The following is a 144,179-nucleotide window of genomic DNA, read 5'->3' as shown; positions in this document are numbered from 1 at the left end:
GTTATCTTTATCATACTAGTTAAGTAATGAGTTGTCAAAAGTGGTTCTAGATATTTATAAAAGTTATATACGTTTTAATAATAAAGTTCTTTTTAAACTGAAAACGTTTTTGTACGTTTGCAACTAAATAGATCAATCGAGTCGTTATGAGATTTAATCTTCCACTATCCTTTGTCTAGTTCTCAATGAATGACAATTTGTTCTTATTTATAAATCACTTTATCATTTTCCGAATATTGTTAAAATGGAAAGATTTCTCAAATCAACGTGGGCCTTTCAACAGAGACTTGTAATCATAATTCAATATATCTGATAATTCAATCATTTGATCTTATCTTCTAATTCCATTGATAAACATTTTGAAACATATACAATCATATAAAGTATTTAATCTAATATTTTATTTACGTTTCAAGTTATAATATATATATACACGTATACATATAAAATCATATTTGTTTAATGGTTCGTGAATTGTTGGAACTTGGTCGAGGTTGAATGAATGTATGAACATAGTTTAAAATTCTTGAAATTTAACTTAACAAATTTTTCTTATCGTGTCAGAAACATATAAAGATTAAAGTTTAAATTTGGTTGGAAATTTCCGGGTTGTCACAGTACCTACCCGTTAAAGAAATTTCATCCCAAAATTTGAGTGGAAAGGTCGTGAATGATAATAAGTATGTTTTCATGATGCATACGGGCTGAAAATTAGAGTTTTATCATCAGCGAATAATTTGGATAAACAATCCATTTATATGAAGAGTACGAATGAAGCTAACATAGAAGAGTGAAATGAGTAAGTGTAGATTCATCTTATCATTTGACGTAGATATGATTGATTCCCAGATTTCAAGGGATTTGAAGAAAATCTTCTTAATAAGATTTGACTCTCCGGTAATCAAGGGAATTAGGATCCTCTTTAAATGCGATCGTCCATTTTAATTGTTCTGTTAAATTTCAAGAATTTTAAACTATGTTCATACATTCATTCAACCTCGACCAAGTTCCAACAATTCACGAACCATTAAACAAATATGATTTTATATGTATACGTGTATATATATATTATAACTTGAAACGTAAATAAAATATTAGATTAAATACTTTATATGATTGTATATGTTTCAAAATGTTTATCAATGGAATTAGAGGATAAGATCAAATGATTGAATTATCAGATATATTGAATTATGATTACAAGTCTCTGTTGAAAGGCCCACGTTGATTTGAGAAATCTTTCCATTTTAACAATATTCGGAAAATGATAAAGTGATTTATAAATAAGAACAAATTGTCATTCATTGAGAACTAGACAAAGGATAGTGAAAGATTAAATCTCATAACGACTCGATTGATCTATTTAGTTGCAAACGTACAAAAACGTTTTCAGTTTAAAAAGAACTTTATTATTAAAACGTATATAACTTTTATAAATATCTAGAACCACTTTTGACAACTCATTACTTAACTAGTATGATAAAGATAACGATATTTATATTTTATTTTATTAAATATATATAACGATTTAAATTAATATTATATATATTTATACGCGTATTATACGTACATAGTTTTATACTTTTACTATACTTAAACTTTACCTTTACTTTATTTTTACTTTACTTTAACTTTAATAATTCATACTTTAATAATTCACTTTAATAATTCATACTTTAATAATTCACTTTAATAATTCATACTTTAATAATTCACTTTAATAATTCAAAAATCTATTATAAATAGAATTCAATAGGTTTCATTATTTCATAGAAACTTGAAAATAGTTTTCTCTAAACTCTCTCAATCGATTTACATATATATATTTACTCCGTATTATCTCAAGATATTATTAGTATACATAAAATATTACGACGGAGTGCTGTCCGAGTGATTTCGAAGTTGTTTTTTCGAGTCGGATAGGATTAAGGAAATTATGGGTTATAGCTATGGAGGTGATTGAGTATGGTTCATGGGTATGCTCGTGAGGTCAATATAGTGTTTATCATCTCCGTTGCGTTTACGTACCTTTCCTGCAATATTGAATCTCAATATTGATATGTGAGTACTCATAATTTAATTTTTACATACTAATAGTGTATCCCTGACTAGTGCTCGAGTGTATAGGATTATGCATGCTTGTACTTTTGATATTAGTTACATATACGATTGAGATAAGGTATAAGATATGCATGTCGTTGGAAAGCTAGCGAAAAATAGTTGAATTTTGGTTTAAGAATCACTTGAATCCAAGTAACGGTTAGAAAGTTATGAAATAAACAAATTGCATAATTAATTTCGTAATTAAAATTGATGATGATAATTAGTGAACTAATTTTTTGGGTTATAAAAAGTGGTTATTTGGATTCTACTCGTCGAGTAGATGAATTTTCATATAAAGCACGTCTCGTTTCGTTGAACGGTTGTCGTATGAACATAGTTTAAAATTCTTGAAATTTAACTTAACAAATATTGCTTATCGTGTCGGAATCATATAAAGATTAAAGTTTAAATTTGGTTGGAAATTTCTGGGTTGTCACAGTACCTACCCGTTAAAGAAATTTCGTCCCGAAATTTGAGTGGAAAGGTCGTGAATGATAATAAGTATGTTTTCATGATGATACGGGTTGAAAATTAGAGTTTTATCATCAGTGAATAATTTGGGCTGAGAATACATGCAAATGCTTTATTAATTGTTTTGCAATATTTATATGCCTGAGTTTCATTTGCCTTTTTCCCTTTATATTTTTGGGACTGAGAATACATGCGCTTTTATAAATGTTTGATGAAATAGACACAAGTAATTGAAACTACATTCTATGGTTGAATTATCGAAATCGAATATGCCCCTTTTTATTAAAGTCTGGTAATCTAAGAATTAGGGAACAGACACCCTAATTGACGTGAATCCTAAAGATAGATCTATTGGGCCTAACAAACCCCATCCAAAGTACCGGATGCTTTAGTACTTCGAAATTTATATCATGTCCGAAGGAGGATCCCGGAATGATAGGGGATATTCTTATATGTATCTAGTTAATGTCGGTTACCAGGTGTTCACCATATGAATGATTATTTTTGTCTCTATGCATGGGACGTATATTTATGAGAACTGGAAATGAAATTCTTGTGGTCTATTAAAATGATGGAAATAAATGATTATGATAAACTAATGAATTCACCAACCTTTTGGTTGACACTTTAAAGCATGTTTATTCTCAGGTGTTAAAGAAATCTTCCGCTGTGCATTTGCTCATTTTAAAGATATTACTTGTAGTCTTTCATAGCATATTTCGAAGAAATAATATCTATACTGATAGTAAGTAAAAGTTGCATTATTTTGTAATAATAATTATTATTATAAAAATATCAAATAAATATGTGATACAAACATATTTTACTACGTGTAATAACTTACTTTAATAATACCTATCATATTATCTTTATGATATTAAATGAACCCTATAAATTTTATTACTTAATATATATAAAAGTATATTTTATTATATAAATTTAATATAAAATTTTATTTATTAATAAATAAATTATATTATTTACTCTAATAAATCTTTTAAAAATATTTAAAAATATAAAACGACGATATTTAAACAATATATTAATCATGTATAGATTTTTGGAAATCATTTTGAGTCAAATTTACTTTTGTTGACTTTTGCATATTAGTCTCGACCATTAGGATTGTGGTACACTATGACTTGACCTAATTTTTAGACAAATATTGACCAACACATAAATATATATAATTAATTTAGTTTTGTTAATCTTTGATGAACTCAATGACTCGAATGCAACGTTCTTCGAAATATGGTATGAAAGACTTCAAGTAATATCTTTAAAATGAGCAAATGCACAGCGGAAGATTTCTTTAACACCTGAGAATAAACATGCTTTAAAGTGTCAACCAAAAGGTTGGTGAGTTCATTAGTTTATCATAATCATTTATTTCCATCATTTTAATAGACCACAAGAATTTCATTTCCAGTTCTCATAAATATACGTCCCATGCATAGAGACAAAAATAATCATTCATATAGTGAACACCTGGTAACCGACATTAACAATATGCATATAAGAATATCCCCTATCATTCCGGGATCCTCCTTCGGACATGATATAAATTTCGAAGTACTAAAGCATCCGGTACTTTGGATGGGGTTTGTTAGGCCCAATAGATCTATCTTTAGGATTCGCGTCAATTAGGGTGTCTGTTCCCTAATTCTTAGATTACCAGACTTTAATAAAAAGGGGCATATTCGATTTCGATAATTCAACCATAGAATGTAGTTTCAATTACTTGTGTTTATTTCGTCAAACATTTATAAAAGCGCGTGTATTCTCAGTCCCAAAAATGTAAAGGGTAAAAAGGTAAATGAAACTCACCATACTGTATTTCGTAGTAAAAATACATATAACGTCATTGAACAAGTGCAAGGTTGGCCTCGGATTCACAAACCTAAATTAATTATATATATTTATGTGTTGGTCAATATTTGTCTAACAAATTAGGTCAAGTCATAGTGTACCACAATCCTAATGCTCGAGACTAATATGCAAAAGTCAACAAAAGTAAATTTGACTCAAAATGATTTCCAAAAATCTATACATGATTAATATATAGTTTAAATATCGTCGTTTTATATTTTTAAATATTTTTAAAAGATTTATTAGAGTAAATAATATAATTTATTTATTAATAAATAAAATTTTATATTAAATTTATATAATAAAATATACTTTTATATATATTAAGTAATAAAATTTATAGGGTTCATTTAATATCATAAAGATAATATGATAGGTATTATTAAAGTAAGTTATTACACGTAGTAAAATATGTTTGTATCACATATTTATTTGATAAAATAATATCTATACTGATAGTAAGTAAAAGTTGTATTATTTTGTAATAATAATTATTATTATAAAAATATCAATATTTATAATTACTAAGATGACATTATGATAAAACGATAATTCTAATTATGATAACTTTAATATTTACGATAATTTTTAATATTATCTTTAAAATAATAATTCTATTTAAATTTAAAATAATAATAATAATGATATTTTATAGTAACAATGACATTTCTATTAAAATGATATTTTTTGTTAAAATGATAGTTTTAATACTAACGATACTTTTAATAATAATAGTAATGATAAAAATAATAAGAACGATAATTTTATCTAAATCAATATCTTATAATATTTTAATTTCATCATGATACTCTTACTCATTATTTCCTACTCGTTTCGTTTAATAGCTTTTAAATCATCTTTTATATCGTGTCCATAATAATGATAATAATAGTAATCAAAATTATTAGGTGTTACAAATATTTATTTTAATTACACTAATATTAATAATGATAGTTACTATAATATTATTAATGATAATACTAATAATTATCTTAATGATAATATAGTAATAATAATAATAACAATAACAATAACCATTTTTAAATAATGATATATATATTAATAATGATAATAATAATAATAATAATACTAATAATAACTTTAACGATAATAACGATAGTAATAAATAAAAAAAATAACAATTTTTAATGATAAATCTCTTTTATTGATAAAGATAATAATAATGATAATAATAAGATAAAACTAGAACGACGATAAAAACGATGATAATAATAATCATTTTTAATAAAAATATCGAAAATTCAATTGATTATAACTTCTAATCCGTTCATCGAAACCATTCGATATCTAAAGGAAAAGTTCTTAATTTTTCGCTAGCTTTCCAAGGACATGCATATCTTATACCTTATGTCAACTGCAAGTGTAACTAATTCAAGATTCAACCTAACATGTCTAAGGGCAATATCAAAAGTACAAGCATGCATAATCCTAAATACTCGAGCACTGGTCAGGTATACACTATTAGTATGTAAAAGTTAAATTATGAGTACTCACGTATCAATATCGAGATTCAATATTGCAGGAAAGGTACGTAAACGCAACAGAGATGATAAACACTATATTGACCTCACGAGCATACCCATGAACCATACTCAATCACCTCCATAGCTATAACCCATAATTTTCTTAATCCTATCCGACTCGAAAAAACAACTTCGAAATCAGTCGGACAGCACTCCGTCGTAATATTTTATGTATACTAATAATATCTTGAGATAATACGGAGTAAATATATATATGTAAATCGATTGAGAGAGTTTAGAGAAAAATATTTTCAAGTTTCTATGAAATAATGAAACCTATTGAATTCTATTTATAATAGATTTTTGAATTATTAAAGTGAATTATTAAAGTATGAATTATTAAAGTGAATTATTAAAGTATGAATTATTAAAGTGAATTATTAAAGTATGAATTATTAAAGTTAAAGTAAAGTAAAAATAAAGTAAGGGTAAAGTTTAAGTATAGTAAAAGTATAAAACTATGTACGTATAATACGCGTATAAATATATATAATATTAATTTAAATCGTTATATATATTTAATAAAATAAAATATAAATATCGTTATCTTTATCATACTAGTTAAGTAATGAGTTGTCAAAAGTGGTTCTAGATATTTATAAAAGTTATATACGTTTTAATAATAAAGTTCTTTTTAAACTGAAAACGTTTTTGTACGTTTGCAACTAAATAGATCAATCGAGTCGTTATGAGATTTAATCTTCCACTATCCTTTGTCTAGTTCTCAATGAATGACAATTTGTTCTTATTTATAAATCACTTTATAATTTTATCACAAATATTAAATGAACCCTATAAATTTTATTACTTAATATATATAAAAGTATATTTTATTATATAAATTTAATATAAAATTTTATTTATTAATAAATAAATTATATTATTTACTCTAATAAATCTTTTAAAAATATTTAAAAATATAAGACGACGATATTTAAACTATATATTAATCATGTATAGTTTTTTGGAAATCATTTTGAGTCAAATTTACTTTTGTTGACTTTTGCATATTAGTCTCGAGCATTAGGATTGTGGTACACTATGACTTGACCTAATTTGTTAGACAAATATTGACCAACACATAAATATATATAATTAATTTAGGTTTGTGAATCCGAGGCCAACCTTGCACTTGTTCAATGACGTTATATGTATTTTTACTACGAAATACAGTATGGTGAGTTTCATTTGCCTTTTTCCCCTTTATATTTTTGGGGACTGAGAATACATGCGCTTTTATAAATGTTTGATGAAATAGACACAAGTAATTGAAACTACATTCTATGATTGAATTATCGAAATCGAATATGCCCCTTTTTATTAAAGTCTGGTAATCTAAGAATTAGGGAACAGACACCCTAATTGACGCGAATCCTAAAGATAGATCTATTGGGCCTAAAAAACCCCATCCAAAGTACCGGATGCTTTAGTACTTCGGAATTTATATCATGTCCGAAGGAGGATCCCGGAATGATAGTATAAATATATATAATATTAATTTAAATCGTTATATATATTTAATAAAATAAAATATAAATATCGTTATCTTTATCATACTAGTTAAGTAATGAGTTGTCAAAAGTGGTTCTAGATATTTATAAAAGTTATATACGTTTTAATAATAAAGTTCTTTTTAAACTGAAAACGTTTTTGTACGTTTGCAACTAAATAGATCAATCGAGTCGTTATGAGATTTAATCTTCCACTATCCTTTGTCTAGTTCTCAATGAATGACAATTTGTTCTTATTTATAAATCACTTTATCATTTTCCGAATATTGTTAAAATGGAAAGATTTCTCAAATCAACGTGGGCCATTCAACAGAGACTTGTAATCATAATTCAATATATCTGATAATTCAATCATTTGATCTTATCTTCTAATTCCATTGATAAATATTTTGAAACATAATCATATAAAGTATTTAATCTAATATTTTATTTACGTTTCAAGTTATAATATATATATACACGTATACATATAAAATCATATTTGTTTAATGGTTTGTGAATTGTTGGAACTTGGTCGAGGTTGAATGAATGTATGAACATAGTTTAAAATTCTTGAAATTTAACTTAACAAATTTTTCTTATCGTGTCGGAAACATATTAAAAATATTAAATACTTTTATTAATTTATTTTAAGTTCTTAAATTTAAATAGAATTATTATTTTAAAGATAATATTAAAAATTATCGTAAATATTAAAGTTATCATAATTAGAATTATCGTTTTATCATAATGTCATCTTAGTAATTATAAATATTGATATTTTTATAATAATAATTATTATTACAAAATAATACAACTTTTACTTACTATCAGTATAGATATTATTTTATCAAATAAATATGTGATACAAACATATTTTACTACGTGTAATAACTTACTTTAATAATACCTATCATATTATCTTTATGATATTAAATGAACCCTATAAATTTTATTACTTAATATATATAAAAGTATATTTTATTATATAAATTTAATATAAAATTTTATTTATTAATAAATAAATTATATTATTTACTCTAATAAATCTTTTAAAAATATTTAAAAATATAAAACGACGATATTTAAACTATATATTAATCATGTATAGATTTTTGGAAATCATTTTGAGTCAAATTTACTTTTGTTGACTTTTGCATATTAGTCTCGACCATTAGGATTGTAATTGTGACTTAGCTCAGCATCAACCGTGCATATGATCCTGTCAGCCGTACTAGTGAGGCTTCACTCGTACGTCTCACTAAGTCTAACATAGTCAGACATCTAAATCTCGTTCCTGCAGTTCCTATAACCACATACAAACACGAATAGGATAATAACGAGCAATCATGGTGGCCTGTAAACTGTTGTACCTGCAATGGACGTGGGTAGATGTCTAGGGACTTTTATAAAATGCATCAACAGAAGGTGTGAGTTGTAAGAAAATGAAGAAAATCTCTAACAGAACAATTAAAATGGACGATCGCATTTAAAGCGGATCCTAATTCCCTTGATTACCGGAGAGTCAAATCTTATTAAGAAGATTTTCTTCAAATCCCTTGAAATCTGGGAATCAATCATATCTACGTCAAATGATAAGATGAATCTACACTTACTCATTTCACTCTTCTATGTTAGCTTCATTCGTACTCTTCATATAAATGGATTGTTTATCCAAATTATTCGCTGATGATAAAACTCTAATTTTCAGCCCGTATGCATCATGAAAACATACTTATTATCATTCACGACCTTTCCACTCAAATTTCGGGACGAAATTTCTTTAACGGGTAGGTACTGTGACAACCCGGAAATTTCTAACCAAATTTAAACTTTAATCTTTATACGTTTCCGACACGATAAGAAAATTTTGCTAAGTTAAATTTCAAGAATTTTAAACTATGTTCATACATTCATTCAACCTCGACCAAGTTCCAACAATTCACGAACCATTAAACAAATATGATTTTATATGTATACGTGTATATATATATTATAACTTGAAACGTAAATAAAATATTAGATTAAATACTTTATATGATTGTATATGTTTCAAAATGTTTATCAATGGAATTAGAAGATAAGATCAAATGATTGAATTATCAGATATATTGAATTATGATTACAAGTCTCGGTTGAAAGGCCCACGTTGATTTGAGAAATCTTTCCATTTTAACAATATTCGGAAAATGATAAAGTGATTTATAAATAAGAACAAATTGTCATTCATTGAGAACTAGACAAAGGATAGTGGAAGATTAAATCTCATAACGACTCGATTGATCTATTTAGTTGCAAACGTATAAAAACGTTTTCAGTTTAAAAAGAACTTTATTATTAAAACGTATATAACTTTTATAAATATCTAGAACCAATTTTGACAACTCATTACTTAACTAGTATGATAAAGATAACGATATTTATATTTTATTTTATTAAATATATATAACGATTTAAATTAATATTATATATATTTATACGCGTATTATAAGTACATAGTTTTATACTTTTACTATACTTAAACTTTACCCTTACTTTATTTTTATTTTACTTTAACTTTAATAATTCACTTTAATAATTCATACTTTAATAATTTACTTTAATAATTCGTACTTTAATAATTTACTTTAATAATTCATACTTTAATAATTCACTTTAATAGTTCATACTTTAATAATTCATACTTTAATAATTCACTTTAATAATTCAAAAATCTATTATAAATAGAATTCAATAGGTTTCATTATTTCATAGAAACTTGAAAATATTTTTCTCTAAACTCTCTCAATCGATTTACATATATATATTTACTCCGTATTATTTCAAGATATTATTAGTATACATAAAATATTACGACGGAGTGCTGTCCGAGTGATTTCGAAATTGTTTTTCGAGTTGGATAGGATTAAGGAAATTATGGGTTATAGCTATGGAGGTGATTGAATATGGTTCATGGGTATGCTCGTGAGGTCAATATAGTGTTTATCATTTCCGTTGCGTCTACGTACCTTTCCTGCAATATTGAATCTCGATATTGATACGTGAGTACTCATAATTTAACTTTTACATACTAATAGTGTATACCTGACCAATGCTCGAGTATTTAGGATTATGCATGCTTGTACTTTTGATATTGCCCTTAGACATGTTAGGTTGAATCTTGAATTAGTTACACTTGTAGTTGAGATAAGGTATAAGATATGCATGTCCTTGGAAAGCTAGCGAAAAATTAAGAACTTTTCCTTTAGATATCGAATGGTTTCGATGAACGGATTAGAAGTTATAATCAATTGAATTTTCGATATTTTTATTAAAAATGATTATTATTATCATCGTTTTTATCGTCGTTCTAGTTTTATCTTATTATTATCATTATTATTATCTTTATCAATAAAAGAGATTTATCATTAAAAATTGTTATTTTTTTTATTTATTACTATCGTTATTATCGTTAAAGTTATTATTAGTATTATTATTATTATCATTATTAATATATATATCATTATTTAAAAATGGTTATTGTTATTGTTATTATTATTATTACTATATTATCATTAAGATAATTATTAGTATTATCATTAATAATATTATAGTAACTATCATTATTAATATTAGTGTAATTAAAACAAATATTTGTAACACCTAATTATTTTGATTACTATTATTATCATTATTATGGACACGATATAAAAGATGATTTAAAAGCTATTAAACGAAACGAGTAGGAAATAATGAGTAAGAGTATCATGATGAAATTAAAATATTATAAGATATTGATTTAGATAAAATTATCGTTCTTATTATTTTTATCATTACTATTATTATTAAAAGTATCGTTAGTATTAAAACTATCATTTTAACAAAAAATATCATTTTAATAGAAATGTCATTGTTACTATAAAATATCATTATTATTATTATTTTAAATTTAAGTAGAATTATTATTTTAAAGATAATATTAAAAATGATCGTAAATATTAAAGTTATCATAATTAGAATTATCGTTTTATCATAATGTCATCTTAGTAATTATAAATATTGATATTTTTATAATAATAATTATTATTAAAAAATAATATAACTTTTACTTACTATCAGTATAGATATTATTTTATCAAATAAATATGTGATACAAACATATTTTACTACGTGTAATAACTTACTTTAATAATACCTATCATATTATCTTTATGATATTAAATGAACCCTATAAATTTTATTACTTAATATATATAAAAGTATATTTTATTATATAAATTTAATATAAAATTTTATTTATTAATAAATAAATTATATTATTTACTCTAATAAATCTTTTAAAAATATTTAAAAATATAAAACGACGATATTTAAACTATATATTAATCATGTGTAGATTTTTGGAAATCATTTTGAGTCAAATTTACTTTTGTTGACTTTTGCATATTAGTCTCGAGCATTAGGATTGTGGTACACTATGACTTGACCTAATTTGTTAGACAAATATTGACCAACACATAAATATATATAATTAATTTAGGTTTGTGAATCCGAGGCCAACCTTGCACTTGTTCAATGACGTTATATGTATTTTTACTACGAAATACAGTATGGTGAGTTTCATTTGCCTTTTTCCCCTTTATATTTTTGGGGACTGAGAATACATGCGCTTTTATAAATGTTTGACGAAATAGACACAAGTAATTGAAACTACATTCTATGGTTGAATTATCGAAATCGAATATGCCCCTTTTTATTAAAGTCGGGTAATCTAAGAATTAGGGAACAGACACCCTAATTGACGCGAATCCTAAAGATAGATCTATTGGGCCTAACAAACCCCATCCAAAGTACCGGATGCTTTAGTACTTCAAAATTTATATCATGTCCGAAGGAGGATCCCGGAATGATAGGGGATATTCTTATATGTATCTAGTTAATGTCGGTTACCAGGTGTTCACCATATGAATGATTATTTTTATCTCTATGCATGGGACGTATATTTATGAGAACTGGAAATGAAATTCTTGTGGTCTATTAAAATGATGGAAATAAATGATTATGATAAACTAATGAATTCACCAACCTTTTGGTTGACACTTTAAAGCATGTTTATTCTCAGGTGTTAAAGAAATCTTCCGCTGTGCATTTGCTCATTTTAAAGATATTACTTGGAGTCTTTCATAGCATATTTCAAAGAACGTTGCATTCGAGTCATTGAGTTCATCAAAGATTATTATTAAATCAATTTATAGTTGGATAGTAGATATTATGAAATGGTATGCATGCCTGTCAATTTTCGATGTAAAGAAAGTTGGCTTTTAAAAACGAATGCAATGTTTGTAAATTGTATCATATAGAGGTCAAATACCTCGCAATGTAATCAACTATTGTGAATCGTTTATAATGTATATGAACGGGTCCTTTCAGTTAGTTTAAGAATCACTTGAATCCAAGTAACGGTTAGAAAGTTATGAAATAAACAAATTGCATAATTAATTTCGTAATTAAAATTGATGATGATAATTAGTGAACTAATTTTTTGATTTATAAAAAGTGGTTATTTGGATTCTACTCGTCGAGTAGATGAATTTTCATATAAAGCACGTCTCGTTTCGTTGAACGGTTGTCAAGTTATGGACAAAAGAAGTTTTGCAAATTTTGAAGAAATGTCGAAACGGGAACTGAAATTCTCGCTGATCTGCGTTGTTTCATATATAAAAAAAAATACCACTGAATTCTTTGCTGTAAGGTCTAACAAAAGACTCTGGCCGTTTGTCAATTCGAGTCTCGACGATTTTTCTAAAAATCATCAAAATTGATGGTTTGGTCACATTTTAAAATTCTAAAAAGAGCTGAAACTTTTTTATTTAAAAATGTCAGTTTTGTATCAGTTGTCATGGTCGGCATGATATGTGTTTACTCTTGTCAAAAATCATGTTATATCTTTGTGGTAACGAGAATTTGCAGGCTTTGACCGTTTGTCAATACGAGTTTTGAGGAATTTTCTAAAAATCTCCAAAGTAGGCTACTCGGTCACTTTTGTAAATTTATTAAAGCTGAAAAATTAACTTTGAAACGCCGAAAACGCGTTGGCAACTACGAGTTGTCTAGGTTTAGTTTACTTCTGTAATATTTATGCTTAATCTTTTTGGTAATGTGTAACTTTTATCTTTGGCCGTTTATCAATCGGAGTTCTGATAATTTTTCTAAAAATAGCTGAAGTGGCCCGTTTAGTCATGTTTGACCGAAAATCATTTTTGTATAAGTTATTATATATTTGCATGCGACCTCATTTTTACTTTGACCTTTGACTTTTGACTTTAACCTTTGACTTTTGACTTTGAACTTTGACTTTTCCTGTTAACTTTTCAGTTAACTTTTTGTGTTGATTTTCTCTAAAAAAAAAAAAAAAACCTAAAATAATATTTTATGATTATGAAACCATTTGTGTTACGTTGTTTCACACGTCACCTTTTACTAGAATCTTAATTGAGCATGGTTAAAATATAACATGTTACTATACTGTAGAGTCAGACTCGAGCTATAGGATAGGATTACACTATGACCTGACCTAAATTGCTATACAAATATTGAACAACATATAAATATATATAACTAATATAGGTTCGTGAATCCGAGGTCAACCTTGCACTTGTTCAATGACGTTATATGTATTTTTACTACGAAATACAGTATGGTGAGTTTCATTTGCCCTTTTTAATCTTTACATTTTTGGGCTGAGAATACATGCAAATGCTTTATTAATTGTTTTGCAATATTTATATGCGTGAGTTTCATTTGCCCTTTTTACTCTTTACATTTTTGGGCTGAGAATACATGCAAATGCTTTATTAATTGTTTTGCAATATTTATATGTGTGAGTTTCATTTGCCCTTTTTACTCTTTACATTTTTGGGCTGAGAATACATGCAAATGCTTTATTAATTGTTTTGCAATATTTATATGCGTGAGTTTCATTTGCCTTTTTACCCTTTATATTTTTGGGACTGAGAATACATGCGCTTTTATAAATGTTTGACGAAATAGACACAAGTAATTGAAACTACATTCTATGGTTGAATTATCGAAATCGAATATGCCCCTTTTTATTAAAGTCTGGTAATCTAAGAATTAGGGAACAGACACCCTAATTGACGCGAATCCTAAAGATAGATCTATTGGGCCTAACAAACCCCATCCAAAGTACCGGATGCTTTAGTACTTCGAAATTTATATCATGTCCGAAGGAGGATCCCGGAATGATAGGGGATATTCTTATATGTATCTAGTTAATGTCGGTTACCAGGTGTTCACCATATGAATGATTATTTTTGTCTATCCTATAGCTCGAGTCTGACTCTACAGTATAGTAACATGTTATATTACTCATGCTCAATTAAGATTCTAGTAAAAGGTGACGTGTGAAACAACGTAACACAAATGGTTTCATAATCATAAAATAGTATTTTAGGTTTTTTTTATTTTTTTTTTAGAGAAAATCAACACAAAAAGTTAACTGAAAAGTTAACAGGAAAAGTCAAAGTTCAAAGTCAAAAGTCAAAGGTTAAAGTCAAAAGTCAAAGGTCAAAGTAAAAATGAGGTCGCATGCAAATATATAATAACTTATACAAAAATGATTTTCGGTCAAACATGACTAAACGGGCCACTTCAGCTATTTTTAGAAAAATTATCGGAACTCCGATTGATAAACGGCCAAAGATAAAAGTTACACATTACCAAAAAGAGTAAGCATAAATATTACAGAAGTAAACTAAACATAGACAACTCGTAGTTGCCAACGCGTTTTCGGCGTTTCAAAGTTAATTTTTCAGCTTTAATAAATTTACAAAAGTGACCGAGTAGCCTACTTTGGAGATTTTTAGAAAATTCCTCAAAACTCGTATTGACAAACGGTCAAAGCTTGCAAATTCTCGTTACCACAAAGATATAACATGATTTTTAACAAGAGTAAACACATATCAGGCCGACCATGACAACTGATACAAAACTGACATTTTTAAATAAAAAAGTTTCAGCTCTTTTTAGAATTTTAAAATGTGACCAAATCATCAATTTTGATGATTTTTAGAAAAATCGTCGAGACTCGAATTGACAAACGGCCAGAGTCTTTTGTTAGACCTTACAGCAAAAAATTCAGTAGTATTTTTTTTTATATATGAAACAACGCAGATCAGCGAGAATTTCAGTTCCCGTTTCGACATTTCATCAAAATTTGCAAAACTTCTTTTGTCCATAACTTGACAACCGTTCAACGAAACGAGACGTGCTTTATATGAAAATTCATCTACTCGACGAGTAGAATCCAAATAACCACTTTTTATAACCCAAAAAATTAGGTCACTAATTATCATCATCAATTTTAATTACGAAATTAATTATGCAATTTGTTTATTTCATAACTTTCTAACCGTTACTTGGATTCAAGTGATTCTTAAACCAAAATTCAACTATTTTTCGCTAGCTTTCCAACGACATGCATATCTTATACCTTATCTCAATCGTATATGTAACTAATATCAAAAGTACAAGCATGCATAATCCTATATACTCGAGCACTAGTCAGGGATACACTATTAGTATGTAAAAATTAAATTATGAGTACTCACATATCAATATTGAGATTCAATATTGCAGGAAAGGTACGTAAACGCAACGGAGATGATAAACACTATATTGACCTCACGAGCATACCCATGAACCATACTCAATCACCTCCATAGCTATAACCCATAATTTCCTTAATCCTATCCGACTCGAAAAAATAACTTCGAAATCACTCGGACAGCACTCCGTTGTAATATTTTATGTATACTAATAATATCTTGAGATAATACGGAGTATATATATATATATATATAAATCGATTGAGAGAGTTTAGAGAAAACTATTTTCAAGTTTCTATGAAATAATGAAACCTATTGAATTCTATTTATAATAGATTTTTGAATTATTAAAGTGAATTATTAAAGTATGAATTATTAAAGTGAATTATTAAAGTATAAATTATTAAAGTGAATTATTAAAGTATGAATTATTAAAGTTAAAGTAAAGTAAAAATAAAGTAAAGGTAAAGTTTAAGTATAGTAAAAGTATAAAACTATGTACGTATAATACGCGTATAAATATATATAATATTAATTTAAATCGTTATATATATTTAATAAAATAAAATATAAATATCGTTATCTTTATCATACTAGTTAAGTAATGAGTTGTCAAAAGTGGTTCTAGATATTTATAAAAGTTATATACGTTTTAATAATAAAGTTCTTTTTAAACTCAAAACGTTTTTGTACGTTTGAAACTAAATAGATCAATCGAGTCTTTATGAGATTCAATCTTCCACTATCCTTTGTCTAGTTCTCAATGATTGACAATTTGTTCATATTTATAAATCACTTTACCATTTTCCGAATATTGTTAAAATGAAAAGATTTCTCAAATCAACGTGGGCCTTTCAACAGAGACTTGTAATCATAATTTAATATATCTGATAATTCAATCATTTGATCTTATCTTCTAATTCCATTGATAAACATTTTGAAACAGATACAATCATATAAAGTATTTAATCTAATATTTTGTTTACGTTTCAAGTTATAATATATATACACATATACATATATAATCATATTCGTTTAATGGTTCGTGAATCGTTGGAACTTGGTCGAGGTTGAATGAATGTATGAACATAGTTTAAAATTCTTGAAATTTAACTTAACAAATATTGCTTATCGTGTCGGAATCATATAAAGATTAAAGTTTACATTTGGTTGGAAATTTCTGGGTTGTCACAGTACCTACCCGTTAAAGAAATTTCGTCCCGAAATTTGAGTGGAAAGGTCGTGAATGATAATAAGTATGTTTTCATGATGCATACGGGTTGAAAATTAGAGTTTTATCATCAGCGAATAATTTGGATAAACAATCCATTTATATGAAGAGTACGAATGAAGCTAACATAGAAGAGTGAAATGAGTAAGTGTAGATTCATCTTATCATTTGACGTAGATATGATTGATTCCCAGATTTTAAGGGATTTGAAGAAAATCTTCTTAATAAGATTTGACTCTCCGGTAATCAAGGGAATTAGGATCCGCTTTAAATGCGATCATCCATTTTAATTGTTCTGTCGGAGATTTTCTTATAAATTCACCTCCTTCGTTTCCTTACAACTCACACCATCTGTTGATGCATTTTATGCAAGTCCCTAGACATCTACCCACGTCAATTGCAGGTACAACAGTTTACAGGCCACCATGATTGCTCGTTATATGAAGAACATAAGACTTTATATACCCCTGCTGTTGACACACCCATACGATTCATTCATCACACGTACGAGTTGGCTTCATCAACCGTACGGGTGATCACTCACTCGTGTCTTATCATTTAGGTTGTAATTGTGACTTAGCTCAGCATCAACCATGCGTATGAGCCTGTCAGTCGTACTAGTGAGGCTTCACTCGTACGTCTGACTAAGTCTAACATAGTCAAACATCTAAATCTCGTTCCTGCAGTTCCTGTAACCACATACAAACACGGATAGGATAATAAGGAGCAATCATGGCGGCCTGTAAACTGTTGTACCTGCAATGAACGTGTGTAGATGTCTAGAGACTTGCATAAAATGCATCAACAGATGGTGTGAGTTGTAAGGAAACGAAGGAGGTGAATTTATAAGAAAATCTACGACAGAATAATTAAAATGGATGATCGCATTTAAAGCGGATCCTAATTCCCTTGATTACCGGAGAGTCAAATCTTATTAAGAAGATTTTCTTCAAATCCCTTAAAATCTGGGAATCAATCATATCTATGTCAAATGATAAGATGAATCTACACTTACTCATTTCACTCTTCTATGTTAGCTTCATTCGTACTCTTCATATAAATGGATTGTTTATCCAAATTATTCGCTGATGATAAAACTCTAATTTTCAACCCGTATGCATCATGAAAACATACTTATTATCATTCACGACCTTTCCACTCAAATTTCGGGACGAAATTTCTTTAACGGGTAGGTACTGTGACAACCCAGAAATTTCCAACCAAATTTAAACTTTAATCTTTATATGATTCCGACACGATAAGCAATATTTGTTAAGTTAAATTTCAAGAATTTTAAAGTATGTTCATACATTCATTCAACCTCGACCAAGTTCCAACGATTCACGAACCATTAAACGAATATGATTATATATGTATATGTGTATATATATTATAACTTGAAACGTAAACAAAATATTAGATTAAATACTTTATATGATTGTATCTGTTTCAAAATGTTTATCAATGGAATTAGAAGATAAGATCAAATGATTGAATTATCAGATATATTAAATTATGATTACAAGTCTCTGTTGAAAGGCCCACGTTGATTTGAGAAATCTTTTCATTTTAACAATATTCGAAAAATGGTAAAGTGATTTATAAATATGAACAAATTGTCAATCATTGAGAACTAGACAAAGGATAGTGGAAGATTGAATCTCATAAAGACTCGATTGATCTATTTAGTTTCAAACGTACAAAAACGTTTTGAGTTTAAAAAGAACTTTATTATTAAAACGTATATAACTTTTATAAATATCTAGAACCACTTTTGACAACTCATTACTTAACTAGTATGATAAAGATAACGATATTTATATTTTATTTTATTAAATATATATAAGGATTTAAATTAATATTATATATATTTATACGCGTATTATACGTACATAGTTTTATACTTTTACTATACTTAAACTTTACCTTTACTTTATTTTTACTTTACTTTAACTTTAATAATTCATACTTTAATAATTCACTTTAATAATTCATACTTTAATAATTCACTTTAATAATTCATACTTTAATAATTCACTTTAATAATTCAAAAATCTATTATAAATAGAATTCAATAGGTTTCATTATTTCATAGAAACTTGAAAATAGTTTTCTCTAAACTCTCTCAATCGATTTACATATATATATTTACTCCGTATTATCTCAAGATATTATTAGTATACATAAAATATTACGACGGAGTGCTGTCCGAGTGATTTCGAAGTTGTTTTTTCGAGTCGGATAGGATTAAGGAAATTATGGGTTATAGCTATGGAGGTGATTGAGTATGGTTCATGGGTATGCTCGTGAGGTCAATATAGTGTTTATCATCTCCGTTGCGTTTACGTACCTTTCCTGCAATATTTAATCTCAATATTGATATGTGAGTACTCATAATTTAATTTTTACATACTAATAGTGTATCCCTGACTAGTGCTCGAGTATATAGGATTATGCATGCTTGTACTTTTGATATTAGTTACATATACGATTGAGATAAGGTATAAGATATGCATGTCGTTGGAAAGCTAGCGAAAAATAGTTGAATTTTGGTTTAAGAATCACTTGAATCCAAGTAACGGTTAGAAAGTTATGAAATAAATAAATTGCATAATTAATTTCGTAATTAAAATTGATGATGATAATTAGTGAACTAATTTTTTGGGTTATAAAAAGTGGTTATTTGGATTCTACTCGTCGAGTAGATGAATTTTCATATAAAGCATGTCTCGTTTCGTTGAACGGTTGTCAAGTTATGGACAAAAGAAGTTTCGCAAATTTTTATGAAATGTCGAAACGGGAACTGAAATTCTCGCTGATCTGCGTTGTTTCATATATAAAAAAAAATACCACTGAATTCTTTGATGTAAGGTCTAACAAAAGACTCTGGCCGTTTGTGAATTAGAGTCTCGACGATTTTTCTAAAAATCATCAAAATTGATGGTTTGGTCACATTTTAAAATTCTAAAAAGAGCTGAAACTTTTTTATTTAAAAATGTCAGTTTTGTATCAGTTGTCATGGTCGGCCTGATATGTGTTTACTCTTGTCAAAAATCATGTTATATCTTTGTGGTAACGAGAATTTGCAGGCTTTGACCGTTTGTCAATACGAGTTTTGAGGAATTTTCTAAAAATCTCCAAAGTAGGCTACTCGGTCAATTTTGTAAATTTATTAAAGCTGAAAAATTAACTTTGAAACGCCGAAAACGCGTTGGCAACTACGAGTTGTCTAGGTTTAGTTTACTTCTGTAACATTTATGCTTAATCTTTTTGGTAATGTGTAACTTTTATCTTTGGCCGTTTATCAATCGGAGTTCCGATAATTTTTCTAAAAATAGCTGAAGTGGCCCGTTTAGTCATGTTTGACCGAAAATCATTTTTGTATAAGTTATTATATATTTGCATGCGACCTCATTTTTACTTTGACCTTTGACTTTTGACTTTAACCTTTGACTTTTGACTTTGAACTTTGACTTTTCCTGTTAACTTTTCAGTTAACTTTTTGTGTTGATTTTCTCAAAAAAAAAAAAAAAAAACCTAAAATACTATTTTATGATTATGAAACCATTTGTGTTACGTTGTTTCACACGTCACCTTTTACTAGAATCTTAATTGAGCATGAGTAATATAACATGTTACTATACTGTAGAGTCAGACTCGAGCTATAGGATAGGATTACACTATGACCTGACCTAAATTGCTATACAAATATTGACCAACATATAAATATATATAATTAATATAGGTTCGTGAATCCGAGGTCAACCTTGCACTTGTTCAATGACGTTATATGTATTTTTACTACGAAATACAGTATGGTGAGTTTCATTTGCCTTTTTACCCTTTATATTTTTGGGACTGAGAATACATGCGCTTTTATAAATGTTTGACGAAATAGACACAAGTAATTGAAACTACATTCTATGGTTGAATTATCGAAATCGAATATGCCCCTTTTTATTAAAGTCTGGTAATCTAAGAATTAGGGAACAGACACCCTAATTGACGCGAATCCTAAAGATAGATCTATTGGGCCTAACAAACCCCATCCAAAGTACCGGATGCTTTAGTACTTCAAAATTTATATCATGTCCGAAGGAAGATCCCGGAATGATAGGGGATATTCTTATATGCATATTGTTAATGTCGGTTACCAGGTGTTCACCATATGAATGATTATTTTTGTCTCTATGCATGGGACGTATATTTATGAGAACTGGAAATGAAATTCTTGTGGTCTATTAAAATGATGGAAATAAATGATTATGATAAACTAATGAACTCACCAACCTTTTGGTTGACACTTTAAAGCATGTTTATTCTCAGGTGTTAAAGAAATCTTCCGCTGTGCATTTGCTTATTTTAAAGATATTACTTGGAGTCTTTCATAGCATATTTCGAAGAACGTTGCATTCGAGTCATTGAGTTCATCAAAGATTATTATTAAATCAATTTATAGTTGGTTAGTGGATATTATGAAATGGTATGCATGCCTGTCAATTTTCGATGTAAAGAAAGATTGTCTTTTAAAAACGAATGCAATGTTTGTAAAATGTATCATATAGAGGTCAAATACCTCGCAATGTAATCAACTATTGTGAATCGTTTATAATGTATATGAACGGGTCCTTTCAGTTGGTATCAATTTACAAACATTGCATTCGTTTTTAAAAGACAAACTTTCTTTACATCGAAAATTGACAGGCATGCATACCATTTCATAATATCTACTATCCAACTATAAATTGATTTAATAATAATCTTTGATGAACTCAATGACTCGAATGCAACGTTCTTCGAAATATGCTATGAAAGACTCCAAGTAATATCTTTAAAATGAGCAAATGCACAGCGGAAGATTTCTTTAACACCTGAGAATAAACATGCTTTAAAGTGTCAACCAAAAGGTTGGTGAATTCATTAGTTTATCATAATCATTTATTTCCATCATTTTAATAGACCACAAGAATTTCATTTCCAGTTCTCATAAATATACGTCCCATGCATAGAGACAAAAATAATCATTCATATGGTGAACACCTGGTAACCGACATTAACTAGATACATATAAGAATATCCCCTATCATTCCGGGATCCTCCTTCGGACATGATATAAATTTCGAAGTACTAAAGCATCCGGTACTTTGGATGGGGTTTGTTAGGCCCAATAGATCTATCTTTTGGATTCGCGTCAATTAGGCTGTCTGTTCCCTAATTCTTAGATTACCAGACTTAATAAAAAGGGGCATATTCGATTTCGATAATTCAACCATAGAATGTAGTTTCAATTACTTGTGTCTATTTCGTCAAACATTTATAAAAGCGCATGTATTCTCAGTCCCCAAAAATATAAAGGGGAAAAAGGCAAATGAAACTCACCATACTGTATTTCGTAGTAAAAATACATATAACGTCATTGAACAAGTGCAAGGTTGGCCTCGGATTCACAAACCTAAATTAATTATATATATTTATGTGTTGGTCAATATTTGTCTAACAAATTAGGTCAAGTCATAGTGTACCACAATCCTAATGCTCGAGACTAATATGCAAAAGTCAACAAAAGTAAATTTGACTCAAAATGATTTCCAAAAATCTATACATGATTAATATATAGTTTAAATATCGTCGTTTTATATTTTTAAATATTTTTAAAAGATTTATTAGAGTAAATAATATAATTTATTTATTAATAAATAAAATTTTATATTAAATTTATATAATAAAATATACTTTTATATATATTAAGTAATAAAATTTATAGGGTTCATTTAATATCATAAAGATAATATGATAGGTATTATTAAAGTAAGTTATTACACGTAGTAAAATATGTTTGTATCACATATTTATTTGATAAAATAATATCTATACTGATAGTAAGTAAAAGTTGTATTATTTTATAATAATAATTATTATTATAAAAATATCAATATTTATAATTACTAAGATGACATTATGATAAAACGATAATTCTAATTATGATAACTTTAATATTTACGATAATTTTTAATATTATCTTTAAAATAATAATTCTATTTAAATTTAAAATAATAATAATAATGATATTTTATAGTAACAATGACATTTCTATTAAAATGATATTTTTTGTTAAAATGATAGTTTTAATACTAACGATACTTTTAATAATAATAGTAATGATAAAAATAATAAGAACGATAATTTTATCTAAATCAATATCTTATAATATTTTAATTTCATCATGATACTCTTACTCATTATTTCCTACTCGTTTCGTTTAATAGCTTTTAAATCATCTTTTATATCGTGTCCATAATAATGATAATAATAGTAATCAAAATAATTAGGTGTTACAAATATTTGTTTTAATTACACTAATATTAATAATGATAGTTACTATAATATTATTAATGATAATACTAATAATTATCTTAATGATAAAATAGTAATAATAATAATAACAATAACAATAACCATTTCTAAATAATGATATATATATATTAATAATGATAATAATAATAATAATACTAATAATAACTTTAACGATAATAACGATAGTAATAAATAAAAAAAATAACAATTTTTAATGATAAATCTCTTTTATTGATAAAGATAATAATAATGATAATAATAAGATAAAACTAGAACGACGATAAAAACGATGATAATAATAATCATTTTTAATAATATCTAGAACCACTTTTGACAACTCATTACTTAACTAGTATGATAAAGATAACGATATTTATATTTTATTTTATTAAATATATATAATGATTTAAATTAATATTATATATATTTATACGCGTATTATACGTACATAGTTTTATACTTTTACTATACTTAAACTTTACCCTTACTTTATTTTTACTTTACTTTAACTTTAATAATTCACTTTAATAATTCATACTTTAATAATTTACTTTAATAATTCGTACTTTAATAATTTACTTTAATAATTCATACTTTAATAATTCACTTTAATAGTTCATACTTTAATAATTTACTTTAATAATTCATACTTTAATAATTCACTTTAATAATTCAAAAATCTATTATAAATAGAATTCAATAGGTTTCATTATTTCATAGAAACTTGAAAATATTTTTCTCTAAACTCTCTCAATCGATTTACATATATATATTTACTCCGTATTATTTCAAGATATTATTAGTATACATAAAATATTACGACGGAGTGCTGTCCGAGTGATTTCGAAATTGTTTTTCGAGTTGGATAGGATTAAGGAAATTATGGGTTATAGCTATGGAGGTGATTGAATATGGTTCATGGGTATGCTCGTGAGGTCAATATAGTGTTTATCATTTCCGTTGCGTCTACGTACCTTTCCTGCAATATTGAATCTCGATATTGATACGTGAGTACTCATAATTTAACTTTTACATACTAATAGTGTATACCTGACCAGTGCTCGAGTATTTAGGATTATGCATGCTTGTACTTTTGATATTGCCCTTAGACATGTTAGGTTGAATCTTGAATTAGTTACACTTGCAGTTGAGATAAGGTATAAGATATGCATGTCCTTGGAAAGCTAGCGAAAAATTAAGAACTTTTCCTTTAGATATCGAATGGTTTCGATGAACGGATTAGAAGTTATAATCAATTGAATTTTCGATATTTTTATTAAAAATGATTATTATTATCATCGTTTTTATCGTCGTTCTAGTTTTATCTTATTATTATCATTATTATTATCTTTATTAATAAAAGAGATTTATCATTAAAAATTGTTATTTTTTTTATTTATTACTATCATTATTATCGTTAAAGTTATTATTAGTATTATTATTATTATTATCATTATTAATATATATATATCATTATTTAAAAATGGTTATTGTTATTGTTATTATTATTATTACTATATTATCATTAAGATAATTATTAGTATTATCATTAATAATATTATAGTAACTATCATTATTAATATTAGTGTAATTAAAACAAATATTTGTAACACCTAATTATTTTGATTACTATTATTATCATTATTATGGACACGATATAAAAGATGATTTAAAAGCTATTAAACGAAACGAGTAGGAAATAATGAGTAAGAGTATCATGATGAAATTAAAATATTATAAGATATTGATTTAGATAAAATTATCGTTCTTATTATTTTTATCATTACTATTATTATTAAAAGTATCATAGTATTAAAACTATCATTTTAACAAAAAATATCATTTTAATAGAAATGTCATTGTTACTATAAAATATCATTATTATTATTTTAAATTTAAATAGAATTATTATTTTAAAGATAATATTAAAAATTATCGTAAATATTAAAGTTATCATAATTAGAATTATCGTTTTATCATAATGTCATCTTAGTAATTATAAATATTGATATTTTTATAATAATAATTATTATTACAAAATAATACAACTTTTACTTACTATCAGTATAGATATTATTTTATCAAATAAATATGTGATACAAACATATTTTACTACGTGTAATAACTTGCGGAAGATCTCTTTCAAACCTGAGAATAAACATGCTTTCAAGTGTCAACCAAAAAGGTTGGTGAGTTCATTAGTTTATCATAATCATTTATTTCCATCATTTTAATAGACCACAAGAATTTCATTTTCAGTTCTCATAAATATACGTCCCATGCATAGAGACAAAAATAATCATTCATATGGTGAACACCTGGTAACCGACATTAACTAGATACATATAAGAATATCCCCTATCATTCCGGGATCCTCCTTCGGACATGATATAAATTTCGAAGTACTAAAGCATCCGGTACTTTGGATGGGGTTTGTTAGGCCCAATAGATCTATCTTTAGGATTCGCGTCAATTAGGGTGTCTGTTCCCTAATTATTAGATTACCAGACTTAATAAAAAGGGGCATATTCGATTTCGATAATTCAACCATAGAATGTAGTTTCACGTACTTGTGTCTATTTCGTAAAACATTTATAAAAGTTGCGCATGTATTCTCAGCCCAAAAATATAAAGGGTAAAAAGGCAAATGAAACTCACGCATATAAATATTGCAAAACAATTAATAAAGCATTTGCATGTATTCTCAGCCCAAAAATGTAAAGAGTAAAAAGGGCAAATGAAACTCACGCATATAAATATTTCAAAACAATTAATAAAGCATTTGCATGTATTCTCAGCCCAAAAATGTAAAGAGTAAAAAGGACAAATGAAACTCACGCATATAAATCTTTTAAAAATATTTAAAAATATAAAACGACGATATTTAAACTATATATTAATCATGTATAGATTTTTGGAAATCATTTTGAATCAAATTTACTTTTGTTGACTTTTGCATATTAGTCTCGAGCATTAGGATTGTGGTACACTATGACTTGACCTAATTTGTTAGACAAATATTGACCAACACATAAATATATATAATTAATTTAGGTTTGTGAATCCGAGGCCAACCTTGCACTTGTTCAATGACGTTATATGTATTTTTACTAAGAAATACAGTATGGTGAGTTTTATTTGCCTTTTTCCCCTTTATATTTTTGGGGACTGAGAATACATGCGCTTTTATAAATGTTTGACGAAATAGACACAAGTAATTTAAACTACATTCTATGGTTGAATTATCGAAATCGAATATGCCCCTTTTTATTAAAGTCTGGTAATCTAAGAATTAGGGAACAGACACCCTAAATGACGCGAATCCTAAAGATAGATCTATTGGGCCTAACAAACCCCATCCAAAGTACCGGATGCTTTAGTACTTCGAAATTTATATCATGTCCGAAGGAGGATCCCGGAATGATAGGGGATATTCTTATATGTATCTAGTTAATGTCGGTTACCAGGTGTTCACCATATGAATGATTATTTTTGTCTCTATGCATGGGACGTATATTTATGAGAACTGGAAATGAAATTCTTGTGGTCTATTAAAATGATGGAAATAAATGATTATGATAAACTAATGAATTCACCAACCTTTTGGTTGACACTTTAAAGCATGTATTCCGGGATCCTCCTTCGGACATGATATAAATTTCGAAGTACTAAAGCATCCGGTACTTTGGATGGGGTTTGTTAGGCCCAATAGATCTATCTTTAGGATTCGCATCAATTAGGGTGTCTGTTCCCTAATTCTTAGATTACCAGACTTAATAAAAAGGGGCATATTCGATTTCGATAATTCAACCATAGAATGTAGTTTCACGTACTTGTGTCTATTTTGTAAATCATTTATAAAAATTGCGCATGTATTCTCAGCCCAAAAATATAAAGGGTAAAAAGGCAAATGAAACTCACTATACTGTATTTCGTAGTAAAAATACATATAACGTCATTGAACAAGTGCAAGGTTGGCCTCGGATTCACGAACCTAAATTAATTATGTATATATATGTGCTGGTCAATATTTGTCTAACAAATTAGGTCAAGTCATAGTGTACCACAATCCTAATGCTCGAGACTAATATGCAAAGATCAACAAAAGTTAATTTGACTCAAAATGATTTTCAAAATTTATACATGATTATTATATAGTTTAAATATCGTCGTTTTATATTTTTAAATATTTTTAAAAGATTTAATAGAGTAAATAATATAATTCATTTATTAATAAATAAAATTTTATATAAAAATATACTTTTATATATCTTATGTAATAAAATTTATAAAGTTAATTTAAAAAAAATATTATGATAGGTTTTATTAAGGTAATTATATTATTTGTATTACATATTTATTTGATAAAATAACATTGATAATAATAATAAGTAAAAGTTGTATTATTTTGCAATAATAATTATTATTATTCTTTTAAAAATATCAATATTTATATTTACTAATAATGATATTATAATAAAACGATAATTCTAATTATGATAACTTTAATATTTACGATAATTTTTAATATTATCTTTAAAATAATAATTCTATTTAAATTTAAAATAATAATAATAATGATATTTTATAGTAACAATGACATTTCTATTAAAATGATATTTTTTGTTAAAATGATAGTTTTAATACTAACGATACTTTTAATAACAATAGTAATGATAAAAATAATAAGAACGATAATTTTATCTAAATCAATATCTTATAATATTTTAATTTCATCATGATACTCTTACTCATTATTTCCTACTCGTTTCGTTTAATAGCTTTTAAATCATCTTTTATATCGTGTCCATAATAATGATAATAATAGTAATCAAAATAATTAGGTGTTACAAATATTTGTTTTAATTACACTAATATTAATAATGATAGTTACTATAATATTATTAATGATAATACTAATAATTATCTTAATGATAATATAGTAATAATAATAATAACAATAACAATAACCATTTTTAAATAATGATATATATATTAATAATGATAATAATAATAATAATACTAACAATAACTTTAACGATAATAACGATAGTAATAAATAAAAAAAATAACAATTTTTAATGATAAATCTCTTTTATTGATAAAGATAATAATAATGATAATAATAAGATAAAACTAGAACGACGATAAAAACGATGATAATAATAATCATTTTTAATAAAAATATCGAAAATTCAATTGATTATAACTTCTAATCCGTTCATCGAAACCATTCGATATCTAAAGGAAAAGTTCTTAATTTTTCGCTAGCTTTCCAAGGATATGCATATCTTATACCTTATCTCAACTGCAAGTGTAACTAATTCAAGATTCAACCTAACATGTCTAAGGGCAATATCAAAAGTACAAGCATGCATAATCCTAAATACTCGAGCACTGGTCAGGTATACACTATTAGTATGTAAAAGTTAAATTATGAGTACTCACGTATCAATATCGAGATTCAATATTGCAGGAAAGGTACGTAGACGCAACGGAAATGATAAACACTATATTGACCTCACGAGCATACCCATGAACCATATTCAATCACCTCCATAGCTATAACCCATAATTTCCTTAATCCTATCCAACTCGAAAAACAATTTCGAAATCACTCGGACAGCACTCCGTCGTAACATTTTATGTATACTAATAATATCTTGAAATAATACGGAGTAAATATATATATGTAAATCGATTGAGAGAGTTTAGAGAAAAATATTTTCAAGTTTCTATGAAATAATGAAACCTATTGAATTCTATTTATAATAGATTTTTGAATTATTAAAGTGAATTATTAAAGTATGAATTATTAAAGTGAATTATTAAAGTATGAAATATTAAAGTGAATTATTAAAGTATGAATTATTAAAGTAAATTATTAAAGTACGAATTATTAAAGTAAATTATTAAAGTATGAATTATTAAAGTGAATTATTAAAGTTAAAGTAAAGTAAAAATAAAGTAAGGGTAAAGTTTAAGTATAGTAAAAGTATAAAACTATGTACGTATAATACGCGTATAAATATATATAATATTAATTTAAATCATTATATATATTTAATAAAATAAAATATAAATATCGTTATCTTTATCATACTAGTTAAGTAATGAGTTGTCAAAAGTGGTTCTAGATATTTATAAAAGTTATATACGTTTTAATAATAAAGTTCTTTTTAAACTGAAAACGTTTTTGTACGTTTGCAACTAAATAGATCAATCGAGTCGTTATGAGATTTAATCTTCCACTATCCTTTGTCTAGTTCTCAATGAATGACAATTTGTTCTTATTTATAAATCACTTTATCATTTTCCGAATATTGTTAAAATGGAAAGATTTCTCAAATCAACGTGGGCCTTTCAACAGAGACTTGTAATCATAATTCAATATATCTGATAATTCAATCATTTGATCTTATCTTCTAATTCCATTGATAAACATTTTGAAACATATACAATCATATAAAGTATTTAATCTAATATTTTATTTACGTTTCAAGTTATAATATATATATATATATACACGTATACATATAAAATCATATTTGTTTAATGGTTCGTGAATTGTTGGAACTTGGTCGAGGTTGAATGAATGTATGAACATAGTTTAAAATTCTTGAAATTTAACTTAACAAATTTTTCTTATCGTGTCGGAAACATATAAAGATTAAAGTTTAAATTTGGTTGGAAATTTCCGGGTTGTCACAGTACCTACCCGTTAAAGAAATTTCGTCCCGAAATTTGAGTGGAAAGGTCGTGAATGATAATAAGTATGTTTTCATGATGCATACGGGCTGAAAATTAGAGTTTTATCATCAGCGAATAATTTGGATAAACAATCCATTTATATGAAGAGTACGAATGAAGCTAACATAGAAGAGTGAAATGAGTAAGTGTAGATTCATCTTATCATTTGACGTAGATATGATTGATTCCCAGATTTCAAGGGATTTGAAGAAAATCTTCTTAATAAGATTTGACTCTCCGGTAATCAAGGGAATTAGGATCCGCTTTAAATGCGATCGTCCATTTTAATTGTTCTGTTAGAGATTTTCTTCATTTCCTTACAACTCACACCTTCTGTTGATGCATTTTATAAAAGTCCCTAGACATCTACCCACGTCCATTGCAGGTACAACAGTTTACAGGCCACCATGATTGCTCGTTATTATACTATTCGTGTTTGTATGTGGTTACAGGAACTGCAGGAACGAGATTTAGATGTCTGACTATGTTAGACTTAGTGAGACGTACGAGTGAAGCCTCACTAGTACGGCTGACAGGATCATATGCACGGTTGATGCTGAGCTAAGTCACAATTACAACCTAAATGAGAAGACACGAGTGAGTGATCACTCGTACGGCTGATGAAGCCACCTCGTACGTGTGATGAATGAATCGTATAGATGAGTCAACAACAGGGGTATATAAAGTCTTATGTTCTTCATTTTAGGTTAACCCTCTCATTTGTTACACACACTCAGATCTAGTGAGCTCCTCCGATTCTCTCTCAGTCCAAATCACCCAGGTGGTGAATAATAGATCTAGGTGTTGATCTAATCACACTTGATTTAGTTGTGGTTTGTCTAAATTAATCAAAAAAAGAAAACTTAACCTATTCACTAGAGGGTTTGATTCACTTATTCCGCCATTGTGTGAGTTAAATCTGTTGATTTCTAAGTTCCTAGTCATGTTTCATCACCTTCCATTCTTTCTCCCTCAACTCATATTTTAAAGTATTCATCAATATGCTCCATCCAGTTCTGATTCTCGATATACTTCTAACTCTCATATCGGTCATCCTTATTTTTCATCTACCGCCGGAAGAATCTATTTACTTCTACTTTACTCTTGGGTTTATAGTGTTTCTAGTTCTCCCGTGTCTTTATATTGCTATATGCATCGATATATATGGTTTATAATTTCTGGTTTGTCGTTGGGCTTTATATGTTCCCTTATATTTCAAAGTCTCTGCTTCTGTCTTCTATAATCATTATCATTCACAGTTAATGCTCTCTTTTATTTGCTGCAATTTATACCCCAATTTCTATTTCGGAGTTTTGTCCTTTCGTTTCTTCTTCTTGCGATTAAGCACCGCTTGTAATGGTCCAGAATTCACAGATATGAATTTCGGAATGAACATTGTTAATGTTCTAGGAAGGAAATTGTGATGGCACGATCTTGACTTGTCAAATTACTAGAATACCTTGGAAAAGGCATAAATAATCAAGATATGTTTTCTTGATATTTTAGAGGTTAAATAGAATACAAGAGTCGTATAACATGGCACATGATGATGTTATGATCTGTGAATCATCACGTTCCATTTAGAAACTCAGCATGACTTACTGTAATATAATCACATTGATCAAGTGTCATTATATTATACTAATTCATGCTTCAGTTCCCAACACTACCTCAAAATATTCCTATCTTAAACTTGAATGTTTCAGAATTTAGAAACTAAAATAGTTTCTTTTATGATGTAATACAGATAGCGCGAAGAGGTAAATGATTTCAAATAAGAAAAATTAAGAAAATATCTTCAGAAATATGGAGGATATTTATAATGAAAGATATGATGATATTTTAGAATTTCTAATATCAAAGGATGATGAAGAATATTGTCCGCAGGGGTTTAGAGTCAGGAGCAAGGTATTCGTTAACGAATTCAGCAGGTACTGAATCATTTGGATCCTTTGAAGTCAGGTTCAGTCTTTGTAATTTGTCCACAGCCTCCTTCCTACTTTGCTCAATCCATTTTCCAGTTTCAAAACTTCTCTTTTTCTGCGCTTTGCCAGCACACTTCATCATTATCATCCAGCTTTTACCGTTTAAAGTCATTTATAGTTTTTGCTGCTTCATCAGCATTTTTTCCATTTTCGTAGAACCAATTCGTAGTTCGGAGTGTTTTTCAGAAACTTCACATTCAAATTAAGTCCAGAAGATAGACGTTATATATACACATATAACTGTTGGCGTAGACATGCTGTGAGATTTCAAAATACTGATTGCTAATTCCCAATGATTCGTATGGCAATTCTCATTACAAGATGCGAATGAGTAAATGATGGGGTTTCAATGAATAATTATAATGACTTTTTGGAGAGGCTAAAGTCAAAGGGTAATGAAGTTGTTGATACATCTGCTAATAATGTGGTGGAATGTAAAAGGTTCCCTGGTAACGATGGTGTATATCTCAAGGTTATAATAAGGTTAGTCTGACTGAAAAGTCGAAGTTGACTTGCTGAAGCGGTGACAATACTGGCTACTTTGAATAGGAGTCGCAAAGTTATTTTTGCTAATAAATGCTAAAGAATCTGACGCGGATACGTTGTTTAAACTTTTACTTTGGTTTCAAGAGTTTTTCAGGTACATAACTGTGGGTAACATGTGGTTGGATCATCATCTCAATTGCTCATCATTCGAAGTGTCTTCAGCAATTTTCGAAGGGTTTGAACACAGATTGTAATTGTTAACATACATTTGATGTTCTAACACAGTTTTGAAGTCAAAATATAGCTTGTGAAAGATGTAAGGATCTAAGAGTGATGATTTTGGTCATATCTCAAGTTGAATTTTGAGATTTCAAAATCAGAATATGTAATTAAATTTCGAATGAGTATGGTTGTTTTGATTTCTATAAAAGAATGTATATTATTGTGAAAGTAGGGAGTATAATGGATAATTTGCTGAATCAGATTCGAAGAATGTAACATATTAATTGTGAATTTATATATCTCGTTAAAAAATTTTCACAATTAATATTTTATACAAAAGAATTTTATTACAGTCTTTATGAAAATATATATATGTATATTTTCTTCAGATGTAACATAGATTTAATGAGTTAATGTTAAATTAAACTCATTTGATTTACAGTTGAAACTAGAATTGAATAATCCCTAAAGGCTTTAAAAAGTACATAACTTTTACGCAGTATTTCTTTAATGACATTGAAATTATGAATTAATACTTCGTTATTTGTTGATGTATGATATTCAGTTCGTGGAATTCTTGTGAATTTCGCAAAGTACGAATGATGTTATCTGAAAAGTTTCGGGTACATCGATGATGAAAGTGTAAAATCAAATATATACTTGATTTATTATGAATTGGAATTTGTTGAATTGCGACAGAGATTGTAGTTAACGCTGGTTAAGTTGCAGCCGAAGGACGTACATTATTGCATATTTGTAATATGAATTAACCGCGTAGTTAAGATTCACACACAATAGCTTAGCACGGAAAGATTTATTTCAAAATATATATATATATATATATATATATATATATATATATATATATATATATATATATATATATATATATATATATATATATATATATATATATATAATATATATATATAATATACATATAATTTCTACAGAGGGAATGAGTTAATTCTTCATAACTCGTTGATACAATATACACGTTATTGATTCGTAATGATGTCCACAGTGATTATTGAACTGACTGAGTTTGTGATGTTATCGGTGTTGTTGATCCAGAGGTTGACTGTACTGACGATGCTGGTAACGCTGACGGTACTGTTGATGCTGATGGTGAAGCAAGTTTAGCTTGTTGATCACACACCATTTTTGTCAGGGTTTCTACTCTTCCTTCTATCATTTTGGTTCGCTTAACTGATTTATGGTTAGGGCTAGATTAGATAATCTCTAAGACTTTAGAGATTACATAATCGCCGCGGAGTGTTTCTCCAATGAAGCTATGAATTAATACTTTGTCAGTTATTGTTGTTGGTACTCCTTGGTATCTATGGTGCGTATGACGTTGATGCTCGTAGGATGGATTGTGAAGTTAAGGTTTACGACGCGGTTGTAGTTGGAGGTGGTAATGGTACTGTTGGCGTAGATGATGGTGGTACTGGTTATGCTGTTGTTGCTGCTGCTGGTGTTTGTAATCTCTGCACCATATTCTCCAAAGCCACTAACCGAACGCGAAGCTCGTTGACTTCTTCTATTACACCGGGGTGATTGTCGGTTCGGACGAGTGGATAAATAAAATCTAGAATTTTATGGAGTATATAATCGTGACGAGATACTCTGGAAATGAGAGAGAAAATGGTGTTTCGGACAGGTTCGCCGGTAAGTGCTTCAGGTTCTTCGTCAAGAGGGCAATGTGGTGGATGGAAAGGATCGCCTTCTTCTTGTCTCCAATGATTGAGGAGACTACGAACCCATCCCCAATTCATCCAGAATAGATGATGACTGATTGGTTGATCCATTCCGGTCACACTGCTTTCGGAGCTTGAGTGAGATTCCATTTCAGAATCCGAGTGACTTGAACTGATGACAACTTCCATTTCGTACGATTGGATAAAGGATTTTTCGATACAAAATGATTTTCCGGCTATCGGGTGGTATTCTAATTACATAGAAAAGATTTCGTAGATTACGGAGGACTTTGCGGGATATGTCAGGCAAAGTTTAAAGTAACAAATACGATAAGATATGATTGAGCAGATACACTAAGATATGAATTTTGTCTATACACTACTCATGCAATTAATGTAGCAAGACGTGTCTTGACTAATAATGATAAGTAGGTAATTTCCTAAGGATGATAAGCAGATGATTTCCGACTAGAAATGATAAGCAAAACTTTTGACATGCAGACACGGTCGAAGTCCAGACTCACTAATGCATCCTAACGACTTATCAGTTAGACACACTAATGCAGACCTGGTTCACTAAGACCACCGCTCTGATACCAACTGAAATTATCATAAGTTAAATATCAAGAATTTTAAACTATGTTCATACATTCTTTCAACCTCGACCAAGTTCCAACAATTCACGAACCATTAAACAAATATGATTTTATATGTATACGTGTATATATATATTATAACTTGAAACGTAAATAAAATATTAGATTAAATACTTTATATGATTGTATATGTTTCAAAATGTTTATCAATGGAATTAGAAGATAAGATCAAATGATTGAATTATCAGATATATTGAATTATGATTACAAGTCTCTGTTGAAAGGCCCACGTTGATTTGAGAAATCTTTCCATTTTAACAATATTCGGAAAATGATAAAGTGATTTATAAATAAGAACAAATTGTCATTCATTGAGAACTAGACAAAGGATAGTGGAAGATTAAATCTCATAACGACTCGATTGATCTATTTAGTTGCAAACGTACAAAAACGTTTTCAGTTTAAAAAGAACTTTATTATTAAAACGTATATAACTTTTATAAATATCTAGAACCACTTTTGACAACTCATTACTTAACTAGTATGATAAAGATAACGATATTTATATTTTATTTTATTAAATATATATAACGATTTAAATTAATATTATATATATTTATACGCGTATTATACGTACATAGTTTTATACTTTTACTATACTTAAACTTTACCCTTACTTTATTTTTACTTTACTTTAACTTTAATAATTTACTTTAATAATTCATACTTTAATAATTTACTTTAATAATTCGTACTTTAATAATTTACTTTAATAATTCATACTTTAATAATTCACTTTAATAGTTCATACTTTAATAATTCACTTTAATAATTCATACTTTAATAATTCACTTTAATAATTCAAAAATCTATTATAAATAGAATTCAATAGGTTTCATTATTTCATAGAAACTTGAAAACATTTTTCTCTAAACTCTCTCAATCGATTTACATATATATATATACTCCGTATTATTTCAAGATATTATTAGTATACATAAAATATTACGACGGAGTGCTGTCCGAGTGATTTCGAAATTGTTTTTCGAGTTGGATAGGATTAAGGAAATTATGGGTTATAGCTATGGAGGTGATTGAATATGGTTCATGGGTATGCTCGTGAGGTCAATATAGTGTTTATCATTTCCGTTGCGTCTACGTACCTTTCCTGCAATATTGAATCTCGATATTGATACGTGAGTACTCATAATTTAACTTTTACATACTAATAGTGTATACCTGACCAGTGCTCGAGTATTTAGGATTATGCATGCTTGTACTTTTGATATTGCCCTTAGACATGTTAGGTTGAATCTTGAATTAGTTACACTTGCAGTTGAGATAAGGTATAAGATATGCATGTCCTTGGAAAGCTAGCGAAAAATTAAGAACTTTTCATTTAGATATCGAATGGTTTCGATGAACAGATTAGAAGTTATAATCAATTGAATTTTTGATATTTTTATTAAAAATGATTATTATTATCATCGTTTTTATCGCCGTTCTAGTTTTATCTTATTATTATCATTATTATTATCTTTATCAATAAAAGAGATTTATCATTAAAAATTGTTATTTTTTTTATTTATTACTATCGTTATTATCGTTAAAGTTATTATTAGTATTATTATTATTATTATCATTATTAATATATATATCATTATTTAAAAATGGTTATTGTTATTGTTATTATTATTATTACTATATTATCATTAAGATAATTATTAGTATTATCATTAATAATATTATAGTAACTATCATTATTAATATTAGTGTAATTAAAACAAATATTTGTAACACCTAATTATTTTGATTACTATTATTTTCATTATTATGGACACGATATAAAAGATGATTTAAAAGCTATTAAACGAAACGAGTAGGAAATAATGAGTAAGAGTATCATGATGAAATTAAAATATTATAAGATATTGATTTAGATAAAATTATCGTTCTTATTATTTTTATCATTACTATTATTATTAAAAGTATCGTTAGTATTAAAACTATCATTTTAACAAAAAATATTTTAATTCTTAGATTACCAGACTTAATAAAAAGGGGCATATTCGATTTCGATAATTCAACCATAGAATGTAGTTTCACGTACTTGTGTCTATTTCGTAAAATATTTATAAAAGTTGCGCATGTATTCTCAGCCCAAAAATATAAAGGGTAAAAAGGCAAATGAAACTCACGCATATAAATATTGCAAAACAATTAATAAAGCATTTGCATGTATTCTCAGCCCAAAAATGTAAAGAGTAAAAAGGGCAAATGAAACTCACGCATATAAATATTGCAAAACAATTAATAAAGCATTTGCATGTATTCTCAGCCCAAAAATGTAAAGAGTAAAAAGGGCAAATGAAACTCACCATACTGTATTTTGTAGTAAAAATACATATAACATCATTGAACAAGTGTAGGGTTGGCCTCGGATTCACGAACCTATATTAATTATATATAATTATATGACGGTCAATATTTGTCTAACAATTTAGGCCAAGTCATAGTGTACCACAATCCTAATGCTCGAGTCAGACTCAACAGTATAGTAACATGTTATATTACCCATGCTCGGTTAAAATTCTAGTAAAAGGTGACGTGTGAAACAACGTATCACAATTGGTTTCATAATCATAAAATAGTATTTTAGTTTTTATAAAAAGTCAATACAAAATATTAACTGCAAAAAAACAATAACTTATACAAAAAAATGATTTTTCGGTCAAACATGCCTAAACGGCCACTTCAGCGATTTTTAGAAAAATTATCGGAACTCCGATTGATAAACGGCCAAAGATAAAAGTTACACATTACCAAAAAGATTAAGCATAAATTTTACAGAAGTTAACTAAACCTAGACAACTCGTAGTTGCCAACGTGGTTTCGGCATTTCAAAGTTAATTTTTCAGCTTTAATAAATTTACAAAAGTGACCGAGTAGCCTACTTTGGAGATTTTTAGAAAATTCCTCGAAACTCGGATTGACAAACGGTCAAAGTCTACAAATTCTAGTTACCACAAAGATATAACATGATTTTTGGCAAAAGTAAACACACATCAGGCCGACCATGACAACTGATACAAAACTGACATTTTTAATAAAAAGTTTCAGCTCTTTTCAGAATTTTTAAAATGTGACCAAACAGTCAACTTTGACGATTTTTAGAAAAATCGTCGAGACTCAAATTGACAAACGGCCAGAGTCGTTTGCTAAACCTTACAGCAAAGAATTCATTGGTATTTTTTATTAAATCTGAAACAACGCAGATCAGCGAGAATTTCAGTTCCCTTTTTGACATTTTTTCAAAATTTGCAAAACTTCTTTTGTCCATAACTTGACAACCGTTTAACGAAACGAGACGTGCTTTAAATGAAAATTCATCTACTCGACGAGTAGAATCTAAATGACCACTTTTTATTACCCAGAAAATTAGTTCACTAATTATCATTAGCAATCTTAATTACGAAATTAATTGTTTAATTCATAACTTTCTAACCGTTCATCGAATTCATTCGATATCTAAATGAAAAGTTCTTAATTTTTCGCTAGCTTTCCAATGACATGCATATCTTATACCTTATTTCATCCCTAGTATAACAACCTTTAAGATTCAACATAACCTATCTAAGGGCAATATCAAATGTACAAATAAGCATAATCCTATTTTCTCGAGCACTAGTCAGGGATACACTTATTAGTATGTAAAAATTAAATTATGAGTACTCACGTATCAATATTGAGATTCAATATTGCAGGAAGGTACGTAGACGCAATGGATATGATAACCACTAGTTTGACTCCACGAGCTATACTCCTGATCCATACCCATAACCTCCTTAGCCATAACCCATAATTTCCTTAGCCCTATCCCACTCGAGAAACTTATTTTGAAATGACTTGCTCATGACCTCGTCGTAATATTTTATGTATAATAATAATATTAATAATACTAATACTACTACTAATAATAATAATAATAAGATTTATAATAATTTTTAATAACTAAAATAAATATCACGTATTACATGTAATATGAGAGAGAGAGATTGTAATTGGAATGGTGAATTGAATCAAATCGCGTTCGAGATTTATAGTACATCGCTGGGACCCATTAACATCAAAATTTCAAAATGATGAAAAATAAAGATCCGCAAATTGCGGCCCCTATACCTGGACGTAAACTAACACATATATATATAGATTTTATAATATATTATATTTATATAATTAATTAAATATTATATTATATTTACGCTCATGGTAAAAATATAATTTTTACAAAAATGACACGGTCGTGGTCTCACGACGCATGTACCACTTTCGATTTTTCGGGCGCACTTTCGTACATTTAGAAAACTAGCCTTTTACGTTACGTGACGTGTACCTTTTACAAAAATTAGACTTACTCAACAATAAATTACCTTTATAAAAATATAACTTATAAAATTGACCGTTGTGGTCATTTACTTCTATAAATCAGTGACTCGTTGTTTATCAAAATGTATTATTTTAAATCAGGACGTTTTATGACTCGTACCTTTATCAAAATATAGACTTAAATTAATTAAAAAACTAACCCACTCAGAGTGTAACTTAATCCTTTGAGTGTTTTGGTCATTTACTTTTATAATTCATACCCTCGTTAGTTATCGAGGTATATTTAATAACATTAACTTAAACCAAAACGTCTTTTGACTAAATTAAAATATATTTATAATATATAGGTTTGAAATACTTTAATAAAATATTTAGATTTTAATTATATTTCAAAGTATATTTGAAGATCGTTTATGATATTATATCCCATAACGTTTATACTTTAAAAAATATAATTTCCTTATGCGTCAACGTTTAGTTTGTTTTCCTTAAACTTTCTAAATAATATAACTATATTCCCAAAGTTTCTCTTTCATTCTAAATAATAGGAAGGTTAACTAGTTAACGTTTATGTAGAAAGTCAAACAGAAAACTCCACTAACATTTGGCTAGTTCCCGTTAATTGACACCTTTGTCTTCTTTTATAACTCACTTTACCATTTTCCGAATACGGTTAATAATAAGGGTTACCTAATTCAAAGTGGACCTCATAACAGATACTCTTAATCATAATTCAATGTATCTGATAATTCAATCATTTGATATTATCTTTTAATCTCGTCGATAAACTTACATCGAACAAATATATTCATGTAAAGTATTATCTATTCAATACCTTGATAGTATTTCCAGGTTCATAAAATAGATCTCATAGCTTATAATCATATCCACTAATCCGTTCGATGTTTTATATAATATATCTCAATTTAATAATCACACATATGTATATGTATATATAATTGTTCGTGAATCGCTAGGCATGGTCAAAGGGTAATTGATTATATGAATATAGTTTTCAAAACTTTCGAGACTCAACATTACATATTTTTGCTCATCGTGTCGGGAACATATAAAGATTAAAGTTTAAATTTGATCGGAAATTTCCGGGTCATCACAGTACCTACCCGTTAAAAGAAATTTCGTCCCGAAATTTGATAGAGGTCGTCATGACTAACAGTAAGAATGTTATTATGACGAATGTAAGCTGATACATAGAGTTTTATCATCATCGAATAATATAGATAACCCAATTTGATTATGCGAAGATTATAAGTGAAGCTAGCAAAGAGTGGAATGAGTAAATATAGAAGCGTTTTAACTGATGACCTAGTCATGATTGATTTCCGGAATTTAAGGGATTTAAAGAAAATCTTCGTAATAAGATTTGGTTCTTCGGTAATTAAGGAGATTCAGATCTTCTTTGGTTAAACGCGATAATCTGCTTTGATTTTCTTTGTCGAATATTTTTCTATAAATCCACCCTCTCCACTTCCTTACAACTCACATCTCCTATTCTTCCTTCCTCAATTCATACTTTAAAGTATTCATTAATTATGCTCCATCCTATCCTGATCCTTGATATACTCCTAACGTTCATATCTGTCATTCTTCTTTTTAATCTGCCACCGGAAGAATCCATTTACTTCTATTATACTCTTGGGTTTATAGTGTTTCTAGTTCTCCCATGTCTTTACATTGCTATATGCATTGATATATACGGGTTGAAATTTCCGGGTTGTTGTTAGATTTTACACCCTCCCTTATATTTCGATGTCCCTGCTTCTGTCTTCTATAGTCATCGTCATACATAGTTAATGCTCAATTCTATTTGCTGCGGTTTATACCCCAAATTTCTATTTTGTAGCTTTGTCCTTTCGTTTCTTCTTCTTGCGATTAAATTACTCTTGTAATGGTCCGGAATTCCCAACTATGGATTTCGGAATGAACATTGTTAATGTTCTAAGAAGGAATAGGAAAGGGCACAATCTTGATTTGTCAAATTACCAGAATACCCTGGAAAAGACCGAATCATCAAGAAATATTTTCTTGATATATTTAGAGATTAGGTAGAATTTAAGAGTCGTGTAAATGACACATGATGACGGTATGTTCTGTGAGTCATCACGTCCATTAGAAACTCAGCATGAATTACTGTAATATAATGACGTTGATCAAGTGTCATTATATTATACTAACTCATGCATCAGTTCCCAACACTACTTCAAAAACATTCATATTCGAATTTTTCAAAATTTAGAAACTAACACAGTTTCTTTTATGTTGCAGATATTACGGAGAGATAAATGATACTTGATAAGAATAGTTGTGAAAATATCTCCAAAGATATGTATTACATCAAATTTTAGATTTTATTTATCCGCTCGTCCGAACCGACAATCACCCCGGTGTAATAGAAGAAGTCAACGAGCTTCGCGTTCGGGTAGTGGCTTTGGAGAATATGGTGCAGAGATTACAAACACCAGCAGCAGCAACAACAGCATAACCAGTACCACCATCATCTACGCCAACAGTACCATTACCACCTCCAACCATAACCGCGTCGTAAACCTCAACTTCACAATCCATCCCACGAGCATCAACGTCATACGCACCATAGATACCAAGGAGTACCAACAACAATAACTGACAAAGTATTAATTCATAGCTTCATTGGAGAAACACTCCGCGGCGATTATGTAATCTCTAAAGTCTTAGAGATTATCTAATCTAGCACTAACCATAAATCAGTTAAGCGAACCAAAATGATAGAAGGAAGAGTAGAAACCCTGACAAAAATGGTGTGTGATCAACAAGCTTAACTTGCTTTACCAACAGCATCAACAGTACCGTCAGCGTTACCAGCATCGTCAGTACAGTCAACCTCTGGATCAACAACACCGATAACATCACAAACTCAGTCAGTTCAATAATCAAAGTGGACATCATTACGAATCAATAACGTGTATATTGTATCAACGAGTTATGAAGAATTAACTCATTCCCTCTGAAGAAATTATATGTATATTATATATATATATATATATATATATATATATATATATATATATATATATATATATATATATATATATATATATTTTGAAATAAATCTTTCCGTGCTAAGCTATTGTGTGTGAATCTTAACTACGCGGTTAATTCATATTACAAATTTGCAATAATGTACGTCCTTCGGCTGCAACTTAACCAGCGTTAACTACAATCTCTGTCGCAATTCAACAAATTCCAATTCATAATAAATCAAGTATATATTTGATTTTACACTTTCATCATCGATGTACCCGAAACTTTTCAGATAACATCATTCGTACTTTGCGAAATTCATAATAATTCCACGAACTGAATATCATACATCAATAAATAACGAAGTATTAATTCATAATTTCAATGTCATTAAAGAAATACTGCGTAAAAGTTATGTACTTTTTAAAGCCTTTAGGGATTATTCAATTCTAGTTTCAACTGTAAATCAAATGAGTTTAATTTAACATTAACTCATTAAATCTATGTTACATCTGAAGAAAATATACATATATATATTTTCATAAAGACTGTAATAAAATTCTTTTGTACAAAATATTAATTGTGAAAATTTTTTAACGAGATATATAAATTCACAATTAATATGTTACATTCTTCGAATCTGATTCAGCAAATTATCCATTATACTCCCTACTTTCACAATAATATACATTCTTTTATAGAAATCAAAACAACCATACTCATTCGAAATTTAATTACATATTCTGATTTTGAAATCTCAAAATTCAACTTGAGATATGACCAAAATCATCACTCTTAGATCCTTACATCTTTCACAAGCTATATTTTGACTTCAAAACTGTGTTAGAACATCAAATGTATGTTAACAATTACAATCTGTGTTCAAACCCTTCGAAAATTGCTGAAGACACTTCGAATGATGAGCAATTGAGATGATGATCTAACCACATGTTACCCACAGTTATGTACCTGAAAAACTCTTGAAACCAAAGTAAAAGTTTAAACAATGTATCCGCGTCAGATTCTTTAGCATTTATTAGCAAAAATAACTTTGCGACTCCTATTCAAAGTAGCCAGTATTGTCACAGCTTCAGCAAGTCAACTTCGACTTTTCAGTCAGACTAACCTTATTATAACCTTGAGATATACACCATCGTTACCAGGGAACCTTTTACATTCCACCACATTATTAGCAGATGTATCAACAACTTCATTACCCTTTGACTTTAGCCTCTCCAAAAAGTCATTATAATTATTCATTGAAACCCCATCATTTACTCATTCGCATCTTGTAATGAGAATTGCCATACGAATCATTGGGAATTAGCAATCAGTATTTTGAAATCTCACAGCATGTCTACGCCAACAGTTATATGTGTATATATAACGTCTATCTTCTGGACTTAATTTGAATGTGAAGTTTCTGAAAAACACTCCGAACTACGAATTGGTTCTACGAAAATGGAAAAAATGCTGATGAAGCAGCAAAAACTATAAATGACTTTAAACGGTAAAAGCTGGATGATAATGATGAAGTGTGCTGGCAAAGCGCAAAAAAAGAGAAGTTTTGAAACTGGAAAACGGATTGAGCAAAGTAGGAAGGAGGCTCTGGACAAATTACAAAGACTGAACCTGACTTCAAAGGATCCAAATGACATTCATATGGTGAACACCTGGTAACCGACATTAACTAGATACATATAAGAATATCCCCTATCATTCCGGGATCCTCCTTCAGACATGATATAAATTTCGAAGTACTAAAGCATCCGGTACTTTGGATGGGGTTTGTTAGGCCCAATAGATCTATCTTTAGGATTCGCGTCAATTAGGGTGTCTGTTCCCTAATTCTTAGATTACCAGACTTTAATAAAAAGGGGCATATTCGATTTCGATAATTCAACCATAGAATGTAGTTTCAATTACTTGTGTCTATTTCGTCAAACATTTATAAAAGCGCATGTATTCTCAGTCCCCAAAAATATAAAGGGGAAAAAGGCAAATGAAACTCACCATACTGTATTTCGTAGTAAAAATACATATAACGTCATTGAACAAGTGCAAGGTTGGCCTCGGATTCACAAACCTAAATTAATTATATATATTTATGTGTTGGTCAATATTTGTCTAACAAATTAGGTCAAGTCATAGTGTACCACAATCCTAATGCTCGAGACTAATATGCAAAAGTCAACAAAAGTAAATTTGACTCAAAATGATTTCCAAAAATCTATACATGATTAATATATAGTTTAAATATCGTCGTTTTATATTTTTAAATATTTTTAAAAGATTTATTAGAGTAAATAATATAATTTATTTATTAATAAATAAAATTTTATATTAAATTTATATAATAAAATATACTTTTATATATATTAAGTAATAAAATTTATAGGGTTCATTTAATATCATAAAGATAATATGATAGGTATTATTAAAGTAAGTTATTACACGTAGTAAAATATGTTTGTATCACATATTTATTTGATAAAATAATATCTATACTGATAGTAAGTAAAAGTTGTATTATTTTGTAATAATAATTATTATTATAAAAATATCAATATTTATAATTACTAAGATGACATTATGATAAAACGATAATTCTAATTATGATAACTTTAATATTTACGATAATTTTTAATATTATCTTTAAAATAATAATTCTATTTAAATTTAAAATAATAATAATGATGATATTTTATAGTAACAATGACATTTCTATTAAAATGATATTTTTTGTTAAAATGATAGTTTTAATACTAACGATACTTTTAATAATAATAGTAATAATAAAAATAATAAGAACGATAATTTTATCTAAATCAATATCCTATAATATTTTAATTTCATCATGATACTCTTACTCTATTTCCTACTCGTTTCGTTTAATAGCTTTTAAATCATCTTTTATATCGTGTCCATAATAATGATAATAATAGTAATCAAAATAATTAGGTGTTACAAATATTTGTTTTAATTACACTAATATTAATAATGATAGTTACTATAATATTATTAATGATAATACTAATAATTATCTTAATGATAATATAGTAATAATAATAATAACAATAACAATAACCATTTTTAAATAATGATATATATATTAATAATGATAATAATAATAATAATAATACTAATAATAACTTTAACGATAATAACGATAGTAATAAATAAAAAAAATAACAATTTTTAATGATAAATCTCTTTTATTGATAAAGATAATAATAATGATAATAATAAGATAAAACTAGAACGACGATAAAAACGATGATAATAATAATCATTTTTAATAAAAATATCAAAAATTCAATTGATTATAACTTCTAATCCGTTCATCGAAACCATTCGATATCTAAAGGAAAAGTTCTTAATTTTTCGCTAGCTTTCCAAGGACATGCATATCTTATACCTTATCTCAACTGCAAGTGTAACTAATTCAAGATTCAACCTAACATGTCTAAGGGCAATATCAAAAGTACAAGCATGCATAATCCTAAATACTCGAGCACTGGTCAGGTATACACTATTAGTATGTAAAAGTTAAATTATGAGTACTCACGTATCAATATCGAGATTCAATATTGCAGGAAAGGTACGTAGACGCAACGGAAATGATAAACACTATATTGACCTCACGAGCATACCCATGAACCATATTCAATCACCTCCATAGCTATAACCCATAATTTCCTTAATCCTATCCAACTCGAAAAACAATTTCGAAATCACTCGGACAGCACTCCGTCGTAATATTTTATGTATACTAATAATATCTTGAAATAATACGGAGTAAATATATATATGTAAATCGATTGAGAGAGTTTAGAGAAAAATACTTTCAAGTTTCTATGAAATAATTAAACCTATTGAATTCTATTTATAATAGATTTTTGAATTATTAAAGTGAATTATTAAAGTATGAATTATTAAAGTGAATTATTAAAGTACGAATTATTAAAGTAAATTATTAAAGTATGAATTATTAAAGTGAATTATTAAAGTTAAAGTAAAGTAAAAATAAAGTAAGGGTAAAGTTTAAGTATAGTAAATTGTTTTGCAATATTTATATGCGTGAGTTTCATTTACCCTTTTTACTCTTTACATTTTTGGGCTGAGAATACATGCAAATGCTTTATTAATTGTTTTGTAATATTTATATGTGTGAGTTTCATTTGCCCTTTTTACTCTTTACATTTTTGGGCTGAGAATACATGCAAATGCTTTATTAATTGTTTTGTAATATTTATATGCTTGAGTTTCATTTGCCCTTTTTACTCTTTACATTTTTGGGCTGAGAATACATGCAAATGCTTTATTAATTGTTTTGCAATATTTATATGCGTGAGTTTCATTTGCCCTTTTTACTCTTTACATTTTTGGGCTGAGAATACATGCAAATGCTTTCTTAATTGTTTTGCAATATTTATATGCGTGAGTTTCATTTGCCTTTTTACCCTTTATATTTTTGGGCTGAGAATACATGCGCAACTTTTATAAATGTTTTACGAAATAGACACAAGTACGTGAAACTATATTCTATGGTTGAATTATCGAAATCGAATATGCCCCTTTTTATTAAGTCTGGTAATCTAAGAATTAGGGAACAGACACCCTAATTGACGCGAATCCTAAAGATAGATCTATTGGGACTAACAAACCCCATCCAAAGTACCGGATGCTTTAGTACTTCGAAATTTATATCATGTCCGAAGGAGGATCCCGGAATGATAGGGGATATTCTTATATGTATCTAGTTAATGTCGGTTACCAGGTGTTCACCATATGAATGATTATTTTTGTCTCTATGCATGGGACGTATATTTATGAGAACTGAAAATAAAATTCTTGTGGTCTATTAAAATGATGGAAATAAATGATTATGATAAACTAATGAACTCACCAACCTTTTTGGTTGACACTTGAAAGCATGTTTATTCTCAGGTTTGAAAGAGATCTTCCGCTGTTCATTAGCTCATTTTAAAGATATTACTTGGAGTCATTCATGACATATTTCAAAAGACGTTGCATTCGAGTCGTTGAAGTTCATTAAAGATTATTATTAAGTAAATGACAGATTAGGTCATTTATAGTTTGGATATTATGAAATGGTATGCATACATGTCAACTTTCGATGTAATGAAAGATTGTCTTTTAAAAATGAATGCAATGTTTGTAAAATGTATCATTTAGAGGTACTTTTTTCACAATTAATATTTTGTACATAAGAATTTTATTACAGTCTTTGTGAAAATATATATGTATATATTCTCCTTAGATATAACATAAATTTTAATGAGTTAATACTAAATTAAACCCATTCGATTTACGGTTGAAACTAGAATTGAATAATCCCTTGAAGGCTTTAGAGATTACATAAGTATTTCTTCAATAATATTGAAATTACGAATCAATACTTCGTTATTTGTTGAGGTGTGATGTTGATTTTTGTTAAATTCTTGTGAACTTCGAAAAGTACGAGTGATGGTATCTAAGAAGTTTCGGTTACATCGATGATGAAAGTGTAAAATCAAATATATACTTGATTTATTATGAATTGGAATTTGTTGAATTGAGACAGAGATTGTAGTTAACGATGGTTAAGTTGCGGGTGAAGGACGTACATTATTGCATATTTGTAAGATGAATTAACCGAGTAGTTAAGATTCACACACAATAGCTTAGCACGGAAAGATTTATTTTTATTTCAAAATATGTATATATAAAATATACATATAATTTCTTCAGAGGGAATGAGTTAACTCTTCATAACTCCTTGATACAATATACGCATTATTGATTCATAATGATGTCCACAGTGATTCTTAAACTGACGGAGTTTGTGATGTTATAGGTGTTGTTGATTCTGATGTTGACTGTACTGACGATGCTGGTGACGCTGACGGTACTGTTGATGCTGTTGGTAAAACAAGTTTAGCTTGTTAATCACACACCATTTTTGTCAGGGTTTCTACTCTTCCTTCTATCATTTTGGTTCGCTTAACTGATTTATGGTTAGGGCTAGATTAGATAATCTCTAAGACTTTAGAGATTACATAATCTCCGTGGAATGTTTCTCCAATGAAGTTATGAATTAATACATCGTCAGTTATTGTTGCTGGTATTCCTTGATATCTATGGTGCGTATGACGTTGATGCTCGTGGGACAGATTGTGAAGTTGAGGTTTACGACGCGGTTGTAGTTGGAGGTGGTAATGGTACTGTTGGCGTTGATGATGGTGGTACTGGTTATGTTGCTGGTGTTGCTGCTGGTGCTACTACTGGTGTTTGTAATTTTTGCACCATATTCTCCAAAGCCACTACCCGAGCGCGAAGCTCGTTGAATTCTTCTATTACACCGGGGTGATTGTCGGTTCGGACGAGTGGATAAATAAAATCTAGAATTTGATGGAGTATATAATCGTGACGAGATATATATTCAAATTTTTTTTTGATTAATTTAGACAAACCACAACTAAATCAAGTGTGATTAGATCAACACCTAGATCTATTATTCACCACCTGAGTGATTTGGACTGAGAGAGAATCGGAGGAGCTCACTAGATCTGAGTGTGTGTAATAAATGAGAGGCTTAACCTAAAATGAAGAACATAAGACTTTATATACCCCTGCTGTTGAATCATCTATACGATTCATTCATCACACGTACGAGGTGGCTTCATCAGCCGTACGGGTGATCACTCACTCGTGTCTTCTCATTTAGGTTGTAATTGTGACTTAGCTCAGCATCAACCGTGCATATGATCCTGTCAGCCGTACTAGTGAGGCTTCACTCGTACGTCTCACTAAGTCTAACATAGTCAGACATCTAAATCTCGTTCCTGCAGTTCCTGTAACCACATACAAACACGAATAGGATAATAACGAGCAATCATGGTGGCCTGTAAACTGTTGTACCTGCAATGGACGTGGGTAGATGTCTAGGGACTTTTATAAAATGCATCAACAGAAGGTGTGAGTTGTAAGGAAATGAAGAAAATCTATAACAGAACAATTAAAATGGACGATCGCATTTAAAGCGGATCCTAATTCCCTTGATTACCGGAGAGTCAAATCTTATTAAGAAAATTTTCTTCAAATCCCTTGAAATCTCGGAATCAATCATATCTACGTCAAATGATAAGATGAATCTACACTTACTCATTTCACTCTTCTATGTTAGCTTCATTCGTACTCTTCATATAAATGGATTGTTTATCCAAATTATTCGCTGATGATAAAACTCTAATTTTCATCCCGTATGCATCATGAAAACATACTTATTATCATTCACGACCTTTCCACTCAAATTTCGGGACGAAATTTCTTTAACGGGTAGGTACTGTGACAACCCGGAAATTTCCAACTAAATTTAAACTTTAATCTTTATATGTTTCCGACACGATAAGAAAAATTTGTTAAGTTAAATTTCAAGAATTTTAAACTATGTTCATACATTCATTCAACCTCGACCAAGTTCCAACAAATCACGAACCATTAAACAAATATGATTTTATATGTATACGTGTATATATATATATTATAACTTGAAACGTAAATAAAATATTAGATTAAATACTTTATATGATTGTATATGTTTCAAAATGTTTATCAATGGAATTAGAAGATAAGATCAAATGATTGAATTATCAGATATATTGAATTATGATTACAAGTCTCTGTTGAAAGGCCCACGTTGATTTGAGAAATCTTTCCATTTTAACAATATTCGGAAAATGATAAAGTGATTTATAAATAAGAACAAATTGTCATTCATTGAGAACTAGACAAAGGATAGTGGAAGATTAAATCTCATAACGACTCGATTGATCTATTTAGTTGCAAACGTACAAAAACGTTTTCAGTTTAAAAAGAACTTTATTATTAAAACGTATATAACTTTTATAAATATCTAGAACCACTTTTGACAACTCATTACTTAACTAGTATGATAAAGATAACGATATTTATATTTTATTTTATTAAATATATATAACGATTTAAATTAATATTATATATATTTATACGCGTATTATACATACATAGTTTTATACTTTTACTATACTTAAACTTTACCCTTACTTTATTTTTACTTTACTTTAACTTTAATAATTCACTTTAATAATTCATACTTTAATAATTTACTTTAATAATTCGTACTTTAATAATTTACTTTAATAATTCATACTTTAATAATTCACTTTAATAGTTCATACTTTAATAATTCACTTTAATAATTCATACTTTAATAATTCACTTTAATAATTCAAAAATCTATTATAAATAGAATTCAATAGGTTTTATTATTTCATAGAAACTTGAAAATATTTTTCTCTAAACTCTCTCAATCGATTTACATATATATATTTACTCCGTATTATTTCAAGATATTATTAGTATACATAAAATATTACGACGGAGTGCTGTCCGAGTGATTTCGAAATTGTTTTTCGAGTTGGATAGGATTAAGGAAATTATGGGTTATAGCTATGGAGGTGATTGAATATGGTTCATGGGTATGCTCGTGAGGTCAATATAGTGTTTATCATTTCCGTTGCGTCTATGTACCTTTCCTGCAATATTGAATCTTGATGTTATGCGAGGTGTATATAAAATAGTTTATATTTTACTAGGAAAAACTATTAAATACGATACAATTTTACACAAGATATTTATTTATTTATAGAATGGATATACTTAAACCTTGCTACAACACTTATAGGCAGTGTACCTAATCGTACAGTAGTGTAGTTTTTAGTAAGTCCGGTTCGTTCCACAGGGAAATCTTTAAACAAAGCTCAACGCTATATTAGTTTACTTTTATAAAAATACAAATATATATATAAGTAATATTATTATTATAAAGGGGGGTTTTTACCGTTTAATGACCGGTTTGTCGATTTTAAAACTTTAGTCGCAGTTAAAACCTAATGTAAAATATAAAATAAATACAAGACTTAAATTAAAGCGTAAAGTAAATAACGATAATGAAATTGCGAATAATAAAATTGCGATAATTAAAAAGTACGATAATTAAAAGTGCGATTAAATAACAATAAATAAAAGTGCGATAATTAGAAGTGCAATTAAATATAAAATAAAGGAAATTAAATATGAAATAAAAGAATTATGCTTATTTAAACTTCCGTAATCATGATGTTTGACGTGTTGATTTTAGTTTTATGCTCATGGGTTAATTGTCCTTTGTCCTGGATTATTTAATATGTCCGTCTGGTTTTTGTCCATAACAGTCCATCAGTAATAAATATAAATTGCAAGTGTCCTTGTCAAATTATTATTATACCCGAAGTTAAATATTCCAACTAATTGGGGATTCGAATTGTAACAAGGTTTTAATACTTTGTTTAATGAATACACCAGGTTATCGACTGCGTGTAAACCAAGGTTTTACTACTTTGTTAACAATTACACCAATTACCCTTGAATGTAATTTCACCCCTGTTTTAATTATTCTAGTGGCTATTAATCCATTCCCGTGTCCGGTTAAATGAACGATTATTCGTACATATAAATACCCCGCCCATCGTGTCCGATCGAGTGTATATGGTAATTTATAGGGACGCCCAATTGTAAATCTTTATATTAACATTAACAAACTTTCATTTAGTTAAACAAATATAAAGCCCATTAATAGCCCATAGTCTAATTTCCACAAGTGTCGTTCTTTTATCCAAACCCCAATTATGGTACAAAGCCCAATTACCCAATTTTAGTAATTAGCCCAACATCATGATTACTTCGTTTTAAATAAGCATAATAATAACTTAGCTACTAGACATTAATATAAAAAGGTTGAACATAACTTACAATGATTAAAAATAGCGTAGCGTTACACGGACAGAATTTCGACTTACGCCCTTACAACATTCGCTAACATACCCTTATTATTAGAATTAAAATTAAAATTAAAATATAAATTATAAATATAAATATAAATTTTACGTATGAAGAGGAAGAAAAAAGATGATGAAATTTGATCAGAATTCGGTTGGCTTTATAGCCAGAGTTGAAAATTGGGGCTCCGCGACTCGCGGCAAAATGCCCTTAAAACTCCGCGAGTCGCGGAGATGTATTTACAGCTCACACCCTTGGAGTTTCTTGCTGCCGACGGTTTTTAATATATATATATAATATATATATAATTAATATAATTAATTATATATTATATTATATTTATATACATAGTTAACTTGTAATTTTTAGTCCGTTGCATCGAGCGTTAAGAGTTGACTCTGGTCCCGGTTCCGGATTTTCGAACGTCCTCGCGTACAATTTAATATCTTGTACTTTGCGTTTTGAATCTTGTACTCTTGTGATTTCGAGACGTTTCTTATCAATAATTGGAACCTTTTTGATTGTCTTTTGTTCTTTTGAGCTTTTTGGTCGTTTGCGTCTTCAAATCGTCGAATCTGTCTTTTGTCTTCACCTTTTATTATTTAAACGAATATCACTTGTAAATAGAACAATTGCAACTAAAAGCTTATCTTTCTTGAGGAATAATGCTATGAAATATATGTTCGTTTTTAGCATTATCAAATATTCCCACACTTGAGCGTTGCTTGTCCTCAAGCAATATCGTCTTGAAATACTAGAATCACTTCTTTATTCTTCACACTTTGTACATCAGTGATTTCTATACGGCGGTATAAACAATGGTAGTAACGATATGGTTTACAGTCCCACATGACTCTAAAAATTTAGATCCATTAAGGAAATTGGATCTTTATGAAAACATTTGATCTTTTGAAATCTAGTTTTTACCCTAGATAAGTTTTCCGGAATAACCCTTTACCGGTGTTTGCAAAATATTTTTGTGGGTTTGGTGGGTTTCAGATTTGAAAATTTTAGCTCAAAACTTGCGGTTTTGTGTCACCCACTTGCTAACCTTGTATTTGGAAAGCAACACGTCCAGTTTACTTGTTCCGTATATTACCTTTCGGCAAACTACCGTCCGGTTGTAAAGGAAAGCGTTGAACAAGCAACTGTTAAGGCAATGTCCCGTGACATGCTTTTGATTATGGTCTATAACGTGTCGGACGCAATTACTATCCTTGGTAGGAGCAATAGTAAAGCTCACCCTTATAATTTTTTTCGGTCTGGCACAAGGTCATGTCTTTGACCACTATGCAACCACCGTTCTTACGGTTGACACCCGATTTAGTTCAGGTGACCTAATGAATTCCAGGTGAAATCCTAGGATTTTACGTTCAATGGTAATGAACGCATTGAAAATAGGGTTTTCAGAAAACAAATCGGTTTGTAATTTTTTGATCAAAATATTTTCTCGTTTAAGCTCGAGTTTAGATATCATCGAATTCCATGAGTTTGAATTCTCAATCTTTAAGGTCAATCTCTAGGATTGAGTAATATCAGTCTTAAAAGCTGATTTTTAATCTTTAAGGAGATTATCCTTTCTGGGGATCTGATTCATTAGTCTTATCCAGCTAATTTACATGGTGCCCCCCCATTGTACGAGATAAATCCTTCTCATGGTTAGGATAAATCTGACCACTTGGCGACCCTGTTTAATGCTGAGGTCCGTGGATTTCCTGCTGATTTTAGTGATGACTTTTCTAGATTTTTCGTCAACCTACAGCTGGTCTGGACGACAACTTCATGACCTAAATCAAGAAGCGCGTGTCTTTTTCGGAAGACTTTACTACCTTTTAATGATGGAATTGATTCATCGTGTAGATCCATCTCTTCTTTTCTTTCATTGGGTAAAACAGTTTAGTTTAGTCCAAAGCAAAAGTATTTTCAGTTATTTGTTACAAATATATGTGGCATATGTTTAAAATAACTTGGTAAATTTTCCCACACTTGGCTTTTTATTTTTCTTTTTATCGTCCTCTATTCCATTTTAAATGAATTTTAACATTTTAGTTTGTTTCTCAATTTATGTCCTTTCCGAGGTAACAATAATTTCGGTGTTAAAACCTAGTTTTATCGTTCATAAATATGTATAAACATGATTTGAATTCATTTAATTGAAAAATTTTACTAGAATTGGGTAGTCAGTATATAAGACTAGGGCTGTTCTTTTTTATCAGAGAGCACTAGATTCTAATACAACTACTGCTTTACTAGTATTTTTAATGGTAACCAAGTGTATAAAGTAAAAATTTTTAAAATCCGAAAGAATTTAACCCCTTCCCACACTTAAGATCTTGCAATGCCCTCATTTGCAAGAAATCAGTAACAATTTAAATTATTGAGGGTGATTTGTGTGAAAATGATTAAATTTTTACCAAAGTTTCCAAATATATTGGCGTTTGTTTGCTGAATGATAAATGGTGCACATCATTTGTTCATTCCGTCTTGTTGTTATTTCACATATATTTTGCATCTTGTCGTCAAAATTAGTTGCTTTTGCTGAACTTAATGCCAGTCTTTGAAAATGCGTTGTTTTACCCTGTTGTGTACATAAGATAAACTACAAACATATATACATATTTTTGAAGTTTGGTTTATTACCCCACATTCAAAAATTATTAAAATCTAAGAATAAAAGTTAGATAATTATAAAAATGATTACAATATTAACAAAAGTATTAAACATATCAATAATTACAAATTACATAATAAAAAAAATAAGTAAACTAAGGATGATATTGGTACCAATAGGGGTTCCACGCATAACCATAAGTGCTATAGAATGCTTCGGCAGGGTCATACGTAGGATATGGTGGCTGCATCTCTATCGACCAAGGAGGGAAGACGGGTTTCGGTGTAGGAATATAGTTTCTACCTATATGTTGGCAATGCGCTATGATCTGGTTCTGATGAACTTGCCAATCTTCAAATGCTCTCTGTCTAGCATTTTCGTATTCCTGAGAAGCTATAAACCTATGCATTTCTTGCATCTCATTCCCCCCTCCTACATTACCTTGCTGCTGGTTTCTCTCTACCTGTGGATGTCTACCATTGTATCGTACTGCGGCGTTATTTCGCCGCTTCAAAACTTTCGCACCATGGTATACATTTAAACCTATAGTGTCGCGGGGTTCCAGCTCTTCTACTAATAATCCCCCCCGACTTTTATCCACACCGAGATATTCACCAATCAAAGTAATAAAAATACCACCTCCTATTATGCTATGTGGACGCATCCCCCGAACCATAGCTGATAAATAATAACCCACACAATATGGTATACTTACAGCGCTGTGTGGGTCTCGAATACACATATGGTAAAACAAATCCTGTTCATTTACTTTTTCTTTGTTCTTACCCCTTTGTGTAATCGAATTAGCTAAAAACCTATGTATCACTCTTAATTCGGCTCTATCTATATCCAAATAAGAGTAGTTTCCCCCTTTGAAACGGTGATGGCTTGTCATTTGACTCCATACACCGTGTGTATCAAAATTCTCATCTATCTTTCTACCGTTTAGTATCAATCCTCTACAATCGGCAGACGCTAATTCCTCAGGCGTATATATACGTAAAGCCTGAGCCATGTCCAGTAAAGACATGTGGCGCATCGAACCGCCTAACAAAAATCTAATAAAAGAACGATCGGTTAAACTAGCTACCCGATCAGTCAACTCTATACTACATAACAACTCTTCACACCATACTTTATATACAGGTCTGCGTATGGTGAATAAACATATCCAGTCATTAAAAGAAGAATTACCATACCTCTGTACAAGTAATTCCCTAATTGGCCCGGCCAATTCTACAGCTTCTAAGGGTCCCCATTCTATGACCCTCGGTACCTCAACAACCTTGGAATGAAGAGTATGCAAACCCCGTTGATATTTTGGATAATCTATCCAAAGTCTGTCAAATCTCAGGTTCGGGTGCAACTCTTCCAAATGCATATCGGAAAAGGTCATGACTGGATGAGGTACATCCTGCTTGTAGTAGTTATCTACCTCCTGTTGTTCCAAGTTCTCAGTAGGAGCATGGCGGGCTTGGGATGAAGATTCACCCCTTTCATTCTGCAAAACACATCAAACACAAATTTTGTGCATCCAAATATGCATTAGTGTCAGCAAAATCATCAATCAAAATAATTACAATGACATTATCAATTTATATCAAACTTAAGCTTATTTTCACATTTTTATCAAATCTACACTTTTTCAAATAAGCATATACGAAAATTTTCGCCAAGTTCATAAGCATTCAACTCAAATAACATGTCAAAATAATCATTACTAACAAATAAACAAGTCTCAAATGGCATTATCTTTCAAAAATCAAGTTCATGAATTTTAGACTTGAAAAAGTCCACTTTAATTCTCAAAATCATGTTTAGGCTCAAAGTTTGGATCATTTAACTACCTAGACATGTTACACTACTCAATTTAGCAACAATTCATGACAAAAATCGGCCATAACCTGTTTATATCAAAAAGCCCCAAATTGCTCAAGAACACAAACCCTAGATTATTCAAAATTTGAAGTTTAAGGCTTCTAATCATGTTAAACAACATCAATCTAGGTTATACAAGCATAATACATAAACAATTTAAGTCTAATTACACTAAAAAGCATCAAAATCAAATTGGGGAAAAATAGCTCAAGAACACTAAAATTCGAATTAAATGGTGTTTAGGTGTAGAAATTTACCGTTTTTCTTGAGTAATTCTTAGATATCATCCTTCTCAACATGATTTTAGCAAAAAATTTGGTGATTAACGGTTAAAAATTGAGATTTTTGGGGGTGATTTTCGGGTTTTTTCGGGGTTTTTTCGAGCTGTATTTTTGCAGTTTTGTGTGTGGGAGCTGATCAGTTCGTGCAGCTCTCTATATTTTTTTTCTGTAATTTGGTCCCTCCGCGAGTCGCGGAGATTTAGGCTCCAAACTCCGCGAGTCGCGGAGTTTGGTAATTTTTTTTTTTTTTTTTTTTTTTTTTATAATCATTAACTTTTGAAAACAATTAAGAAATTAATTTTAAAATTTTGTTTCCCTTGTTATCTAGGACGAGGTCATTTCGGATCGATGTCCTAGTCCGTCCCTCGACAAAATTTTAAAATTTGTCTTTTTGTAGCGATTGTTTTAAAAGCTAAGATTTTTTTGGGTTTTTTCAATGTTTTTGGCATACTTTAATTCAATAAGATTAAAAATAATGATAATAAAAGTTCTCGTCCCTCCCTCGGGTAAAGCAATTTCGGTTCAAAGACCTAGTCTTCAACTTACGACGAATTTTAAAAATCATATTTTTAACTTAATGAGATAAAGTAAATTTTTGTTTTTAAATTCACACAACTTAAATATAAAATTCAAAATTAAAAATTAAAAATTCACACCAAACTTAAAATTTGAAATGCATAAAATTAAAATTTCATATTTTAAAAATTAAAAATTCAAACCAAACTTAATTTAAAAATTCATAAATTCATATCAAACTTATATTATTTTTTTAAATATTTACAATTTTAAATATATTGTTTTTACAAAGTTTACAATATTAATTTAAGATTTAAATATTAATTTTAAAAACATGGTAAAAAAATAAATTAAAAATCTTTTTGTCTTTTTATCCCACTTTAATCAATCAAATATTATCAAAAATATGCGCCCCTCTTTTCGGTAAAGTAATTTCGGTTCAAAGACCTAATTTAACTCATGACGAATTTTTGAAATATTTTGGGTTGATTGATTAAAGATATTTATACCTTAAGAATAAACGTTAAATTTCGCAGTGATGTAATAAATTTTTGAATGATATCAATAATTTCGGTCGCCAAACCTAATTTTATTTAATACCAATTTAATACTTTTTAGCGAACAAATTAGCGTTTATTATCAAAAGGTTAAAAATAAATAAAAATAAAAACTGTACAGACATACCTGTGAAATAGATTTCTTAGTTATATGATCTATTATATTCATAAGATAGTCGGTTTAATTGGTTTTCCATGGCTGCATAGGCGTAACCTCGAGCATTCATTGTCTTTTCTTCTAAACATATGAACGGTCCGTCTCTGCATAAAGTAACAAATTCGGTATTTGAATAGGTTTGATTATTTGAACATTTACCTCCATGTGACCATTTTCCGCATTTGTGACATCGTTCTAGGTGTCGTGCTCTTCTTTTCGCTGCGGATTTTGATTTTCCTTTACCAAATTGTAACTTATTATCTTCGCATCTGGATCCTTTTCTAACTCCGTCCATTCTTTCTCTGATTACTGATACTAATTCACTCGGTAGTATGTCATTATTTCTTTTAGTGATCAAAGCGTGTAGCATTAGACCATGGTTTAATTCACAGGCAGTCTTCATTTTGTAAAAACCTAAAAAAATAAAAATTCAGAATGGGGGGAGAAGACTAGTTCTTTAGGGTCTGCTAGGGAAAGACCATTCGGGTTCCATTTTCGAGAACTACACGAAAACAGACAATCTAACTCTAACAGAAATACATATTATCCTTTAAAGACTTGATTCTCCCCACACTTAGTTAGCTGTGGTGTCGAAATTGTGATTAACTTCGTTGTCGACTTCCATCGGACCCTGTATGTAATGTTTAACTCTGTGACCATTAACTTTAAATTCAATCCCATTTAAATTTATTAATTCTATCGTTCCGTATGGGAAAACTCTTTTGACTATGAATGGTCCAGACCATCTTGATTTCAATTTTCCAGGAAATAGCTTGAATCGTGAATTGAAAAGAAGAACTCTGTCTCCTTCTTTAAATTCTTTTGAACTTCTGATTCTTTTATCATGCCATTTCTTCGTTCTTTCTTTATAGATTAACGAATTTTCGTATGCTTCATGTCTTAATTCTTCTAATTCGTTTAGTTGACTTAATCGTAGACGTCCGGCTTCATGTAAATCAAGATTACATGTTTTCAAAGCCCAAAATGCTTTGTGTTCAATTTCTACTGGAAGATGACATGCTTTTCCATACACAAGTCTAAAAGGTGTGGTTCCAATTGGAGTTTTGTAGGCTGTTCTAAAAGCCCAGAGTGCATCCTCCAATTTAATGGACCATTCCTTCGGATTTGATCCTACGGTTTTCTCTAGAATACGTTTTAAAGCTCGGTTTGTATTTTCAACTTGTCCACTTGTTTGTGGATGATATGCGGTGGAGATTTTATGAGTTACTCCATATCTTTTAAGAACTTTCTCAAGTTGATTATTACAAAAATGAGTTCCCCGATCACTTATTAAAGCTTTCGGTGTTCCAAACCTTGCAAAAAGTCGTTTTAAAAAGTTGACTACAACTCGTGCATCGTTAGTTGGGAGAGCTTGTGCTTCCGCCCATTTAGATACATAATCAATGGCTACGAGTATATATAGATTATTATGAGATTTTGGAAATGGACCCATAAAGTCAATACCCCAAATGTCAAATACTTCACATACTTGGATGACATTTTGTGGCATTTCATCACGTTGACTTATTTTTCCGGCCCTTTGACATGCATCACAGGATTTGCAAAGGAGGTGTGCGTCTTTGTAAATTGTAGGCCAATAGAATCCAGCTTCATAAACTTTTCTTGCTGTTAGTTGAGGCCCATAATGCCCTCCTGTTGGTCCTGTGTGACAATGGTTTAAAATTTTACTAGCTTCATCTCCAAATACACATCGGCGTATTATTCCATCGGGACAACTTTTAAACAGATGTGGATCTTCCCAGAAATAGTGTTTTATATCACTGAAGAATTTCTTTCGTCTTTGGTACGATAATCCTTTTTCAAGGAATCCACAAACTAAGTAGTTTGCATAGTCTGCAAACCATGGGATTTCTTTATAATCTATCTTCAATAGATATTCATCAGGAAAGTTGTCTTGTATGGCTGATTCATTTAGAACTTCTAATTCGGGATTTTCAAGACGAGAAAGATGATCAGCGGCGAGATTTTCTGCTCCTCTTTTATCTCGGATTTCAATATCAAACTCTTGTAAGAGTAAGATCCAACGGATTAATCTTGGTTTAGCATCTTGTTTTGAAAATAGGTATCTAAGAGCAGAATGGTCGGTATAGACCACCGTTTTTGCTAGAACGAGATATGATCGAAATTTGTCAAAAGTAAAGACAATAGCAAGGAGTTCTTTTTCAGTAGTTGTATAGTTCGTTTGTGCTCCTTGTAATGTCTTACTAGCATAATATATAGGTTGAAATCGTTTTTCAATCCTTTGTCCTAAAACGGCTCCCATTGCAAACTCACTTGCATCGCACATTAGTTCAAATGGTAGATTCCAATTTGGTGTTATCATGATCGGCGCATTAGTGAGTTTTTCTTTAAGAATATTAAAAGATTTGATACATTCATCTGAAAAGATAAATGGCGCATCCTTTTCTAGGAGTTTATTCATAGGAGTGGCAATTTTAGAAAAATCTTTTATAAAACGTCGGTAAAAACCGGCATGCCCTAGAAAACTCCTAACTCCTCTAACATTGGTGGGATGTGGAAGTTTAGCAATTACATCTACTTTAGCTCTATCCACTTCAATTCCTTCTTTTGAAATTTTATGTCCAAGAACGATGCCTTCTTTAACCATGAAATGGCATTTCTCCCAATTAAGTACTAGATTTGATTTTTCGCATCTAATTAGCATTCGTTCCAGATTAACTAGACATGATTTAAATGTATCACCGAAGACTGAAAAGTCATCCATGAATACTTCCATGCATTCTTCTATCATGTCGTGAAAAATCGCCATCATACACCTTTGAAAGGTTGCAGGGGCGTTACAAAGTCCAAATGGCATGCGTTTGTAAGCAAAAGTACCATAAGGGCACGTGAATGTGGTTTTCTCTTGGTCTTCGGGTGCTATTGGAATTTGAAAATATCCGGAAAATCCATCTAGAAAACAATAGTAACTATTTCCGGCTAATCTTTCCAACATTTGATCAATGAAAGGTAAGGGAAAGTGATCTTTTCTGGTGGCGTCATTTAATTTTCTATAATCAATACATACACGCCATCCTGTTACAGTCCTAGTAGGAATAAGCTCATTTTTCTCATTTGTGATGACAGTCATGCCACCCTTCTTAGGTACGCATTGAACTGGGCTTACCCATGGACTATCAGAAATTGGATATATCAAACCTGCATCTAGCAGCTTAATAATCTCTTTCTTAACTACATCTTGCATATTAGGATTTAGTCTTCGTTGGCGTTGCACATACGTTTTATGACCTTCTTCCATAAGGATTTTATGTGTGCAATACGAAGGACTTATTCCTTTAATATCATGAATCTTCCATGCAATGGCTGGTTTATGAGCTTTCAACACAGAAATGAGCTGTGATTTCTCATTTTCAGTAAGAGAAGACGATATTATTACAGGTAATTCAGTTTCACCATGTAAATAAGCGTATTCCAAATGGTTTGGAAGTGGCTTTAATTCTAATTTCGGAGGTTCTTCTATCGATGATTTGTATCGATATCTGTCTTCTTCTTTTAACATTTGAATTTCTTCTGTTGTTGGTTCATATCCATTAGCTATAAGTGTAGCTAACATTTCAGCTTCATCAATTGGTTCATTACCTTCTCCTAAAGAACATTCTCCTGTTCCTTGTAATTCTGGAAATTCTTCTAATAATTCTGCATGTGCATCTATAGTTTGAATATAATAACATGTATCATCTGTAGATTGTGGTTGTTAGATTGCTCTATCCACTGAAAAGGTAACACTCTCATCCTCTATACTTAGGGTCAGTTTCTTACCGAACACGTCTATCATTGCTTTAGCCGTGTTTAAGAATGGTCTTCCTAATATGAGAGGAACTTGAGAATCTTCTTCCATGTCCAAAACAACAAAATCTACTGGAAATACTAAAGTACCAACTTTAACTAGCATGTTCTCCATTATCCCTCTAGGATATTTTATTGATCTATCGGCTAGTTGTATGCTTATTCTGGTTGGTTTCAATTCTCCAAGGTCTAGTTTAGCGTATAGTGAATACGGCATTAAATTTATACTAGCACCTAAGTCTGCCAGTGCTTCTATTGAACTAAGACTACCCAGAAAACATGGAATTGTGAAACTTCCTGGATCAGATAATTTTTCTGGTATCTTATTCAACAGCACTGCTGAACAATTAGCATTCATAGTAACAGCCGAGAGTTCTTCCATTTTCTTTCTATTCGTGATTAGATCTTTCAAGAATTTAGCATATCTTGGCATTCCTGAAATCACATCAATGAAAGGAAGATTTACATTTATCTGTTTAAACATATCCAAGAATTTGGATTGCTCGGCTTCAAGTTTTTCTTTCTTCATTTTACTCGGGTAAGGAAGTGGTGGTTGGTATGGTTTAACATAAGGTTTATCCTTAACTGTGTTATCTTCATTAACCTTTTCAACTACCGGTTCTTTTTCCTTATCTTGATCAGGTTGTGGTTCTTGTGGAGTAGGAATAAGTTCATCAGAAGTTACTGGTATTTCAGGTGGTTTAAGTGTTGTACCACTTCTTGTGGTAATAGCTTTAGCTGTTTCATTCCGGGGGTTAGCATTTGTATCGCTAGGTAGACTTCCCGGTTTTCTTTCACCTATTAACCTTGCTAGGTTACTTACTTCTTGTTCCAGATTTTGAATAGAAGCTTGTTGATTTCTAAATGCTTGAGCATTTTGTTCATTTGTTTGTTTCTGAGATGTGAAAAACTGCGTTTGAGTTTCAACTAGCTTCGTCATCATATCTTCTAAATTCGGCTTTTTATCATCGGTTTGTTGTGGTGGTTTGTTTTGAAAATTCGGTCTTTGCTGATTGTAAGTATTATTGGATACTTGTTGATTGCTAGGACCTTGTTGGTTGTTGTATGGAATATTTCGGTTTTAATTCTGGTTTTGATTGTAAATCGGTCTTGGCGGTTGATAATTATTCTGATAATTATTTCCAGGCCTTTGGTTTATGTATGAAATATTCTCTCTTTGTTCCATTGTTAATTCAATACTGAGACAATCTTTTGTCAAATGTGGTCCTCCACACTGCTCACAACTGATTCGTATTGAGTGAATATCCTTAGTCATCTTTTCCATTCGTCTCTCGAAAGCATCTATCTTTGCCGAAATGGAATCTAAGTCATGGCTAGAATCGGCTCTAGCTGCTTTAGATGATCTAATGATATCTTTTTCTTGGTGCCACTCATGTGAGTGGGAAGCAGTATTATCAATAATTTTGTAAGCATCAGTTTCGGTTTTCTTCATAATAGAACCACCAGCTGCTATATCTATGTCTTTTCTTGTAGTGATGTCGCATCCTCGGTAGAATATTTGTACTATTTGACAGGTGTCTAAACCATGTTGCGGACATCCTCTTAACAACTTTCCATATCTTGTCCACGCCTCATATAGAGTTTCATTTGGCTTCTGTGTGAACGTAACAATTTCTGCTTGAAGTCTTACGGCTTTAGATGCAGGAAAAAATTGTTTAAGAAATTTATCAATTAAAACATCCCATGTATCAATCGCTCCTTCAGGTAACGATTCCAACCAATCTTTGGCTTCTCCCTTTAAAGTCCAGGGAAATAACATGAGATATATCTGTTCATCCTCCACTTCTCGGATTTTAAATAGTGTGCAGATCCTATTAAAGGTACGTAGATGTTCATTTGGATCTTCCTTCGGCGCACCACTAAATTGGCATTGATTAGTCACCATGTGTAGAATTTGTCCTTTGATTTCATAATCTGGCGCATTAATGTCTGGATGAGTAATTGCATGACCTTGGCCAGTGCGTTTAGCTCTCATTCGGTCTTCCATACTTAAAGGTTCCAGATTTTCCATAATTGAATTTGTTGAATCGGTATCACTAGATGATTCTGATTTAATGGTTCGTTCCTCAACAATCTCTGTTTGAATGATTGGTGGTTCCGGAGGAAAGTTTAATGGTTCAGGATCTATGAACCGTTCCTGAATATTTTCTGGATTCTCAATTGTGAGGTCGGGTTCAAAAAATGGATTATCGGTAATTTGAACTGAAGTACTTGGTCGACTGGATGACGATTCTAAAGAAAAATCAACGGCGGTTATATTTGTTAAACGATGTCTTGATCGAGTTACAGGTGGTGAACGTACAAAAGGTGATGAACGTCTTGCTCGGTGCATTCACTGAATATCCTATTAGTTTTAAAAAGGAAAGAAAAATTATAATAAGTTATCCAATCAATAGACTTTTCTGATTTTGCCCACGTTTCGAATAGCCAAAAGATGCAGCAGAGGGGCAGGATTCGTTTGGTCTCAATATAATTGAGGACTGTTTGGCTCCAATAACCCGGTCCACGTACAAATCCAACTATTACTACGAACCAGAAAATTTTGATGTCTATTAATTTAACCACTTAAAATAAGTTTTCGTAATTTTAAGAAATTTAGATAAGAAGTAGAATAAAAATCTATGTCCTAAAAACTAGAATGGCGAGAAATAAGAAAGAAAAAGAGTTCGTCGAAAAAGGTCGAAAAAGAAAAAATGGTTGAAAAATAAAAGGTGACGGAAAAATAAAAGAAACTTATCAAAACTTAAAAATACTTAAACTAACCTAACCTTATTACTACAACTAACTTAAAATTATAATCGTAAATTGAAATTATTAATTGGAATGATAATTGATACATAGTAACAGGTCTAAAAATATTAAAGCTTACAAGGAAAAATTAAATCCCAAATGGAAATAACTTAAAAAGAAACTAAAACTTAAAAAGGCGTCGCAAAATTCTAAAGCACCTAAATCTTAGTCTAAAGAAAAAGCACTTAAGGAATTCTACGGCAAAGCCTAAAAATCTAGGAGTAAAAATAACTATAGGAAAAACTAAGTTTAAAATTAAATATGAGCTAAAAAATACAAATATTACGCTACAACGATTAAAAAGGGACAAAATATGAAAATATACAAAAAGTTGTAAAAAGTACAATTTTTATAAAAATATTATTTTTATATTATTTATTTTATAAAATTACTAATTTTACAATTTAATAAAACTAATTAAACTAAAATATATAAATAAAATAAAAAGTAAAAAAATAAAACTAAAACTAATAATAATAATAATAATAATAATAATAATAATAATAATTAGGTTTAATAATTAATAATAATTAATATTAACCGTAATTAATGCAGGTTTAGGGCTTCCTGTCGCCTGTCAGAAACCCTCCGCGAGTCGCGGCAATTAAAGAAGAAAACCCCGCGAGTCGCGGGGTTCAGAAATTCTGTTGACAGCTGATAATTTTTACGCGTTTTCTTTATTTTTATTTTTTTTTTTATTTTCTGTTTTTAATTTAAATAAACGATTTTAAAATAAAACTTATATTTTTATAAACTAAAATAGAAATAAAGAAACTTATAAAACTTAAATATTTACAAAATCTTAAAAATACATATATTTTTGTTTTTCTTTTTATATTTTTGAATAATTAAAACGTATTTCTACAAAAGCGAATTTTTAATAAAAGTAACTAAAAATCTTTTTTTTTTTATATTAGCGTTGCGCTTCCGGCTTTTAAGAGTTTTTCCCCGGCAGCGGCGCCAAAAATACTTGATGTTATGCGAGGTGTATATAAAATAGTTTATATTTTACTAGGAAAAACTATTAAATACGATACAATTTTACACAAGATATTTATTTATTTATAGAATGGATATACTTAAACCTTGCTACAACACTTATAGGCAGTGTACCTAATCGTACAGTAGTGTAGTTTTTAGTAAGTCCGGTTCGTTCCACAGGGAAATCTTTAAACAAAGCTCAACGCTATATTAGTTTACTTTTATAAAAATACAAATATATATATAAGTAATATTATTATTATAAAGGGGGGTTTTTACCGTTTAATGACCGGTTTGTCGATTTTAAAACTTTAGTCGCAGTTAAAACCTAATGTAAAATATAAAATAAATACAAGACTTAAATTAAAGCGTAAAGTAAATAACGATAATGAAATTGCGAATAATAAAATTGCGATAATTAAAAAGTACGATAATTAAAAGTGCGATTAAATAACAATAAATAAAAGTGCGATAATTAGAAGTGCAATTAAATATAAAATAAAGGAAATTAAATATGAAATAAAAGAATTATGCTTATTTAAACTTCCGTAATCATGATGTTTGACGTGTTGATTTTAGTTTTATGCTCATGGGTTAATTGTCCTTTGTCCTGGATTATTTAATATGTCCGTCTGGTTTTTGTCCATAACAGTCCATCAGTCATAAATATAAATTGCAAGTGTCCTTGTCAAATTATTATTATACCCGAAGTTAAATATTCCAACTAATTGGGGATTCGAATTGTAACAAGGTTTTAATACTTTGTTTAATGAATACACCAGGTTATCGACTGCGTGTAAACCAAGGTTTTACTACTTTGTTAACAATTACACCAATTACCCTTGAATGTAATTTCACCCCTGTTTTAATTATTCTAGTGGCTATTAATCCATTCCCGTGTCCGGTTAAATGAACGATTATTCGTACATATAAATACCCCGCCCATCGTGTCCGATCGAGTGTATATGGTAATTTATAGGGACGCCCAATTGTAAATCTTTATATTAACATTAACAAACTTTCATTTAGTTAAACAAATATAAAGCCCATTAATAGCCCATAGTCTAATTTCCACAAGTGTCGTTCTTTTATCCAAACCCCAATTATGGTACAAAGCCCAATTACCCAATTTTAGTAATTAGCCCAACATCATGATTACTTCGTTTTAAATAAGCATAATAATAACTTAGCTACTAGACATTAATATAAAAAGGTTGAACATAACTTACAATGATTAAAAATAGCGTAGCGTTACACGGACAGAATTTCGACTTACGCCCTTACAACATTCGCTAACATACCCTTATTATTAGAATTAAAATTAAAATTAAAATATAAATTATAAATATAAATATAAATTTTACGTATGAAGAGGAAGAAAAAAGATGATGAAATTTGATCAGAATTCGGTTGGCTTTATAGCCAGAGTTGAAAATTGGGGCTCCGCGACTCGCGGCAAAATGCCCTTAAAACTCCGCGAGTCGCGGAGATGTATTTACAGCTCACACCCTTGGAGTTTCTTGCTGCCGACGGTTTTTAATATATATATATAATATATATATAATTAATATAATTAATTATATATTATATTATATTTATATACATAGTTAACTTGTAATTTTTAGTCCGTTGCGTCGAGCGTTAAGAGTTGACTCTGGTCCCGGTTCCGGATTTTCGAACGTCCTCGCGTACAATTTAATATCTTGTACTTTGCGTTTTGAATCTTGTACTCTTGTGATTTCGAGACGTTTCTTATCAATAATTGGAACCTTTTTGATTGTCTTTTGTTCTTTTGAGCTTTTTGGTCGTTTGCGTCTTCAAATCGTCGAATCTGTCTTTTGTCTTCACCTTTTATTATTTAAACGAATATCACTTGTAAATAGAACAATTGCAACTAAAAGCTTATCTTTCTTGAGGAATAATGCTATGAAATATATGTTCGTTTTTAGCATTATCAAATCTCGATATTGATACGTGAGTACTCATAATTTAACTTTTACATACTAATAGTGTATACCTGACCAGTGCTCGAGTATTTAGGATTATGCATGCTTGTACTTTTGATATTGCCCTTAGACATGTTAGGTTGAATCTTGAATTAGTTACACTTGCAGTTGAGATAAGGTATAAGATATGCATGTCCTTGGAAAGCTAGCGAAAAATTAAGAACTTTTCCTTTAGATATCGAATGGTTTCGATGAACGGATTAGAAGTTATAATCAATTGAATTTTCGATATTTTTATTAAAAATGATTATTATTATCATCGTTTTTATCGTCGTTCTAGTTTTATCTTATTATTATCTTTATCAATAAAAGAGATTTATCATTAAAAATTGTTATTTTTTTTATTTATTACTATCGTTATTATCGTTAAAGTTATTATTAGTATTATTATTATTATTATCATTATTAATATATATATCATTATTTAAAAATGGTTATTGTTAATGTTATTATTATTATTACTATATTATCATTAAGATATTTATTAGTATTATCATTAATAATATTATAGTAACTATCATTATTAATATTAGTGTAATTAAAACAAATATTTGTAACACCTAATTATTTTGATTACTATTATTATCATTATTATGGACACGATATAAAAGATGATTTAAAAGCTATTAAACGAAACGAGTAGGAAATAATGAGTAAGAGTATCATGATGAAATTAAAATATTATAAGATATTGATTTAGATAAAATTATCGTTCTTATTATTTTTATCATTACTATTATTATTAAAAGTATCGTTAGTATTAAAACTATCATTTTAACAAAAAATATCATTTTAATAGAAATGTCATTGTTACTATAAAATATCATTATTATTATTATTTTAAATTTAAATAGAATTATTATTTTAAAGATAATATTAAAAATTATCGTAAATATTAAAGTTATCATAATTAGAATTATCGTTTTATCATAATGTCATCTTAGTAATTATAAATATTGATATTTTTATAATAATAATTATTATTACAAAATAATACAACTTTTACTTACTATCAGTATAGATATTATTTTATCAAATAAATATGTGATACAAACATATTTTACTACGTGTAATAACTTACTTTAATAATACCTATCATATTATCTTTATGATATTAAATGAACCCTATAAATTTTATTACTTAATATATATAAAAGTATATTTTATTATATAAATTTAATATAAAATTTTATTTATTAATAAATAAATTATATTATTTACTCTAATAAATCTTTTAAAAATATTTAAAAATATAAAACGACGATATTTAAACTATATATTAATCATGTATAGATTTTTGGAAATCATTTTGAGTCAAATTTACTTTTGTTGACTTTTGCATATTAGTCTCGAGCATTAGGATTGTGGTACACTATGACTTGATCTAATTTGTTAGACAAATATTGACCAACACATAAATATATATAATTAATTTTCATAATATCTACTATCCAACTATAAATTGATTTAATAATAATCTTTGATGAACTCAATGACTCGAATGCAACGTTCTTCGAAATATGCTATGAAAGACTCCAAGTAATATCTTTAAAATGAGCAAATCCTCAGCGGAAGATTTCTTTAACACCTGAGAATAAACATGCTTTAAAGTGTCAACCAAAAGGTTGGTGAATTCATTAGTTTATCATAATCATTTATTTCCATCATTTTAATAGACCACAAGAATTTCATTTCCAGTTCTCATAAATATACGTCCCATGCATAGAGACAAAAATAATCATTCATATGGTGAACACCTGGTAACCGACATTAACTAGATACATATAAGAATATCCCCTATCATTCCGGGATCCTCCTTCGGACATGATATATATTTCGAAGTACTAAAACATCCGGTACTTTGGATGGGGTTTGTTAGGCCCAATAGATCTATCTTTAGGATTCGCGTCAATTAGGGTGTCTGTTCCCTAATTCTTAGATTACCAGACTTTAATAAAAAGGGGCATATTCGATTTCGATAATTCGACCATAGAATGTAGTTTCAATTACTTGTGTCTATTTCGTCAAACATTTATAAAAGCGCATGTATTCTCAGTCCCTAAAAATATAAAGTGGAAAAAGGAAAATGCTAAAATGATATTAGGCATTTAGGCATGTTTGACCGAAAAATCATTTTTTTGTATAAGTTATTGTATTTTTGCATGCGACCTCGTTTTTACTTTAACCTTTGACTTTTGACCTTGAATTTTGACTTTTCCGTTAACTTTTCAGTTAATATTTTGTATTGACTTTTTATAAAAACTAAAATACTATTTTATGATTATGAAACCAATTGTGATACGTTGTTTCACACGTCACCTTTTACTAGAATTTTAACTGAGCATGGGTAATATAACATGTTACTATACTGTTGAGTCTGACTCGAGCATTAGGATTGTGGTACACTATGACTTGGCCTAAATTGTTAGACAAATATTGACCGTCATATAATTATATATACTTAATATAGGTTCGTGAATCCGAGGCCAACCCTACACTTGTTCAATGATGTTATATGTATTTTTACTACAAAATACAGTATGGTGAGTTTCATTTGCCCTTTTTACTCTTTACATTTTTGGGCTGAGAATACATGCAAATGCTTTATTAATTGTTTTGCAATATTTATATGCGTGAGTTTCATTTGCCCTTTTTACTCTTTACATTTTTGGGTTGAGAATACATGCAAATACTTTATTAATTGTTTTGCAATATTTATATGCGTGAGTTTCATTTGCCCTTTTTACTCTTTACATTTTTGGGCTGAGAATACATGCAAATGCTTTATTAATTGTTTTGCAATATTTATATGCGTGAGTTTCATTTGCCCTTTTTACTCTTTACATTTTTGGGCTGAGAATACATGCAAATGCTTTATTAATTGTTTTGCAATATTTATATGCGTGAGTTTCATTTGCCCTTTTTACTCTTTACATTTTTGGGCTGAGAATACATGCAAATGCTTTATTAATTGTTTTGCAATATTTATATGCGTGAGTTTCATTTGCCTTTTTACCCTTTATATTTTTGGGCTGAGAATACATGCTCAACTTTTATAAATGTTTTACGAAATAGACACAAGTACGTGAAACTACATTCTATGGTTGAATTATCGAAATCGAATATGCCCCTTTTTATTAAGTCTGGTAATCTAAGAATTAGGGAACAGACACCCTAATTGACGCGAATCCTAAAGATAGATCTATTGGGCCTAACAAACCCCATCCAAAGTACCGGATGCTTTAGTACTTCGAAATTTATATCATGTCCGAAGGAGGATCCCGGAATGATAGGGGATATTCTTATATGTATCTAGTTAATGTCGGTTACCAGGTGTTCACCATATGAACCATATGAATGATTATTTTTGTCTCTATGCATGGGACGTATATTTATGAGAACTGAAAATGAAATTCTTGTGGTCTATTAAAATGATGGAAATAAATGATTATGATAAACTAATGAACTCACCAACCTTTTTGGTTGACACTTGAAAGCATGTTTATTCTCAGGTTTGAAAGAGATCTTCCGCTGTGCATTAGCTCATTTTAAAAATATTACATGGAGTCATTCATGACATATTTCAAAAGACGTTGCATTCGAGTCGTTGAAGTTCATTAAAGATTATTATTAAGTAAATGACAGATTAGGTCATTTATAGTTTGGATATTATGAAATGGTATGCATACATGTCAACTTTCGATGTAATGAAAGATTGTCTTTTAAAAATGAATGCAATGTTCCTATCATTCCGGGATCCTCCTTCGGACATGATATAAATTTCGAAGTACTAAAGCATCCGGTACTTTGGATGGGGTTTGTTAGGCCCAATAGATCTATCTTTAGGATTCGCGTCAATTAGGGTGTCTGTTCCCTAATTCTTAGATTACCAGACTTTAATAAAAAGGGGCATATTCGATTTCGATAATTCAACCATAGAATGTAGTTTCAATTACTTGTGTCTATTTCGTCAAACATTTATAAAAGCGCATGTATTCTCAGTCCCAAAAATATAAAGGGTAAAAAGGTAAATGAAACTCACCATACTGTATTTCGTAGTAAAAATACATATAACGTCATTGAACAAGTGCTAGGTTGACCTCGGATTCACGAACCTATATTAATTATATATATTTATATGTTGGTCAATATTTGTATAGCAATTTAGGTCAGGTCATAGTGTAATCCTATCCTATAGCTCGAGTCTGACTCTACAGTATAGTAACATGTTATATTACTCATGCTCAATTAAGATTCTAGTAAAAGGTGACGTGAAACAACGTAACACAAATGGTTTCATAATCATAAAATAGTATTTTAGGTTTTTTTTTTTTTTTAGAGAAAATCAACACAAAAAGTTAACTGAAAAGTTAACAGGAAAAGTCAAAGTTCAAAGTCAAAAGTCAAAGGTTAAAGTCAAAAGTCAAAGGTCAAAGTAAAAATGAGGTCGCATGCAAATATATAATAACTTATACAAAAATGATTTTCGGTCAAACATGACTAAACGGGCCACTTCAGCTATTTTTAGAAAAATTATCGGAACTCCGATTGATAAACGGCCAAAGATAAAAGTTACACATTACCAAAAAGATTAAGCATAAATATTACAGAAGTAAACTAAACCTAGACAACTCGTAGTTGCCAACGCGTTTTCGGCGTTTCAAAGTTAATTTTTCAGCTTTAATAAATTTACAAAAGTGACCGAGTAGCCTACTTTGGAGATTTTTAGAAAATTCCTCAAAACTCGTATTGACAAACGGTCAAAGCCTGCAAATTATCGTTACCATAAAGATATAACATGATTTTTGACAAGAGTAAACACATATCAGGCCGACCATGACAACTGATACAAAACTGACATTTTTAAATAAAAAAGTTTCAGCTCTTTTTAGAATTTTAAAATGTGACCAAACCATCAATTTTGATGATTTTTAGAAAAATCGTCGAGACTCGAATTGACAAACGGCCAGAGTCTTTTGTTAGACCTTACAGCAAAGAATTCAGTGGTATTTTTTTTTATATATGAAACAACGCAGATCAGCGAGAATTTCAGTTCCCGTTTCGACATTTCATCAAAATTTACAAAACTTCTTTTGTCCATAACTTGACAACCGTTCAACGAAACGAGACGTGCTTTATATGAAAATTCATCTACTCGACGAGTAGAATCCAAATAACCACTTTTTATAACCCAAAAAATTAGTTCACTAATTATCATCATCAATTTTAATTACGAAATTAATTATGCAATTTGTTTATTTCATAACTTTCTAACCGTTACTTGGATTCAAGTGATTCTTAAACCAAAATTCAACTATTTTTCGCTAGCTTTCCAACGACATGCATATCTTATACCTTATCTCAATCGTATATGTAACTAATATCAAAAGTACAAGCATGCATAATCCTATATACTCGAGCACTAGTCAGGGATACACTATTAGTATGTAAAAATTAAATTATGAGTACTCACATATCAATATTGAGATTCAATATTGCAGGAAAGGTACGTAAACGCAACGGAGATGATAAACACTATATTGACCTCACGAGCATACCCATGAACCATACTCAATCACCTCCATAGCTATAACCCATAATTTCCTTAATCCTATCCGACTCGAAAAAACAACTTCGAAATCACTCGGACAGCACTCCGTCGTAATATTTTATGTATACTAATAATATCTTGAGATAATACGGAGTAAATATATATATGTAAATCGATTGAGAGAGTTTAGAGAAAACTATTTTCAAGTTTCTATGAAATAATGAAACCTATTGAATTCTATTTATAATAGATTTTTGAATTATTAAAGTGAATTATTAAAGTATGAATTATTAAAGTGAATTATTAAAGTATGAATTATTAAAGTGAATTATTAAAGTATGAATTATTAAAGTTAAAGTAAAGTAAAAATAAAGTAAAGGTAAAGTTTAAGTATAGTAAAAGTATAAAACTATGTACGTATAATACGCGTATAAATATATATAATATTAATTTAAATCGTTATATATATTTAATAAAATAAAATATAAATATCGTTATCTTTATCATACTAGTTAAGTAATGAGTTGTCAAAAGTGGTTCTAGATATTTATAAAAGTTATATACGTTTTAATAATAAAGTTCTTTTTAAACTGAAAACGTTTTTGTACGTTTGAAACTAAATAGATCAATCGAGTCTTTATGAGATTCAATCTTCCACTATCCTTTGTCTAGTTCTCAATGATTGACAATTTGTTCATATTTATAAATCACTTTACCATTTTCCGAATATTGTTAAAATGAAAAGATTTCTCAAATCAACGTGGGCCTTTCAACAGAGACTTGTAATCATAATTTAATATATCTGATAATTCAATCATTTGATCTTATCTTCTAATTCCATTGATAAGCATTTTGAAACAGATACAATCATATAAAGTATTTAATCTAATATTTTGTTTACGTTTCAAGTTATAATATATATACACATATACATATATAATCATATTCGTTTAATGGTTCGTGAATCGTTGGAACTTGGTCGAGGTTGAATAAATGTATGAACATAGTTTAAAATTCTTGAAATTTAACTTAACAAATATTGCTTATCGTGTCGGAATCATATAAAGATTAAAGTTTAAATTTGGTTGGAAATTTCTGGGTTGTCACAGTACCTACCCGTTAAAGAAATTTCGTCCCGAAATTTGAGTGGAAAGGTCGTGAATGATAATAAGTATGTTTTCATGATGCATACGGGTTGAAAATTAGAGTTTTATCATCAGCGAATAATTTGGATAAACAATCCATTTATATGAAGAGTACGAATAAAGCTAACATAGAAGAGTGAAATGAGTAAGTGTAGATTCATCTTATCATTTGACGTAGATATGATTGATTCCCAGATTTTAAGGGATTTGAAGAAAATCTTCTTAATAAGATTTGACTCTCCGGTAATCAAGGACATGCATATCTATACATGAACAATTAAAATGGATGATCGCATTTAAAGCGGATCCTAATTCCCTTGATTACCGGAGAGTCAGATCTTATTAAGAAGATTTTCTTCAAATCCCTTAAAATCTGGAAATCAATCATATCTACGTCAAATGATAAGATGAATCTACACTTACTCATTTCACTCTTCTATGTTAGCTTCATTCGTACTCTTCATATAAATGGATTGTTTATCCAAATTATTCGCTGATGATAAAACTCTAATTTTCAACCCGTATTCATCATGAAAACATACTTATTATCATTCACGACCTTTCCACTCAAATTTTGGGACGAAATTTCTTTAACGGGTAGGCACTGTGACAACCCAGAAATTTCCAACCAAATTTAAACTTTAATCTTTATATGATTCCGGCACGATAAGCAATATTTGTTAAGTTAAATTTCAAGAATTTTAAACTATGTTCATACATTCATTCAACCTCGACCAAGTTCCAACGATTCACGAACCATTAAACGAATATGATTATATATGTATATGTGTATATATATTATAACTTGAAACGTAAACAAAATATTAGATTAAATACTTTATAAGATTGTATCTGTTTCAAAATGTTTATCAATGAAATTAGAAGATAAGATCAAATGATTGAATTATCAGATATATTAAATTATGATTACAAGTCTCTGTTGAAAGGCCCACGTTGATTTGAGAAATCTTTTCATTTTAACAATATTCGGAAAATGGTAAAGTGATTTATAAATATGAACAAATTGTCAATCATTGAGAACTAGACAAAGGATAGTGGAAGATTGAATCTCATAAAGACTCGATTGATCTATTTAGTTTCAAACGTACAAAAACGTTTTCAGTTTAAAAAGAACTTTATTATTAAAACGTATATAACTTTTATAAATATCTAGAACCACTTTTGAGAACTCATTACTTAACTAGTATGATAAAGATAACGATATTTATATTTTATTTTATTAAATATATATAACGATTTAAATTAATATTATATATATTTATACGCGTATTATACGTACATAGTTTTATACTTTTACTATACTTAAACTTTACCTTTACTTTATTTTTACTTTACTTTAACTTTAATAATTCATACTTTAATAATTCACTTTAATAATTCATACTTTAATAATTCACTTTAATAATTCATACTTTAATAATTCACTTTAATAATTCAAAAATTTATTATAAATAGAATTCAATAGGTTTCATTATTTCATAGAAACTTGAAAATAGTTTTCTCTAAACTCTCTCAATCGATTTACATATATATATTTACTCCGTATTATCTCAAGATATTATTAGTATACATAAAATATTATGACGGAGTGCTGTCCGAGTGATTTCGAAGTTGTTTTTTCGAGTCGGATAGGATTAAGGAAATTATGGGTTATAGCTATGGAGGTGATTGAGTATGGTTCATGGGTATGCTCGTGAGGTCAATATAGTGTTTATCATCTCCGTTGCGTTTACGTACCTTTCCTGCAATATTGAATCTCAATATTGATATGTGAGTACTCATAATTTAATTTTTACATACAAATAGTGTATCCCTGACTAGTGCTCGAGTATATAGGATTATGCATGCTTGTACTTTTGATATTAGTTACATATACGATTGAGATAAGGTATAAGATATGCATGTCGTTGGAAAGCTAGCGAAAAATAGTTGAATTTTGGTTTAAGAATCACTTGAATCCAAGTAACGGTTAGAAAGTTATGAAATAAACAAATTGCATAATTAATTTCGTAATTAAAATTGATGATGATAATTAGTGAACTAATTTTTTGGGTTATAAAAAGTGGTTATTTGGATTCTACTCGTCGAGTAGATGAATTTTCATATAAAGCACGTCTCGTTTCCTTGAACGGTTGTCAAGTTATGGACAAAAGAAGTTTTGCAAATTTTGATGAAATGTCGAAAAGGGAACTGAAATTCTCGCTGATCTGCGTTGTTTCAGATTTAAGAAAAAATACCACTGAATTCTTTGCTGTAAGGTTTAGCAAACGACTCTGGCCGTTTGTCAATTTGAGTCTCGACGATTTTTCTAAAAATCGTCAAAGTTGACTGTTTGGTCACATTTTAAAAATTCTGAAAAGAGCTGAAACTTTTTATTAAAAATGTCAGTTTTGTATCAGTTGTCATGGTCGGCCTGATGTGTGTTTACTTTTGCCAAAAATCATGTTATATCTTTGTGGTAACTAGAATTTGCAGACTTTGACCGTTTGTCAATCCGAGTTTCGAGGAATTTTCTAAAAATCTCCAAAGTAGGTTACTCGGTCACTTTTGTAAATTTATTAAAGCTGAAAAATTAACTTTGAAACGCCGAAACCACGTTGGCAACTACGAGTTGTCTAGGTTTAGTTAACTTCTGTAAAATTTATGCTTAATCTTTTTGGTAATGTGTAACTTTTATCTTTGGCCGTTTATCAATCGGAGTTCCGATAATTTTTCTAAAAATCGCTGAAGTGGCCGTTTAGGCATGTTTGACCGAAAAATCATTTTTTTGTATAAGTTATTGTATTTTTGTATGCGACCTCGTTTTTACTTTAACCTTTGACTTTTGACCTTGAATTTTGACTTTTCCGTTAACTTTTCAGTTAATATTTTGTATTGACTTTTTATAAAAACTAAAATACTATTTTATGATTATGAAACCAATTGTGATACGTTGTTTCACACGTCACCTTTTACTAGAATTTTAACTGAGCATGGGTAATATAACATGTTACTATACTGTTGAGTCTGACTCGAGCATTAGGATTGTGGTACACTATGACTTGGCCTAAATTGTTAGACAAATATTGACCGTCATATAATTATATATAATTAATATAGGTTCGTGAATCCGAGGCCAACCCTACACTTGTTCAATGATGTTATATGTATTTTTACTACAAAATACAGTATGGTGAGTTTCATTTGCCCTTTTTACTCTTTACATTTTTGGGCTGAGAATACATGCAAATGCTTTATTAATTGTTTTGCAATATTTATATGCGTGAGTTTCATTTGCCCTTTTTACTCTTTACATTTTTGGGCTGAGAATACATGCAGATGCATTATTAATTGTTTTGCAATATTTATATGCGTGAGTTTCATTTGCCTTTTTACCCTTTATATTTTTGGGCTGAGAATACATGCGCAACTTTTATAAATGTTTTACGAAATAGACACAAGTACGTGAAACTACATTCTATGGTTGAATTATCGAAATCGAATATGCCCCTTTTTATTAAGTCTGGTAATCTAAGAATTAGGGAACAGACACCCTAATTGACGCGAATCCTAAAGATAGATCTATTCGGCCGAACAAACCCCATCCAAAGTACCGGATGCTTTAGTACTTTGAAATTTATATCATGTCCGAAGGAGGATCCCGGAATGATAGGGGATATTCTTATATGTATCTAGTTAATGTCGGTTACCAGGTGTTCACCATATGAATGATTATTTTTGTCTCTATGCATGGGACGTATATTTATGAGAACTGAAAATGAAATTCTTGTGGTCTATTAAAATGATGGAAATAAATGATTATGATAAACTAATGAACTCACCAACCTTTTTGGTTGACACTTGAAAGCATGTTTATTCTCAGGTTTGAAAGAGATCTTCCGCTGTGCATTAGCTCATTTTAAAGATATTACATGGAGTCATTCATGACATATTTCAAAAGACGTTGCATTCGAGTCGTTGAAGTTCATTAAAGATTATTATTAAGTAAATGACAGATTAGGTCATTTATAGTTTGGATATTATGAAATGGTATGCATACATGTCAACTTTCGATGTAATGAAAGATTGTCTTTTAAAAATGAATGCAATGTTCCTATCATTCCGGGATCCTCCTTCGGACATGATATAAATTTCGAAGTACTAAAGCATCCGGTACTTTGGATGGGGTTTGTTAGGCCCAATAGATCTATCTTTAGGATTCGCGTCAATTAGGGTGTCTGTTCCCTAATTCTTAGATTACCAGACTTTAATAAAAAGGGGCATATTCGATTTCGATAATTCAACCATAGAATGTAGTTTCAATTACTTGTGTCTATTTCGTCAAACATTTATAAAAGCGCATGTATTCTCAGTCCCAAAAATATAAAGGGTAAAAAGGCAAATGAAACTCACCATACTGTATTTCGTAGTAAAAATACATATAACGTCATTGAACAAGTGCAAGGTTGACCTCGGATTCACGAACCTATATTAATTATATATATTTATATGTTGGTCAATATTTGTATAGCAATTTAGGTCAGGTCATAGTGTAATCCTATCCTATAGCTCGAGTCTGACTCTACAGTATAGTAACATGTTATATTACTCATGCTCAATTAAGATTCTAGTAAAAGGTGACGTGTGAAACAACGTAACACAAATGGTTTCATAATCATAAAATAGTATTTTAGGTTTTTTTTTTTTTTTTGAGAAAATCAACACAAAAAGTTAACTGAAAAGTTAACAGGAAAAGTCAAAGTTCAAAGTCAAAAGTCAAAGGTTAAAGTCAAAAGTCAAAGGTCAAAGTAAAAATGAGGTCGCATGCAAATATATAATAACTTATACAAAAATGATTTTCGGTCAAACATGACTAAACGGGCCACTTCAGCTATTTTTAGAAAAATTATCGGAACTCCGATTGATAAACGGCCAAAGATAAAAGTTACACATTACCAAAAAGATTAAGCATAAATATTACAGAAGTAAACTAAACCTAGACAACTCGTAGTTGCCAACGCGTTTTCGGCGTTTCAAAGTTAATTTTTCAGCTTTAATAAATTTACAAAAGTGACCGAGTAGCCTACTTTGGAGATTTTTAGAAAATTCCTCAAAACTCGTATTGACAAACGGTCAAAGCCTGCAAATTCTTGTTACCATAAAGATATAACATGATTTTTGACAAGAGTAAACACATATCAGGCCGACCATGACAACTGATACAAAACTGATATTTTTAAATAAAAAAGTTTCAGCTCTTTTTAGAATTTTAAAATGTGACCAAACCATCAATTTTGATGATTTTTAGAAAAATCGTCGAGACTCGAATTGACAAACGGACAGAGTCTTTTGTTAGACCTTACAGCAAAGAATTCAGTGGTATTTTTTTTTTATATGTGAAACAACGCAGATCAGCGAGAATTTCAGTTCCCGTTTCGACATTTCATCAAAATTTACAAAACTTCTTTTGTCCATAACTTGACAACCGTTCAACGAAACGAGACGTGCTTTATATGAAAATTCATCTACTCGACTAGTAGAATCCAAATAACCACTTTTTATAACCCAAAAAATTAGTTCACTAATTATCATCATCAATTTTAATTACGAAATTAACTATGCAATTTGTTTATTTCATAACTTTCTAACCGTTACTTGGATTCAAGTGATTCTTAAACCAAAATTCAACTATTTTTCGCTAGCTTTCCAACGACATGCATATCTTATACCTTATCTCAATCGTATATGTAACTAATATCAAAAGTACAAGCATGCATAATCCTATATACTCGAGCACTAGTCAGGGATACACTATTAGTATGTAAAAATTAAATTATGAGTACTCACATATCAATATTGAGATTCAATATTGCAGGAAAGGTACGTAAATGCAACAGAGATGATAAACACTATATTGACCTCACGAGCATACCCATGAACCATACTCAATCACCTCCATAACTATAACCCATAATTTCCTTAATCCTATCCGACTTGAAAAAACAACTTCGAAATCACTCGGACAGCACTCCGTCGTAATATTTTATGTATACTAATAATATCTTGAGATAATACGGAGTAAATATATATATGTAAATCGATTGAGAGAGTTTAGAGAAAACTATTTTCAAGTTTCTATGAAATAATGAAACCTATTGAATTCTATTTATAATAGATTTTTGAATTATTAAAGTGAATTATTAAAGTATGAATTATTAAAGTGAATTATTAAAGTATGAATTATTAAAGTGAATTATTAAAGTATGAATTATTAAAGTTAAAGTAAAGTAAAAATAAAGTAAAGGTAAAGTTTAAGTATAGTAAAAGTATAAAACTATGTACGTATAATACGCGTATAAATATATATAATATTAATTTAAATCGTTATATATATTTAATAAAATAAAATATAAATATCGTTATCTTTATCATACTAGTTAAGTAATGAGTTGTCAAAAGTGGTTCTAGATATTTATAAAAGTTATATACGTTTTAATAATAAAGTTCTTTTTAAATTGAAAACGTTTTTGTACGTTTGAAACTAAATAGATCAATCGAGTCTTTATGAGATTCAATCTTCCACTATCCTTTGTCTAGTTCTCAATGATTGACAATTTGTTCATATTTATAAATCACTTTACCATTTTCCGAATATTGTTAAAATGAAAAGATTTCTCAAATCAACGTGGGTCTTTCAACAGAGACTTGTAATCATAATTTAATATATCTGATAATTCAATCATTTGATCTTATCTTCTAATTCTATTGATAAACATTTTGAAACAGATACAATCATATAAAGTATTTAATCTAATATTTTGCTTACGTTTCAAGTTATAATATATATACACATATACATATATAATCATATTCGTTTAATGGTTCGTGAATCGTTGGAACTTGGTCGAGGTTGAATGAATGTATGAACATAGTTTAAAATTCTTGAAATTTAACTTAACAAATATTGCTTATCGTGTCGGAATCATATAAAGATTAAAGTTTAAATTTGGTTGGAAATTTCTGGGTTGTCACAGTACCTACCCGTTAAAGAAATTTCGTCCCGAAATTTGAGTGGAAAGGTCGTGAATGATAATAAGTATGTTTTCATGATGCATACGGGTTGAAAATTAGAGTTTTATCATCAGCGAATAATTTGGATAAACAATCCATTTATATGAAGAGTACGAATAAAGCTAACATAGAAGAGTGAAATGAGTAAGTGTAGATTCATCTTATCATTTGACGTAGATATAATTGATTCCCAGATTTTAAGGGATTTGAAGAAAATCTTCTTAATAAGATTTGACTCTCCGGTAATCAAGGACATGCATATCTATACATGAATAATTAAAATGGATGATCGCATTTAAAGCGGATCCTAATTCCCTTGATTACCGGAGAGTCAAATCTTATTAAGAAGATTTTCTTCAAATCCCTTAAAATCTGGGAATCAATCATATCTACGTCAAATGATAAGATGAATCTACACTTACTCATTTCACTCTTCTATGTTAGCTTCATTCGTACTCTTCATATAAATGGATTGTTTATCCAAATTATTCGCTGATGATAAAACTCTAATTTTCAACCCGTATTCATCATGAAAACATACTTATTATCATTCACGACCTTTCCACTCAAATTTTGGGACGAAATTTCTTTAACGGGTAGGCACTGTGACAACCCAGAAATTTCCAACCAAATTTAAACTTTAATCTTTATATGATTCCGACACGATAAGCAATATTTGTTAAGTTAAATTTCAAGAATTTTAAACTATGTTCATACATTCATTCAACCTCGACCAAGTTCCAACGATTCACGAACCATTAAACGAATATGATTATATATGTATATGTGTATATATATTATAACTTGAAACGTAAACAAAATATTAGATTAAATACTTTATATGATTGTATATGTTTCAAAATGTTTATCAATGGAATTAGAAGATAAGATCAAATGATTGAATTATCAGATATATTAAATTATGATTACAAGTCTCTGTTGAAAGGCCCACGTTGATTTGAGAAATCTTTTCATTTTAACAATATTCGGAAAATGGTAAAGTGATTTATAAATATGAACAAATTGTCAATCATTGAGAACTAGACAAAGGATAGTGGAAGATTGAATCTCATAAAGACTCGATTGATCTATTTAGTTTCAAACGTACAAAAACGTTTTCAGTTTAAAAAGAACTTTATTATTAAAACGTATATAACTTTTATAAATATCTAGAACCACTTTTGACAACTCATTACTTAACTAGTATGATAAAGATAACGATATTTATATTTTATTTTATTAAATATATATAACGATTTAAATTAATATTATATATATTTATACGCGTATTATACGTACATAGTTTTATACTTTTACTATACTTAAACTTTACCTTTACTTTACTTTAACTTTAATAATTCATACTTTAATAATTCACTTTAATAATTCATACTTTAATAATTCACTTTAATAATTCATACTTTAATAATTCACTTTAATAATTCAAAAATCTATTATAAATAGAATTCAATAGGTTTCATTATTTCATAGAAACTTGAAAATAGTTTTCTCTAAACTCTCTCAATCGATTTACATATATATATTTACTCCGTATTATCTCAAGATATTATTAGTATACATAAAATATTACGACGGAGTGCTGTCCGAGTGATTTCGAAGTTGTTTTTTCGAGTCGGATAGGATTAAGGAAATTATGGGTTATAGCTATGGAGGTGATTGAGTATGGTTCATGGGTATGCTCGTGAGGTCAATATAGTGTTTATCATCTCCGTTGCATTTACGTACCTTTCCTGCAATATTGAATCTCAATATTGATATGTGAGTACTCATAATTTAATTTTTACATACAAATAGTGTATCCCTGACTAGTGCTCGAGTATATAGGATTATGCATGCTTGTACTTTTGATATTAGTTACATATACGATTGAGATAAGGTATAAGATATGCATGTCGTTGGAAAGCTAGCGAAAAATAGTTGAATTTTGGTTTAAGAATCACTTGAATCCAAGTAACGGTTAGAAAGTTATGAAATAAACAAATTGCATAATTAATTTCGTAATTAAAATTGATGATGATAATTAGTGAACTAATTTTTTGGGTTATAAAAAGTGGTTATTTGGATTCTACTCGTCGAGTAGATGAATTTTCATATAAAGCACGTCTCGTTTCGTTGAACGGTTGTCAAGTTATGGATAAAAGAAGTTTTGCAAATTTTGATGAAATGTCGAAAAGGGAACTGAAATTCTCGCTGATCTGCGTTGTTTCAGATTTAAGAAAAAATACCACTGAATTCTTTGCTGTAAGGTTTAGCAAACGACTCTGGCCGTTTGTCAATTTGAGTCTCGACGATTTTTCTAAAAATCGTCAAAGTTGACTATTTGGTCACATTTTAAAAATTCTGAAAAGAGCTGAAACTTTTTATTAAAAATGTCAGTTTTGTATCAGTTGTCATGGTCGGCCTGATGTGTGTTTACTTTTGCCAAAAATCATGTTATATCTTTGTGGTAACTAGAATTTTCAGACTTTGACCGTTTGTCAATCCGAGTTTCGAGGAATTTTCTAAAAATCTCCAAAGTAGGCTACTCGGTCACTTTTGTAAATTTATTAAAGCTGAAAAATTAACTTTGAAACGCCGAAACCACGTTGGCAACTACGAGTTGTCTAGGTTCAGTTAACTTCTGTAAAATTTATGCTTAATCTTTTTGGTAATGTGTAACTTTTATCTTTGGCCGTTTATCAATCGGAGTTCCGATAATTTTTCTAAAAATCGCTGAAGTGGCCGTTTAAGCATGTTTGACCGAAAAATCATTTTTTTGTATAAGTTATTGTATTTTTGCATGCGACCTCGTTTTTACTTTAACCTTTGACTTTTGACCTTGAATTTTGACTTTTCCGTTAACTTTTCAGTTAATATTTTGTATTGACTTTTTATAAAAACTAAAATACTATTTTATGATTATGAAACCAATTGTGATACGTTGTTTCACACGTCACCTTTTACTAGAATTTTAACTGAGCATGGGTAATATAACATGTTACTATACTGTTGAGTCTGACTCGAGCATTAGGATTGTGGTACACTATGACTTGGCCTAAATTGTTAGACAAATATTGACCGTCATATAATTATATATAATTAATATAGGTTCGTGAATCCGAGGCCAACCCTACACTTGTTCAATGATGTTATATGTATTTTTACTACAAAATACAGTATGGTGAGTTTCATTTGCCCTTTTTACTCTTTACATTTTTGGGCTGAGAATACATGCAAATGCTTTATTAATTGTTTTGCAATATTTATATGCGTGAGTTTCATTTGCCCTTTTTACTCTTTACATTTTTGGGCTGAGAATACATGCAAATGTTTTATTAATTGTTTTGCAATATTTATATGCGTGAGTTTCATTTGCCTTTTTACCCTTTATATTTTTGGGCTGAGAATACATGCGCAACTTTTATAAATGTTTTACGAAATAGACACAAGTACGTGAAACTACATTCTATGGTGGAATTATCGAAATCGAATATGCCCCTTTTTATTAAGTCTGGTAATCTAAGAATTAGGGAACAGACACCCTAATTGACGCGAATCCTAAAGATAGATCTATTGGGCCTAACAAACCCCATCCAAAGTACCGGATGCTTTAGTACTTCGAAATTTATATCATGTCCGAAGGAGGATCCCGGAATGATAGGGGATATTCTTATATGTATCTAGTTAATGTCGGTTACCAGGTGTTCACCATATGAATGATTATTTTTGTCTCTATGCATGGGACGTATATTTATGAGAACTGAAAATGAAATTCTTGTGGTCTATTAAAATGATGGAAATAAATGATTATGATAAACTAATGAACTCACCAACCTTTTTGGTTGACACTTGAAAGCATGTTTATTCTCAGGTTTGAAAGAGATCTTCCGCTGTGCATTAGCTCATTTTAAAGATATTACTTGGAGTCATTCATGACATATTTCAAAAGACGTTGCATTCGAGTTGTTGAAGTTCATTAAAGATTATTATTAAGTAAATGACAGATTAGGTCATTTATAGTTTGGATATTATGAAATGGTATGCATACATGTCAACTTTCGATGTAATGAAAGATTGTCTTTTAAAAATGAATGCAATGTTTGTAAAATGTATCATTTAGAGGTCAAGTACCTCGCGATGAAATCATATGTTATTGTATTCGTCCCTATGGATTGGGTCGGGTCGTAATTCAATTACTTGTGTCTATTTCGTCAAACATTTATAAAAGCGCATGTATTCTCAGTCCCAAAAATATAAAGGGTAAAAAGGCAAATGAAACTCACCATACTGTATTTCGTAGTAAAAATACATATAACGTCATTGAACAAGTGCAAGGTTGACCTCGGATTCACGAACCTATATTAATTATATATATTTATATGTTGGTCAATATTTGTATAGCAATTTAGGTCAGGTCATAGTGTAATCCTATCCTATAGCTCGAGTCTGACTCTACAGTATAGTAACATGTTATATTACTCATGCTCAATTAAGATTCTAGTAAAAGGTGACGTGTGAAACAACGTAACACAAATGGTTTCATAATCATAAAATAGTATTTTAGGTTTTTTTTTTTTTTTTTTTTTAGAGAAAATCAACACAAAAAGTTAACTGAAAAGTTAACAGGAAAAGTCAAAGTTCAAAGTCAAAAGTCAAAGGTTAAAGTCAAAAGTCAAAGGTCAAAGTAAAAATGAGGTCGCATGCAAATATATAATAACTTATACAAAAATGATTTTCGGTCAAACATGACTAAACGGGCCACTTCAGCTATTTTTAGAAAAATTATCGGAACTCCGATTGATAAACGGCCAAAGATAAAAGTTACACATTACCAAAAAGATTAAGCATAAATATTACAGAAGTAAACTAAACCTAGACAACTCGTAATTGCCAACGCGTTTTCGGCATTTCAAAGTTAATTTTTCAGCTTTAATAAATTTACAAAAGTGACCGAGTAGCCTACTTTGGAGATTTTTAGAAAATTCCTCAAAACTCGTATTGACAAATGGTCAAAGCCTGCAAATTCTCGTTACCACAAAGATATAACATGTTTTTTGACAAGAGTAAACACATATCAGGCCGACCATGACAACTGATACAAAACTGACATTTTTAAATAAAAAAGTTTCAGCTCTTTTTAGAATTTTAAAATGTGACCAAACCATCAATTTTGATGATTTTTAGAAAAATCGTCGAGACTCGAATTGACAAACGGCCAGAGTCTTTTGTTAGACCTTACAGCAAAGAATTCAGTGGTATTTTTTTATATTATAAAACTGATACCAACTGAAAGGACCCGTTCATATACATTATAAATGATTCACAATAGTTGATTACATTGCGAGGTATTTGACCTCTATATGATACAATTTACAAACATTGCATTCGTTTTTAAAAGACAAACTTTCTTTACATCAAAAATTGACAGGCATGCATACCATTTCATAATATCTACTATCCAACTATAAATTGATTTAATAATAATCTTTGATGAACTCAATGACTCGAATGCAACGTTCTTCGAAATATGCTATGAAAGACTCCAAGTAATATCTTTAAAATGAGCAAATGCACAGCGGAAGATTTCTTTAACACCTGAGAATAAACATGCTTTAAAGTGTCAACCAAAAGGTTGGTGAATTCATTAGTTTATCATAATCATTTATTTCCATCATTTTAATAGACCACGAGAATTTCATTTCCAGTTCTCATAAATATACGTCCCATGCATAGAGAAAAAAATAATCATTCATATGGTGAACACCTGGTAACCGACATTAACTAGATACATATAAGAATATCCCCTATCATTCCGGGATCCTCCTTCGGACATGATATAAATTTCGAAGTACTAAAGCATCCGGTACTTTGGATGGGGTTTGTTAGGCCCAATAGATCTATCTTTAGGATTCGCGTCAATTAGGGTGTCTGTTCCCTAATTCTTAGATTACCAGACTTTAATAAAAAGGGGCATATTCGATTTCGATAATTCAACCATAGAATGTAGTTTCAATTACTTGTGTCTATTTCGTCAAACATTTATAAAAGCGCATGTATTCTCAGTCCCCAAAAATATAAAGGGGAAAAAGGCAAATGAAACTCACCATACTGTATTTCGTAGTAAAAATACATATAACGTCATTGAACAAGTGCAAGGTTGGCCTCGGATTCACAAACCTAAATTAATTATATATATTTATGTGTTGGTCAATATTTGTCTAACAAATTAGGTCAAGTCATAGTGTACCACAATCCTAATGCTCGAGACTAATATGCAAAAGTCAACAAAAGTAAATTTGACTCAAAATGATTTCCAAAAATCTATACATGATTAATATATAGTTTAAATATCGTCGTTTTATATTTTTAAATATTTTTAAAAGATTTATTAGAGTAAATAATATAATTTATTTATTAATAAATAAAATTTTATATTAAATTTATATAATAAAATATACTTTTATATATATTAAGTAATAAAATTTATAGGGTTCATTTAATATCATAAAGATAATATGATAGGTATTATTAAAGTAAGTTATTACACGTAGTAAAATATGTTTGTATCACATATTTATTTGATAAAATAATATCTATACTGATAGTAAGTAAAAGTTGTATTATTTTGTAATAATAATTATTATTATAAAAATATCAATATTTATAATTACTAAGATGACATTATGATAAAACGATAATTCTAATTATGATAACTTTAATATTTACGATAATTTTTAATATTATCTTTAAAATAATAATTCTATTTAAATTTAAAATAATAATAATAATGATATTTTATAGTAACAATGACATTTCTATTAAAATGATATTTTTTGTTAAAATGATAGTTTTAATACTAACGATACTTTTAATAATAATAGTAATGATAAAAATAATAAGAACGATAATTTTATCTAAATCAATATCTTATAATATTTTAATTTCATCATGATACTCTTACTCATTATTTCCTACTCGTTTCGTTTAATAGCTTTTAATTCATCTTTTATATCGTGTCCATAATAATGATAATAATAGTAATCAAAATAATTAGGTGTTACAAATATTTGTTTTAATTACACTAATATTAATAATGATAGTTACTATAATATTATTAATGATAATACTAATAATTATCTTAATGATAATATAGTAATAATAATAATAACAATAACAATAACCATTTTTAAATAATGATATATATATTAATAATGATAATAATAATAATAATAATACTAATAATAACTTTAACGATAATAACGATAGTAATAAATAAAAAAAATAACAATTTTTAATGATAAATCTCTTTTATTGATAAAGATAATAATAATGATAATTATAAGATAAAACTAGAACGACGATAAAAACGATGATAATAATAATCATTTTTAATAAAAATATCGAAAATTCAATTGATTATAACTTCTAATCCGTTCATCGAAACCATTCAATATCTAAAGGAAAAGTTCTTAATTTTTCGCTAGCTTTCCAAGGACATGCATATCTTATACCTTATCTCAACTGCAAGTGTAACTAATTCAAGATTCAACCTAACATGTCTAAGGGCAATATCAAAAGTACAAGCATGCATAATCCTAAATACTCGAGCACTGGTCAGGTATACACTATTAGTATGTAAAAGTTAAATTATGAGTACTCACGTATCAATATCGAGATTCAATATTGCAGGAAAGGTACGTAGACGCAACAGAAATGATAAACACTATATTGACCTCACGAGCATACCCATGAACCATATTCAATCACCTCCATAGCTATAACCCATAATTTCCTTAATCCTATCCAACTCGAAAAACAATTTCAAAATCACTCAGACAGCACTCCGTCGTAATATTTTATGTATACTAATAATATCTTGAAATAATACGGAGTAAATATATATATATGTAAATCGATTGAGAGAGTTTAGAGAAAAATATTTTCAAGTTTCTATGAAATAATGAAACCTATTGAATTCTATTTATAATAGATTTTTGAATTATTAAAGTGAATTATTAAAGTATGAATTATTAAAGTGAATTATTAAAGTATGAACTATTAAAGTGAATTATTAAAGTATGAATTATTAAAGTAAATTATTAAAGTACGAATTATTAAAGTAAATTATTAAAGTATAAATTATTAAAGTGAATTATTAAAGTTAAAGTAAAGTAAAAATAAAGTAAAGGTAAAGTTTAAGTATAGTAAAAGTATAAAACTATGTACGTATAATACGCGTATAAATATATATAATATTAATTTAAATCGTTATATATATTTAATAAAATAAAATATAAATATCGTTATCTTTATCATACTAGTTAAGTAATGAGTTGTCAAAAGTGGTTCTAGATATGTATAAAAGTTATATACGTTTTAATAATAAAGTTCTTTTTAAACTGAAAAACATTTTTGTACGTTTGCAACTAAATAGATCAATCGAGTCGTTATGAGATTTAATCTTCCACTATCCTTTGTCTAGTTCTCAATGAATGACAATTTGTTCTTATTTATAAATCACTTTATCATATTCCGAATATTGTTAAAATGGAAAGATTTCTCAAATCAACGTGGGCCTTTCAACAGAGACTTGTAATCATAATTCAATATATCTGATAATTCAATCATTTGATCTTATCTTCTAATTCCATTGATAAACATTTTGAAACATATACAATCATATAAAGTATTTAATCTAATATTTTATTTACGTTTCAAGTTATAATATATATATATATATACACGTATACATATAAAATCATATTTGTTTAATGGTTCGTGAATTGTTGGAACTTGGTCGAGGTTGAATGAATGTATGAACATAGTTTAAAATTCTTGAAATTTAACTTAACAAATTTTTCTTATCGTGTCGGAAACATATAAAGATTAAAGTTTAAATTTGGTTGGAAATTTCCGGGTTGTCACAGTACCTACCCGTTAAAGAAATTTCGTCCCGAAATTTGAGTGGAAAGGTCGTGAATGATAATAAGTATGTTTTCATGATGCATACGGGCTGAAAATTAGAGTTTTATCATCAGCAAATAATTTGGATAAACAATCCATTTATATGAAGAGTACGAATGAAGCTAACATAGAAGAGTGAAATGAATAAGTGTAGATTCATCTTATCATTTGACGTAGATATGATTGATTCCCAGATTTCAAGGGATTTTTAGAAAATCTTCTTAATAAGATTTGACTCTCCGGTAATCAAGGGAATTAGGATCCGCTTTAAATGCGATCGTCCATTTTAATTGTTCTGTTAGAGATTTTCTTCGTTTCCTTACAACTCACACCTTCTGTTTATGCATTTTATAAAAGTCCCTAGACATCTACCCACGTCCATTGCAGGTACAACAGTTTACAGGCCACCATGATTGCTCGTTATTATCCTATTCGTGTTTGTATGTGGTTAAAGGAACTGCAGGAACGAGATTTAGATGTCTTACTATGTTAGACTTAGTGAGATGTACGAGTAAAGCCTCACTAGTACGGCTGACAGGATCATATGCACGGTTGATGCTGAGCTAAGTCACAATTACAACCTAAATGAGAAGACACGAGTGAGTGATCACCCGTACGGCTGATGAAGCCACCTCGTACGTGTGATGAATGAATCGTATAGATGAGTCAACAGCAGGGGTATATAAAGTCTTATGTTCTTCATTTTAGGTTAAGCCTCTCATTTGTTACACACACTCAGATCTAGTGAGCTCCTCCGATTCTCTCTCAGTCCAAATCACCCAGGTGGTGAATAATAGATCTAGGTGTTGATCTAATCACACTTGATTTAGTTGTGGTTTGTCTAAATTAATCAAAAAAAAACTTAACCTATTCACTAGAGGGTTTGATTCACTTATTCCGCCATTGTGTGAGTTAAATCTGTTGATTTCTAAGTTCCTAGTCATGTTTCATCACCTTCCATTCTTTCCCCCTCAACTCATATTTTAAAGTATTCATCAATATGCTCCATCCAGTTCTGATTCTCGATATACTTCTAACTCTCATATCGGTCATCCTTATTTTTCATCTACCGCCGGAAGAATCTATTTACTTCTACTATACTCTTGGGTTTATAGTGTTTCTAGTTCTCCCGTGTCTTTATATTGCTATATGCATCGATATATATGGTTTATAATTTCTGGTTTGTCGTTGGGCTTTATATGTTCCCTTATATTTCAAAGTCTCTGCTTCTGTCTTCTATAATCATTATCATTCACAGTTAATGCTCTCTTTTATTTGCTGCAATTTATACCCCAATTTCTATTTCGGAGTTTTGTCCTTTCGTTTCTTCTTCTTGCGATTAAGCACCGCTTGTAATGGTCCAGAATTCACATATATGAATTTTGGAATGAACATTGTTAATGTTCTAGGAAGGAAATTGTGATGGCACGATCTTGACTTGTCAAATTACTAGAATACCTTGGAAAAGGCATAAATAATCAAGAAATGTTTTCTTGATATTTTAGAGGTTAAATAGAATACAAGAGTCGTATAACATGGCACATGATGATGTTATGATCTGTGAATCATCAAGTGCCATTTAGAAACTCAGCATGACTTACTGTAATATAATCACATTGATCAAGTGTCATTATATTATACTAATTCATGCTTCAGTTCCCAACACTACTTCAAAATATTCCTATCTTAAACTTGAATGTTTCAGAATTTAGAAACTAAAATAGTTTCTTTTATGATGTAATACAGATAGCTCGAAGAGGTAAATGATTTCAAATAAGAAAAATTAAGAAAATATCTTCAGAAATATGGAGGATATTTATAATGAAAGATATGATGATATTTTAGAATTTCTAATATCAAAGGATGATGAAGAATATTGTCCGCAGGGGTTTAGAGTCAGGAGCAAGGTATTCGTTAACGACTTCAGCAGGTACTGAATCATTTGGATCCTTTGAAGTCGGGTTCAGTCTTTGGAATTTGTCCACAGCCTCCTTCCTACTTTGCTCAATCCGTTTTCCAGTTTCAAAACTTCTCTTTTTCTGCGCTTTGCCAGCACACTTCATCATTATCATCCAGCTTTTACCGTTTAAAGTCATTTATAGTTTTTGCTGCTTCATCAGCATTTTTTCCATTTTCGTAGAACCAATTCGTAGTTCGGAGTGTTTTTCAGAAACTTCACATTCAAATTAAGTTCAGAAGATAGACGTTATATATACACATATAACTGTTGGCGTAGACATGCTGTGAGATTTCAAAATACTGATTGCTAATTCCCAATGATTCATATGGCAATTCTCATTACAAGATGCGAATGAGTAAATGATGGGGTTTCAATGAATAATTATAATGACTTTTTGGAGAGGCTAAAGTCAAAGGGTAATGAAGTTGTTGATACATCTGCTAATAATGTGGTGGAATGTAAAAGGTTCCCTGGTAACGATGGTGTATATCTCAAGGTTATAATAAGGTTAGTCTGACTGAAAAGTCGAAGTTGACTTGCTGAAGCTGTGACAATACTGGCTACTTTGAATAGTAGTCGCAAAGTTATTTTTGCTAATAAATGCTAAAGAATCTGACGCGGATACGTTGTTTAAACTTTTACTTTGGTTTCAAGAGTTTTTCAGGTACATAACTGTGGGTAACATGTGGTTGGATCATCATCTCAATTGCTCATCATTCGAAGTGTCTTCAGCAATTTTCGAAGGGTTTGAACACAGATTGTAATTGTTAACATACATTTGATGTTCTAACACAGTTTTGAAGTCAAAATATAGCTTGTGAAAGATGTAAGGATCTAAGAGTAATGATTTTGGTCATATCTCAAGTTGAATTTTGAGATTTCAAAATCAGAATATGTAATTAAATTTCGAATGAGTATGGTTGTTTTGATTTCTATAAAAGAATGTATATTATTGTGAAAGTAGGGAGTATAATGGATAATTTTCTAAATCAGATTCGAAGAATGTAACATATTAATTGTGAATTTATATATCTCGTTAAAAAATTTTCACAATTAATATTTTGTACAAAAGAATTTTATTACAGTCTTTATGAAAATATATATATATATATTTTCTTCAGATGTAACATAGATTTAATGAGTTAATGTTAAATTAAACTCATTTGATTTACAGTTGAAACTAGAATTTAATAATCCCTAAAGGCTTTAAAAAGTACATAACTTTTACGCAGTATTTCTTTAATGACATTGAAATTATGAATTAATACTTCATTATTTGTTGATGTATGATATTCAGTTCGTGGAATTCTTGTGAATTTCGCAAAGTACGAATGATGTTATCTGAAAAGTTTCGGGTACATCGATGATGAAAGTGTAAAATCAAATATATACTTGATTTATTATGAATTGGAATTTGTTGAATTGCGACAGAGATTGTAGTTAACGCTGGTTAAGTTGCAGCCGAAGGACGTACATTATTGCATATTTGTAATATGAATTAACCGCGTAGTTAAGATTCACACACAATAGCTTAGCACGGAAAGATTTATTTCTATCAAAATTTAAATGCTGCATGGTACAAATGGGCCCGAATCCTATACCCACCTGTAATGTACATGCTATATCTTTTAAATATAGTACATCTTTCTCGTGTACGAAACCATTTTCATAAATCATAGTAACCGTACACATATTTTGTGCACAAAAATAACATACACATAACCTGTGTATAAAATCATTCTCTCGATGTATAACATTCACATCAACTGGTGGCAATTATCATGTCCACATAATTCAATAGTGGCAATTATCATGTCCACATAATTCAATGGTGGCAATTATCATGTCCACATAATTCAATAATAATCCACAGAACTTCTGTCTGCATAATAATTCATTCGAGGAATGTTTTGCTTGTGTCTATCTCGTCAAATATATATAAAAGTATATTTTATTATATAAATTTAATATAAAATTTTATTTATTAATAAATAAATTATATTATTTACTCTAATAAATCTTTTAAAAATATTTAAAAATATAAAACGACGATATTTAAACTATATATTAATCATGTATAGATTTTTGAAAATCATTTTGAGTCAAATTTACTTTTGTTGACTTTTGCATATTAGTCTCGAGCATTAGGATTGTGGTACACTATGACTTGACCTAATTTGTTAGACAAATATTGACCAACACATAAATATATATAATTAATTTAGGTTTGTGAATCCGAGGCCAACCTTGCACTTGTTCAATGACGTTATATGTATTTTTACTACGAAATACAGTATGGTGAGTTTCATTTGCCCTTTTTACTCTTTACATTTTTGGGCTGAGAATACATGCAAATGCTTTATTAATTATTTTGCAATATTTATATGCGTGAGTTTCATTTGCCCTTTTTACTCTTTACATTTTTGGGCTGAGAATACATGCAAATGCTTTATTAATTGTTTTGCAATATTTATATGCGTGAGTTTCATTTGCCTTTTTTCCCCTTTATATTTTTGGAGACTGAGAATACATGCGCTTTTATAAATGTTTGACGAAATAGACACAAGTAATTGAAACTACATTCTATGGTTGAATTATCGAAATCGAATATGCCCCTTTTTATTAAAGTCTGGTAATCTAAGAATTAGGGAACAGACACCCTAATTGACGCGAATCCTAAAGATAGATCTATTGGGCCTAACAAACCCCATCCAAAGTACCGGATGCTTTAGTACTTCGAAATTTATATCATGTCCGAAGGAGGATCCCGGAATGATAGGGGATATTCTTATATGTATCTAGTTAATGTCGGTTACCAGGTGTTCACCATATGAATGATTATTTTTGCCTCTATGCATGGGACGTATATTTATGAGAACTGGAAATGAAATTCTTGTGGTCTATTAAAATGATGGAACTAAATGATTATGATAAACTAATGAATTCACCAACCGGTTGACACTTTAAAGCATGTTTATTCTCAGGTGTTAAAGAAATCTTCCGCTGTGCATTTGCTCATTTTAAAGATATTACTTGGAGTCTTTCTTAGCATATTTCGAAAGTAAAAGTTGTATTATTTTGTAATAATAATTATTATTATAAAAATATCAATATTTATAATTACTAAGATGACATTATGATAAAACGATAATTCTAATTATGATAACTTTAATATTTACGATAATTTTTAATATTATCTTTAAAATAATAATTCTATTTAAATTTAAAATAATAATAATAATGATATTTTATAATAACAATGACATTTCTATTAAAATGATATTTTTTGTTAAAATGATAGTTTTAATACTAACGATACTTTTAATAATAATAGTAATGATAAAAATAATAAGAACGATAATTTTATCTAAATCAATATCTTATAATATTTTAATTTCATCATGATACTCTTACTCATTATTTCCTACTCGTTTCGTTTAATAGCTTTTAAATCATCTTTTATATCGTGTCCATAATAATGATAATAATAGTAATCAAAATAATTAGGTGTTACAAATATTTGTTTTAATTACACTAATATTAATAATGATAGTTACTATAATATTATTAATGATAATACTAATAATTATCTTAATGATAATATAGTAATAATAATAATAACAATAACAATAACCATTTTTAAATAATGATATATATATTAATAATGATAATAATAATAATAATACTAATAATAACTTTAACGATAATAACGATAGTAATAAATAAAAAAAATAACAATTTTTAATGATAAATCTCTTTTATTGATAAAGATAATAATAATGATAATAATAAGATAAAACTAGAACGACGATAAAAACGATGATAATAATAATCATTTTTAATAAAAATATCGAAAATTCAATTGATTATAACTTCTAATCCGTTCATCGAAACCATTCGATATCTAAAGGAAAAGTTCTTAATTTTTCGCTAGCTTTCCAAGGACATGCATATCTTATACCTTATCTCAACTGCAAGTGTAACTAATTCAAGATTCAACCTAACATGTCTAAGGGCAATATCAAAAGTACAAGCATGCATAATCCTAAATACTCGAGCACTGGTCAGGTATACACTATTAGTATGTAAAAGTTAAATTATGAGTACTCACGTATCAATATCGAGATTCAATATTGCAGGAAAGGTACGTAGACGCAACGGAAATGATAAACACTATATTGACCTCACGAGCATACCCATGAACCATATTCAATCACCTCCATAGCTATAACCCATAATTTCCTTAATCCTATCCAACTCGAAAAACAATTTCGAAATCACTCGGACAACACTCCGTCGTAATATTTTATGTATACTAATAATATCTTGAAATAATACGGAGTAAATATATATATGTAAATCGATTGAGAGAGTTTAGAGAAAAATATTTTCAAGTTTCTATGAAATAATGAAACCTATTGAATTCTATTTATAATAGATTTTTGAATTATTAAAGTGAATTATTAAAGTATGAATTATTAAAGTGAATTAATAAAACACGAATGGACAAGGCCGTGGAAGAGTTTTCAATATTAATGCGGCAGAGGCACAGGAAGACCCGGAGCTTGTTACGGGTACGTTTCTTATTGACAATAAATCTGCTTACGTTTTATTTGATTCGGGTGCGGATAGAAGCTATATGAGTAGAGATTTTTGTGCTAAATTAAGTTGTCCATTGACGCCTTTGGATAGTAAATTTTTACTCGAATTAGCAAATGGTAAATAAGAAACGTACATTTTTAAATTAAGTTGTCCATAACGATATTTATATGTAAATCGATTGAGAGAGTTTAGAGAAAACTATTTTCAAGTTTCTATGAAATAATGAAACCTATTGAATTCTATTTATAATAGATTTTTGAATTATTAAAGTGAATTATTAAAGTATGAATTATTAAAGTGAATTATTAAAGTATGAATTATTAAAGTGAATTATTAAAGTATGAATTATTAAAGTTAAAGTAAAGTAAAAATAAAGTAAAGGTAAAGTTTAAGTATAGTAAAAGTATAAAACTATGTACGTATAATACGCGTATAAATATATATAATATTAATTTAAATCGTTATATATATTTAATAAAATAAAATATAAATATCGTTATCTTTATCATACTAGTTAAGTAATGAGTTGTCAAAAGTGGTTCTAGATATTTATAAAAGTTATATACGTTTTAATAATAAAGTTCTTTTTAAACTGAAAACGTTTTTGTACGTTTGAAACTAAATAGATCAATCGAGTCTTTATGAGATTCAATCTTCCACTATCCTTTGTCTAGTTCTCAATGATTGACAATTTGTTCATATTTATAAATCACTTTACCATTTTCCGAATATTGTTAAAATGAAAAGATTTCTCAAATCAATGTGGGCCTTTCAACAGAGACTTGTAATCATAATTTAATATATCTGATAATTCAATCATTTGATCTTATCTTCTAATTCCATTGATAAACATTTTGAAACAGATACAATCATATAAAGTATTTAATCTAATATTTTGTTTACGTTTCAAGTTATAATATATATACACATATACATATATAATCATATTCGTTTAATGGTTCGTGAATCGTTGGAACTTGGTCGAGGTTGAATGAATGTATGAACATAGTTTAAAATTCTTGAAATTTAACTTAACAAATATTTCTTATCGTGTCGGAATCATATAAAGATTAAAGTTTAAATTTGGTTGGAAATTTCTACAATATTGTCCGCTTTGCCCGCAGGCGCACGGCTTTTTCTTGGCGACCACACACGAGAAGCACTTTCCCAGGAGGTCACCCATCCTGGTAGTGCTCTCGCCCGAGCACGCTTAACCACAACGTACTCGCACTTCTACTCAGCCTGTGATCCCAAAACGCGTTGTGTCATTTAAACGTGAGTATTACCTTATAATCCCATGATCACTCATGTTCGTGAGCGATGTGGGATTTGCCTAGGGTGTTACATTCACCCCCCCTTAAGGACTCATCGTCCTCGATGAGGTTTGCCCCACCACCCCCAACGGCACATGAGTGGCTCTGATACCATTCTGAAAGTTGGGGACGCATCCCACTCAGTGCCTTCCCAGCTAACCGCCTGGTGACCACTGAGCGTACCTCAGACACTGATTTTACGGCCCGCCTCTCAGCAATGTACTGCCAACCCTAATAGGGACCGCGAGGAGTAAGAGCCAATGCTTCGTCACAGGTAACACTGTGAGAACCCCCTCTACGATTAACCCGCTCATAAACGGAATTAAATCAGCTCTGATACCACCTGAAAGGACCTGTTCATATACATTATAAACGATTCACAATAGTTGATTACATTGCGAGGTATTTGACCTCTATATGATACAATTTACAAACATTGCATTCGTTTTTAAAAGACAAACTTTCTTTGCATCGAAAATTGACAGGCATGCATACCATTTCATAATATCTACTATCCAACTATAAATTGAGTTAATAATAATCTTTGATGAACTCAATGACTCGAATGCAACGTTCTTCGAAATATGCTATGAAAGACTCCAAGTAATATCTTTAAAATGAGCAAATGCACAGCGGAAGATTTCTTTAACACCTGAGAATAAACATGCTTTAAAGTGTCAACCAAAAGGTTGGTGAATTCATTAGTTTATCATAATCATTTATTTCCATCATTTTAATAGACCACAAAAATTTCATTTCCAGTTCTCATAAATATACGTCCCATGCATAGAGACAAAAATAATCATTCATATGGTGAACACCTGGTAACCGACATTAACTAGATACATATAAGAATATCCCCTATCATTCCGGGATCCTCCTTCGGACATGATATAAATTTCGAAGTACTAAAGCATCCGGTACTTTGGATGGGGTTTGTTAGGCCCAATAGATCTATCTTTAGGATTCGCGTCAATTAGGGTGTCTGTTCCCTAATTCTTAGATTACCAGACTTTAATAAAAAGGGGCATATTCGATTTCGATAATTCAACCATAGAATGTAGTTTCACTTACTTGTGTCTATTTCGTCAAACATTTATAAAAGCGCATGTATTCTCAGTCCCCAAAAATATAAAGGGGAAAAAGGCAAATGAAACTCACGCATATAAATATTGTAAAACAATTAATAAAGCATTTTCATGTATTCTCAGCCCAAAAATGTAAAGAGTAAAAAGGGCAAATGAAACTCACGCATATAAATATTGCAAAACAATTAATAAAGCATTTGCATGTATTCTCAGCCCAAAAATGTAAAGAGTAAAAAGGGCAAATGAAACTCACGCATATAAATATTGCAAAACAATTAATAAAGCATTTGCATGTATTCTCAGCCCAAAAATGTAAAGAGTAAAAAGGGCAAATGAAACTCACGCATATAAATATTGCAAAACAATTAATAAAGCATTTGCATGTATTCTCAGCCCAAAAATATAAAGAGTAAAAAGGGCAAATGAAACTCACCATACTGTATTTCGTAGTAAAAATACATATAACGTCATTGAACAAGTGCAAGGTTGGCCTCGGATTCACAAACCTAAATTAATTATATATATTTATGTGTTGGTCAATATTTGTCTAACAAATTAGGTCAAGTCATAGTGTACCACAATCCTAATGCTCGAGACTAATATGCAAAAGTCAACAAAAGTAAATTTGACTCAAAATGATTTCCAAAAATCTATACATGATTAATATATAGTTTAAATATCGTCGTTTTATATTTTTAAAAGATTTATTAGAGTAAATAATATAATTTATTTATTAATAAATAAAATTTTATATTAAATTTATATAATAAAATATACTTTTATATATATTAAGTAATAAAATTTATAGGGTTCATTTAATATCATAAAGATAATATGATAGGTATTATTAAAGTAAGTTATTACACGTAGTAAAATATGTTTGTATCACATATTTATTTGATAAAATAATATCTATACTGATAGTAAGTAAAAGTTGTATTATTTTGTAATAATAATTATTATTATAAAAATATCAATATTTATAATTACTAAGATGACATTATGATAAAACGATAATTCTAATTATGATAACTTTAATATTTACGATAATTTTTAATATTATCTTTAAAATAATAATTCTATTTAAATTTAAAATAATAATAATAATGATATTTTATAGTAACAATGACATTTCTATTAAAATGATATTTTTTGTTAAAATGATAGTTTTAATACTAACGATACTTTTAATAATAATAGTAATGATAAAAATAATAAGAACGATAATTTTATCTAAATCAATATCTTATAATATTTTAATTTCATCATGATACTCTTACTCATTATTTCCTACTCGTTTCGTTTAATAGCTTTTAAATCATCTTTTATATCGTGTCCATAATAATGATAATAATAGTAATCAAAATAATTAGGTGTTACAAATATTTGTTTTAATTACACTAATATTAATAATGATAGTTACTATAATATTATTAATGATAATACTAATAATTATCTTAATGATAATATAGTAATAATAATAATAACAATAACAATAACCATTTTTAAATAATGATATATATATTAATAATGATAATAATAATAATACTAATACTAATAATAACTTTAACGATAATAACGATAGTAATAAATAAAAAAAATAACAATTTTTAATGATAAATCTCTTTTATTGATAAAGATAATAATAATGATAATAATAAGATAAAACTAGAACGACGATAAAAACGATGATAATAATAATCATTTTTAATAAAAATATCGAAAATTCAATTGATTATAACTTCTAATCCGTTCATCGAAACCATTCGATATCTAAAGGAAAAGTTCTTAATTTTTCGCTAGCTTTCCAAGGACATGCATATCTTATACCTTATCTCAACTGCAAGTGTAACTAATTCAAGATTCAACCTAACATGTCTAAGGGCAATATCAAAAGTACAAGCATGCATAATCCTAAATACTCGAGCACTGGTCAGGTATACACTATTAGTATGTAAAAGTTAAATTATGAGTACTCACGTATCAATATCGAGATTCAATATTGCAGGAAAGGTACGTAGACGCAACGGAAATGATAAACACTATATTGACCTCACGAGCATACCCATGAACCATATTCAATCACCTCCATAGCTATAACCCATAATTTCCTTAATCCTATCCAACTCGAAAAACAATTTCGAAATCACTCGGACAGCACTCCGTCATAATATTTTATGTATACTAATAATATCTTGAAATAATACGGAGTAAATATATATATGTAAATCGATTGAGAGAGTTTAGAGAAAAATATTTTCAAGTTTCTATGAAATAATGAAACCTATTGAATTCTATTTATAATAGATTTTTGAATTATTAAAGTGAATTATTAAAGTATGAATTATTAAAGTGAATTATTAAAGTATGAACTATTAAAGTGAATTATTAAAGTATGAATTATTAAAGTAAATTATTAAAGTACGAATTATTAAAGTAAATTATTAAAGTATGAATTATTAAAGTGAATTATTAAAGTTAAAGTAAAGTAAAAATAAATTAAGGGTAAAGTTTAAGTATAGTAAAAGTATAAAACTATGTACGTATAATACGCGTATAAATATATATAATATTAATTTAAATCGTTATATATATTTAATAAAATAAAATATAAATATCGTTATCTTTATCATACTAGTTAAGTAATGAGTTGTCAAAAGTGGTTCTAGATATTTATAAAAGTTATATACGTTTTAATAATAAAGTTCTTTTTAAACTGAAAACGTTTTTGTACGTTTGCAACTAAATAGATCAATCGAGTCGTTATGAGATTTAATCTTCCACTATCCTTTGTCTAGTTCTCAATGAATGACAATTTGTTCTTATTTATAAATTACTTTATATTTTACTAAAGAGTTGGTAGTGTTCTTAATTAACTTTATTAATTGTTTTGCAATATTTATATGCGTGAGTTTCATTTGCCCTTTTTACTCTTTACATTTTTGGGCTGAGAATACATGCAAATGCTTTATTAATTGTTTTGCAATATTTATATGCGTGAGTTTCATTTGCCCTTTTTACTCTTTACATTTTTGGGCTGAGAATACATGCAAATGCTTTATTAATTGTTTTGCAATATTTATATGCGTGAGTTTCATTTGCCCTTTTTACTCTTTACATTTTTGGGCTGAGAATACATGCAAATGCTTTATTAATTGTTTTGCAATATTTATATGCGTGAGTTTCATTTGCCCTTTTTACTCTTTACATTTTTGGGCTGAGAATACATGCAAATGCTTTATTAATTGTTTTGCAATATTTATATGCGTGAGTTTCATTTGCCTTTTTACCCTTTATATTTTTGGGCTGAGAATACATGCGCAACTTTTATAAATGTTTTACGAAATAGACACAAGTACTTGAAACTACATTCTATGGTTGAATTATCGAAATCGAATATGCCCCTTTTTATTAAGTCTGGTAATCTAAAATGATACATTTTACAAACATTGCATTCATTTTTAAAAGACAATCTTTCATTACATCGAAAGTTGACATGTATGCATACCATTTCATAATATCCAAACTATAAATGACCTAATCTGTCGTTTACTTAATAATAATCTTTAATGAACTTCAACGACTCGAATGCAACGTATTTTGAAATATGTCATGAATGACTCCAAGTAATATCTTTAAAATGAGCTAATGCACAGCGGAAGATCTCTTTCAAACTTGAGAATAAACATGCTTTAAAGTGTCAACCAAAAAGGTTGGTGAGTTCATTAGTTTATCATAATCATTTATTTCCATCATTTTAATAGACCACAAGAATGTCATTTTCAGTTCTCATAAATATACGTCCCATGCATAGAGACAAAAATAATCATTCATATGGTGAACACCTGGTAACCGACATTAACTAGATACATATAAGAATATCCCCTATCATTCCGGGATCCTCCTTCGGACATGATATAAATTTCGAAGTACTAAAGCATCCGGTACTTTGGATGGGGTTTGTTAGGCCCAATAGATCTATCTTTAGGATTCGCGTCAATTAGGGTGTCTGTTCCCTAATTCTTAGATTACCAGACTTTAATAAAAAGGGGCATATTCGATTTCGATAATTCAACCATAGAATGTAGTTTCAATTACTTGTGTCTATTTCGTCAAACATTTATAAAAGCGCATGTATTCTCAGTCCCCAAAAATATAAAGGGGAAAAAGGCAAATGAAACTCACCATACTGTATTTCGTAGTAAAAATACATATAACGTCATTGAACAAGTGCAAGGTTGGCCTCGGATTCACAAACCTAAATTAATTATATATATTTATGTGTTGGTCAATATTTGTCTAACAAATTAGGTCAAGTCATAGTGTACCACAATCCTAATGCTCGAGACTAATATGCAAAAGTCAACAAAAGTAAATTTGACTCAAAATGATTTCCAAAAATCTATACATGATTAATATATAGTTTAAATATCGTCGTTTTATATTTTTAAATATTTTTAAAAGATTTATTAGAGTAAATAATATAATTTATTTATTAATAAATAAAATTTTATATTAAATTTATATAATAAAATATACTTTTATATATATTAAGTAATAAAATTTATAGGGTTCATTTAATATCATAAAGATAATATGATAGGTATTATTAAAGTAAGTTATTACACGTAGTAAAATATGTTTGTATCACATATTTATTTGATAAAATAATATCTATACTGATAGTAAGTAAAAGTTGTATTATTTTGTAATAATAATTATTATTATAAAAATATCAATATTTATAATTACTAAGATGACATTATGATAAAACGATAATTCTAATTATGATAACTTTAATATTTACGATAATTTTTAATATTATCTTTAAAATAATAATTCTATTTAAATTTAAAATAATAATAATAATGATATTTTATAGTAACAATGACATTTCTATTAAAATGATATTTTTTGTTAAAATGATAGTTTTAATACTAACGATACTTTTAATAATAATAGTAATGATAAAAATAATAAGAACGATAATTTTATCTAAATCAATATCTTATAATATTTTAATTTCATCATGATACTCTTACTCATTATTTCCTACTCGTTTCGTTTAATAGCTTTTAAATCATCTTTTATATCGTGTCCATAATAATGATAATAATAGTAATCAAAATAATTAGGTGTTACAAATATTTGTTTTAATTACACTAATATTAATAATGATAGTTACTATAATATTATTAATGATAATACTAATAATTATCTTAATGATAATATAGTAATAATAATAATAACAATAACAATAACCATTTTTAAATAATGATATATATATATTAATAATGATAATAATAATACTAATACTAATAATAACTTTAACGATAATAACGATAGTAATAAATAAAAAAAATAACAATTTTTAATGATAAATCTCTTTTATTGATAAAGATAATAATAATGATAATAATAAGATAAAACTAGAACGACGATAAAAACGATGATAATAATAATCATTTTTAATAAAAATATCGAAAATTCAATTGATTATAACTTCTAATCCGTTCATCGAAACCATTCGATATCTAAAGGAAAAGTTCTTAATTTTTCGCTAGCTTTCCAAGGACATGCATATCTTATACCTTATCTCAACTGCAAGTGTAACTAATTCAAGATTCAACCTAACATGTCTAAGGGCAATATCAAAAGTACAAGCATGCATAATCCTAAATACTCGAGCACTGGTCAGGTATACACTATTAGTATGTAAAAGTTAAATTATGAGTACTCACGTATCAATATCGAGATTCAATATTGCAGGAAAGGTACGTAGACGCAACGGAAATGATAAACACTATATTGACCTCACGAGCATACCCATGAACCATATTCAATCACCTCCATAGCTATAACCCATAATTTTCTTAATCCTATCCAACTCGAAAAACAATTTCGAAATCACTCGGACAGCACTCCGTCGTAATATTTTATGTATACTAATAATATCTTGAAATAATACGGAGTAAATATATATATGTAAATCGATTGAGAGAGTTTAGAGAAAAATATTTTCAAGTTTCTATGAAATAATGAAACCTATTGAATTCTATTTATAATAGATTTTTGAATTATTAAAGTGAATTATTAAAGTATGAATTATTAAAGTGAATTATTAAAGTATGAACTATTAAAGTGAATTATTAAAGTATGAATTATTAAAGTAAATTATTAAAGTACGAATTATTAAAGTAAATTATTAAAGTATGAATTATTAAAGTGAATTATTAAAGTTAAAGTAAAGTAAAAATAAATTAAGGGTAAAGTTTAAGTATAGTAAAAGTATAAAACTATGTACGTATAATACGCGTATAAATATATATAATATTAATTTAAATCGTTATATATATTTAATAAAATAAAATATAAATATCGTTATCTTTATCATACTAGTTAAGTAATGAGTTGTCAAAAGTGGTTCTAGATATTTATAAAAGTTATATACGTTTTAATAATAAAGTTCTTTTTAAACTGAAAACGTTTTTGTACGTTTGCAACTAAATAGATCAATCGAGTCGTTATGAGATTTAATCTTCCACTATCCTTTGTCTAGTTCTCAATGAATGACAATTTGTTCTTATTTATAAATCACTTTATCATTTTCCGAATATTGTTAAAATGGAAAGATTTCTCAAATCAACGTGGGCCTTTCAACAGAGACTTGTAATCATAATTCAATATATCTGATAATTCAATCATTTGATCTTATCTTCTAATTCCATTGATAAACATTTTGAAACATATACAATCATATAAAGTATTTAATCTAATATTTTATTTACGTTTCAAGTTATAATATATATATACACGTATACATATAAAATCATATTTGTTTAATGGTTCGTGAATTGTTGGAACTTGGTCGAGGTTGAATGAATGTATGAACATAGTTTAAAATTCTTGAAATTTAACTTAACAAATTTTTCTTATCGTGTCGGAAACATATAAAGATTAAAGTTTAAATTTGGTTGGAAATTTCCGGGTTGTCACAGTACCTACCCGTTAAAGAAATTTCGTCCCGAAATTTGAGTGGAAAGGTCGTGAATGATAATAAGTATGTTTTCATGATGCATACGGGCTGAAAATTAGAGTTTTATCATCAGCGAATAATTTGGATAAACAATCCATTTATATGAAGAGTACGAATGAAGCTAACATAGAAGAGTGAAATGAGTAAGTGTAGATTCATCTTATCATTTGACCTAGATATGATTGATTCCCAGATTTCAAGGGATTTGAAGAAAATCTTCTTAATAAGATTTGACTCTCCGGTAATCAAGGGAATTAGGATCCGCTTTAAATGCGATCGTCTATTTTAATTGTTCTGTTAGAGATTTTCTTCGTTTCCTTACAACTCACACCTTCTGTTGATGCATTTTATAAAAGTCCCTAGACATCTACCCACGTCCATTGCAGGTACAACAGTTTACAGGCCACCATGATTGCTCGTTATTATCATATTCATGTTTGTATGTGGTTACAGGAACTGCAGGAACGAGATTTAGATGTCTGACTATGTTAGACTTAGTGAGACGTACGAGTGAAGCCTCACTAGTACGGCTGACAGGATCATATGCACGGTTGATGCTGAGCTAAGTCACAATTACAACCTAAATGAGAAGACACGAGTGAGTGATCACCCGTACGGCTGATGAAGCCACCTCGTACGTGTGATGAATGAATCGTATAGATGAGTTAACAGCAGGGGTATATAAAGTCTTATGTTCTTCATTTTAGGTTAAGCCTCTCATTTGTTACACACACTCAGATCTAGTGAGCTCCTCCGATTCTCTCTCAGTCCAAATCACCCAGGTGGTGAATAATAGATCTAGGTGTTGATCTAATCACACTTGATTTAGTTGTGGTTTGTCTAAATTAATCAAAAAAAAAAACTTAACCTATTCACTAGAGGGTTTGATTCACTTATTCCGCCATTGTGTGAGTTAAATCTGTTGATTTCTAAGTTCCTAGTCATGTTTCATCACCTTCCATTCTTTCCCCCTCAACTCATATTTTAAAGTATTCATCAATATGCTCCATCCAGTTCTGATTCTCGATATACTTCTAACTCTCATATCGGTCATCCTTATTTTTCATCTACCGCCGGAAGAATCTATTTACTTCTACTATACTCTTGGGTTTATAGTGTTTCTAGTTCTCCCGTGTCTTTATATTGCTATATGCATCGATATATATGGTTTATAATTTCTGGTTTGTCGTTGGGCTTTATATGTTCCCTTATATTTCAAAGTCTCTGCTTCTGTCTTCTATAATCATTATCATTCACAGTTAATGCTCTCTTTTATTTGCTGCAATTTATACCCCAATTTCTATTTCGGAGTTTTGTCCTTTCGTTTCTTCTTCTTGCGATTAAGCACCGCTTGTAATGGTCCAGAATTCACAGATATGAATTTCGGAATGAACATTGTTAATGTTCTAGGAAGGAAATTATGATGGCACAATCTTGACTTGTCAAATTACTAGAATACCTTGGAAAAGGCATAAATAATCAAGAAATGTTTTCTTGATATTTTAGAGGTTAAATAGAATACAAGAGTCGTATAACATGGCACATGATGATGTTATGATCTGTGAATCATCACGTTCCATTTAGAAACTCAGCATGACTTACTGTAATATTATAAGTGGTTATTTGGATTCTACTCGTCGAGTAGATGAATTTTCATATAAAGCACGTCTCGTTTCGTTGAACGGTTGTCAAGTTATGGACAAAAGAAGTTTTGCAAATTTTGATGAAATGTCGAAACGGGAACTGAAATTCTCGCTGATCTGCGTTGTTTCATATATATAAAAAAATACCACTGAATTCTTTGTTGTAAGGTCTAACAAAAGACTCTGGCCGTTTGTCAATTCGAGTCTCGACGATTTTTCTAAAAATCATCAAAATTGATGGTTTGGTCACATTTTAAAATTCTAAAAAGAGCTGAAACTTTTTTATTTAAAAATGTCAGTTTTGTATCAGTTGTCATGGTCGGCCTGATTTGTGTTTACTCTTGTCAAAAATCATGTTATATCTTTGTGGTAACGAGAATTTGCAGGCTTTGACCGTTTGTCAATACGAGTTTTGAGGAATTTTCGAAAAATCTCCAAAGTAGGCTACTCGGTCACTTTTGTAAATTTATTAAAGCTGAAAAATTAACTTTGAAATGCCGAAAACGCGTTGGCAACTACGAGTTGTCTAGGTTTAGTTTACTTCTGTAATATTTATGCTTAATCTTTTTGGTAATGTGTAACTTTTATCTTTGGCCGTTTATCAATCGGAGTTCCGATAATTTTTCTAAAAATAGCTGAAGTGGCCCGTTTAGTCATGTTTGACCGAAAATCATTTTTGTATAAGTTATTATATATTTGCATGCGACCTCATTTTTACTTTGACCTTTGACTTTTGACTTTAACCTTTGACTTTTGACTTTGAACTTTGACTTTTCCTGTTAACTTTTCAGTTAACTTTTTGTGTTGATTTTCTCTAAAAAAAAAAAAAAAAAACCTAAAATACTATTTTATGATTATGAAACCATTTGTGTTACGTTATTTCACACGTCACCTTTTACTAGAATCTTAATTGAGCATGAGTAATATAACATGTTACTATACTGTAGAGTCAGACTCGAGCTATAGGATAGGATTACACTATGACCTGACCTAAATTGCTATACAAATATTGACCAACATATAAATATATATAATTAATATAGGTTCGTGAATCCGAGGTCAACCTTGCACTTGTTCAATGACGTTATATGTATTTTTACTACGAAATACAGTATGGTGAGTTTCATTTGCCCTTTTTACTCTTTACATTTTTGGGCTGAGAATACATGCAAATGCTTTATTAATTGTTTTGCAATATTTATATGCGTGAGTTTCATTTGCCCTTTTTACTCTTTACATTTTTGGGCTGAGAATACATGCAAATGCTTTATTAATTGTTTTGCAATATTTATATGCGTGAGTTTCATTTGCCCTTTTTACTCTTTACATTTTTGGGCTGAGAATACATGCAAATGCTTTATTAATTATTTTGCAATATTTATATGCGTGAGTTTCATTTGCCTTTTTACCCTTTATATTTTTGGGACTGAGAATACATGCGCTTTTATAAATGTTTGACGAAATAGACACAAGTAATTGAAACTACATTCTATGGTTGAATTATCGAAATCGAATATGCCCCTTTTTATTAAAGTCTGGTAATCTAAGAATTAGGGAACAGACACGCTAATTGACGCGAATCCTAAAGATAGATCTATTGGGCATAACAAACCCCATCCAAAGTACCGGATGCTTTAGTACTTCGAAATTTATATCATGTCCGAAGGAGAATCCCGGAATGATAGGGGATATTCTTATATGCATATTGTTAATGTCGGTTACCAGGTGTTCACCATATGAATGATTATTTTTGTATATTAAGTAATAAAATTTATAGGGTTCATTTTATATCATAAAGATAATATGATAGGTATTATTAAAGTAAGTTATTACACGTAGTAAAATATGTTCGTATCACATATTTATTTGATAAAATAATATCTATACTGATAGTAAGTAAAAGTTGTATTATTTTGTAATAATAATTATTATTATAAAAATATCAATATTTATAATTACTAAGATGACATTATGATAAAACGATAATTCTAATTATGATAACTTTAATATTTACGATAATTTTTAATATTATCTTTAAAATAATAATTCTATTTAAATTTAAAATAATAATAATAATGATATTTTATAGTAACAATGACATTTCTATTAAAATGATATTTTTTGTTAAAATGATAGTTTTAATACTAACGATACTTTTAATAATAATAGTAATGATAAAAATAATAAGAACGATAATTTTATCTAAATCAATATCTTATAATATTTTAATTTCATCATGATACTCTTACTCATTATTTCCTACTCGTTTCGTTTAATAGCTTTTAAATCATCTTTTATATCGTGTCCATAATAATGATAATAATAGTAATCAAAATAATTAGGTGTTATAAATATTTGTTTTAATTACACTAATATTAATAATGATAGTTACTATAATATTATTAATGATAATACTAATAATTATCTTAATGATAATATAGTAATAATAATAATAACAATAACAATAACCATTTTTAAATAATGATATATATATTAATAATGATAATAATAATAATAATAATACTAATAATAACTTTAACGATAATAACGATAGTAATAAATAAAAAAAATAACAATTTTTAATGATAAATCTCTTTTATTGATAAAGATAATAATAATGATAATAATAAGATAAAACTAGAACGACGATAAAAACGATGATAATAATAATCATTTTTAATAAAAATATCGAAAATTCAATTGATTATAACTTCTAATCCGTTCATCGAAACCATTCGATATCTAAAGGAAAAGTTCTTAATTTTTCGCTAGCTTTCCAAGGACATGCATATCTTATACCTTATCTCAACTGCAAGTGTAACTAATTCAAGATTCAACCTAACATGTCTAAGGGCAATATCAAAAGTACAAGCATGCATAATCCTAAATACTCGAGCACTGGTCAGGTATACACTATTAGTATGTAAAAGTTAAATTATGAGTACTCACATATCAATATTGAGATTCAATATTGCAGGAAAGGTACGTAAACGCAACGGAAATGATAAACACTATATTGACCTCACGAGCATACCCATGAACCATACTCAATCACCTCCATAGCTATAACCCATAATTTCCTTAATCCTATCCGACTCGAAAAAACAACTTCGAAATCACTCGGACAGCACTCCGTCGTAATATTTTATGTATACTAATAATATCTTGAGATAATACGGAGTAAATATATATATGTAAATCGATTGAGAGAGTTTAGAGAAAAATATTTTCAAGTTTCTATGAAATAATGAAACCTATTGAATTCTATTTATAATAGATTTTTGAATTATTAAAGTGAATTATTAAAGTATGAATTATTAAAGTGAATTATTAAAGTATGAATTATTAAAGTAAATTATTAAAGTACGAATTATTAAAGTAAATTATTAAAGTATGAATTATTAAAGTGAATTATTAAAGTTAAAGTAAAGTAAAAATAAAGTAAGGGTAAAGTTTAAGTATAGTAAAAGTATAAAACTATGTACGTATAATACGCGTATAAATATATATAATATTAATTTAAATCGTTATATATATTTAATAAAATAAAATATAAATATCGTTATCTTTATCATACTAGTTAAGTAATGAGTTGTCAAAAGTGATTCTAGATATTTATAAAAGTTATATACGTTTTAATAATAAAGTTCTTTTTAAACTGAAAACGATTTTGTACGTTTGAAACTAAATAGATCAATCGAGTCTTTATGAGATTCAATCTTCCACTATCCTTTGTCTAGTTCTCAATGATTGACAATTTGTTCATATTTATAAATCACTTTACCATTTTCCGAATATTGTTTAAATGAAAAGATTTCTCAAATCAACGTGGGCCTTTCAACAGAGACTTGTAATCATAATTTAATATATCTGATAATTCAATCATTTGATCTTATCTTCTAATTCCATTGATAAACATTTTGAAACATATACAATCATATAAAGTATTTAATCTAATATTTTATTTATAGTGTTCCTAGTGCTCGAGTTGCTACAGTACACGAGTTGCTACAGTGTCACTATTTGCTACAGTACCGAGTTGGTACAGTGCTCGAGTTGCTACAGTACACGAGTTGTTACAGTGTCACTATTTGCTACAGTACCGAGTTGCTACAGTGTCACTATTTGCTACAGTACTTTTATGAAATTGAAACGGGCGTAACTTTCAAAACGTAACTCCGTTTTTGATGAATAAACTATCGTTAGAATCGTAATAAAGAATACTTTTTAATGGTGAACTTTTAAGAAACTAGATCAAACTATTTTTGTTCCGAAAAAGGAGTTTTAGTGTATATGTCGTGTTTTGCACGCACCTGTATGCCATTATTGAGTGGAGTCATGATGTAGACTCATAAAATTATGAATATATGGTGTTATGACCTAGTTAATCGTATGAAATAATTATATTATTTATTGAATATATATATTAACTTTGTTTGTGTTGTTCTCAGGTTATAAGGACAAGGAGGAAGCTCAGAAATAATAACTGAGCAGTTGCTGGTAATTGGTGAGTGGGTCTATCTCCGGATAGAGTTTAAGTAGCATATCATGCTACTGTGGTATCAAGTCAATCTTAAATGTTTCGCTAACCAGTTTAATTTCTCGATTCCGACATATATTATCTGCTGAAATTAATTTACCATTTGCTAATTCGAGTAAAAATTTACTATCCAAAGGCGTCAATGGACAACTTAATTTAGCACAAAAATCTCTACTCATATAGCTTCTATCCGCGCCCGAATCAAATAAAACGTAAGCAGATTTATTGTCAATAAGAAACGTACCCGTAACAAGCTCCGGGTCTTCCTGTGCCTCTGCCGCATTAATATTGAAAACTCTTCCGCGGCCTTGTCCATTCGTGTTCTCCTGGTTCGGGCAATTTCTAATAATGTGGCCCGGTTTTCCACATTTATAACAAACTACATTGGCATAACTTGCTCCGACACTACTTGCTCCGCCATTACTCGTTCCGACACCATTTGTTCCTTTCGTTCTATTAACCCCTGGTCCGTAGACCTCACACTTCGCCGCGCTATGACCATTTCTTTTACACTTGTTGCAAAATTTGGTGCAGAACCCCGAGTGATACTTTTCACTCCTTTGGAATAGCTGCTTCTGATTGTTGTTGTTGTTGCGGTTATTATTGTTGTTGGGATGATTGTTGTAGTTGCTGCTGTTGTTGTTGTTGTCGTTGTTGTTGGGCCATTTGTTGTAGTTGCGATTGATGTTGCGATTGTTGGGATAATTGTTGCGATTATTGTTGTAATTGCTGTTGTTGTTGTATTGGTGATTCTTATCACCGTTTTCCTCCCACTTTCTTTTGACTTGCTTCACATTGGCCTCTTCAGCAGTCTATTCTTTAATTCTTTCTTCAATCTGGTTCACTAGTTTGTGAGCCATTCTACATGCCTGTTGTATGGAGGCGGGATCGTGTGAACTTATATCTTCTTGGATTCTTTCCGGTAATCCTTTCACAAACGCCTCGATCTTCTCTTCCTCATCTTCGAATGCTCCCGGACACAATAGGCACAATTCTGTGAATCGTCTTTCGTGCGTGGTAATATCAAATCCTTGGGTTCGTAACCCTCTAAGTTCTGTCTTGAGCTTATTGACCTCGGTTCTGGGACGGTACTTCTCGTTCATCAAGTGCTTGAATGCTGACCACGGTAGTGCGTACGCATCGTCTTGTCCCACTTGCTCTAGATAGGTATTCCACCATGTTAACGCAGAACCTGTGAAGGTATGCGTAGCGTACTTCACTTTGTCCTCTTCAGTACACTTACTTATGGCAAACACCGATTCGACCTTCTCGGTCCACCATTTCAATCCGATCGGTCCTTCGGTTCCATCAAATTCCAAAGGTTTGCAGGCAGTGAATTCTTTGTAGGTGCATCCTACACGATTTCCTGTACTGCTAGATCCAAGGTTATTGTTGGTATGTAGCGCAGCCTGTACTGCGGCTATGTTTGAAGCTAGAAAAGTACGGAATTCCTCTTCATTCATATTCACGGTGTGTCGAGTAGTCGGTGCCATTTCCTTCAAAATAGTCATATGGAACAAGTTAATCATACAGAATATTAAGAGTAGTTAATAGTATTTCGTAGCATAATATGAACTCATTTATAAAAGCTTTTTCTTCATATTAGCATTTTATAAGTTTAAATTCGGGTAGTACCTACCCGTTAAGTTCATACTTAGTAGCTAATATACAATTCAACTACTACAATTCTATATGAAAAACTGATTATAATAATATTTCGCGTTCAAACTTTTATACAATATTTTACAAACTTACAATACCACTTATTTTACATAAAGCATGAAATATAGCACACAATAACTTTGATACAAGATAGTTGTGAAGATAATTCTAGCTAGTACACAAGTCGTTCAGCAAAGGCAATAAAGACATGTAATTCATGCGTCCAGAAACAAGTCATGCATTCTGGTTTTACTAGGACTACTTCCCATCCTTGGTCTTGTGGAACATAACCGTTATGGCCGTTGATAAGACAGCGTGTTGTAACTTCGTCAAAGGGACGAGGGTTACGTAATGTCCAACAGTCCCGTAACAATCTAAAAACCTCATTTCTTACCCCAATTACCGACTCCGTCACTTGTGGGAATGTTTTGTTTAATAGTTGTAGCCCGATGTTCTTGTTCTCACTTTGGTGAGAAGCGAACATTACTAATCCGTAAGCATAACATGCTTCTTTATGTTGCATGTTAGCCGCTTTTTCTAAATCACGAAGTCCAATATTCGGATATATTGAGTTAAAATAATTTCTTAACCCATTGAGTAAAATAGCATTTGGGTTCCCCGCAATATATGCGTCAAAGTAAACACATCGTAACTTATGGATTTCCCAATGTGATATCCCCCATCTTTCGAACGAAAGCCTTTTATAAACCAAGGAATTCTTGGAACGTTCTTCGAATGTCTTACAAACTGATCTCGCCTTAAATAGTTGTGCCGAAGAATTCTGACCGACTCTAGACAAGATTTCATCAATCATGTCTCTGGGTAGGTCTCTTAAAATATTGGGTTGTCTATCCATTTTGTGTTTTTATACTGTAAAATAGACAAGACTTAGATTCATAAAAAAAAATACTTATTAATACAAGCAATTTTTACATATATCATAAAGCATAAGCACACTATATTACATATATTACACCACACGAATACAACTATCTTATTCCGACTCGCTTGTTTCTTCTTCTTCGGTTTTGGTTCGTTTTGCCAAGTTTCTAGGGATATATGATGTTCCCCTAATACGAGCCGTCGTTTTCCACATTGGTTTAGAAAAACCTGGTGGTTTAGAGGTTCCCGGGTCATTGTTACAACTTAAGGACTTCGGGGGTTGACGATACATATAAAGTTCATCGGGGTTGGAATTAGATTTCTCTATTTTTATGCCCTTTCCCTTATTATTTTCTTTTGCCTTTTTAAATTCAGTTGGGGTAATTTCTATAACATCATCGGAATTCTCGTCGGAATCCGATTCATCGGAGAATTGGTAATCCTCCCAATATTTTGCTTCCTTGGCGGAAACACCATTGACCATAATTAACCTTGGTCGGTTGGTTGAGGATTTTCTTTTACTTAACCGTTTTATTATTTCCTCCACCGGTTCTATTTCTTCATCCGGTTTCGATTCTTCTTCCGGTTCCGATTCTTCTTCCGGTTCCGACTCTTCTTCCGGTTCCTCTTCGGGAACTTGTGAATCAGTCCATGAATCATTCCAATTTACATTTGACTCTTCATTATTATTAGGTGAGTCAATGGGACTTGTTATAGAGGTAGACATATATCACATAATATCAAACGCGTTAAGAGATTAATATATCACATAATATTCACATGTTAAAAATATATAGTTTCCAACAAAATTTGTTAAGCAATCATTTTTAAAGTAAACACGGTCGAAGTCCAGACTCACTAATGCATCCTAACAAACTCGATAAGACACACTAATGCAAAATTCTGGTTCTCTAAGACCAACGCTCTGATACCAATTGAAATGTCCCGTTCTTATTGATTAAAAACGTTCCATATTAATTGATTTCGTTGCGAGGTTTTGACCTCTATATGAGACGTTTTTCAAAGACTGCATTCATTTTTAAAACAAACCATAACCTTTATTTCATAAATAAAGGTTTAAAAAGCTTTACGTAGATTATAAAATAATGATAATCTAAAATATCATGTTTACACACGACCATTACATAATGGTTTACAATACAAATATGTTACATCGAAATCAGTTTCTTGAATGCAGTTTTTACACAATATCATACAAACATGGACTCCAAATCTTGTCCTTATTTTAGTATGCAACAGCGGAAGCTCTTAGTATTCACCTGAGAATAAACATGCTTTAAACGTCAACAAAAATGTTGGTGAGTTATAGGTTTAACCTATATATATCAAATCGTAACAATAGACCACAAGATTTCATATTTCAATACACATCCCATACATAGAGATAAAAATCATTCATGTGGTGAACACCTGGTAACCGACATTAACAAGATGCATATATAAGAATATCCCCATCATTCCGGGACACCCTTCGGATATGATATAAATTTTAAAGTACTAAAGCATCCGGTACTTTGGATGGGGTTTGTTAGGCCCAATAGATCTATCTTTAGGATTCGCATCAATTAGGGTATCTGTTCCCTAATTCTTAGATTACCAGACTTAATAAAAAGGGGCGTATTCGATTTCGATAATTCAACCATAGAATGTAGTTTCACGTACTTGTGTCTATTTTGTAAATCATTTATAAAACCTGCATGTATTCTCATCCCAAAAATATTAGATTTTAAAAGTGGGACTATAACTCACTTTCACAGATTTTTACTTCGTCGGGAAGTAAGACTTGGCCACTGGTTGATTCACGAACCTATAACAATATATACATATATATCAAAGTATGTTCAAAATATATTTACAACACTTTTAATATATTTTGATGTTTTAAGTTTATTAAGTCAGCTGTCCTCGTTAGTAACCTACAACTAGTTGTCCACAGTTAGATGTACAGAAATAAATCGATAAATATTATCTTGAATCAATCCACGACCCAGTGTATACATATCTCAGTATTGATCACAACTCAAACTATATATATTTTAGAATCAACCTCAACCCTGTATAGCTAACTCCAACATTCACATATAGAGTGTCTATGGTTGTTCCGAAATATATATAGATGTGTCGACATGATAGGTCGAAACATTGTATACGTGTATATGGTATCTCAAGATTACATAATATACAATACAAGTTGATTAAGTTGTGGTTGGAATAGATTTGTTACCAATTTTCACGTAGCTAAAATGAGAAAAATTATCCAATCTTGTTTTACCCATAACTTCTTCATTTTAAATCCGTTTTGAGTGAATCAAATTGCTATGGTTTCATATTGAACTCTATTTTATGAATCTAAATAGAAAAAGTATAGGTTTATAGTCGGAAAAATAAGTTACAAGTCGTTTTTGTAAAGGTAGTCATTTCAGTCGAAAGAACGACGTCTAGATGACCATTTTAGAAAACATACTTCCACTTTTGAGTTTAACCATAATTTTTGGATATAGTTTCATGTTCATAATAAAAATCATTTTCTCAGAATTACAACTTTTAAATCAAAGTTTATCATAGTTTTTAATTAACTAACCCAAAACAGCCCGCGGTGTTACTACGACGGCGTAAATCCGGTTTTACGGTGTTTTTCGTGTTTCCAGGTTTTAAATCATTAAGTTAGCATATCATATAGATATAGAACATGTTGTTTAGTTGATTTTAAAAGTCAAGTTAGAAGGATTAACTTTTATTTGCGAACAAGTTTAGAATTAACTAAACTATGTTCTAGTGATTACAAGTTTAAACCTTCGAATAAGATAGCTTTATATGTATGAATCGAATGATGTTATGAACATCATTACTATCTTAAGTTCCTTGGATAAACCTACTGGAAAAGAGAAAAATGTATCTAGCTTCAACGGATCCTTGGATGGCTCGAAGTTCTTGAAGCAGAATCATGACACGAAAACAAGTTCAAGTAAGATCATCACTTGAAATAAGATTGTTATAGTTATAGAAATTGAACCAAAGTTTGAATATGATTATTACCTTGTATTAGAATGATAACCTACTGTAAGAAACAAAGATTTCTTGAGGTTGGATGATCACCTTACAAGATTGGAAGTGAGCTAGCAAACTTGAAAGTATTCTTGATTTTATGTAACTAGAACTTGTAGAATTTATGAAGAACACTTAGAACTTGAAGATAGAACTTGAGAGAGATCAATTAGATGAAGAAAATTGAAGAATGAAAGTATTTGTAGGTGTTTTTGGTCGTTGGTGTATGGATTAGATATAAAGGATATGTAATTTTGTTTTCATGTAAATAAGTCAAGAATGATTACTCATATTTTTGTAATTTTATGAGATATTTCATGCTAGTTGCCAAATGATGGTTCCCACATGTGTTAGGTGACTCACATGGGCTGCTAAGAGCTGATCATTGGAGTGTATATACCAATAGTACATACATCTAAAAGCTGTGTATTGTACAAGTATGAATACGGGTGCATACGAGTAGAATTGTTGATGAAACTGAACGAGGATGTAATTGTAAGCATGTTTGTTAAGTAGAAGTATTTTGATAAGTGTATTGAAGTCTTTCAAAAGTGTATAAATACATATTAAAACACTACATGTATATACATTTTAACTGAGTCGTTAGTCGTTACATGTAAGTGTTGTTTTGAAACCTTTAGGTTAACGATCTTGTTAAATGTTGTTAACCCAATGTTTATAATATCAAATGAGATTTTAAATTATTATATTATCATGATATTATCATGTATGAATATCTCTTAATATGATATATATACATTAAATGTCTTTACAACGATAATCGTTACATATATGTCTCGTTTAAAAATCATTAAGTTAGTAGTCTTGTTTTTACATATGTAGTTCATTGTTAATATACTTAATGATATGTTTACTTATCATAGTATCATGTTAACTATATATATATATCTATATATATGTCATCATATAGTTTTTACAAGTTTTAACGTTCGTGAATCACCGGTCAACTTGGGTGGTCAATTGTCTATATGGAACATATTTCAATTAATTAAGTCTTAACAAGTTTGATTGCTTAACATGTTGGAAACATTTAATCATGTAAATATCAATCTCAATTAATATATATAAACATGGAAAATTTCGGGTCACTACAAATATAATCACGTTGATCAAGTGTCATTATATTATACTAACTCATGCATCAGTTCCCAACATTACTTCAATAACATTCATATTTTAAGCTCTAAAGTTTACAGAATATAGAAACTAACAGTTTCTATATGATGTAACACTGATAGCACGAAGAGATTAATGATTTCAGATAAGAATAGTTATAAAAATATCTCCAGAAATATGGAGGATATTTATAATGAAAGATACGATAATATCTCGGAATATCTAAGATCAGATGATAATAGAAACTATTATCTGCAAGGGTTTAGAGTAAGGAGCAAGATATTCACTAAAGACTTTAGCAGACATTGAATCATTTGGATTCTTTGAAGTCAAACTTATTCTTTGTGATTTGTCCATGGCTTTCTTCCTAATTTCGTATAATCTGCTTTTCGGTACTAAATTTTCTATTGAATGTTTCCAATATAATGATACACAGGAAGCACGAGGAGGTATATAATTTCAGACGAGAATATTTATAAAAATATCTTCAGAAATATCGAAGATATTTACGATGATATTTTGGAATTTCTAAGTTCGATGGTTGATGAAGAAATATTTTCCGCAAGATTTTAACATGGATACGGAGTAAGATATTCGTTGAAGGTTTCATCGGATCCAGAATTACCTGGATTCTTTGAATAGAGTGTATGGTCTTTGTATTTGTCCTGTCTCCTTCGTGGTTAGCTCAATCCGTTTTCCAGTTCCAACGTTTCTGAGCTTTTCCAACATACTATTCTTTATCATAACACTTTCGATGATTAAGGTTGTTTACGGTTGTCTACAGTTTCTGCTGCTTCATTCAGCTTTTTCAAAGTTCAATGGATTGTTTCGTAAGCTGGGTGCTTTTCAGAATATCAGAATGAAAGATCTTAATTCTAAGAAATAAATGTTATACATATAACTGTTGATGTAGATATGCTATGAGTTTTCAAAGTATTGATTGCTAATTCCCGGTAACTGGTATGGCAGTTCTCGTTACCAGATGCGGATGAGAATATGATGAGACTTCAATAGATAAATGTAGTGATTTGTCGGAGAGATTTAAGCCAAGGAGCAACGAGGTTGCTGGTATGTCTACTGATAATATGGTAGAATATAAAAGGTTCCCCAGTAACAACAAAAGAGCACGCATATATATCAAGATTATAATAAGGTTAATCCGAATGAAAATCGAAGTTGACTTGCCGAAGCTGTGACAAAATTGAAAAATTTTGGAAAGGGATTGCAATGTTATTTTCGGTAATAACAACGCCAAAAGAGCTAGCACAGATACGTTTTAAACGTTTACTCAGGTTCCAAGTGTTTACAGGTGTATAACTATATGTATCAATCTTTTCTTCCGTAGATGAAGTGCGGTTGGTTCGTCCTCTCGATTGAGGTGTTTTCAAAAATTATGAAAGGTTTGAACGCAGATTGTAATCGTTAAGATACAAATGATGTTTAAGACGAAATCAAGTGGCAACTTGAAGAATTGTTTAGTTTCATATGTTATAATCAATATTTTAATTCATTTTAATTGTCCAATGTTGGTAGTCCTCAGTTGATAATCCACAGTTGACAGTCCAATAATTCATATATAATTTAATATATAATATTCGAATTAATTAATACGTATCGTGACCCGTGTACATGTCTCAGACTCGATCACAACTCAAACTATATATATTATTGTATAATCAACCTCAACCCTGTATAGATAACTCGATCATTACTGCATATAGAGTGTCTATGGTGATTTCAAATAATATATATAGATGCGTCGATATGATATGTCAAAATCTTGTATACGTGTCCCGATATTTAAAGTGCATAAAATGAATAACAGAAAATAAATGACGATAATTAAAGTGCGTAAAGTAAATAACAGAAATTAAATGACGATGAATAAAATTGCGAGAATATAAATTGTGATAATTAAATTGCGGAAAATAAAATGTAACCAGTTAGCTAGAAACAGTTAGCGTGGATTCTTAACAATATTTCAATTAGTTAATTCGTTTGTTTCTAACAAATTTTATTTTGTTCAATGTTTTCTTCATTATGCCACTTGTTGGATTCTGAGAAGTCAAAATCCAAATATGATATTGAATAAAAATGGTTATTCTGTGGTGAACGGATTCGTATATCGATGAATGTAAATAGAATAGTAAATGACTGTTGAATCAGCTTCGTCGAATGTACAGTGTAACTTATTAAAGTAAAACCTAAATATTCCTCGAGTATTACCTACCCGTTAAAAATATTTTCACCATTAACAGTTTGTACGAAAGAATTTTTAATTACAATCTTTATGAAAATATATATACATCTATATTTTCTTCAGATATAATCATGAATTTAATGAGTTAATGTGATATTAATCTCATTTGATTTACCATTAGAACAAGAATATATAATCTCTAAAACATTAGAGATTACATAATCGCCATGTCGAACGAAAATAAAATAGATAGAACGATACGTAGAACGATGATTATACTCGAGGTACAGAATGAGATGTCGAAGCTGGTGATGCGGATGTTGTTGTTGGTGGTACTAATGCTGTTGGTGCTAAGGTTGGTGATGTTACTGGTGTTGGTGATACTGCTGGTGCTTGCAAATTGTGTACCGTGCTCTCTAAAGTTAACACTCGAGCTCGGAGTTCTTTAACTTCTTCTACTAACCCTGGTTGGTTATCAGTGTGAGGTAGAGATCGTATATCTTCTCTAGTTCCGTAAATGGTAGTCTCAAGACGAAAAATTCTGGCAAAAAGGGTATAAACGGTGTTGCGAACAGGTTCGCCGGTGAGCGGGTCGAGTACTCCAAGGTTAGGTGGTAGATTCGGTTCATGATATGGAGTACCTTCTTCCCTTTTTCATAGGGTGAGTATGTCATGAACCCACCCCCATTTTCTCCAGTAATCATGGTAGTTGATTGGTTGGTGTGCTCCTGTCACGCTGTCTTCGGAGTCAGAGGAACTTGGTCGATTCGTAGAGGCCATCTTACACGATCTCAGGAAAGATTTTTGGCGTAAAGAGTTTAGTGACAGCAATTGATAGTTGGATGGCATTCTCAATGCATAATTTGCATAGATATATATAGTACCAGGATCCCTTAAATTAAGGAGAAATTTACGAGAGATATCAGGCAGGGTCTACAGTAACAGATACGCTAAGATATGAATTTTGTCTATACACTATTCATGCAGTCAATGCAGTAAAACGTGTCTAGACTAAGAATAATGAGTAAGTGATTTCCTAAGGATGATAAGCAGATGATTTTCGACAAAAATGATAAGCAAAACTTTTGACATGCAGATACGGTCGAAGTCCAGACTCACTAATACATCCTAACAACTATCAGTTAGTCATACTAATGCAAGACCTGGTTCACTAAGACCACCGCTCTGATACCAACTATGAAGACCCGTCCTAATCTATTCGGACGAAGTCCATATCGATTATAAACGATTCACAACAGTTGATTACATCGCGAGGTACTTGACCTCTATATGATACATTTTACAAACATTGCATTCGTTTTTTAAAAGACAACCTTTCATTACATCGAATATATATATGTTTCATTACATTCGTTTTATTTAATATATATATGTTTTATATATATATATATATATATATATATATATATATATATATATATATATATATATATATATATATATATATATATATATATATATTCAAATAGTTATTAATGTAATTCATATATATATATATATATTTACCTATATTTATGGTAATTTAACTATTTTATTTATTGTTTTACCTTTTAGATTCTAAATTGATTAATGTGTATTTGACTACTCAAATATTATATATATTTATTTTCACACATTTGTTCGTGAATCGTCGAGAGCAGTCAAAAGGTAATTGATTACGTGAACACAGTTCAAAGTTTTTGAAACATCAACATTACAGTCTTTGCTTATCGTATCGAAATCATATAAGATTAAGTTTAAATTTGGTAGGAAATTCCCAGGTCATCACAAAGCTCCCTATTTATAGTTCTCAGAATATTCGTGGTGTGCGGATTGTCTTATTATCCGCACTGACTTTGCGGAAAGAACCCGCAATCTTTATTAATGTTAGTCATAGAAGCACGATTTGCAAATGGTATATATACGGATACAGGTGTAACATCCCGCATTTTTCCGTTAAATTACTTTAACGCCCGTCTTTTTCTTTTTAATTAATACCCTTCGTATCTAGATTCGTATCCTTTGTTATGTAACATTTTAAATATTCTCGTTGTTGGAAGATAACGTCTCCCGTACTCTCGTGTAATTTAAATTATTCGATCGGTTAAATCCCGCACCCGCTTCTAAACTCGAGGGACTAAAATTGACACGGGGCAAACTAGTTGACTAGGTCAACTAGTCCACCCCAATCACCACCATTCAACCATCTCCCTCTCTCTCTCTTTCTCTCTAGCAAGAACACACACACAAACCCCAACTTCATAAAATCATCATCTAAATTCGGGATTGGAAGCAAACTTCAAAACAAATTACATTTTCGTGATCCTCTCTTCATCCTCTACATTTTGGTACCAATTTCATCGAGTTTGGGTAACTTTCTAAAAACTCTAGATTTCTATAAATTCGTGTTTTTGACTTGAAATTGTGTTAGTTAGTGTCTATGGCTCGTGTCTAGCATTAATGTATGTTTTGTTTGCTCGATTTGTCGATTGGGAGTAACTAGTATGAACTTTGAAATGGGTGTGCTTAATCTTTGATTTTGGATGAGTAAATGTTGTTTAATTGTTAAAGTTCATGTATTAAATGTGTTACTAGCATCATTAGCTTCAATTTGATGTGTAGGTTGATTAAGAAAACTTCAAAAACCCGATTAAGGATTTTGTGATGTTTGACTAGGGTTTGATAGACTTTGAAACGAACTTTTGATGCGTTGAATACTTGTTAATGTTGTTAGTAAGTGTTTAGATGCAATGTATGCTTAATTACCTTCGAAACGGCATATCGTATGTGTAAATTGGATTCCCGAATCATAAACTACGTTTTACAAACTTGAAACTTTGAAAATGGACTTTTAATGATCACTTGATGAGTTTTCGGCTATTATAAATGATGTTTTTGTTTGGTGAAACATGTTTAGTTGTGTTCCTTGTCAAAAGAGCTTTCCAACGGTATAAGATACGTCTTCTAGTTGTTTACGGTTTGAGTTTTGCGTTTGTTTGAAAATTGACCAAGTCTTGAACAAGTGAAACAGGCCTGGGACCAGGCCACGGCCATTGTCGCGGCGCGACAGGCCTGGCCGCGGCGCGGCATAAGCCGTGCCCAGCTTCTGTCTCCAATGTCCGTTTCACGTGAAATGTTTGCCATGTTTTAGACTTCCAATTCGCATGCAACTTGTTCTAACATGCTTATATATGAATAACTAGCATAGAAAATTTGTCCGAGACCCGACCCGAACATGTTGACTTTTTCGTTGACTTTGACCCGACCAAGTTTGACTTTTTGTCAAACTTAATCAATTAATTATGCAATCTTCCTAACATGCTTTTATACTTGTATCTTGCATGAAACTTGACAATTTGCTTCACATGCTACATAATCGAGTCGTGTCGAGCCATAGGACTAATTGAACAACTTTGACCCTTCGTGACTACCGTTATTGATACAACCTATTTTTTTAGGTCGAGACTAGCGTTGTTCTTTACGCACGTTACTTGTTGAAGTACTTATTTACTCTTGCAATCAAAGGTGAGATCATAGTCCCACTTTTACTCTTTTTGAACTTATATTTGGGATGAGAAAACATAAACGATTCTTTTGAACTAAGTGAACACAAGAACGGGAAAACAAACATTCTACATACGAGTTTAGAACAAAAATCCTCAATTCGATTATCATTAGTTACACTTGCCGGGTGTAAGCGAGAACTTATGTTATATGGCCATATGGGTTGACAACCCTCATCCTTGACGGTTCGCTACCGTCTACGGATGAAATATATTTTCGAGAATCAGTGTTTGTTCTAGCACTAAGTGATGGGGTATACAATGGAAGGAATGTTAAGCTTTGATAATTGGGTGCTCGTGAAACAAACTTTTGGAATGTATTACTATTATTTCATTGATGCAAATCTTGTGGTTCACTTGTACTTACTTACTTAAACCTACGATTTCACCAACGTTTTCGTTGACAGATTTCTATGTTTTTCTCAGGTCTTGCACGATATGTGAAACATGCTTCCGCTTACTATTTGATACTTGCATCCGATGTCGAGTATACATGCATTTCATGGAGCGTCTTTTGACTTTACTTTAAACCGTGTCGCCTAGATTTCAATCGTATCTATAACGTTGTAACTTAACTTTTGGTCGAACAATTCTTGTAAACCTTGAAACAATCTTTATTTTGAAATGAAGGCGACATATTTTGGTCAAACGTTATCTTAAAGACTTATAATCAGGTAATGGGACCCACGTAGCCGACGCCGTCACTTGACGATTTGTCGGGGTCGCTACAGGTGGTATCAGAGCCTTGGTTGTAGGGATTTAGAGTTCATTTGTGTTCATCCCGAGTCATAGGGTACATAGGTGAATCTAGACTACAACCGGCATATAGACTGAAGTAGGAATTATTTGACTAATTGTGCATTTATACTCGAACTCTTCTATCATATCTAACTCGTATTCGATCTTGATCTTACGTTGATAAATTTTGTTGGTGCGCCACCTTGACTTTATGAAGTAATGTTAAATGCACATGAGAATCAGGGTAATATAATTTCCGGGATTATATTACGGTGATTCACATGGACGTTCCGACATTATGACATAGAGAATTTAAGGCGAGTCAAGGAAAATTTTCTCTCTATCCTTATTCCATGCCACGGTTAGTATTGTTGAAAATACTAACCAACGATATTCTTGTCTCATGAAGGAACAATGGCTCACCAAGGTCAACACAATACTCCTCTCGAAACTCTAGAACAAGCTCTTCAACGAATGATAACCACCGCCGTGGGTACGGCCGTGGCCGATCACTTTTCTAACAACAACAATCATGGAGCCGGTAATTCAATCGAAGGTTGCTCCTACAAGAACTTCATGAAGTACAATCCTCCCACCTTCGATGGAACCGGGGGACCGGTTACTCTCACCCGATGGTTTGAACAAATGGAGACCGTTTTTAACACAAGCGGTTGTCGAGACCAAGATAAGGTCAAGTTTTCCACCCTCACTTTCACCGGTATTGCTCTCTCATGGTGGAACACGTATGTACAATTAGTGGGAAGCGATGAAGCCCACACACTCTCTTGGACCGAATTAAGAGAAAGAATGATCACCGAATACTTCCCGCGCGACGAGACTCGAAGGCTCGAACAGGGTCTAAGGAATTTAAAAACGGCCGGAAATGACCTCAAGGCTTATAATCAACGGTTTACCGAACTAGTCTCGATGTGTCCAATTCTCATGACTCCCGAATCCCTAAGAGTCGAACTTTACATGGATGGCCTCCCTAAGAGCATTCAACACAAGGTAATGACATCTCAACCCACTAACCTACAAGAGGCTTTAACAATGGCCCGCCAAGCCTTAGAAACGGTGAATGAAATGGAAGCACCGGCACCAATGGTCGAGAACCACCCGAGTAACAACAAAAGAACATGGGAAGCCTCTCAATCAAGCAACCACAACAATAACAACAACCCCGCCAAGAAGCCTTTTACCTCCAACGACAAGAAAGGCTATGCCGGAAAACTGCCTTTTTGTGACGAATGCCACAAGCATCACTTTGAAGGATGTGGCAGGTTTCGCCACCGGCGCCAAGGACCCGTCGCTCGAAAGATGCCCAACGCACACAGAACGGGTGCTTGCTTCGAATGTGGCCAACTGGGTCATTTTAGGAATGTGTGCCCAAATAAGAAAATCAACCCCAACGCACGCCGTTGAACCTTCGACATCGACACCAAGGATGCCCGGAACGACGATGGACTAGTAACGGGTACGTTTCTTCACAACAAACCGTATATTTCATACTTGTTCGATTCGATTACCGCTAGACGTTTTATAACCAAGGATTTGACTCATGCTCTTTATATTCCACCTCTTTCCCCCAGATACTACTTAGACGATTTAAGTGACCGACGGAAAAATATTGTGTGCCTATAAATTTTATTGGAGGAAATACGTTAAGACTTTTGACTTGACACCTATAGAACTAGGGAGCTCGGAACCTATTCGTTAAAAAAAAAAAAAAAAAAAAAAAAAATGTTTCCCCATCATCTTGTATAGATTATTGTGAACTGAGTAATTTTCGGTTGGAAACCGATACCCTCTCCCTCGCATCCATGACCTCATGATTATTTGCACGAATCCCGTATGTTCCAAATCGACCTCCGTTCCGGTTATCATCAATTGGGGGTTAAGTGAGACGATGTCTCCTAAGCCACTTTCCGAACTCGCAACGTTAGTTGTAAATCTCTCTTAGTACCGCTTGATTTATTTAGGGCTCGCCCGTATCCATAAACCTCTTGAACCGCGTATGCAAATTCATATAGACTAATCTGTTATCGTATTTATAGATGACATCTTAACTTATTTAAGTAAAGAAGGAAAACGAACAACATCACCATCTTACGCTCGAACTTTTGAGAAAAGAGCAACTTTATACCAAATTCTCCGAGTGAGAATTTCTGTTGAACGAAGTCCAATTTTCTAGACCATGAAGTTAATGGTCAAGGCATTACAATCAATCTCGAAATCAAGCCACATGTAATCAGGAAACTCTCCCAACTCAGACTTGTATTCGTAAAAATCTTAGATCTCACCGGTTGTTACCGAAGATTCATTTCTGACTTTTCTCGTATTACACGACTTTAATCTCTCCGCGATCGAACCTTGAGCGTGATTCTTCACACCAACATTTCTAGCTAAATTCGTACAACACCAGATGGGACTCAAATATGGAAATATTTCTACTTGGACGCCGAAAGGCATACTCCCTCGACTCGAAATCAACGGGACGGAAATTCGTTATTTTGCACGAAGAATTCGAATACTAAATTGTGGATCCGATCAATATTCTTGTCATCACGTACCACACTACATACCTCTGTTATTTCACCGTTACCGTCTGATATTACTGGAAATTAAGATAACACACAATCCAACGATACTTCACTCTTCTTTGACTTAACGCCCTTGTGTTTCTGATAATCGGTCAACTATTATTCAACCCCGAACTATACAACTACGTGTACTACCTCGTTTCTCTTTCAGACTTCAACTTTTGACAACTAGAGGCACGTTATAGCAACCTCGAGATGTAAACTCATCCTATTCTAAGTCCTCATTTCACTACTATCTTTACCGTTCGCATTTCCGTTTAAAGAAACTCCTTGTAACATTTCTCCATGGATAGAGAAACTCCTCATATTACATAAGTATTCGCCACGAGGGTGAATAGTCCTAACGAACATTTTTCGAACCCTAACTAACTTGTTCAAACGTATCTTAAGAGATTCTATTCCAACACGGTGTATCTTTGTCAATTATTCTGTATCGAAATACTCGTTTCACTTCTAGTTTTACAAGAAACCTTAGGAACCTGCTTAGACATGAGTACCGCGTACCACCCACAAACTGACGAACCGAGCAAACGAACGATTTACGTCTTGGAAAGACATCTCACAAACTCGTATTGTCACCTTTAGTAGATCACTCTTACAACAGTAGTTACCACTCGTGTGTTCACGCGCACTTTTCGAAACCTTATATGACCGCTAATGTCATACCCCTGTTCATTTAACCAAAGCATCAACCACCGAAATCTGAACTCCATCAAGAAACAACAATTGAGATCGTTCAAGTCCGAGAAGGGCTCGAGGCAACCCATTGTCGCCAGAAGAGTTATACCAAACTTAGATGAAAACCTCACAAAATCCCTGTGTGTAACAGTGTAATATTGAGAAACCGCACCTTGGAAGGGTGTAATTCATTTTGGGAAATCGAGAAAAGGATATATCCGCAATATTGAACTTTATGAAACCTTGGGGCGTATTGGAACCGCTTCCTACCGTTTAGAACTTCCGACTCAATTAAGTTTCCGTTTACCCTACATTTCGTGTAACAAACTTAGAAACGTGTCCTGCGGAACAGGAACATGCAATCCTGCTGGATACATCAACTATCGATGACAAACTTCTCTTCATAGGAAAACCAGTTGAAACCGGAGATCGTAAAAACCGAACCTTAATGCAACGTAAAACCCTGACTATCCAAATTCATGAGAACCCTCAAGAACGTACCTTCACTTATTCGTAGAACTGACAACGTAAAGTCTCGAGTAAGAGATATCGACTACTACTTCCAACTAAATTTCGGGACGAAATTTCTTTTGAGGTGTGGATAATGTAACATCCCGCATTTTTCCGTTAAATTACTTTAACGCCCGTCTTTTTCTTTTTAATTAATACCCTTCGTATCTAGATTCGTATCCTTTGTTATGTAACATTTTAAATATTCTCGTTGTTGGAAGATAACGTCTCCCGTACTCTCGTGTAATTTAAATTATTCGATCGGTTAAATCCCGCACCCGCTTCTAAACTCGAGGGACTAAAATTGACACGGGGCAAACTAGTTGACTAGGTCAACTAGTCCACCCCAATCACCACCATTCAACCATCTCCCTCTCTCTCTCTTTCTCTCTAGCAAGAACACACACACAAACCCCAACTTCATAAAATCATCATCTAAATTCGGGATTGGAAGCAAACTTCAAAACAAATTACATTTTCGTGATCCTCTCTTCATCCTCTACATTTTGGTACCAATTTCATCGAGTTTGGGTAACTTTCTAAAAACTCTAGATTTCTATAAATTCGTGTTTTTGACTTGAAATTGTGTTAGTTAGTGTCTATGGCTCGTGTCTAGCATTAATGTATGTTTTGTTTGCTCGATTTGTCGATTGGGAGTAACTAGTATGAACTTTGAAATGGGTGTGCTTAATCTTTGATTTTGGATGAGTAAATGTTGTTTAATTGTTAAAGTTCATGTATTAAATGTGTTACTAGCATCATTAGCTTCAATTTGATGTGTAGGTTGATTAAGAAAACTTCAAAAACCCGATTAAGGATTTTGTGATGTTTGACTAGGGTTTGATAGACTTTGAAACGAACTTTTGATGCGTTGAATACTTGTTAATGTTGTTAGTAAGTGTTTAGATGCAATGTATGCTTAATTACCTTCGAAACGGCATATCGTATGTGTAAATTGGATTCCCGAATCATAAAATACGTTTTACGAACTTGAAACTTTGAAAATGGACTTTTAATGATCACTTGATGAGTTTTCGGCTATTATAAATGATGTTTTTGTTTGGTGAAACATGTTTAGTTGTGTTCCTTGTCAAAAGAGCTTTCCAACGGTATAAGATACGTCTTCTAGTTGTTTACGGTTTGAGTTTTGCGTTTGTTTGAAAATTGACCAAGTCTTGAACAAGTGAAACAGGCCTGGGACCAGGCCACGGCCATTGTCGCGGCGCGACAGGCCTGGCCGCGGCGCGGCATAAGCCGTGCCCAGCTTCTGTCTCCAATGTCCGTTTCACGTGAAATGTTTGCCATGTTTTAGACTTCCAATTCGCATGCAACTTGTTCTAACATGCTTATATATGAATAACTAGCATAGAAAATTTGTCCGAGACCCGACCCGAACATGTTGACTTTTTCGTTGACTTTGACCCGACCAAGTTTGACTTTTTGTCAAACTTAATCAATTAATTATGCAATCTTCCTAACATGCTTTTATACTTGTATCTTGCATGAAACTTGACAATTTGCTTCACATGCTACATAATCGAGTCGTGTCGAGCCATAGGACTAATTGAACAACTTTGACCCTTCGTGACTACCGTTATTGATACAACCTATTTGTTTAGGTCGAGACTAGCGTTGTTCTTTACGCACGTTACTTGTTGAAGTACTTATTTACTCTTGCAATCAAAGGTGAGATCATAGTCCCACTTTTACTCTTTTTGAACTTATATTTGGGATGAGAAAACATAAACGATTCTTTTGAACTAAGTGAACACAAGAACGGGAAAACAAACATTCTACATACGAGTTTAGAACAAAAATCCTCAATTCGATTATCATTAGTTACACTTGCCGGGTGTAAGCGAGAACTTATGTTATATGGCCATATGGGTTGACAACCCTCATCCTTGACGGTTCGCTACCGTCTACGGATGAAATATATTTTCGAGAATCAGTGTTTGTTCTAGCACTAAGTGATGGGGTATACAATGGAAGGAATGTTAAGCTTTGATAATTGGGTGCTCGTGAAACAAACTTTTGGAATGTATTACTATTATTTCATTGATGCAAATCTTGTGGTTCACTTGTACTTACTTACTTAAACCTATGATTTCACCAATGTTTTCGTTGACAGATTTCTATGTTTTTCTCAGGTCTTGCACGATATGTGAAACATGCTTCCGCTTACTATTTGATACTTGCATCCGATGTCGAGTATACATGCATTTCATGGAGCGTCTTTTGACTTTACTTTAAACCGTGTCGCCTAGATTTCAATCGTATCTATAACGTTGTAACTTAACTTTTGGTCGAACAATTCTTGTAAACCTTGAAACAATCTTTATTTTAAAATGAAGGCGGCATATTTTGGTCAAACGTTATCTTAAAGACTTATAATCAGGTAATGGGACCCACGTAGCTGACGCCGTCACTTGACGATTTGTCGGGGTCGCTACAACAGGGGCAGGAGCAGATATCGTTTATGAACATTAATTTGTACAATTTTTGGATCAAGTAAAAAAAATGATAAAAGAATCTTTAGTACCATTGGCAAGTTTTACAAGTGAACCATCCTGGCCAGAGGGAAAGCATAACTCTAGAAGTAGTTTTAGGAAGCGCACCATATAAAAGAACGGCTAACATAGAATTTCTAGTTGTAAAGGTAAATTTGCAATATAATATCATATTAGGACAATCTGCAATGATTAATTTGGAGCTGTAACGTCAATGGTGCATGGAATGATGAAATTCCTCTCACCAGCAGGAATAACAACTTTATACACAACACGTAGAAGAGCAATCGAGTGTACACAAGTTTACTGCACGACAGTAACACCTATAATACATGAAGAGTATCTCCTAATACTTTATTTCTAGAATATAAAATCTGTAACACCCTCGGACCGGTCCTAGATGTAAGATTACTAGTTTGCCCTTAGATTTTGTTTAAGTGTGCTTAATATGCTTTTATTGTAATTATACATTTATAATTATCTGATTATTGGGTGAAGACCAGTTTGTGAGAAGGATCACAGAACAGGTTTGTTTATTTAATTTGAACTCCGTTAGAGCTGCCTAATAAAGTACGAAAGAAATCAGATAACTGATAAATACATGTGCGTGGTGGGGTATGTGTTTTAAAACACATATGAGTGTGTCAACAACTCCCTTTCTCATTCTTTCCAGAAAATTCCCCAAAACTCTCCCGTAGATAACACTCTCACTAATTTGAAACCTTAATCATCCATTCTCGTTTTTGGAGCTTGATTTGTGTCAGAAATCATTTCTAGTGTTGTTTGTAACTCGATTGAAACGCCCTAATTTCCATAAAAAAATTTATTTTTATTTTTTTAAAAAACATATATAATTTCTTTTACAATGCACGGCGCGCCAAAAAACTAAGCGACGCTCAGTACAACACAAACTGACACCAGTAAAGACCTTAGTTTCAACCTTCAAATTTCACTATAATGCGCGGCGCGTACGAAATTTGTGTGACGCGTAATTAAACAGAAACAAACTTCTAAAATGTTTAAGACAACTCACATCAACACACGTTATACTACGCGGTGCGCGCAATATATGCGCACCGCGCAGTACACCTGATTCAGTACCTGCAGATGATAAAACTTATTTTGACCCAAACTACATCAATGATGGACATCCGCCCCCGATTACCAAAGCTTAAAATTATGAATACGAGGTCAAATGATTAAGGGAATAATATGGTCGCAAAAGGAGATCTGAGCAGTCGCCGAAAAAAAAACGTGTGACGTCGAAAAATGAATATACTTTGTCGATGTGACGACCCGGAAATTTCTGACTAAATTTAAACTTGATCTTTATATGATTTCGACACGATAAGCAAAGTCTATAAAGTTAAATCTCAAAAATGTTGAATTGTAGTTTATGAAATCATTTGACCTTCGACCAGTTTCGACGATTCACGAACAATTAATTGTAACTTGATATGTGTATGTATATATATATATAAATAATAATTGGGAAACATAATTTTAAATAGTGTAGGTGGTTGTTACTAAAATTTATTTATGTAAAGTAAAATAAAAACAGATATTATAATGATTATTATCTATATTTGTAAATAAAGTGTATTGAAAATATATATATAGTTTCGAATTTATTTGGAAAATGATAGTAACACTCAATTAGCATTCGATTGATAATAAACAAGTTATAAACGAACTTATGTGATTTTAATATAAACGGTGATCCGAAAATGAGCTATATAAATTTTAGTCTTATTAAAAATGTATTTAGGAACTATTTGTTAAGTTTTAACATTTTTTTATATTTTACCCAGTATTGAGAGGGACAGTTGATGTAATTTTTATTTAACAAATTAAGGATCGAATTTTTATTTAATAAATAAATATAGTTAATCTAAAAATTTGGGATTTTCCGAAGACTTTTATCCGTCACTATTTGACAACGGAGTACGAAATTTATTCCGCGAAAGACGATGGCTAATATTATCACACAGTTATACATTTATATTATATTGATTGAGTTATGATCCGTGAACTTAATAATTAAAGTGATTATTACTGTATTTGTAAGTATACATATATTTGATGCATATTATTGTCATCCACCACCTACCGAATCCAATCCATCTGTCTATCTATGTCTCCATTCACCACATGTGAATTTTATATATTATTATTATTATTATTATTATTATTATTATTATTATTATTATTATTATTATTATTATTATTATTATTATTATTATTATTATTATTATTATTATTATTATTATTATTATTATTATTATTATTATTATTTAACATATTATATATATGTATATCAAGAGTTTGAGAGAGTACACAAATCAGCTTCACCAAAACTCGATCACCATCTCTCACCACCATACAACCTCTATCCTCCAACACCGGAGAACCACCATAACCCGGCCACCTCGATCACCTTCACCCTTGAACACCCATCTTCTTCTCTTGCTTCTTGTTTTCTGTCCGACCCATTTAAGCACCATAAATCCACCACCTTGAAAACGTTACCATTTATCAAACTAATGCAGTCGTAATACTATTCATGTTCCGTTGAAAAAGCACACGCACACCACCTCCTAACAACCTACAACCTTCCACTATACTAAATCGCCACCTTGTCACCATCATGGTTCACCATCCCACACCACCATATCTAGCTGCTATAGTTCGACTAATACTACTACAAGCAGCTCACATATTCCTGTTTCTGACCAAGAACACCCCAACAAGAACATCATCATCTACGTGATATCATTATTGCCATAAACCTCCACCAACCATTAATCCTACTACCCTTTTTCTGCTGTACCTGCTACGATTGATGTATTTTTCTTTCTTCTGTCAAGCATTTTATCACAATGAAAGAGGTAGTATAGGTTCAGATTAGAGATTTTTAAGCAAGGATATATAGGATCTTTCTATACAGCTTATGATAAAGGGATAAACGAGTGGATCATGATAGACCCTTATGGCCGACAGTCACCAAATTAACAACCCCACATAAAATTTAAACTTTCCTGTTTGATATTTATGATTTATGACAAACCGTAAATCAAACCATAATTTATAATATCAAGCTCCTTGTCTAATTACTTTAATCATAACCATCACTTTCAAGAAACCCACTCATGGTTTTCGACTGCTTTTACCTCTTAAAAATTCTAGTTAAAACCGATACCTTTATTGAAACTTGGACGTGTAATCTTGATTTTTGGGTTGACAAATTTAAACGAGTTGGTCTGTTTAATTGAAGACTCATGAATCTTTTGTTGGGCTGCAAGTATCTTAGTTGGGCCAGGATAGAGGGTGACGCATGATAAGCTATAAACCGCTACTATAGTTTCATTTTTTTGGGTCCAGCTACATAAGTCGATTACCATTCCAATTGTTCTACTTTCGTAACTGTAGGGTAGAGTTATGAAAGGGATACAGCAATTACAATGAATAGAATGGTGCTATGGTGATGATTATAACGAATTAAGTTGTTGATAGGATAGTAGAATGATGATGATTTGATTAGTTTAGATGATGAACGATTCATGATTTTATGTGTGATAACAAACGAATGATAATGATGATGATAGATGGATACGAGTATCATGATCATGAAAATAATGATGAAGTTTGCTCGATGATAGTATGTTCCCGTTTTAAATTCGATACCCAACACAATCACCATCTTTATTTCAACCACGATTAAGCACCACAACCACCATCGAAACCCTAGTGAACTGTAGCTGCAGCTACTATATTGTATCTGTTCCTGGTCTCAATCGAATTATGGTAGGGAAGAAGAGAAAAGGAAAACGGGTTAATTAAATATAGGGAACTAATTGAAACAGAAAAACAGAAACGGAGTGTTGGTCATGGGTGTTTAGCTGTGAACGGGAGGTCGTGGGTTTAAACCCTACTAGTGGCATTTTTTTTTTAAAATCCTATTCTTTTTAGGTATAACTTATTTTATTATTATTATTATTATTATTATTATTATTATTATTATTATTATTATTATTATTATTATTATTATTATTATTATTATTATTATTGTTATTGTTAATGTTATAATTATTATTATTATCATTTTTATTATTACTATCATTACTAGAAAACTTATCATTTTTATTATTATTATTATTAAAAGTATCATTAGTATTATTATTAGTATTAATATTACTTTTATTATTAGTTCTAACAGTAATATTATTATTTTTAACATTTTTACTACTAGAATCATTATTATCATTATTAGAACTATATTATTATTATTATTATCAATATTAATATCATTATTATTACAATAAAAGTTAGTTATATAAAAATATATTTAATAAAACTATATTATATAAATTATTTATTTAGAGTATGTAAAATAGATATATTTAAATTATTAATGAAACATATAATCTACTAAGATAACAACTATATTACTAATTATATGTAAACTTAGTTGTTCGATTACAAGTATAAGTGTTAATATATATACTTGATATAGGTTCGTGAATCCGAGGCCAACTCTGCATTGTTCAGTTCAGTCGCATGCATATTTTTACTACAAAATATCGTATAGTGAGTTCATTTGATTCCCTTTTACTCTTTACATTTTTGGGACTGAGAATACATGCGCTATTTTTATAACTGCTTTATTAAATGCTTTTGAAATATATTTTGAACTGCGAATACATGAAATGCTTTTATAAATGTTTGACGAGATAGACACAAGCAAAACATTCCTCGAATGAATTATTATGCAGACAAAAGTTCTGTGGATTATGATTGAATTAGTTGGACGTGATAATTGCCACTAATTGTTATGAATATTTTCCCTGATTATTATTGCTTGGTAACCTAAGAATTAGAATCAGGTATGACCCTAATTCACGCGAATCCTAAAGGTAGCTACCGGGTTTAACACCCCCACCCAGAATGTTCACTAGACGGAAGAGCTAATGGGCGTGGTGTTTAGTACTTCGAGGTTTATATATTATACAGACGAGATGTTCTGTTTTTGGAGATATTATTTATGCGCATTATATGTTAAGGTCGGTTACCAAGTCAAGCAATGAATGAAAAGTGAATGTTATGTATCGAGAGAATGATTTTATTCACAGGTTATGTGTATGATATTTTTGTACACGAGATATGTGTACAGTTACTAAGATTTATGAAAATGGTTTCGTACACGAGATAGGTGTACTGTATTTGAATCTTGTGGTCTATCAAAATGATGAATTTTATTGTTTTAAGATAAACCTATGAACTCACCAACCTTTTGGTTGACACTTGAAAGCATGTTTATTCTCAGGTATGAAAGAAACCTTCCGCTGTGCATTTGCTAATTTTAAAGACATTATTTGGAGTCGATCATCGCAATAGGACCAGATGTTGGTGACTTCGTCCAGATGGATTAGGACGGGGTATGACAGTCGAACCCTTCTGCCGCAAAAGAAGGTGGGCCTTGTCTATCATGGCCGCCTGCTCTTTTTTGCAAGCATCGACCCAGTTCATGTTATTTTCCAGTGGACTCGCTTTATATCAAAGGATTTGAAAATAGAAATACTTCAACCAAACTCGCGCCTGCACCTAAAATACCTAGAAAATCTAAAGCATTAATCGCCCGAATAACGGTGACCGAAATAAATAGGGGCTTAACACAAACGATTAAAAACGTCAAGGGGGTAAAATATAAATTATAGTTAACCTTACAGCAAATTACTCATTTTTTGAGAACTGCCCTTGGAGCAAATTATACTTCGTTTCAAATAGCAGACCACAATCAAATTTCTATCGACGAAGATGCTATTAAGCCGAATTATCAATCCACACACAAAATCAATTCGCTTTCTATGTTCCCTAAACACCACGGCAGAACCATCACACCTGCCGCCGCCGGAGGAAGAAGATGAAGAAAAAATAGCAGCTGAAATCACCACCATCTGCAAATCATTTCCAAACAATCTCAACTGGAAAACCCTAAATCAAAATCTCAAATTTATCAATTTTAATAACTCAAATCTCATCAACAAAGTACTAATTCAACTCAAAGACCCACCCAATGCTAAAAAAGCTCTATCTTTTTTCCACTGGTCATCGCATTTCACCAACATCGCACACCAAACACACACTTACGCTCTTATAATCCACATTTTAGTCAATGCCAAGCTGGTTAAAGATGCCAGCGCGTTAATTGAATCGGTTCTCGCGCGTTCTGTTGCGGGTAATGATTCGTCTGTGATCTCATTTATAGATTGTTTGATAAGTAGCTATGATGTTACTAATTCGAGTACTTTTGTGTTTGATTTGTTGATACAAATTTGTTCGAAGTTAAGAATGATTGATGAGGCTGTAGAGGGTTGTTTTTGTTTAGGGAAACATGGGTTTAGATCGAGTGTGATTAGCTATAATACTTTATTGTATGTAATTCAGAAATCGGATAGAACGTTTTTGGTTTGGAAGGTTTATGAGCATATGATTGTTCATAGAACGTACCCGAATGAAAAGAGTGTTGGTATTATGGTTAATGCATTGTGTAAAGATGGAAAGTTACAAACTTTTGTTGATATGGTCGATAGGATTGATGGGAAGAGGTGTTTGCCTAGAGTGATTGTTAATACGTGTTTGATTTTTAGGATGATCGAAGATGGGAGAATCGAAGATGGGTTGGTTTTGATGAAACGTATGTTGATTAAGAACATGATCTTAGATACTATATCGTATTCTTTGATTGTTTACGGTAGGATTAAGTTAGGAGAGTTGGAGTCTGCGTGGGAGGTGTACGAGGAAATGGTTAAGAGAGGTTTTAAGGTGAATTCTTTTGTGCATACGTCTTTTATACGTGCGTATTGTGAGGTTGGGAAGATTAAAGATGGAGATGAATTGTTTAAGGATATGGAACGTGTTGGCTTGCAAGTTTATGATGAGACTTATACTCATTTGATTGTTGGATGTGCAAAAATTGGAAGATTGGAAGAAAGTTTGAATTTTTGTGAGAAAATGGTGCAGAGTGGATTTGTTCCAAGTTGTTTGGCTTTTAATGGAGTGGTTAAAAGGCTAAATGGACATGGGAACGTTTTACGAGCAAATGAACTTTTGACACTTTTGTTGGATAAAGGGTTTGTGCCAGATGTAAATACGTATTCGTATCTTATTGCAGGGTATGGAAAAGAAGGTGATGTTGAAGGAGTTGTTAAGCTTTATTATGAAATGGAATATAGGAAACTGTCTCCTGGTGCTTTGGTGTTTACTTGGTTGATTGTTAGTCTACACCAAGTAGGGAAATTTGAGGAATCAGACCGATTTTTGAGGATTATGAAAGCTCGATCGTTAGTCTCATCGGATTGCACAATGGATATGTTGATCCATTGCCATAATAAGCACAGGGAAACCATCTAGATCACTGTAGCTAATTTCATTCCAAACACTAGTGTCTTAAGCAATGGTATTTAGTGTAGGCTGTATCTTATGCCCTAATAGTTTTTCCATTAAGGGCTTAATGGAGGCCCTATATCTAATTCAGTTAGGTCTAAAAGGTATTTAGTCCTTTACTTTTTTTTTTTTTTCCCTTCATAGATCTGGGATTTCAATTGAAACCACTCACTGAATTAGGTTGATTCTTAGTTCTGTTGAGAAGTGATGGCAAGATATGGAACATTTTACAGTTTCCTGAAGATGTATACTTGTATAGTATCGTATCTGATAATAATATATGCACTTGTTGATGTAGCCTTACACAACTTAAACATGTGGTAATTTAGTTTTTCTCATTTCGAGCTACCTTTTGTTGTATTAATTTTGATTTCCATCTCTGTTTTGTAGCTTTGCAATGGTCTGCACATACGAATATCGGTTTTCCTTCTTTCCAATATGACCATTGATGTTTAGTTAATATTTACCTAGCGATAATGAATTAATCTTAGATATACTCATTTTAGGCAATGTTGAAAGAAAGCATAATGCTTTCAGTAACTTATACTGAAGACAATTATAAGCTAACCAATACATAATGCATTCAATAATAAATGACGATGCCAATAATACACAGTAACAAGGCATGAGGTACATGTGGTCATTAGATGTAGTTTCATGACGCACGTGTGCATGGAAAATGATCGGGTGGGTGGTTTTTGTCCCCGAGTGATTTCAAACCCAGCTTTCAAAAGAAAAAAAGATGTAGTTTCATGAGTGATAAACTCGCTTTTCTTGATATATCGTACTTTCTTATTATTAGAGTATGCATTAGTGAAATAAGTGATATTACACCTTTTACAAGCAGCAATTATAAAATGTAGATATGGTTAGTGATTACCGGTATATGGTTTCGATCATCTAAAAAAGTAGTCACTAAAAATAAGGAGCGATAACATCAGTTTTCCACATGTTGGCTCAAATTACAACACGCATATCCACATAAGTGATCAAAAATTATAAGAGAGCAAATGGACCATCACTTTCATAGAGTTATGCAAAACACCGAAGAATAGCTAGCTTTAACCCATGACCTTTGGTCGCCACCCCTCAATTACATCTTCTGTTAGTGGCATAGTTTTCACGAATGAGTCCAACGAGAAGACAGTCTGTAAACAAAAAACTTGAATTATAACAGATTACATACAAATGCAGTACAAAGTAATTTTAAAGCAATTTGACAAAGATTATTGTACCTTCATGTAGGTTTTCAGATAGGGAAGTGAATCTGGAACCGACCAATTCTTATAATGACCCAAAGCAATCTCCATATGGTACAGTTTTGGTCCAAGTGACAAGTCAGCAGCAGAGATATACTTCCCATTTATAAATTGACCCTTTCAACAAAGAAACGAAATTAAAGTTGGCAAACAAAATTCAAGAAATACAATAGTTTATAGCATAGATTATTCTATATAAAGTGTGTAGACTGTCACATTTTCTTTTATGTGATCATTGAACGCAGACAACTCGGTCAGTAAAGCCTGCTCTGTTCCATCATTAGCATCTTTGCTCTTCAGGAAACCAATATACGTTGAAAAGATCTTCGACCCACTGCATATACAAAACCACAAATGAGATAAACGTGTCTATTGCTACCAAATCCATTACTTATTGCTTATTAAAATCGGAAACATAGAGCCTATAACTATAAGTTTTAGAAGAGCTTATTTAATAATGCTACGAAGTTATTTTTCGTGTGTGACCAAGGACAGAACATTATAGGGGCAGGGAGGGGTTGTGCCTCTCAATAGAAATGAAATTTGTAGCCCTTTCAGTTATTAGCGTATGAGCTTTTGAATCAATTATATTGGAGTCAGTATGAAGCAGATACTATAAATACAGTGACAACTCGATAATTTCATAATATCAATCAAAGGTTTCACCTTTTCTCCGCCTCTCGGACATAAAAATAAATTTCAAACCAAATAAGTATCGAAAGTTTATGAAATAAACCTAAATAACAATAAATGTATATTATATAATGTACATATTTTAAAAGAATTTAATTATATAATTAGTGTATTGGCGCCCAATGAACAAGTTCAAGCTCCATTTGTGATTAACGTACAAATACGAGTAAGAGTAAACAATGTGGTTAGAATAAATTTGCGAAAATGAACACAAATCAAACAAAAAGGGTGCATAATCGTACACGGAAGCTTTTTCAGGTGGAGTGACCAATGACGGGTCTGGAAACTTCTCCTCAACAGTTTTCGTAATAACATCCGAATCCGCAATCCATTTGTCATCAAGCTTCACAACTGGAACTTTACCTTCTGGACTAACACTTAAAAACCTACATAAAAAACTAACCTCTTCAATTATTCATTAAATTTACCCATACCCAAAGTAATTGAAGTAAATGTATTGTTACCAGTCTGGTTTGTTGCCTAGATCAACTAACTTCAGGTCATAAGGAAGTTGCTTTTCCTCTAAGGTCAACAAAACTCTCTGTGTAAAAGGACCTAAAACAAGACAAACAGTTACTGTATTAAATTAAGAATAAGATAACAATAATTATAACACCTAAAGTGAAGGAATCATATGTGTATGAACTTACAATCGCCAAGACGATTGGGGACGGTGAGGGAAGATTTAGCGCAGACTTCAACAGGATTGGAAGACATGGCGATGGTTGTTAGGGTTTTTGTGGATTCAATTCGATTGAAATTACGACAATTTGGAGTGCGCGTAAGGTGTTTGATGGAAATTGTCAATGCTGTAGCAGGCGGATGTATTCTAATCGCAGACATTATTTTTATTATTTTAATTTATTTAATTGCGTTGGAGTGAACAAGATGATTTGTTGGTATATTTTTAGCGTTAGCGGGACGCAGGAGATGAGGTTTGAGCTTATGTGTGCAAACTAGAGAAAGAGGCTTCTCGAATGGAATCAACACATAAAAAAAAAAAAAAAAAAAAAAATGGTTAGAAACCGTTTAAACCAAATATTGAATCGAAACTAATGAAATCAATTAAACAAAAACTGAATTAAAAACAAATTTTATTTATACAGTATTATATAAGCATAATACTTTCAATTATTAAAATTATTATATACATGTACCAGATATAATTTGAATAGATATCTTAACATTTTAAGTCAAATTATATTACTCGAATTTAAAGTCATATTTAAAACTTCAACTTCATATTTTATCTTATTTCTTTAACTCTACGATTTTTAACTGTAACATTTCAAGTCCACTTTCCTACTCAAGTTAACATATTGAATTAAAAAAAAATTATGTACAACTTCTAATACAACATTTTATTATTGAAAAAATATACAGTAAAATCAAAACGAAGATAGTTTTAGCATTTGTTATTGGTTATTGATTTTAATTATTTTCTTGATATAATGTGTATTGTATTATAATACTCTAAAAGTAAAAAGGCTCCCTATGTGGTTCTTGAGATTTATAGTTCTTCTGTGTCATGTGATAGATCTTTAAACCGACCAAGATATTTTGTCAATCACATAACATGTTTTGGATGTTGTAAACCTGGGCATATTGCATATAACTTTCCTAATCATTTATGAACACCATAAAGAAAGACTGATTTACGACCAATTGTCTCAAGATCATCAAGTGATGATAACAGATATTACATGTTTAGAAAAACTAATAAACTCGCTTATGTCAAAAGTAGATCTATCTCTGCTATTCTTAACCAAGAAAGGGAGTCAATAAATAGACATGTGTACGTCAAGAATTGATCTACCTCTCTGAATGAGAACCACATGTGATCAAGAATGTCGAAAGCAAACATAATCAGCATAAGGTGACCGCTTCATCAACTACGGTAACCTCCACTAAGATTGTCAAACAAACTGAAACAACCCAACCCGATTAACATGAGTAAATTTTTTTTTTTTTTTAAAGTAATACACGTTTACGCGCCATTTAAATGATGTAAACCAATCCACACG

At 30.2% G+C, this 144,179-nt stretch overlaps 2 protein-coding genes across 2 annotated transcripts; one reads left to right on the top strand and one right to left on the bottom strand.

The window, feature by feature from the left end:
* The first annotated feature begins 138,558 nt into the window (after positions 1–138,558).
* On the top strand, positions 138,559–140,513 carry LOC139862941 (uncharacterized). Its single transcript, XM_071851569.1, has one exon. It carries the CDS (start codon positions 138,575–138,577, stop codon positions 140,168–140,170), a length of 1,596 nt encoding a protein of 531 aa, XP_071707670.1. The 5' UTR covers positions 138,559–138,574; the 3' UTR covers positions 140,171–140,513.
* Positions 140,514–141,090: 577 nt separating this feature from the next.
* LOC139861903 (probable glutathione S-transferase DHAR2, chloroplastic) lies at positions 141,091–143,072 on the bottom strand. Its single transcript, XM_071850431.1, has 6 exons — positions 142,806–143,072; positions 142,620–142,710; positions 142,398–142,541; positions 141,679–141,796; positions 141,439–141,579; positions 141,091–141,351 (listed from the first exon to the last, which is right to left on the bottom strand). The coding sequence occupies exons 1-6, from the start codon at positions 142,996–142,998 to the stop codon at positions 141,265–141,267; spliced, it is 774 nt and encodes a 257-aa protein (XP_071706532.1). The 5' UTR covers positions 142,999–143,072; the 3' UTR covers positions 141,091–141,264.
* Between the last annotated feature and the right edge of the window lie 1,107 nt (positions 143,073–144,179).

The sequence above is a fragment of the Rutidosis leptorrhynchoides genome, chromosome 8 (assembly GCF_046630445.1).
Source record: "Rutidosis leptorrhynchoides isolate AG116_Rl617_1_P2 chromosome 8, CSIRO_AGI_Rlap_v1, whole genome shotgun sequence".
NCBI classification, from domain to species: domain Eukaryota; kingdom Viridiplantae; phylum Streptophyta; class Magnoliopsida; order Asterales; family Asteraceae; genus Rutidosis; species Rutidosis leptorrhynchoides.
The sequence above is the reverse complement of the archived record's forward strand: the minus strand, read 5'-3'. Positions and strand labels throughout refer to the sequence as shown.

Excerpts from the sequence above, each read along its gene's own strand:
- LOC139862941 (XM_071851569.1), top strand. The coding sequence starts at position 138,575 with ATGCTATTAAGCCGAATTATCAATCCACACACAAAATCAATTCGCTTT.
- LOC139861903 (XM_071850431.1), bottom strand. The coding sequence starts at position 142,998 with ATGTCTGCGATTAGAATACATCCGCCTGCTACAGCATTGACAATTTCC. Across the intron at positions 142,711-142,805 it reads CCCCAATCGTCTTGGCGATT|GTCCTTTTACACAGAGAGTT; the intron begins GTAAGTTCATAC and ends GTCTTGTTTTAG. Across the intron at positions 141,797-142,397 it reads CCACCTGAAAAAGCTTCCGT|TGGGTCGAAGATCTTTTCAA; the intron begins GTACGATTATGC and ends TTGTATATGCAG.